This window comes from Ammospiza caudacuta, chromosome 2, assembly GCF_027887145.1.
Source record: "Ammospiza caudacuta isolate bAmmCau1 chromosome 2, bAmmCau1.pri, whole genome shotgun sequence".
Taxonomy (NCBI): Eukaryota; Metazoa; Chordata; class Aves; order Passeriformes; family Passerellidae; genus Ammospiza; species Ammospiza caudacuta.
This window is the reverse complement of record NC_080594.1, coordinates 115786366-115930544: the sequence shown is the minus strand read 5'-3', so window position 1 is coordinate 115930544 and position 144179 is coordinate 115786366. Positions and strand designations below refer to the sequence as shown.

At 42.4% G+C, this 144179-nt stretch overlaps 3 protein-coding genes across 3 annotated transcripts; 2 read left to right on the top strand and 1 right to left on the bottom strand.

Moving 5' to 3' along the window:
* Positions 1 to 24570: 24570 nt before the first annotated feature.
* Positions 24571 to 57287, bottom strand: HSF2BP (heat shock transcription factor 2 binding protein). Its single transcript, XM_058800378.1, has 8 exons — positions 57252 to 57287; positions 55026 to 55176; positions 50426 to 50529; positions 46549 to 46698; positions 42539 to 42677; positions 41090 to 41207; positions 36588 to 36691; positions 24571 to 25529 (listed from the first exon to the last, which is right to left on the bottom strand). Exons 1-8 carry the CDS (start codon positions 57285 to 57287, stop codon positions 25321 to 25323), a joined length of 1011 nt encoding a protein of 336 aa, XP_058656361.1. The 3' UTR covers positions 24571 to 25320.
* A 1238-nt stretch (positions 57288 to 58525) lies between these two features.
* RRP1B (ribosomal RNA processing 1B) lies at positions 58526 to 81978 on the top strand. The gene is made up of 16 exons (XM_058822315.1): positions 58526 to 58726; positions 62923 to 63005; positions 63887 to 63944; positions 64662 to 64747; positions 65758 to 65819; positions 67178 to 67307; positions 68691 to 68755; positions 69254 to 69417; positions 69649 to 69743; positions 70570 to 70667; positions 71092 to 71111; positions 71533 to 71661; positions 72321 to 73060; positions 75857 to 76003; positions 76716 to 76782; positions 78668 to 81978. Exons 1-16 carry the CDS (start codon positions 58594 to 58596, stop codon positions 78856 to 78858), a joined length of 2268 nt encoding a protein of 755 aa, XP_058678298.1. The 5' UTR covers positions 58526 to 58593; the 3' UTR covers positions 78859 to 81978.
* A 13195-nt stretch (positions 81979 to 95173) lies between these two features.
* Positions 95174 to 142288, top strand: PDXK (pyridoxal kinase). The gene is made up of 11 exons (XM_058800102.1): positions 95174 to 95295; positions 114081 to 114135; positions 120848 to 120952; positions 124378 to 124461; positions 126205 to 126251; positions 127108 to 127193; positions 128015 to 128060; positions 130735 to 130846; positions 131805 to 131941; positions 132508 to 132574; positions 133316 to 142288. The coding sequence occupies exons 1-11, from the start codon at positions 95209 to 95211 to the stop codon at positions 133426 to 133428; spliced, it is 939 nt and encodes a 312-aa protein (XP_058656085.1). The 5' UTR covers positions 95174 to 95208; the 3' UTR covers positions 133429 to 142288.
* The last annotated feature ends 1891 nt before the right edge of the window (positions 142289 to 144179 follow it).

Sequence of the window (144179 nt, the reverse complement as noted above, 5' to 3'; positions counted from 1 at the left end):
AACTGTGATCAGAGCAGCCTGATTTCTGGGGAGGGAACCATCCCCAGAAAACTCTGCCTTCCAGAGGCACCTGGCTGGGATGTGCTATTGCATTGCCTCTGTAAGTAAATGCAACAGCACATCCCAGCCAGGCAGCATCACTCATGTCAGAACGGGCTGAAACAGCAATGTCTGGATGCCTTGGAATTGGCTGCAGAGGGAAATTCGTGCTCTACAATCTGCCATGGACATTTCCCACCTCACAGCCCAGAGCCTGCACTCCATGAGCTCAGCTGCTGAGGCTGTGTCCAACACAGGCATTACACCTTGCCAAGGGACTGCCTGTCTTTCATTTCCCACTCCCACAGCATGCAGTCAACACAGCTTGCTCTGTATTTCATAGGGAACTCCGTGAACACTGGTTACACTGGGGTAAAAGATTTGTTGTGGGTTGTAAGGTGAAATAAAAATCAAACCGAAGGAATTCAAGGAAAACTTGTTATGGAGAAGTGTTTTCTCAGATGACAAAGCAGTCAGACAAAAGGCCTTTCAGAGAACAGAGAAAAACCTCTTTTGACTAACACAGTCTGCCAGAAAGAATGAAATCCTGGAAGGATTTTGCAAATGAGAGGGAAATGTGGATATTTCCACTACAGACCCAGAGATTTCTTTTGTGACTTCAGTATAACCAAAGTGGTTTAACTCTGCCTTTCAACTCTAACTTCTCCCTCCCTCCAAAGGCGGAGAGATCACAGGAACACCTGCAGCTCCTCCCGTTCCTAAGGGGCAGCAGCAAGTCAAACACACAGGACAAGTAGGGATTTTAAGCACATGAATTATTTGCTAGAAACATTCATTTCCACTTGGCTAATTATCCTCAGACCTACTTGGAGGACTATAAATTCGTTCCTGATTATGAAACAAGAGAGGGATGCAGCTGTAGTTCATCCTGTATGCAAACCCTTAGCACAGCCAGGATGGAGTCAGCCCTTGTCCCACTGTGCAGCTGCACAGCCACAGCCAGCTGCTGCTAGGGCAGGGAAAAGGGTCAGGATCTCTTAGCCAGCCTGAAAAAGGAGTTAAACAGGACTGCAAGACTCTCATTTTATTGCTGCCATGAAGTTATTCAGTTGCACTTCCCAGTCCCATGGCACCTGATGGTCAAAGCTACAAAAAAATGTTGAACTAATAATAGAAACTCTCCCAAATATTGATATATTTGAATTTTACCTACTTAAGGATGGCCTGAAAAAACCCATGCAAACTCCTCAAGTAAGTGGAGTCGTCAGTAGCTGGTAACTCACATGGTTTCCAATGAAATTAAGGTTTCTGGGTCCTTCTGGCACAAATTTAAACCATTCTGCTCTTAGTGATGCAGCTTATCTAGAGGGAAAGATAAAGCATATAAAAACAGATGAGCCAACTGCAAATCCCACTGCACCCCAGCTCTCTGTTATTTCAGAAAAACTGGGTGAGTGTTAACTACAGTTTGCATTTTCCACTAGAGGACATTTGAAGGGCAATTATATCAATGACTGACAAGAGCTCATAAAGGACACAGGTGAGATCTATAACCATTTGTAGGTGAGGCAGATGTCAACATAACATTCATATTTAACACAGTCACGTTTCCCTTCATATAACAGGTCATAGCTGAACCCTGAAGAACAGATTCTTGCATGAAGAATTTTGTTAAGTACATCCCATTTTCAATGGCTGAGATTCTCCTTCGGAGAATAATTAAGTATGCAATATATCGTCTAAAACAGCCAGGAAAGAGATTGAAAATATAGAAAATTGAAAGGAAATTATTTCAAACTGGAGTGCTCTGGAAACTAACTTATAAATGCTTTTGAGAACCTGCATTTATTACTTGCAATAAATAACTTTTCTCCCAAACACGCCTTTGTGTGAGAGATTAGCAGTGCAAGTGGAGCATATTTCTGCCGTGTAGAAGTTACTTATTTTAGAATAATGGACGTCACAAATTGGCCCTGCATAGCAACACTCATTGGAAAAAGATCACAGCTCCACTTAACACAAAAGTGCAATCTTGAAGCCCATTGAAATTGAAGTCTCTTCACAGGACAGACACTGAAGTAGCTCCTCATTTGCGTAAAGCCGGACAATTGTTCCACTTCCATACACAAAAAATTGCTTAGATATCTGCTATGCATGGGGAAAGGCTCATTAATCACATTACAGCAAGTGAACATCCCAAGGTTAAATCCTACTGCTGTGGAGCACTCCAGTGGTTTATAAAAGTCATCTAAATGGGATTTATATCTGCAAATCTTCACGGTGTGGTGAAGATTTGGAGCTTACCTTTAAACTCGAGGCACTTTTATTTTTTCCCCTGTAAGAAAAGCACATCTCTGAAAAACAAATCTAGATACATAAGGTTTAATTCTCCACTACATTAAGCCTGTTTCACAGCTGTGTCACTGCAGTGAAAATCAGTGGAGTAGCACTGGTGAGAAAAAAACCCAACATAATGAGGATGAGAACTAGCCCAGACTCTTTCAAAGGCTGCTCATGCAGCCATCCCCTCTGGTTTTCTTCAAGTCCATTTGGATAGCTGCTGTGGCAGGAGGATGTAGGGAAAAAAAGACTGTGCAAGATGGCAAACCCTTTTCCACCCTTATTTGCTTGTTTTATGGCATTCCTGTCTCACTGCCTCTGCATACCAACTCTGCTTTCCTTCAAGGAAAAGAAAAGAGTGAGACTTAGATTTATCCTCGCTAAGCCAGCTCCCTTTCCTTACAGTTTTTTGGGGTTTTATTTATGCAGGAAGCAATTACACCTGAATTTGTTCCAGTGCTGCTGACCACCCAGGATGGCTGGGAGCATGGGCTGGGAGCCAGGTCTGATGGCACCAAGGGGATGGTGCTGATTTACACCCACAGGGAATCTGTCTCAGGAGCTTTGCTGTCAGGCATGGCATTTCATTTCTGGACTCTCCACTGGCAGACACTTTAAGTTTCTTCTCAAAAATCAGACAAAGCTGCTCAAAATCCCACAGACTACTTCAAAGTCACCTTAAAATCACTTGTGAACACAAAGGGGCGGCTCCTCTGCCTGTCACCAGTCACTTGTGTCCCTGCCAGTGCCCAGTGCCTCCTGCCCAGCCCACAGCAGCTCCCACCCACACTGCCCCAGGACATCCTGTGTGGGGCTGGATACACTCTCTCCCAGACAGACAGCTGATAAAGCACGTGTGCTGGGCTTTCTCCCCGTTCATCACACCAAAAGCTGCTCTTTTGTGGTTGGGATCCAGACATGGGAAGTCTGAGTTGCTGTTTCAATTTGCCACGGGCTCCCTGCGTGAGATTAGAGAAGACAGTTGAGCCCTCTGGCTCTCAATTGCCCATTCCCAGTGCTGACAGCACAGCTCGTCCTTTCATCCACCCTCTCTCCGGCACATCCACTTTTGGGAACACAGGGGTTTTTATATGGCCTTCCTGGAGGGACCTACCCCATCCCACTGGGTGAAGCTTCATTTGGAGCTTTGAAAGCAGAGGTGGTTGCACCCCTGCGCCTACATTTGGGTAGAGACACCAGAATGTGTCCCAGAATTTGGGTATAATGCAGACCAAGTGGCAGGAGAGCCAAGTTTGGGGCTGCAGAGGAGGCTGGCACAAAACACTTGGAAGGAAGGGATTACTTGAGTCAGAGGAGCACCTGAGTGGAAGGAGATGTGCATGAGCACAAACCTGCCTAAAGAGTGTGATAGATGAGTAATGCAATGGTTGACTCTCACAATTAAAAGGCAAATATCATGTATATATGTTCAGAGAAGTTTTATAGATTTACAGTTATGTTTTACCCCCCTTGTGTTGTTATTATGGGGTGGCCTGGGTTTGGGACATTTGGGAGGGTCAGTTTGTTACTATAGCAACATCTGATCACCAATTGAGATTTAAGGAAGCAAACTTAAATCTCGATTTAAACTTAAATCTTTCCTCTGGACAGCAAAGAAAGAGTTTATGGAGAGAACTTTGAGAGGGGCTAAAGAGTTAAAAGGCAAAACCTCCATTGTGTGGTTGGGCACATGGTGAGAAAAATCCTCTGCTCCTAGCGCTGTAATATTTTATCTATTCAATCTTCTGTTGTATTTTTGATACGGTTTTAATAAACCTTTAAAAATTTTTGGCAGTGAGTATTATTTATCATCACAAAAGTGTGGGCCACTCCTGCAGCCATGGCTCTGGAGAGCTGAGAAGGGAAAGGAGAAGGGATGACTGGGCAAAATCCTGGGGAAGAGTCAGGAGCCCTGAAGGGACAGAGCAGAGCAAACACCAGCTTGAATTTTTCACACCTCTCTGGCTGAGCCAAGAAATGTTATTTCTGTGGAGCACTCTGTGTCACACGGCTGCAGTGCTCTTTCACCCAGGACAGAGTGCTCTCAACCCAATTTGCCACCTCCCCAACACAGCTGAGGCCGTGCCCGCGTTGGACACAGCCCTGGGAAGGGGTTCCAGCCCTGGGGAGGGTCTCTGATCACACCCCACATGTGTGTGTGGCTGGCACAGCTCAATCACCCTTCCTTAGATTAACAACCTCTGCAAAGGCCACTCTGCAGCTGTCATGTCACCCGTCCCAGTCCTGGATCAGCCTCTTAATTTTAGCAGCCCCACATACCTTTGGGGCTACTTACAAGGTTAGAAACAGGGGATTTCCAAGTGAAAACTGTGGCTAGCCAGACCCACCCTGAGTCTCTTCATTCCAGAGGTGACACAGCTATAACTGGGCCCTGGCAATGGGAAGACAGAGGGAACTCCATAAGGCTTGTGCTCAGGGTTTCTGCTTTGGTCTCCCTTTGTCTGGAGGTAAAAGTGAAGTGCCAGGACTGCCAGGAAAATCACAAAGCAGGAAGATGAACTGCAGGGATTCAGCCAGTGACAGGGTAATGAATGAGGTAGGCAGGATGCTCTCCCTGGAGGACTGTTCTGTTCATTATGCCTCCCAATAACCCACTGGCAACAGGGTGGGCTCGAGGTTTTCTGCAGTGTCCAACCAAGTACAATATTCAGCACTCCTCTCTGGGGTTGTGGGGCCAGGCAGAAAGGAATGAAGTGAATAAATTACACATCAGGAATAAAACAAGCTAAAAAGTTACCTTTGTCAGTGATCAGAAGGCCAGAAGGAAACACAGGTAGCACAGTTTAGCTATTTCCAATGCAGATATTTCCTTCCCTGGTGTATGAGGGAGCAGCCAGACAAGTGAGTTTACCCAGCTCCTTGCATAGCAGCTCCCTGAACACCCAGCTCCAGCACTGACCTTCAAAGCACCATAAAATCTTTTCCAACCACAAAAGAGCCTTCTATCCTAAGGACAGGCAGCTGGAGACACCCAGGCCATGTCCAGACCAGCATCTCAGACATGCCCAGGTCTGTCCTCTGGCACCAAGGCCAGCCAGCATGAGACGCTTCCAGTCTACTGAACTTCCTTATCACCCAAAAGAACACAATTTCATCTCAAATGTCTACCAAGAATGGTCTCCAGGCTCTGCTGACTTCTAAGCCATGCCTGGGAAACATCTGAAGGAACCACAGATGTGCTTTGGACAGTGTAGACGACTCAGCCTTAATGTCTGGGAATGTGCCCTGGCATCATTTAATTAAGTAGCAGAGAAGTAGCTTGAGGTGCTGGAGTGCTGCAGCTCCAGCCAGAGCCAGGGGACAGTTTTAGGCAGGCCCTTCAGTGGCTGGAGCATCTCAGAGAACAAAGCAGCTTTCTGAAGATGTGTCAACATCACTGCCCCAGAGCATGTCTTGGAGGTCTCTTATCTCCTGCTAGAGAGTGATGTGGGAGTGAAACATCCTTTCTCACATCCCCACTGCACCCTGGTTCCCACACAGAGGAAATCTGAGTGCACAGGCTGAGCTAGACCCATGTCACAGCCTGTGGAAAGTGCAGCTGCAGCTGCAGTGATCCAGAACAACCGGGAAATATCCTCCTAAGAACCCCACCTCTCCTCACACTCTCACAAGAGCTCTATCTCACCTTGCCTTTTGCCCCAGCTTTCTGGCCAGTCACCTTCTGTGGCTGGGTCATGGAATCAACCCTGATCTTGATTGCACAGATGACAGCATGTCACTAATGAGTGACAGCCATGCCAGCCTCCCAGCAGGGAGCTGCACACATGCCGTGCATTTTTAACATCCCTCAGTAAACAGTGGTGATGAAACATGATAAAAAATGCCAAATGTTTAGCACTGATATGATGTTCAGACAGGTTTGAGTGCCTTTGGCAGACAAGGGAGAGGGTGAGCTCCTTTTCTTTGCCATCACAATAAGCCAGCAGCCTCACTAGAATAGTATCTGCAAGATCTCAGAGCTAAGCAGGATGTCCTGTTCATAAATCAAATCCCAGCAGACCTCTCCCTCAACAGGCTTTTCCCTTCCTGGACTGGACTTTCTGGAAACTTAACATTTAAGATTCTAATCCTGCAAACATTTGTACATGGGTTTTCCTACCTAGAGGCCCCATCACTGGAGTCAGATCAATGCACAAATGTTGACCAGGAACAGATTTTGTAACGTTTCTTTTCAGTGCATTACCTATTTCTAAACAAGTATCTGTATTTTTCCACATGACCTCATAGCTCTGAGACAAAAAGAGAACCGTGCATGCCCACTGAGTGACTTTACAATCAGTTGTCTCAGCTGCCTTGCCCTGCACCAGATTTGGGATGTGCCCTGTGGAGTACCTCAGATATAGCTCAAGCTGGCTGCACTTCCCTCCCTATTATTTAAGCAATAATAGCTGATGGGGAGGGCATTTCCTGAGAGTCATCTGGAGAAAATGAGGGCTCTGCCTCAGGCCCATAATTCAGTGAGGAATGTATTGCCAGGATGTCAGTCCCACCCTGTCCCCCCACACTGGGCCCTGCACTGTCACAGCACGGGGCTGCTTGCTTCGGGGTTTTCAGGTGCAACAAACACCTCAGACCTACATTTGGGTTGTCCTCAGCGAGGACAAACTTCTCAGCTTTCCAGAGGGATTTTGGAGGCACTGAATGCTGCTCCTCTTCCAGAGGGAAATTTTGCCCCAAGGGGTCAATGAATCACAGGATGTCAGGCTGCAGAAGGGGAGATGCACACTCTGTACAGCAGACAAGATGCACAAGCCATTGTGAGAAATAGCTACTCACTTTTCACAGTTTAGGAAGATTTATTAAACAGTATCAAAAATTCATAGTTTAGGAAGATTTATTAAGCATTATCAATAATAAAACTATCAACAGAAGACTGAATAAAGAAAAAATGTTACGGCGCTGGACGCCAAAGATTTTCCCCACCATGTGCTCAGCCCCCTCATAATGGAGGTTTTTTCCTTTTTAACCCTTTAACCCCCCCCAAGGTTCTGTCCATCCACCCCTTCTTCACTGTCCAGTGGTGATCTCCTCCTCAAATCCTGACTGGAGGTCAGATGTGTCCATAGTGACAAGCCAGCCCTCCCAGGTGTCCCAACCCCAGCTGTCCTTGATATCCACGTGAGGGGGTACAACATAACTGTAAATCTATAAAACTTTTCTTAACCTCTATACAGGATATTTGTCCATTAATTGTGAGACTCAATCATTGCATTACTCATCTATCACACCATGCAGGATTGCTCCCATGTGTTGATGGCTGTGGTCTCCACACAGGAAGATCTGTGAGCAGCAGGGGCTGGAGCCAGCACTTGAAAAATCTCTGTATTTTATGGGAACTAATTTACCAATCCAGCTACACATTCAGAGTGAGTGTTCTGAGCCATAAACTGCCATCCATAAGCTGAGTTTCTGGGTATATTGAATTCCCAGAAAGCTGCACAGCAATCAGACCTCACAGAGGAATCTGTGCAATTGTTTTATACCAGCATTTCTTTCACTGATGTGTTGTTCTTTGCTTTTCACAGAACCATTTCTTGCTCAAAATTGAATAGCAGGACTTATTCTTCTCAGCAGTTATACATAAACATATTTTCACATGCTTATACATATGTAGGAATATATTTTCTACTTTTGTTTTTTCTTAACAGAGAAATTAAATTTTAAAAACCTTGGATTCCAATCTGAAAAAATGGCACTTTTTCAGCTTTATTCATGTGAACAATGAGAGAGAGAATGAGAAGGAGAAAATATTTTTTTCAGATCTGTACCTGTAGGACTACAAATGATGCAGCACAGCTCTGGCAGCCTGCAGAACTCATTGCCACAGGACAGCAACCTGTTCTCAGGCTGGGTAGTATTGATGGGGAGTATTTGGAGAGATGGGATATTGTCTAAAATCACTGCTTGCTGCTGCAAATTAGAGCTCTTCTAACTTTACCAGGCAGCTGTTACCATCAGCAGAGGTTTCACCTGCAAAGGTTCCTGTGGACACAAGGGTGCCAGGCTGTGGTTCCACAACTCAAGGCCATCAGCAGCAATTCTGGCTCAGACAACTGACCCTGCCCTCCCTCCTTGTCCCCTGTGCCACCCCCTCACACCACTGAGCTCTGCTGGCTGTGGGGCCACCTTTGGGATGGCTTAGGGGATGGATCCAGCAGAAAAGCAAGTAGGAAAATTGCGCAGAATACCCACAGCAAGGAATCCTTGGGGTTTGACCCAGCTCAGGTGTCTTGGCAGTGCTGGACAAAAGCAGATGGGCTGCACAGGAGGCAGCTGAGCTCCAGTGTGAGGCAGAGGTGAGAAGCTGAGGGTGTCCACCCCTGGCTGGGCTGCTAAAGATGGCACATGTTGGGGAAGATGAAACAGGAAAGCCTTATAAATATGATTGCCTGGCAAAAGATTTTGAGAATATGGAAACTATAAGCAAGACTGAAATGAAAGCAAGCCTTGAGATACCTCAGTTACTGAACAACTGGAAAACAATGGTATAGCTGGCTGAAGGTAATCCCCTTTTGATTAGACAATACCCTCTGCTTGCAGACAGACCCAAGGGTCAGAGCAGACCCTACAGCTTGGCAGAAGGGTCCAAAGAGGAGTTTTTAGGGTTTAAAATGTAACACATATGGTAATGTAATGATTCTTTTAGGCTGTATGTAAATGCTATAGGATTTGTATCTTGTACTAGATTGGCTAGTGAAAATTAGAATATTCAGCACAGAAGAAGATTTATGGTAATGGGAACTTTTTTTGTAATGGGAACTTCATTGTCGCTATAGGACATGAAAGAACACAAGAGCACACCACTGTTCTCAAGGTGAAGAAAAAAGGGAAGTTTATTTTCTGACTCCAAAATTTATAGTTTTCCAAAAGTGGCAGTGGATTGGAGGGTGACAGTGCCACCTCTCCAATGACACCTGGCAAACCAACAGTCCATCAAATTTCTCCTCCTCCATAAAGGAATGCAAAACAATGAGTTATTTACAGAAAGTGTGTGAGAAAGTTCACTACAAGAATGTCATCATCTGAAGGCTTAGAAAATCTTAAAAAATCATGGTGACCCTTCATCCTCTTGTACTCTTTCATCCTCTCCATTTTCCTCTTGCTCTCTCTCTCTCTTTCAGGCTCCTCTTTGGGGCTCCTCTCTGGGGTCTGCTCTGAGCTGTGGCTGGCAGCTCCCAGCAGGGCCCTGCACCCAGACCCTTTGCAATAAACCACAAGTTCCAAGGCTTGGCTGCAGAGATCTCGCATCTCCATCCATCCTGACTGTCCTGACCATCCTACCCTCGTCATTCCTACATGCACAGTGCAAAAGCACAGCCTAGCTGAGCTCCCCTGGCCCACCATGAGCAGGGCAGCTGTACTTGGTGTCTCTCCTGAATACCATTTTGGCCTAAAAGCACACCTGTGTCCCAGCTTCCCTGAGCCAGCTGCAATGCCCACAACCCTCCTGGTCGTCCTCAGTGGATTTCCCTCCACAAAGTTATTTAAACTCCTCCTGGATCCACACAAATTTCCTCAGCATCTACAACACCCCGAGGGAGAGAGCTGCCGCATGGCCGAGCCGTGGGATGGCAGAGCTGGGCCCAGGCAGGGGACAGGGACTGCACAAGGCCCTGCTGAGGGCTCTGTGGCACAGAGCAGGGCCAGGCTGGCCCCTCAGGTTGCCTTAGCATCTTGGCTTTTGTATTTTTCATATATTTGTTATTCTGCAATTCTTCTTTAGAGTGTAACTCTAAACTCCATACAGAGTGTTAGCTGCTGCTTTCCCATTTTGGTCAGACAACACAATTCCTCTCCAGGCCTGGGGATCAAGGACATATCACTGTCTCAGGGCCTGAGAAATGTAAACAAAACTGAGTTGGAGGGGAGCAAATTTGGGGTCAATTACTTCATCACCTGAAGCTGTAATTGCAATATTAACCCCCAATGTGCAAATGGACCAAACTTATAAAAGTGTGAAAATCCATGACCCATTGTCTATTTTGGGTGTAGCTCCTGGGGGGAGCTTTGTCTGCCCTAAATGTACCTGAAGGCTCTTCAATAGATATTTTTATTCATTAATTTTGTCTGGTCTCTGTTTTTAGGCAGCCTGAAAAGGCATCACTCACACTGGCCATGATGGTGGGGTTGTTTTGGGGCAGGACAGACATTTCAGGGCTTTCTCCTGGCAGAGTGTGGGGCAGTGGCCAAGGAATGTTTGTTGAAAGCCAAGGGGCCAGCTCATGTTCCAGAGCAAACAACAGGACTCAGACACAAGTATCCTACCCCCTTTTTCTTCCTAAGAAAAGTCCCTGTTTCAACTTTCAGCATTCTCCCTGAGCGCTGGTGGTGTTCCCTGCTGGAGACAGGAATCTGGATTATGGCTTGTGATTCCACCTGACACAGCTGTGCCTGCACAGTCCCAGCACGTGGAAACAACCTGCCTGTGCAAGAGCTGCTCTTGCTGTTGTCTCACATTTTGGGTGGGAATGTCTGGGTTGCTGCTGAGGTGAGTTATGGCAGAGTGTCAGCATCCAAAAGGTTTTGACTTCTTGCACCTGCCACTTGAACAGCCAGTCCTGGCATTTCACACTTCCACTTGTGAAAAATGCGTATTTTATGATTGGCTTTTCGTAAATATTAAAATTAATTTTATATGTTTATGTTAGAAAGTTGTGCTGTATTAATTTTCTTAAGTAGTGTGTTAAATATAGTTTTAGGCTATAACATAATGTTAAAATAGAAATTATGCAATGTAAGGTACTTTTTTTAAAGAAAGGACTCACACCAAGAGAGCAGCCCCAGGACACCTGAATCTTTCAGAGAGAAAGAATTTATTGCTCTTTTATCAGGAGAAATTAACTTCTTCCTGCCTTGCTCAGCCCTGAAGACACCGTCAGGATTCAGAGGAAGAAGCTGACACTGACCAGACAGAATCCTGTGTTTGAATGGAATTTATGCCTCATGTATGAGGTGTATGAATATGCAACAGGCTGTTGCTTTTAAGGGTTAATCCTCTGTTAACGTGAGTCCTTTCTCAAGCTTATGTTGCCCATAAAAAGGTACCCAGACTGTCTGCAACTCTTTGTCTCTATTGTCTCATATTGTCCTAATCCAAATTGTCCAAAATTTTTATTACTCTAATTATATTTTATTTTATAACCATTTTATTACTTTTAAACTTTTAAAATTTTAAAAACAAGTGATTGGCTTTTTTCACACGCTGAACAAACCTTCAAGCCTTTTGCAGAAGCTGAATTTTCAAAGAGGCCAAATTTCCTACCATGATGAAACCAACAGCATTTCTAAATTCACTTCAGTTTGTGCCTCCTGATTTGAAACTGCATCTACACCCTAGAGTGGCTGAAAACTCTGGATGTACAAATCAATTGAAACTGAGTCACTGGGCTTGATAAAAGCAAACAGACGTCATCATAACGGGAGTGAAGCCCTGCTTCAAGCCTCAACCACCCTGCTGAGTTATAAGATTAATTAGAGGAATGTATGAAACTGAAATGAATAAAGCAACCATTAAACATGTTGCTAATATTTAAAGAAACTTGGCCAGAAAGAGAAAAACTAGCTAGTGGACTAATGTTTACATTGTAAAATGTAAATTTACAGTGTTAACTTACTCCAGAATGAACAAACAAATATTTTAAGCAGGCAAGAAAAATGCACATACTTTCGGCAAACATTGACATCTTCTTACACTGGGGAAATTCTTGTCATGCTTAACCCAAGTGTGACACAATGCCTTGTAATAATTATCCATTAGTGAAGCTTATCTGGGTTTGCTGATAACCTGGTGTTCCTGTAGCACATAAAGCAGTGCATATTTCACCCCATTTATCTTGGACACCACTGTATTTAATCCCTAGGAGGCCCAAGTCTATCAACCAACACTTGGGTGCTTCAAATGACTCACTTGGGGCTACAGCCAGTCTTTGTGGAGCTGAAAAATGCATCAAGTCAGATGGCTAAAGCAGACAGGGTGAATATTTACTAAATATTCATGTCAGGGGCTGAGAGTTTGGTTGCTCTCTTCCAGTCTCACCAATGGGAAAGTCACTGTGACTTTCCACAGATACTCTAAAAATTACCCAGAAAAAAAGTCACGATTTCTTTTAAATCAGTAAATCTGTGATGTCTCACAGGCAGATGCTCCAGTACTGCTGGGAAGTGGATCCTGTGCTGAGAATGGCAGAGGGGAAGGGGAGATGGTGACAGAGAGAACAAAGCCTCTTATCCATGGAATCATAACACAATAGAGAAAGTAGAGTTATTGATGGCACAGGCTTGTTTCACCTGTTTCTGCCTTTTTTTTTTTTTTTCTGAGAGCATTTACAGCAGGCTACATCAGTGGACCTGTCTTTTGTACTGATGCAGAGAAGGGATAAAACTTCCCACTCACCACAATTCTTTTTATTGGGAATAGCAGTAAGAAAGTACTAGATATCCTTCAAGCAGAAAAACACCCAAAGAACCTGTTATAAAATCTCAGCAGCAGAACCTAAAGGTCTTTATTTATTCCTTGAGCCCCGGTCTGTAGTCCAAAAATTTAAGAATATTGTTGAACAAGTCAAACAACAGATGCATGGGGAACAATGAGGAATAGGGAAGAGAGCAGTGAAGACAAACAGCCATGTTATATATACTCCTCTCTCTTTCAACAGATCCACATTTTCAAGCCACAGGATGCAATTTTCATGCTGTCTCTAGACATAAGGATAACTGCTCTTCAGGAGCTACTTTGTGTGTTAAACAAATATGACATTTACAGATTGTTTTCTCTCAGTACTTATTTGCTATGTCCTGAGCTAATGACCTTAAAAATTGCTCTCTCTGATGGTGTTAGTGTGAGACGATTTCCAAAAAGCATGAAATTGCAATAAACTGTCAAGTTTGCACAGGTGCACTGGAGATTAAGAGATCAGCCACAGAGCCATTAAGATCTATGGCAAAATGCCCATTGGGACCAAGATCAAACCTTTAGAGTGTTTTTAAAAATGTCATCATTAGGAGAGAGATGCCTTCCCAGGAGCTCCACATAATGCTGGATTTTAACCATACCCTTCTGCAGTGCTCCTCTGAGATGGCAGCTGCTGGAATTTCCAATTCATCTCCAAATAGATGAAGCAAATATTAATTCTGCTGGAGCAAGGATCAGTGGCGCATCCTCACTGAGATACACAACAGAAGCCTTCAAATTCTTCCTCACCTGCAGGGAGAGGCACCTTAGAGGTGCAAGAAGCCCATTTGCACTCATTGCACAGGGATATATTTTTACCTACTATGAAAAACTCTAAGAAGTCAGATTTTGGGGAAAAATTGCCCATCAAAAGGTGGATTTCTCCCCAATAATTGTTTCATACAAGTTTCATTCTTACCCCACTGCCTCTCCACCTAGAAGGACTCTGGCTCAGAGAAATTCCACTGAAATTCCAGCTGGTGTGATCAAGGGGAACAGTGATGCCCTGAGCTGCTGCTCTGCACAGAGAAGGTGTGGAAAGAATTCAGTTTTCATAACCTCCCACTGCTTTCTCTGAGACTTTCCTGGAAGGAAGGCAAGTTTTAACTGCCTGGGAGTGAACTCCAGAGCATCCCAGCCCCAGGAGCCAAGAGATACACTTCAGGGTGCACAGGCAAATGCAGAACCCTTGGCACAACAGGAACACTGGCAGAGATTTGCTTTGCAGAGCTCACACACAGGGTTGGGTCTGCCTAAGTGATAGGTGAGGAGCAGTGTCTTGGGAATGCCTTTCATCTGGTGCTTCTCATCTGGAAAATGACATCACCAGTGCTGAGGTTACATTTTGCTTCAGTTCTCTGCTGGCCAAGTCCCATTCATGTCCCTTTGTGCTGTTGGCTTTGATCTGCATCATGTCTTACACCACAAATGAGAAAAAAGAGAAAGAGTAAAACCCAATCCAACTTTTTCCCCCAAACATTCCACACTGGTTTTCTCAAGAGAAAACCTGGGTTGTTCACAGAAACCCATACCCTGTGTCATGCTGTTGAGCACACACTTTCAGTTTGTTCTTCAAATATTTTTGTAAGATAGAGAAGTCAGGCAGGAGGCAGGAAATTACCAGATCTGAGGGCACACGTGCTCAGCAAGCTGAGTCACCCCCAAACCCAGCCAGTGCCTGCACACAGCTCCCCTGCTGCCCAGCTGCAGGCTAGTTCTGGCTTTGGGCAGAAATTCTGTTAAACAGGATTTTTAGGTGCTACTTCTGTAGCATTTCATGGTTGATGTTGTCCTGGCCCCCTGTGGCACAGGCTCCTGCAGCCCTGCACTTGATATCTGGCAGGGCATGATGCTGAAGGTGCTTTCTGCAAGCCCATCACACAACTCCAAATCAGACCAGCATCAGGTGCTGCTGACCAGAGCCAACACAGCACTTCTCAGCCTCTTCCAATACAAAGGCTCATCCACATCTTGTAGTGCTTGTGGCCATGGGAGGAAAAAGAGCAGAACAGAGGAAGATGCTTGAGGGCAAGAAATACAAAAATATTCCCATCATTAGACAACAATCAGGAAGACCTCCTTCTCTGCCCCTGTTGTTGTATCCTTGGCCTTGGTTACTATTCTGAATTCAAGGACAGCAAGATTTTTAAGGTGAAAAAACCAAAGCATCCCCTGCAGGGCAGAGAAAGGAAGGGAACCACAGAGAGCCCTTGGGAGAGGGTCTGGACAAAGAGAAGCTCACGGCACTCACCTGTCTGCAGGCTGTGGCCATGGGGCAGGCAGAAGGCACCCTGGCACAGCTGGGCAGCTCCTGGTGCCCCAGCCCTTATGCCCAAGACAGGCCAGGTAACTTTAGGCAGCACTCAGGGCACTGTTGCTGCTGTTCTCCCTTCTTCTTTCCCTGCTGCAATCCGGGCTCACGGCTGATGCAGAGAAGCTGAAATGCCAGCCTGGTTGGTGAAGAGGCTTTGCAGCCCCTCAGGGGTGGCACCACTGCAGCTTCCCTGCTGCCAGCTGGTCAGACACACAGGCCAAAGGCACCAGCGGCTCAGCAGGATGGGGAGGTTGCTCCTTGTGATAGGAAAGAAGGAAGGATGGAGTGTTTTGAGACCTGGCTGGGGGATGAGGTGTAGGAGCAGCACTGCCACTGGAGGCCTGGGAGGTGCTGATGCACAGGCAGAACAATGCTGCAGACCCAAGCAGCTTCTCCAGGCTCCCATAGCATCAGAAACAAAACACAAAGGACATTTTCCAGTTCCTAAGACACACTCCAAATCTTAGGTTGCCTGCTCCTTGACTATACTTTTTATTTTCCAGGGAAGTTGAGTTCATCAAGAACGAAGAGACTCAGTATTCCAAAAACATCCAGCCAGGATCCCCAGGGCAGGGCAGGGCAGGGAGCCAGCGGTGCTGTGCTGTGATGCAGCAGGAAGGAGAGCAAAGCCCATGGAGGTTGTAAGAGCCATAATGAGGGATGCAGGACTCCAGGCACTCTCCAAAATGCAGTTTATTGTATCCAAGAGGTTACAGCAGCCCAGGGTGGTGGGTGACAGAGCTGTGCCCACAGCTGTCAGCTCCAGCTGCAGGCAGCCCTGGAGACCCTTTGGGTTTGGTTACAATGCATTATTTACTTTTCTTTGCTGAGCATCTTAATACAGCAAAACCAATCTATACCTTAACTTTTATCTATAGCCTACCATAACTGCTATAATTACCATATTCATGTTACTGTTCTCCAATCACTAAAAGTTAGTACATTGCAGTTTAAGCTAGAAGTTGTTTTTCAATTTTCTTGCAGTGGAAAGTCCTAAGATGCTTTTTCTATTTGCAACTTTGCTGACTTGTTTGCCTGTGCTCTCTTTCTGCTTGGTAGAAACATCTTCTTGTTTGGGATGGGTTTATCCTTTGCTCTAAGCCATAAAAACCCCTTCTAACTAACACATCCTTTGCCTCCTCGGTTATCCAGTAAGACTGGCTCAGCAATTCTTTTCTTCTATATCAAAACTTGCTTCCATCTCTATTCCTTCAGATTCTACATTCAAAAATCTTTCTGCCAAGCACACATATCTGTGAGACTTTCTTGTCAAACTTTCATCCTTCCCAGCAGGAGGTCTCCTCAAAGCCTGGCCCACAGGCACTGCAGCCACCCACAGAGGTTTCTGCTCCAGGGAGAGCTCCCCAGGGAACAGGCCCACCTCTCTGCCCTGTCCTGAAGGACAAGCCTTCCCTGGCTAGCTGCTTATCCCTCCCCCACCCTCATTTCCTTCCTCACTTCCTCTGTAAACAGAATCTCCTTCTTCCTACGTCACTGTGCTTGAGGGCTGAGTCCTTGGAAGCAAGCTTCTTTTTGCTTTTCCTCTTACTTCCAGAATGCCCTTTGTCTTTTTGTCTTCCCTCATGATCTCCAGGAGGGATTGTTTCGTTCTCATTTAGGATTTTAGCATTTAATTTAGGATCTTTGGATCCTTATTTAGGATCTTAGCAGTCTCCCTTCTGGGAGGCAGAGGAGCACAGGCCTGGAGAAATTCTCCCTCCCATAATTTATGATGTTGAGAGCAGGAGCACTCTGGGCCATAGAGGAGCTGCTCCTTTTGGCTTCTTCCACATTTGGCTTTCATAGCATGAGCTGAAGAGAGTTTCACTCACACAAATTGAGAGTGCTGTGAGCAAGCTGGGCTGCAGATAGGCAGGAGCTGAAAGCCCAGGGCCTGTTTTTCCACAGGGTTCTTGATAACCTGGCAGGAGCAACATCTCCTGGGCTGGAAAGCACTTGTAGGACTTAAGATGGGTTCTTTTAGCAGCTTGCAGGGGTCTCACTGATTGCCACAGGAGGACTATCAGGACAGCAGAGGCCATGTCACAGCCACACAACTGGCTGGGAGCAGGACTGGGTATCCTCAACACCTCAGGCTCCCTCTTCTCCTTCCCTCAGCCACTCTTTACTTGGACTGGAGCATCATCCTCCTTATGCCTGCCAGAATTTTACTTACTTACCACAAAGACTTCTGCAATCCAAGTAAAAGTGATCAGGCCAAGGCAGAAAGGAAGGGAAATTAAAAGAAAATCAAAGCAGAAAACTGATTTGGAGGACTGAACACTTCAGCATACTCCCTCTGAAATCAGGAATGCTCAAACAGAAGCTCAGCCCCTCAGCAAATCTTCTCCATGTGGTTTACCTGTCTACACAGGAGGTCTGTGACTGCACAGGGAGCTGAATCCACATCCCTCATATCTAAGATAAGCCCAGCAGTTTATCTCAGGCCCCAGGGCTGCATCTCCTGCCCCAGCAGGAGCCATGGAGACAATATCTCCTGCCCACCAGTGGAGCACAAGCTGTACAATCTTCTTGTGCCCACAGAAACTGGAATGCAGGTTTAAAAATCTGAACTTTAATAGCAGCAGGGCACTTCAGAGGAAATGCTTAGTTTGTGTAGTAATGCTTCCCCTTTTATTTTTTTTTGGTGGCATTATAGCAGTGCCTTAGTAGCACTTTCCTGTCCTTCCCTCTGTTCTCCTCTTGTGACAGCTTTATCACTGAGAGGGTTGCCAGCAGGTCAACTCCTGACGCAGACAGCCTGTACAGTAGAAGCTCCCTATCACTACAGAACACTCCATTATAATTAAAAATTAATAGCAAATGCACTCTGTCCCTCTCTCAATCCTGAGAAATGTGTACCATTCCGGGGACAAATGCTTGTGGGATACGAGCGCTTTCCGTCAGAGGCTCCGTGGCAGCTCCCTCGGTGTCGCTGTGCTCTCATGCTTGTAATCTGCCCTTGAAACCTCCCCTCTCCCTCAGCACTGACAGCACCACTATTGTTTTTAGCAGCTCAGCTTTTCAGCTGACTTCAGGATCCCCAGAGGCCATCCCTTTTTTTTCTGACTGTGCTCCAGATTGCCATCAGTGCTTATGAAATGACTCCAGCACCGTTTGGTCCCTTGCCATTTCCAGCCAAGAGGGCACCTCCTTTCCCTTGGCGTCCCTACCCAGGATGTGTCTGCTGCTGGCTGAGCTGCCTGGGCACTGGAGGCTCAGGCTGTGCCTGACAAGCAATGCTGGCAGGTTTCCAGGGCAGTGTTACATTCTGTCAGCATTGTCAGAGCTGAGCAGGGCTGCACAGGATCGTTGCTAGAGAGGCTTCCTGGAGGGGCTTCCTTGCTGCAGTGTGGGTGACTCACTACACTCAGCCGCTCTTGTCTCCAAGAGATCACGCTCCTGCTGCACCAGGGCAGTGGTGATGTCTGTGAAAATCCCCAGGAAAGAACAGCTGCTGCAATGTGAAGAGGAGAGAGGATGTTTGGGAAGAGCAGTCGCTCTCTGTTCTTGCTGCTGAGCAATTTCCGAGTGCGTGCACAGCTCTGGGTCCCTGTGCGTCAGCCACAGGGTGAGGGATGCATCCACTGCTTTTCCAAAATGCAGCTGCACCCAGCCAGGCTGGGGAGTGCAGAATACCAGAGTACAGTGATGAGAGCATGTGTGCTTCTGTGTGTGCCTGCTGGGAGCCTGCAAACCCCATGGAGGGTCTGCACATGCAAAGCAGAGAGAAACATCTGCCCATCCTCGCTGTGGGTCCATGATGTGTCACAGATCCCACAGAAGTTCTGTTTTCCCTGTGACCCACACACCTCCAGGGTCAGCAAGGGCTGCCAGAGGCCAGCAGGACAGCCTGTGCTTGGGTTTGCAGTGGCTGGCTGCCCTCCAGGTTGACCACCCTGTCCTTTGCCCCGGTTTATTCCTTGGAAAAGGCATCCCACAAAATGCCAGCACCATTTCCTGGCACAAGCAAGGCCCTGGTGCTTTCAGTCCCCTCTCCAAAGTCAGGCAGCTCAGGATGCTCACTCAGGACTGTGTACCCCAGCCTGAGCACAAACATGCTGCCCCAGTGCTGGGAGAAGAGCCTGCAGCACTGCTGAAACCCTCTCTTAGTGCTGAAGCACTCTCCCTTAGTGATGTCTCCCAGCCCACTCTCAGGCAGCAGGGCCCAGTCTGACAAGGTAGAAGCTGGAGAGGGACTCTTTGTCAGAAACTGTAGTGATAGGACAAGAGGAAATGGGTACAAATTGAAAGAGAGGAAATTAAGGTTAGATATTAGGAAGAAATTCTTTACTATGAGGCTGGGGAAGCCCCATCCCTGGCAGTGTTCAAGATCAGGTTGAATAAGACCTTGAGCAACCTGGTCTGCACTTGGTGTCCCTGCCCATGCAGGGGTTGGAATGAGATGATCTTTAAGGTCCCTTCCAACCCAAGCCATTTAGGATTCTATGAAACTTATTCTGGACATCACAGATCCTGCTCAGGAGGAAGGTGTGCAGATCCAAAATCTGGGCTATTTTACCCTACATTCTCCATTTTCTGTCTTGCAGCAGAGTGACTGCTGCACTTTATTTGACCCTGGTGATGATACAGAAGCAAGGAGGGATTTATCTCTGCAGAGAGCTTCAAGCAGTTCACCTGCTCTCCTAACACCCAACCCAATCCCCTGCCTCAAAGCAAGACTCAAAGTTCAAGCTTTTCATACAACTTCAAAGCAGGGCTCAGGTGGCACGAAAGCCACGTAGGCAGCTCAGTCAGAGCTGACCTTCTCCATCCAGCCCAGGTCACACAATCCCTTCCCATCCCCATCCCCAGCCCATGCCAGCCTTGCCCTGGGTGGCTGCTGCCTGTCCCATGTGCAGCCCAACAGCACAAACACATGCATTTGGAAGGACCTGGCATTTGAAGTGCTTTCACTGCAGTCACGCCCACAGTAAAAATTATAGTTCCCATAAATGACATCTGCAACTACAATTTGGTCAAAGTCTTTTCAAGGCTTCCGACTGAGCAAGTTATAGGTTGTAAAGGTCATTGTAAAGCAGCAGAGAAGTTTAAATCTCTGTGACCTCCAGAGCTCTCTAATGACTTTTTATCAGCTGTAACTTGGAACTCACATATTCAAGCAGCAACCAGCAGTTGCAAAAGTTCCTGCATAGAAAACAGAAAATTACAAACAACACAGACATGGCCAGATGCAGCTGCAAATGAAATACCGTGAAGAGAAATGAAGGGGCAGCCATGCTTTGCATAGCTCATAACTTTTAGTATGAGCACTGGGCAGGGGTAACAGAGCAAAGAAGAGGTTCCTTATTTCCCAGGAAAACTCCTCTCTCCTCACCTCCAGTGTCCTCACAGGACTGGAGGCGGTGGAGGAGATGAATCATACAATATTTGCAAGACTTGTAAAATCTTATCAATTCTGAAAGCCAATTTGTGCTAATCAGCACATATTGCAAGTGCAAATGATAACTCAAAGGAGCAGTGAAATGACTGGTGCAACCAGCTGAAATTGAATCATCTGGAAGTTCACTTGTGGCCACGAGACCAAACTGTCACATATCCCATTCTTCCTCCACTTCTTCCTTAAAAGGGACTTACTTCCCTCTCTTAGAGCAACCACAACAGGATGATGTGCCCTGAACTCCAGTTCACTGCCTTTCTCATGAGTGCTGAGACTGGGCCAGTGTCCTCATGGAAGCAAACACCACCTCCCCTCAGGACAGCTGCTTGCTGTTCCCACCCAAGCTCTCACAGGCCCCTCTTGCTGCCATGCCTGTCCCTCAGCACAGGGTACAGAGCCACCAGCTTGCTTTCTTCTACTGAGGTTTGCCAGATCATGGTCCAGCCTCAACACCAGACTGAGATATCACACAAAGAACTGGTGGGACAGGCAGTACATTACACAGCTAAACTTCTGCAGCTGCAGGAATTAAGTCTGAGTTATCCTCATTTATTTTTCCTTTGCATCTAATTTACCACCAGCTTCAACTATGAAGAGTATCTTCCTGTATGTCCCAGTGTCTCCCTGGAGCATCAGCAAACAGGCATCATTCCAGGGCTCTGCACAGTGTATACAGACTGAAAGGAGCCAAGTTCACTTTTAATTGTGCAGCTGATACTATGAAGTTTCTTCTACAAGTTGTTAAAACAGATTTTTCATCTTTTGAGACAGCTTAGCCTGAGTCAAATTTTACCTTCAGTTATATGGGTTTAAGTGTGGAGTAACTGATAATCTCAAAGTAGCAACAAAGTCACGTTTTCTCCTCCACTGAAACTCTGAGATTGTGCAACAGAGGAAATGGCAAAGCTGGAGTGACTCTGGACTTTGACCACACCTACTGAAACACGTGCTTTGACTGTGGGAACCCCCTTTACTCCTGTAAACTAGCAATCCAGTTAATCAAGTAATGCAGTTAATCAATTAAGTACTTCAGTTAATCAATTACTACACAGAAGAATCCCAACTTTTCAAAAGTATCCCAAAGCCAGTGTTTTTTACAGTCCAGGCAGAACTCTTGATTTTAAACCAATAAAGCTTCATAATAGTCATGAGTTTCAGAATTGAGCAAATCTGAAACAAAATAAAAGCTGAGATTTACAACGCATTTTTTCACCAGTCTTTAACTGCAGCAGCCCCTTGTGCCACACCGAGTCCTGTGTGCCACCCATTGTTCAACTTCATCCATAAAGCTCTGGCACACTCTGAGTTTTTAGAGTCTCTGTTATTCAGAGACTTTCTCTTATTCATAACCTGTCAAAAAATGATGTCTATTAGGAGAAAGAGAAACTCAAAGGAGATCCAGTCACTTAGTAGCCTAATTTCTAGCACTAACCACATGAAGATAAATTAGGCTTTCAGAAATTCTTCTCTTCCAACAGGGATCTCTGGAGTTTATCAACACACAAGATTATAAAATGCTGTATGCAAACAATAGGGCAATCTGAAAACTTGCTTATCTGTTATTGCAAAATAGACACCAAAGGGTAGGATTCACCTCACCTAATTTTAGCCATCTAAAAAGTTGGCATCTCACCTCAACAACTCACTGCAGCTTCCTCCATGGCCAAGGGCATGAGATTTCTTCCTATTTTAGGATGGAAAAAGGAACAGCAAAGAAGGCACTGATGCTGCTGGTGGGGGAGAACAGATCAGTAGTTTATGACAGATGCCAAGGTCTGGGAGAATCCCACCATGACATGCCCAAGAGGATGCATGGGGTGTAACAGACCCTGTGGGGAGAGTGCAGGGCCTCACTCCACAGAGATTAGGTTCAACTAATTGTACACAGCCCTAGACCTGTGGGGGAGCAGGAGGGGCTGGTCCCTGGCTCCATCAAATGGGGGATTAGGGAAGGAAGAAACCTGAAAAACAGCAGAATGATCTAACAGCTCATCATGCAATCTGCAACTACTAAGGTCCATTTCATTTCACTAAAACATTTAAATATGAGACACCTTGAACATTTCAAATACTCTGGAATGTTTAAGGATCCAGCTTATCCCTGGCTTTTATCCACTCACCTTGTTTCAGCATCATTTGACTCCAGTCACAGTTCTTTTTCCAACCAAAAAAGTATTATGAATTTGCTTCCCTGTGATAAGTTTCCCTTAAATGCTGTCTTTTTCTTTTCCATAAACTCAATTAATTGTGAACACCTAGAAAAAGTAGGCTTAGGAAAAACACAGAGACTTTCCTAGAAAACTGCTTGATACAGGTTCTTCTCTGATGTTTCTGATACTTTTCCCCTCTAGTATTTTTAAATGTACACTGTATTTCACAGATGAGGTGACTTTTTCTTATTTTTCAATCTTGCATAATGAAACACTTTATATAGAAAAAAATTTCTTGAGGTTGGTGGGTCATTGATGATTTGCCTCTGAATAAACAGTCCTGGCAAGCTACACCTGAAAATAAAGTCATCTGGGAGACACTGAAAGAAAATCATCATCAGATCTGAGCAGCTTTCTGGGGAAAACTGTATCTCAAATCACCACTTTGAGCATGGTTGACCATGCCAGCGGACACACAACTGAGATGAACAGTCCTGACTGCTTGGTTCCCTGATTTCACATGGAAATGAGGTGCAGATGCACTCACTGCAGCCCCTCTCATAAGGCTGAATTTTGCCCATCACCACAGTTTGCTGACCTGGTCATGAGCACCTGTGCCACCCCCAGCTTGTGCACACCACACTGACCCTTGGAAAGTCTTGGTTCCAGGTTGGGAAGGGCAGGGAAATTTTCAAGAAATATCTCAAATCCACAGGACTGAGGCTCCATCAGCTTTTCTGTGGGCAGAACTACTTTTTTCTTTTTCTGTTATTTACTGGCTTCCAAAGTTTGATGAAAGAACTTTGTGAGCAGATAATTCAATGCAAAGTGGATGATGTCCTTCAGTGTTTCTTAAAATCAAACACTTTCATGAGCTGATATTCCAGGAAACTACCAGTTATAATTTTGATCCCTTTAGGATTAAACTCTAGGAGGATTAACTAGGATAGCAAGATAAGAAAACAAATCCAAAGAAAGCACACTTTACAGAAGATTTAAAGCCTTCCACAAATCTGCACTTGGTAAGTTCAATGTAGTTCTGAATCAGACATGGCAGAACTCTGTGCAACCCACCCGTATATGTGAGATCTTAATCTTCATTTTACAGCCCCAAACCAGAGTGTTGCCATCTGCAGCATCTGAGCCAAGTAATTTCAAGCTGATTTATTACATTTCTATCTCTGAACATCCATCATTCTGCAAACAGCCTAAAGGGAGATGCCCTATACCTTAACTTACACTTTTTACAGTGGTCTCCCTCTAAAGCTGTCTGCCAATCATAATATTGAAATCCTATGAAGTTTACTTCATGTTTTCTGTAATTGGAAGTCCACACTGCATTTTGTTAACACACTGGGTTCCCAGATGAGCTGCAATGACTTTGGTATGCAAAAAGGTGCTACCACAGCACTGCACGTCTCATTTGCTGTTCCCTTAAATAGCCTCACTTAACTGGCTCTGTTTCTGACATCATAGAAATGAATGCTATTATTTTCTAAATACATTATAAATTCTCCCAATATCCAGCACCAAGTGTTTGTATTTACCCCTGAGAAAAGCAAGCTGTACTCAGAAGCTCCCAACAAACCCCAGGGTTGTGAGGGGAGGTGATGCTGCTCACGACACAGCAGCAGCTCATTTTAGCCTCTTCAGCACACAACTGGGTACCACAGACAAAAGCAATTTATTTCCCTTCTCAGGGCTTTTCTAAAAACAATAGCCCAGTTTCTAGCACGCCTGGCAGCAACAGATCAGCTTGACTTGCAGTTAGGAGTGAAGCTGAATACAAATTTTGAAAGCAGAATCCGTTACATGCTACAGAATTTCAGTTTTCTTTTATTACAATAGGAAGAGAGAGGTGAGAAATAACAATAAAACTGGAACTTGGGGTGCATTCAGACACAGAAGAGTTATGAAAGGCAATAGAGTTTTTCTCACAGTACAGTAATTCTTAAGGATGGACCAAAATGATTATTTACCTCTGCAGTGAACTGTTATCAAGGAATGAGAATATTTTACCCCATCTAGACAGCAAATACACAACATAACCACAGATTTTCATTATCAATAAAATTCTGCTCCAAGAAATTAAGCCAGTCCCATCTCTACCAGACAACCCAAAGTTTTATTTGGGTGTCTAAAACCCAACAGGCTTTCCCAAGTTGGATTTTAGTTGGATCAATTTGAATTCCCGAGAAGGATTTTGTCAGAGGAACTTGGGGTGTGTTCTGACACAGAAGAGCTACGAAAGGCAACAGAGTTTTTCTCACAGTACAATAATTCTTAAGGATGCACTAAAAGGATTATTTACCTCTGCAGTGAACTGTTATCAAGGAATGAGAATATCCCATGTAGACAGTAAATATACAACATAACCACAGACCATTTTGGAAAACCATTATCAATAAAATTCTGCTCCAAGAAATTAAGCCAGTCCCATCACTACCAGACCACCCAAGGTTTTATTTGGGTATCTAAAAGGTTTTCCCAAGTTGGATTTTAGTTGGGTTAATTCAAATTCCCAAAAAGGATTTTGTCAGAGGAACTCAGGCAGAGGTTTGTTTTTTTTTTCAGTCAAGCCCATCTCCAACAACTCCTGCAGCATAAAAATCTCGGGAAGACGATTTGTTGTCGCAGAGCTCTTCTACGCTTCGTACTCAATGACCTTCAGGTCCTCGAGGAGCTCCTTGGCGAGCGCCTGCAGCTCGGCGTGGCGGCTCTGGGCCAGGGCCGCGATGCGCTGGAAGGGCAGCGTCTCGCGCACCTCGGCGCCCGCCCGCGCCAGCACCTCCGGCTCCAGCAGCACCGACTGCAGCAGCCGCAGCGCGTGCAGGCACACCTCGCTGTCCGGGTCTGAGAGCAGGGCACAAAAACATCCAGGCCTTGTTAGTGCTGGGAACCAGGGCATTCCTCTCTCAGAATCTCTGCTGGGCAGAGTCACTCTGAGATGCGTACGAGCTTCTTTTGTTCAGCCCGGCCTTCGAAGAAGGAGTCGGGATTCTTTCGTTCTCATTCTCAAGGCTGTTTATTATTTTTCATCTATAACATTTTTTATCCATAACATCTACAGATTATTTTTTATCTATAACATTTTTAATCTATTATATAAAATATAATATCTATATTTTATCTATATTCTTTTTTTGACCTGCCGCTGGTTGGGTTGAGGCATACTGCCTGCCTCAGAGGCGGTGTTTCTTTTTATACTAAAAACTACGTGTTCATTATTTACCATAACTTTCCAATACCTACCACCTATGTTAGACAGTGAGCTTCTACTCTAAACCAATCTAAAACTGCCAACATCACAGCAGAAGATGGAGGCCAAGAAGAAGAAGAAGAAGAAGAAGAAGAAGAAGAAGAAGAAGAAGAAGAAGAAGAAAGACTGGGCATGTCTGGATTCTTCCATCTTGCCTCCTGAACTTCTATTCTAAAAACCATTATTTACCATAAGTTATTGGCCATAACTTATATAAGTTATTTACCATAACTTCCCAATACCTATCACCTATATTAGACAGTCAGCTTCTACTCTAAACTAATCGAAAAGTGCCAACATCACAGCAGAAGATGGAGGCCAAGAAGAAGAAGAAGAAGAAGAAGAAGAAGAAGAAGAAGAAGGAGAAAAACTGGACACATCTAAATTCTTCCATCTTGCCTCCTGAACTTCTATTCTAAAAACCATTATTTACCATAAGTTATTGACCATAACTTATATAATTTATTTATCATAACTTCCCAATACCTATCACCTATTATTAAACTATTATTTAAATAATAAATATAATTAATTCAAATAATATTTAATAATTTAATAGTATTTATTATTTAAATTAATTTAAATAATAAATATAAACTATTATTTAAACTAATATAAACTATTATTTACCGTGAGTTATTTACTATAACTTATGTAAGTTATTTACCATTACTTCCCAATACCTATCACCTATGTTAGACAGTGAGCTTCTACTCTAAACTAATCTGCAAGTAACAGCATTACAGCAGAAGATGGAGGCCAAGAAGAAGAAGGAGAAAGGCTGGACACATCTAGATTCTTCCATCTCGCCTCCTGAACTTCTATTCTAAAAACTCCAAAAATCTATTTTTCACCCTGTGACTAACTATTATTCTACCTAAACTCTCTTGGCTTGTAATTCTTCATATATGGTTGGCAATTGTTTCTTCTAGGGGCTAAATCAAAGGCACAGGGGTCTTGGGCTCTGTGCCAAGGTCTCTGAGCCCCCTGGGCAGGGGCTGGAGCCCTCCAGGGCAGCCACAGGAATTTCCTGGGTTCCGACATTCCTCTGGCTGCCCTGGAGGACTCAAGACCCTGGCAGGGGCTCAGAGACCTTGGCACATAGCCAAAACCACCTGTGCCTTTGATTTTAGCCCATGAAAAAATTACCAACTTTGTGTGAAGATTTACAAGCCACAAGAGTTTGAGGAGAATGATGGTGAATTTATCACAGAGTGAAAAAGTAGAATTTTGGGGTATTAGAATTGGGGTTCAAGAGACAAGATGGAGGAATCTGGGCATGTCCTGTCCTTCTCCTTCTTCTTGTCCTCCATGTTCTGCTGGGATGGTGACACTTTTTGATTAGTTTAAAGACAAACTATCTAACATAAGTGATAAGCATTAGAAAATTATTGTAAATAAAGTACATTTTATTTGTAGTATAAAAAGTTAACACCACCCCAAGAACAGTCGCTGTACCACAACCTGACCTGCTGGACAAACCTCAGCAGGTCAAAAGAAAAATGTAATAAATAAAAAAAAAAAAAAAAAAAAAAAAAAAAAAAAAAAAAAAAAAAAAAACCTAAAAAGCAAAACGGGCAAATCTCAACTTCTTCTTCAGTCGTGGGGCTAAGAAAAAAAAGACTTACTAATACCTCAAAAGTTATCTCAACCACAAAAACCCAAGAGTTAGAAGTGGGTCTGAAAGGATACCAGGCACACAGGGAATAATGGAAGTATTGTAATTTCCAGGTGCTGTTTGCTGCTGGCTGGCTGGCTCTAGGAGGTACCTGCAAACCACATTTTTGTCCTCCCTCAGCAGCTTCTGCCCAGCAGTGTTTGTGAGGGAGAGATAATCAGGAAGCTTTCTCTTGTTTTTCAGATGTTGAAACTGTTGTAAAGCAAGGAATTTATCAACCTGAATTTACCCAGTCAGTACCCAGGATGTACTGTTGGATGCAATCCAATTTAAGAGCAGAACAAACTGTATCTCATGATTATTCAGACTTAAAAAAACAAACAGACTAACAATCTGCAGTAAATCATCAGGCTTTTCTTTAATTTCTTTTTATATGAGCCTTTGGATTTCCTCAAAGCTCAATAAAATATTAATCTTAATAAAAATTTCTAGCAACCACATATCAACATTTCAAGTGTTTAATTCAGTCTGCACAAAATTGAAATGGGTATTGAAGCATTCTGCTCAGGAATGTGCCAGGGAAATGCAGCAAAGACCTTTGACTGACTTAAGCCAGGAAGACATGTAATAACTCCTCTGCTAAGAACACAGGATGCATTTTTAATTACTGAAACATTAGGAGCATTACATTTTAATCATTTGCAACGGCCCATTTGCATTTAATGGTTTATCGCTTTATCAAAAGCATGTGGTAGAAAGACTTCCCTATTCTGCATATTCCAAATGAAAACATCTAATATATTTTTACAGCTGAAGCAGTTATTTGTCCCACGTGCCATGCATTTTTTATGTGTTTTTCATTAGCATACCTAGTCCTCAGCAAGTTTTTGATAAAGGATTGTGCAGAAAGGTTGACAAAATTAATTCAGATCACTTTGAGCACAAAATCACCAGAGAGACCAAAATCTCACTGAAGGAGCATAAAACCAGTGCAGTGATGAACCAGAGTGCACTGAGTTTGAAGGAGGTATTTGGTGGGGCTGAGACAAGTTCTTTCCTTCCCTGGCTTATTTCACATGTAACACTGGTGACCTGAAAAAGGACTGAGAATTATTCATTAAAGCATAAGGGCTGAAAGCACCCAGGGGGGCAGAGAACAGGATGTGATGGACACTGAAGAAGACTCTGGATTTCAGCATGAAACTCACTGCTGAGACAGGGATTTTTAAGTCATTCCCAACAGCACAAGGCTGCAGAATAATATTAAAGATTGTGACACCTGATCTACACCCAAAAGCCAGGCACTCTCTCTCTCTCTTCCCCCATTTTCCATCATAAATAGAAATTAACAAGTGTTAACCTCTTAAGAAAGAAGTTCTGCTTTCTCCTGAAAACCGGCAGAGTGGGGTATAATCTGAGGACACAGGTATTGTCCAACCTCAAAATATAACATGCATTTTCTCCTTTTCTGTGCAATGAGAATCCTAGCTGTTGGGCATGCTGGACAATTTTAAACATGTCAGATCAATAAAGGGCCTGTGATTAGTGCTGCAGACCCATGGCACAGCCACTCTTATTGCTGACACCCAGGCTGAGGGCTCTAAGGAGTCTCTTTCCATCATCACCTCCAGCAGTACCTGCAGGTGCAACTTTGTGAGTGATGAGCACTCAGAACTCTTGGGGAAATGCTGCAGCTCAGCCTCACAGGCAGCAAGATTTTATGTCCAATTTCCTGGCCAGAAACACTTCAGTGAATCCTTTTGAAAAAACCTAGGTACAAGTTTTGGTTTTCAGACTTATTCTGACCTAATCAAATATGACTAAACCTTGAATCTGTCTTCCCTTGCCTTCCATTTTTGCCTCCATGACTTCCACACTGTGTATTTTTTAATGCCTGTTTTTTTTCCTGATATAATGCTCAAACTCTGCACAGATTACCTCCCCCTTTTTCTGTTCTTAGTATTATTCTACATTTATTCATTGGAAACAGCAGCCACAAACTACAGCTCAAATAGGTAAGAAAGAAGCTTTGGGGGGTGAAATCTATGTAGTTCATTTACAATCTCCCTCTGTGTGACATTATTCCCCCTTGAAATAAAGCCACTAATACTTTTAATGGCTTGCAGTACTGCTGGGAAGCTTCATATATGTAAGATGAAAAGAGCTTTGTTATTAATACTGTTACAGGAATCAATATTAATATTATCTGCAAGTGTTTAAAGGCTGTAGAAATTAAAGAATCGATCAGGGGAGATGCCTTAGCAGGGGAGCCAAGAAAATGAGGATCTGTAGGAGATCAGGAAATGATTTCCAGCTTGACAAACAAGAATGTTTTCCAGTAAGAGCAGAGAGGTTCTAGGAAGAATCCCCAGCAGCAGCCAGGGAAGCTCAACAGCTTGAGTCACTCAAATGAAGAACAGATTAGGCACGCGGGCATCCAGCAAAGGAAGGAAATGATCCTGCACCAAAAGATGACTTAATACACATTTAACCTCAGATTGCCATTGTTTTGAATGTATTCTGAGATGTTCTGAGTTAAATAAATACATATGCCTTAAAATACACTCCCTGAGGATTACATGTGGTTTTGAGAATACTACTTATTGAGGATAATCATGCTTCCTAAGAGGATTTTAAAAAAATACCAGAGAAATCATTCTCTTGTCTCCAATATCATTAGAGACATTTTCTAAAAGCCCTGTCTACAAAGCACTCAGAGAAATGCAAGGAATCTTCATTATTCAGCATTATATTTATGTCAACAGCTTCCAGATTTAGTCATTTCTACACTAGCTGCGTAACATTTTGTTTGTACAAGATCAAAAAAAATCCTTTAGCTGTAATCAAATCAGTGCATCACATCCTCCTAACCACCAGCACACACATCTCCAACGACAATTTCAAAACTATCACCATTATTTCTGGAGAAGAGGGGGGAGAAATCAGGCTGCTTGCCTCAGCCAGGATCACAAACCGTAAGGTGCTGATGTAATTTTACCAAGGTGTTGAAACTGCTGGAGCTGGCTGACGTCCTGCAAGCTGCCAGCTCAGTTTGATGTCAGTCACTGACAAAAGGCAGCTGATAACGTGCATGGATTTTAGTCACATCTGTCATTAGCACCAGGCCTCTCAGATGAACTGTCCCCTACAGCAGTGTTTAAGTAATTGCATTACATCAATGCTGAACAGCTTATCCACAATTGGCTCAGAGTTGTGAACTCAGTTTACACGTGGCCACACCATCCCCTGGCCACTGAATGCAAGATTTATTGCCAGCACCCTGTTTACAGCTGGGTACAAGAGCACAGAAGTTCTCAAGGCCGAGTGCAAGGTCCTGCACATGGGCTGGGGCAATTCCAAGCACAAGCACAGGCTGGGGGATTGAGAGCAGCCCTGAGGAGAAGGGCTCAGGGGTGTTGCTGGATGAGAGGCTGGATTTGAGCTGGCCATGTGCACTGACAGCCCAGAAAGCCAAAACTGTCCTGGGCTGCATCCAAAGCACCGTGGGCAGCAGGGGAGGGGGGATTCTGCCCCTCTGCCCCACTCAGGTGAGACACACCTGCAGAGCTGCCTCCAGCCCCAGAGCTCACAATATAAGACATGCATCTGTTGGAGTGAGTCCAGAGGAGAGACACAAGGATGGTCAGAGGGCTGGGCCACCTCTGCTATGGAGACAGGCAGAGAAAGTTGAGGCTGTTCAGCCTAGAGGAGGCTTTGGAGACACCTTAGAGCCTCTTCCAGTGCCTAAAGGAGCTACAAGAGAGCTGGAGAGGGACTTTGTACAAGGAAATGTAGTGACAGGACAAGGGGCAATGGCTTTAAACTGCAAGAGGGGAGGGTTAGATTAAATATTATGAAGAAATTCCTCACTATGTGTGTGATAAGGCACAGGCTGGCCAGAGAAGCTGTGGATACCTCATCCCTGCTGGAAGTGTTCAAATTCAGGTTTGAAGGACGTCTGAGCAACTTGGTCTAGTGGAAAGATGTCCCTGCCCATAGCAAGGAGGTTGAAAGGAGATGCTCTTTAAGATCCCTTCCAATTTAAATCATTCTATGACTTTACAATTTCAAAAGCTTCCCACCACTACAGTAGATAGGATTCAATTCAATTCCTGTCTGATTCCAGCAGGAAGGAGCAATCTGCTCTCAGCCCTTCCTTGTAATGAGCCTGTCAGACTCTCTGTGTTCACAGCACATCCAACAGAGGCAGCCACAGCCATGGCTTCCCCTGAGTAAGACCTCTTTGCATTTCAGGCTTCCCCTGAGTAAAATCTCTTTGCATTTCAGTGCTGGCAGGGCTGAGGCAGCATCTGCAGCAGCAGTTTTCCAGACATTTCTATACTATTGATAGGTCTGAGGAGACAAGAAATGTTGTGATGCTCTGAGGGGAAGGAGCAGGGAGAACAGCAAAGTAGTAAAAAAGGCCAACCTTCGCTGCTGCAATTCTTACAGATACAAATGCACTTTCTCTCTGCAAAATGTTTGCCCCAGCTCCTGTGTTGCAGCTGGGTTTCTGTCAGTCTCCTCCCTGGCTGGGTGGCTGCTTCCACATGCAGTTCAGCTAAGGAGAATTCCCCACTCTCCTACAGAGACATGTTTGTCATGCTTTCATCAGGGAAATCCTTGAGACTCCCAGGATCCAAACTGAAGCAGCAATTCAGTCCCAATTTGCCTGGCCTCTGCTCAGGGGATGAGAGGGAACAGGAGTTTGGTGGGTAACTGCTCCTCACAGAACATCAATTTGCACGAGCTGTTAGGCAAGGCAAGGACCTTGTCAAGAAGGTGCTGTCAGATGGCAAGGACAGCCCAGAGCTCCATCTGGGCCAGCAGCTGAGTATGGAAAAGGGCAAGCATTCCATGACACTTGCCCTGGCCACTCTTCCAGCCCCCCAGATAACTGAGGCTCAGGGAATGAGCTGACATCCCTGCATTTACCCAAACGGATGTGCTCTTAAAGGGCAAGCCTCTCCTCAATATTAATTTCATCATCTGAAGAATGACATGAAGATGAATCAGGGGCATTTAGGCTGGATATCAGAAGGTTTTTCAGCCAGAGGGTGGGTGGGCACTAGAATAAGCTCCACAGGGAAATTGTCACAGCCCCAGGCCTGCCAGAGTTCAAGGAGCATTTGGATAACATTCTCAGGCACATGGTGGGATTCTTGAGATGTTTTGTGGGGTCAGGAGTTGGACTCAATGATCCTGATGTGTCCTTTCCAACTCAGCATATTCTATGCTTCTATGACAAGAGGATGAAATTGTTGAGCACTTGAAAGACTTGAAAGGTTTTGATTTATGAACCAAAATTTGTTTTAATACAGACATCAGTTTATAAATATGATGGTTCTGTTTGTCCAGATGTTTTTTAAATAACAGGCTGACATGCAAATAACCTGAAATTTCAAAAGCCCTCACAGCCATAACAAATTCTGACAGAAAACCTTCGAGTTAGTACTGAAAAGCAAATATTGAGGGTGCAGGCAGCAGAGTGAGAATGTGCTTCATACAAGCATTTCTAATAGAGACCATCATTTGCAAAGAATTTGGATAAACAAGGTTGGATTTCCACATGGAACTGTGGTGAAGGAAACTGAAGGGCAAGATCTAAAATTAGTCCTATTTCTCTCTTTGTGTTTTGTTTAATGAAGTACCTGGAGCAATTTCCCAGCTATGGACAAGAAATGTCACTGACAAAGTGTCTCTGAATTCCATGCTTTCTCAAGTATCCAAAGAGACAAATTTTTTAAACTGCCTGAATTCAAAGAAAATGAAAGTGGGAAAAAAACAAAATAAAGACAACCAACCAAAAAACCTCAACCAAACAGAAAGCAGAGAAGAACCTAGACTCCTTTCCTCCAGCACTCATTTGTTGGTAGATGTTCTGCATGATCAAAACTGAAAATCATTAAATTTAGTCTTTATTATTAATACCTCAGCTGATTGTTATTTCTTATTCTTCAAGAGATCCTTGGCAGAGTAATGTTCCAATCCACTTCTTTGGGAGTTACAGAATGGAGGTCTTATTGCATCTTTAGATGGAAAACACCAGGAAAAAAAAACCTGACAAATCTCAGGTGGATTTCTACTCAATGTGATAGAAGCTTCTTTTCCTGTGGCTGAGGACAGGACTTCTTTAAATCTGAGAGTTATGTGAAACCCTCAGCCAGGACACCAACACAAGGACAGCAGCTGATGGAGGAAACTAAAGCTGCCTGTTTTGTCCAAGATGGGAACAGCTGCTCTGCAAACAAATGGTGCTCCACAAGAGGAGAACTCTGAGAACTCTACTCATCCCACAAGCTGCTCCATGGACAGAAATCTGAGTCATCATTCATGTGCTTTATGCTGGTGCCAGGCTGGGAAGGTGTAGGCAGGCACAGCTGATACCTACACAGAGGATTTAGTGATCACTGTTGGTTATTAAAGGGTGTCCATCTTTTAGAAAGTTTTAAAAAGGCAGGAAAAAAAGGGAAGAAAAAGCCCCACTTATGAAGTGATGAAACTACAGAGACCTGCATTATCTTCAAAAATAGTGTCAAACATTTGGTTTTCTCCTATGATCAGAACAGCCTCCAGCAGAAAGAGCTATCAAGAATTCTTGTTAGTCAACATGAAGTCACAGCAGCTCATCCAAGTTTCCCAAAGACAGCAGGACAGTTTGCTGTTAACATTCTTAGGAACCTTTATTAGATTTTTTTCCCTTCTTTCTCTTCCAAGTGGTGCATTCAACATCGAGGCACATTTCTGTCTCTTCAAAAATGCTGTGAGACAACTTGAATCAAATCCCTCTTTGCCTCAGATACAACAAAGGGAAATAAAGAAAACTGAGTCAATTCTTTTCCTCTCTTCATTTAATGGGAAGGACATTCTTCTTCAGGGGACAAGGAAAGGCAGAGACTAAGAGCTCAGAGAAGGAATTTGAGGGAGTTATCAGCTGTATACAAGGCAGTGGGAGAAGAATGGGCCTGATGTACAGCTGAGGTCATGGACATTTGGAGATTGACAATGGAAAAGCAAACAGGATGATTCTCTGAAAATAAAGCAAAAAAATCAGAAGATGATTTCTGGGGCCTCTCTTAGTGGGAATGGTGATAAAAGCACACAAATCTGGAAAGCTGTCATGTTATAAGCCTTAATCAAAACAGGCTTTGAAGGAGCTTCCTGCAGGCAGGCAGCACATCCAGGATACTCTGCCAGCACAGGGCAGTGCTCTACTCCCCTGCAGGGAAAACCAGGACCTTATCCTGTGGCAGCTCCAGGTGTTTGTGAGCTGAATCTTGGCCAGCAGAACCTGAAGGTGCTGGTCAGAGAAACAGGAGAGCAAGACTGGGAGGAAGCTGCTGAATTTTCCAAGTAGAGACATTTGGAAATAGATTAAATGTTGGAAAACTACAGAGATCTCACAGAAAATGATGGGAACAAGATCAGGTCTTGGATCTGACCCCTCATCTGATACCCAAACCTGGCAGCTCTCTCTTGACAGAAAGCAGATTTCCTCCAAAGTCAGGAATCTGAACCTGCAGAACTGCTTCATCTGAGATCCTCCTCCCTTGCTGTAACTGGAGAAGTTTATTAGCAAAAAGTCAAGGAATTAGCCATGATCATCCTTCTTTCTACAATCCAGCCATAAGCAATTAGCACTTCCAAATTGCAGAGTAATCTATTTATTATTTCCATTAGTAGCTGCAAATTAATGATAAATGTTTCCCATTTCATCCTCTTACTTGACCTAGGAGCCTTTTTCAGACAACAAACTGCATCAAATTATTACCTTTTTTGTTTTATCACAACAATTGGAAGGGCACATTTGGGAACTCATAGTTAGACAGGATTCTTTGAGGGTATTTTGGGTTGGTATTTTTTGCTAGAACAGCTTATGTATATATTAGCCAACATAAATTAAAAGGAAAACCTGGACTAAGACATGTAAAATTTCAAAGCACAGCTGAACAAAGGACCATGTATTTGATGTTCTCTGAGGATCCCATTTTTACCAAAATATATTAAAAACATAGAAATGGTGCTTTCCCTTACAAGGATTACTTAATTTCCTGAGACCTTGGAAGAGAGAGCCTGTGGCATTTCACAGCAGGAAATTATTTGATGAAAAGCTTGAGCAGCTACATTTTCTGTAAAACAGTTAAGGGAACCATAAGCTATACAAACAGCTTTCAGTTTACCAACCCTAACCAAAGCTTTTTCAAAAACTCAGCATCAAAATAATGTCTGGAAAAAGCAGATGCAATCTCCCTCATTTCAGCTGCTCTAAGTATTTACCAGTCGTACTCCAGCAAGGTTTTAACAGCACAGAGGGATAATTAAACTCCCCAGTCCTGTCTGCACACCAAAATCTCCTCATAAATCTCGAGAAAGCACAGGCAGGGCAGTGTCACAGCTCTGTCCCCCTGCTGTCCCTCACGAGCTGTGCACAGCTGCCAGCCCAGGCCCACGTCAATCCCTGCTGGCTCCTGCTCAGGGATTTGAAACCTCCCAAAGAGCAGAGCCTTGATGTCACTCATGCACCTGACAGTGACAACACGAGTCCTTGACGTCCTTGGAGTCCTGCACTGGCCAAAGGCACAGCTGGGAATGGCTCTCCAGCCCTGGAGCCCCAAATCCTATTAGAGCACAAAGCCTCTCCTCAGAAAGGGACACTTTTGCAATGGGTCAGTGAAGTTACAGACTTGGCTTCTTCCCCCCATATGTGTACATTTTCCTGTGCTAATGCTAAGGTTTATTTTAAAGTTGGTATCAAGAAACAAGTTTTTTAAACTACTCAATCAAATTTCTCCATTCTGTATTCTTAAATCTACCACCCTTAAACTTCACATTAATGGAATATTACATACAGTCAAAAATTTTGTGGGAAATGCACATCTCCTCCCTCCAGAAATCTGCCCTTTATGTTTACTTTTATTCCGTCAAAAGCTAATCAGGGTACAGATATAAATTTCTGGTTTGTTATTTGCAACATCTACAGCAATTCTACAAAGTTCTGAAAGTCAGAGTTTACAAGGTTCTTAGAGCAACTTACCATTCAACAGCCACCAAAGCAGGGGAATAAAACCTGGACTTTCACTGATGTACTTCAAGCCTTTCAAGTTGATACTCACATTGTAAAGTGACATTAGCATTAGCCTAGAATTGAAAAAAAGGACATCTGAGGGCCTGTGATTTCTTTGCATGCTTCAGCACCTTTTGCCATTTGTGTCAAGCATGTACCAATGCAGAAACCTGTGCTAATAGTTTATATTTTGGTAACAGAGATAAATCTCAAATTATTTATAAGCAATGTTGTGTAAACCTTGGTTTCTACTGTTAAACCACATATTCCAAACACATGGAAAAGAGTAAGAAGGTCTCAGGGAGGGGCTGGAATATTCTCTGTTCTGGAGCCAGCTTGGCTACTGCTCTCTCTCATGCCTGAGATAAACCTGTCCAAACAAATGGGAAATGATAATTCCAAATGGACTTCACACCTCACATCCAATTCTCAAACAAGATCTCATGGCTTAAGCTCCTATGCCACCAGCAGACTTTTGGACATTCTGTGGGCACCTTCAGAAAAGGCAGTGACCCATTGCAGGCTAAACTGAGTTTTAAGAGGTGTCATTTATGGGCTCTGAGTTTTATTATTAAGGAGGAGAAGGAAGGAAGAGCAGATTTATTAAATCTGCAGTACCAGTGGCCACTGCCAAGCAGGGAGGGGTGCTCTGGATCTGAAATTGCAGCTGGTAAAGGCCACACATTGCCTTTCATCCAGCCCCTGCAGCTCTGGCCTTCCAGAACAAGCCCTGACAAAAGAGCACAGCACTACCTATAATCACCCAGAATGGAAATGATCAATAAACCATCATCTTATAATGGCAATGTTAACATTTCTTGAGAATGTCTTTTCCCCTTAATCTGTTTGACATTTGCAGTTAGAAATAAAGTGACGTAAAAAGGCGCTGCTGTGTTTGTATTTTTATTTCACTTGTTTGCTTTGTGCAGACAAAAGGGACTGGTGGTGCTGGTGATGCAGGGAAGTGCTGAGGTTTTTTGGAGTGCTGGAACACCCCACCAGCCAATGCAGTGGCATATTAATATATAACAGCATATTTAATTAAACACACTCACCTAGGCACAACAGAGAAGCATTTCCAGGCCCTTTATAACCACCTTCACCTCCAGTATCAGCACATTTTAGTGAATATTTTTTGCAATAATAATTGCAGAAGTGCTTATTGAAGCAAACCTGACACAAATGATTACTGGATAAACAATATTTTCTGGTGTTTTTTTCTAAAATGTGAAGTGAGTCTTGATTATGCATTTCATACTCTTCCTACTGAGACAAGCCAAATTTAATTAACATCTTGTACTACTGTATCTGTACTACTGTCAATGCTTTCTTTAAAATCTAGAATTAAATGCACAGCTAAAGCCCCTTCTTGTCTTGTTAATACATGGGATTAGTATATAAAATGTACTATGACGTTTAAATATGTCTTTTTACTGGCTACTTTCAACTGCCACAAAAGCAAAGTTAAATGTTCTTAACCATTTAATTACAGCTACAAACAATTATGTAAATGTTTATTGACTGTGTAACAATTACAAACATTGAACAAACCCTACACCAAAGCGAAGAAAACCTGAAGTGTTTCACATCTGCTATTTCAGAAAGGCAAGGACACCCCTGAGATTTCAGTCTCAGCACTCAGGTTGATGCCTGGAATATATTTATTCCATACTCACAGCCTACAATGGATATCACAGCAGTTTTGGAGTGAGTGACAGGTTCTCCCTGTAATATTTTTGTTTATATATTCATCCAAACAGAAGACAGGATTGGTATAAGAAGAAAAGAGAACCCCTCTCTTTATCAGCTTACTTTGATACAGCTGTCTGTAGAACTGGACTCATGGTTTCCCCTGATTTGTCACACAGCAATGAAAAATATTTTTGAAAATAAAAGCTAGAAAATAATTGCAAAACCTCAGAACTAAGCAAAAGACAACCACAGCATTTAAAATTAAAAGCCACATTTCTTCTGCAACTGATTGGATTATAAGTTGATGTCCTCCCATGCAATACCATGGTGATAACTTTAGGAAAAATACATTGCATTTCCATCTGTGAGGTGTAGTTTTTTTAAAAATGTATCTCTCTGTATGAATATATATAAAAATGTATGTGCAGACATTATTTATGATGACTGCAGAGTCCATCTTCACCTAACTTTGAAATTGCACTAGAATTTATATCCTTGTCTCACAGTTGTCTTTCATTCTGCCCTGGCTTATGCTCCCTATGGGAGGAGAAAAGGGAGTTCATCTGACATATCTGCTTATGAAAATGCTGATTGAGGTTAACCAGCAGCTAAAAAACCTTACATGCAAAGAACAATTTAAAAACAAATCAACCAACCCTCCAAAACCCTTCTTTTCTGGGCTGGGAAACTGCAAAACTCCCCAAAGAATAAGAAAAAAATATAGTCTTAGTTAGTAACAGGTTTTCCAAACTGAACAGGGACAAGACACACACAGAGCTCATAAAAAAAAAAAAAAGGCTTTTTTTTTGATTATGGACATGAAAGAAAGACACAGGGAAACATTTTGCACTAAAACATTTGAGCAAATCAGGCTCCCTCATTCTCTGACAAGGCCATGAAGAAATGTCCTTTCTGGCATTTGCTCTAATGTCAGAATACAGCAATTTTTTTAATCCAATAGCAAGTTCAGAGTAAGGAAAAAAAAAGTTGGTTCTGTGGGAATCAGAAAATATCATCGCTGCACTGCATTCAAGCTATTATAACACAAGCTTAGTATTTCTCACTTCTCAACCACCTTGAGCAAGCTCTTTTCCAAGCTTCCCTCCGTTTGTTAGCCTACCAAACTGCCCCTGTTGAATTCCTGCCACCTCATGGGATTGTTCTATGCATATTTTACCAGCAGTGCTGTGCTGGCAGCCAAGTTTACAGCACCATGGGTAATTCTTCTGCAAAGCAGGCAGATTTTGAAGTATAATAACAAGAAACCCAAGATATAAACTCAAAAGAAAGGCCCTCAAATCCAATTACATTAATACAATATGAAATTATCAAAGAGTTTATCTGGACCCACAGATACATATCCACCTGAAATTCAGTGTTGTGTGCACAGGAACATCTTCTCTCCTCCTCTTAAAGTCCTCTTTTATTTTTACCCCATTTACAGATCTGAAACAGCATGGATCCTCTTTTCAGGTTTGTTTTTTGGTTTTGGTCATTTGGTTTGATTTTTTTATACACATGAAGGCACAAATTACCTTTTTTTCATAAACAGAGATTCTCATACAATTCTTTCAGTTGGGATGTTCTCAAAAAACCCCTACCACTGACTTTTAGGCCCAGTGCTTGGGAAACAGAGTAAATAAAAAATCTTCAAGCCACTATCTACAGCACAGGCTGCTCAGCTTTCCCCTCACCAGCCAACAGGGAAAGGCAAACCCCTTCAGAGGGCAACCTGCTCCCCCTCACATGAGCCATCACCTGGCAGCCCCATCTCCTCCCAGTGAGTGTGGGAAGGAGCCCAGGCAGGCAGCAAATGCTTGACATCCCCTCGCTGACACTGAGGTTAGGCAAGATAAAACCTCTCCAAAGTGAGACCAGGCCTGATTTCATGGCTATCACATCCAGCCTGCCTAAATGTGTGCCTGGATGTGGTCAAGTTACTGTAGCTGACAGGGCTGCTGTTTGTCAGCTGAGCTGTGACAGCTGCCTGGGGCATGAATTGGTTGTGTAGTTATGAAAAAACCACCACAGAGGCTCAAACCACCCTCATGAACAAATGAACCAGGTGTACAGGACCAGTGCCCACAGTTCAGCAGATGAGGAACTTGTTAAGGCACAGTAATTTGCTCAGCCAAAGCCATATATCCTCAGCTTGTAAGGTCTTGGAGAAAAAGGCAAAGACAATTGTTTATTTAATCTCTCCATCAGCTGAAAAGCACTTTTGCAGTAGCTGAACTGTGCAACAGGGCCTTGCCTTTAGAGCTGTATTGCAAGGTCACTTTACAGGCATTGCCTCTTACAAACTGAAGTGTGTGGTGAATCTGGCTGCTAAAGAGACTAAAATGATTTAATTTTTGCTCTTAGCAGCTCCATAACTCACTTTCTTCACTAAGGACATGTGACATTTTACACTTCATATTGGGAGGGAATTAAAATGAGTTCACATTTCCCACATCTTCTCTGTTGTAAAACCTGACCTCACATCTTCCTTATTTCACACCATACTCATGACCCCCTCCCAAGCTAGAAGAGGGCACCCCTGCTCACCTTTACAATATTATGGTGCTAAAGAGACTTCCCAAGAGACACAAAACCTGGATAGAGCTTTGTGATCAACCCCAGTATATCTGCAAGGAATGCTACTGGGAAAAGAGCTTCCAAAAATTATGTTTCCTCTGCAGGAAAGGAATAATGGGAGAGTGGGAAAACTACTGTCATCACTTGAGCTGCACTGCAAGATAATGCATTTCATTTGAAAGGGGCAAGAAAAGTCAACATACACTTTAAATTTGTTACAGAGGCCTGGCTTCATGTCTCCCAGGAGATGCATCATCGTGTCCAGCAGCTCCCGACTGGAACTGACCAGGAACTCGCGGCCACACGCCAGCGCAGCCACATCTGGGGGAAAGCCAAAACATCACCAACAATTATGTTCAAACTGGAGTTTCTGCTAATTATCAGGACCTCTAAAAAGATTGGTCAGCTGAGAAGAATGATCTATGGCAGTGATATAAATTTCAAACTACATTCACCTATATAGCAAATACTGAACAACAAATACTGGTCAAGCTCCTTCAAAATTCTGCATTGGTAAACAAAGCATTTATTCAGAATGCCCAGTGTCCCAATAGCAACACAGTAAATTGTGAAACAAAAGGCTCTATTCATCCACAGGTAATGTGTGACTGCAGCAAAGCTGATCATTACAGGTTCCACTTTAAAGGAACAGGATTGCAGAATTTTACAATCACTCAATTCAATACACCTGGCACATCACACAACCAAAACTCTTATGAACATCTACTCAACAAAAGTATTCTTCCTACCTCTCTGCAAGTGTGGCATTATTCAAGTACAAACCAAAAGACAAAATTATCTGCAAAGGCTACTGCTCCAAAGCAGACTTTCCCTTATTATTTTCCTTTATACTTGCCCCCTACTAAGTACAGTGGCATAATGCATCACATACTAAGTTTATTATTTACCTTTATTGACAGCCCAACATCTAAAAATCCCACATTCAGAAAAGCTGTTAATTCAAAAATCACTTATTTATACCAATACCCACTGTTTTGTCAATCTTGCATCATGTCTTTAGTGCAATTTTGATAGTTTCACAGAAATTCAGATGATGTATCAGCCTTACAGCCTCCCAAACCAAGTACAGTCATTCTACAACAGATTTGTGGCTTTTCACTTATTTTCTTGACCTAAAAAAATATATTTAGCATGGAAGTCAGGTGTATAACCTTCTCTTATACAGTGAAAATGCAGTGTATCTGACAGTAAAAAAAATTTTAAGCACTTTGGAAATCCTTAGTCTGTGCCTTAAGCTGGGGCTGATCTACCTGCACCATCTGCAATTTGCAATCTTGTAGATGTTGGCACCACTGGTGATTCACAAAGCAAATTGCTCAATGTGTACACACTAATGTAAGCATACAGGACTGGTACAATGGTCTTTGTTTCATTCCAGACTGAGGGATGCAAGAGGGAATTTCAGAACTGAAAAGCTCTTACCCATCTAGTGCTTAACAGGCAGCACAGAAGTGCCTGTAACAAAAGTGTCAGCAACAAAATTTGCCAGAACTTTAGAAAACCAGAGAGTCACCCAAGATATCAACAGTGACAACTTAACTTTGAAAAGCTGCATTAACTGCAGCTCCTGTGAGGCAATACACAGTCCCAGTAGGTGTGGAATGCTATTCTGAGACACAACATTAACTTACTTGTTACAATCCCTGCCAAAGCTAATACAAACTGATTTTCCTCAGAATCCAAATCCTGCTGTTTCATGTCTTCACTTAATGACTTCACAAAGCTCTCCATGGTCTGGGCAGTGATTGTGAAAAACTTTACTGCTTTACTCTGCAAGTAGGGAGGAGAAGAAAGATTATACACACTACAGCAACTATAATTATTAGATGCTACAGTAAAACTGGTCAATCTTACAAATTATTAAAACATCCAGTTACTTCAAATAAACAACAGAAAATACCATGTATTCACTGAGTGACATGTTTGATCCCCTAATATTTGAAACCATTACCTCATAAGAAAACAGGAAACTACTCAAGGCCACATTTATTAATAAAACTGAACTACTGCATATCTACTTCCTAAGCACACAATAACATATAATCAACCAGCAGAATTAAAGCTTATTATCAGAAGTAAGAATGTTATCTCTTTGTTTTGCAGTAATTGCACAAGGTGTTTCACATTCACCTGGCCTCCTGCAGTAGCTTTTATCAAAATTAGCTGAAGATTGGAGACTTAACACGAAATTCCTAAGAAAACAATCAAGTCCCCAGAAAAAAAGCAGAATTCAAATGGATCCTAATAGGACTCATTAATTATTGCTCAACAGCAGTAACAGGCTATGCAGAAGTTCCTTGGAAAAGGAAATTGAGGTCTGTCCTGGGTCAAAGTATGAACTTAAGTCAACCATGTCATGTGAGAAAAAGCAATCACCACAGCAGAGCACATGAGCAGGAGCACAGCTGTAATTTGGGACATCTTTTCCCCTCAGCTGCAATCCTGCTCCACTTGGAGGTATCCCAACTGAGGGAGCTCCACCTGGTACAAAGCTCAGGGCAGGTCAAAGAGCCTGGCCTGGGATGCAGAGTCCACAAAGAAGGATGGAGAGACCTGTTTCTGTTTATTGGTAATTCTGACTAGTAAAACACTGCTGGAACTCTATTTCACTCAGAAGATGAAGGCTTTCATAAACAAATTTTGTGGCAGAGAGCCCATAATGCTGGGTTTCCCAGTGTCTTTAATAATTTTTCCAATTGTTTCATGAAGCAGATGAAATGTTTAGTCATTCCCAGCAGTGACCCAATGGGACAGTTCAACAAATGTCTGAACTTTTAGTCATTTTATAAAGTGACTGAAAATCTTCATACTTTTACAAAATGACTGCTTCGACAGTATGTGCAAAGCTAGTGGTAATATCCATTTATTCCTCCACTGCTGCACATTCACCACAATAAAGATGTACTGTTCCTGGGGATGACTTCAGTAGGAGGGGATGAAAAGCAGGCTCAGTCAACACAGTATCTTCACAAATGATGCTGTGGCCCCAGAACAACAGGAAGGAAGGGATCATGGAGGAAGAGGAGGAAGGTAAGTACAATTCTGCATGTGCTGGATGTAGTTTTCATATGGACACCACTCCTCAAAGACAGCAATTTTAACAGAAGCACTGACTATAGCTGAAGAAGAGGTATGAGAAAAAATGAAGAGCCCAACAAGTCATTATGAAAATACACATTCACATGGGAACATGAGGGTAACTAAGCACCCTGAGTAGTTGCTATGTTGCACAGAAAACAAGAGAAATCTTCTATCTGCCAGCATCTTGAGGTTTCACTGGTGTCCCCTCTGCTGATCCTCCTTTCCACACAGCCACTACTTAACTAGTGCTGAGCTCCTGACCCTTCAGGTTTATAAATAGCAAACACTGCACACTCTGCACAATCCCTTATTAACTTGATGGCATTTTCATGGGACTGAAGAATGTCTCACCCACACATGTTGAGATAAGGACAGTTCTGAAAGCAGGCATTAAGGTGCTTGAGCTCACATGGTGCAATGAACCCTCTGCTGTCTGTGAAACTCCTGTGTGAAAGCTCCAGGTAACATGGAAAATAGCTGCCACTAAATATAAAGTCATTTGTCACCATATGAGACAACTGAAGTAGCAAAACACCTTGTAGGATCCAAAATTTCTCAAGTGGAAGCAAGCCTTGATGCTGTTCTGAAATCCAAACTCCAGGTTATATTTCCATGCGAGAAGCCTGTCATATCTGGCTGAAGCTTTTTGAAGAACATCCAAAACAATCTCATGGAAATTAATTTACTTCTTTTTTGGTACATGCAGGTAGGAAACCTTGAAAACTCTCTCACGGTGCTTCTCTGGACATCTCTTCAAATTCTCTCTAGGAACATGGGCAAAGCCAGCAGGCATCTCTCTGCCATTGCCTTGAGAACTACCTGTGTCACATTTCAAATCTGCTGCTTAAATTCTGATTTTCCCAACCCTTATGGACACAAAATGTATTTGGTCACTAACATTTCATCCATTTGCATTACAGGACTGGAAGAAAGCTCTACTTCTGTATTGCTTCAAAGGCTGAAAAAAGCTTGGGCATTGTTCTGTAAGGCATGACATGATTCTGAATTGATGCCACCTTCCCCATGTGCTTAAATATCAGCAACAGTTTCAAAGCACCCTTGATGTTCTCATGCATTTGCGTCGTTCACAGCACCTTCTCAGGGGAGGAGGGAAGAAGCTACAAGCTGTACAACTTGTCCCAAAATAACCCAAACCAAATATGTTGTATGACAAATCTCCATCATCTTTTAATGACCTGACTCACTGCCAGTTGCAATCTGTGGTTGACACAATGCCACACAACCCATTTATGTTTTTCCTAGGAGTCTTGGTTCAAGCCCAGGCACATTTCTCACAGTGTTAAATGCACCATCCCAAGAAAATTATGCCCCCAAATGTTGCTCTGATCTTCACCAGAAGTACAGCAGTTCAACAGGCTTTAATGACTGCTGGAAATTACTACTTTGCATTTCAAACCAACCTAACCCTCAGAGTATTGCATCTTCACACTTGGGTTTTTTACCTTCAAACAAATCTTCAGGTAACAGTTTTGTTTTTAAATAATTCAGCTGAATATGAATACTTAAGATTGCTTTCAACAACTAGCCTTGTTCTTTAAATTTTACTTGCTTTATACAGTGTTTTATAGATGTTTTTCCTAGTAGCTGCTGCTGCTTGGATTTGGAATCATCAGAAGTTATCATTAATAAGGCATCACTGTACAGCTTTCTAATATCCAATATAAAGTTGTAATTGTATTTTGGAACACCCAGCTAGAACAACTCTCACAAACACATTGGTTTACCACTTACTATAATGAACTAATCCTATTCACTCAGCTGTTCATCATGCTGCTGAAAAATCAAGCCAAAAGAAACTGTGGCATCAGTTCACTCAGATTAAATACAGCAATTCCTTCTCATGTTGGCTGTGTCAAGAATGAAAATTGTATTTTTATCAGGCTTGTTTCCTTAGTCCCCCCTAATTCCATCAGCTGCACTTGGCAGTGAAATCATGATAGCTGCAATATTACCATTGTCATTAACTGTTGTTGTTCTGGTTTTGTGGTTTATTATTGGGGTTTTTTTAAATAGTCTACTTGCCCATGTTTAATATTGATGATTTAATAAGATCCATGAGCACTTAGGGTCTCAATTTCCAAGAGTCATTCACATATTTAGGCAGCAGAAAGGTTCAAAGAAGTTGAGAATCAATGGATCTGTCTTTTCTCCATGGAAATACCTCCTCCAAGCTCTCCACAGGCATGGAAACTCCTGCACATGCCTAGGAACTATTCTCTCCTTCTGTTAGCTTGTGAAGATATTGTGCTAACTGTAGCCTTGCTGTTTAGCTGTGTGGGGTGGCAAACAGATAATCCTCATTTGGTAACAAAAGAAATAATTACTGCATTTATTCATAACACTTCTGAGCTCCAACCCTTCTTAAACAAGAGTGGATGGTTCCCAAAGAACATGCAAACCAGAAAACACTTTTGCTGTCCAGACAGTTTCTGAAATACATCCTCAAAGTGTGCTCCACAGCAAGGCCTTTATTTTAAAGGTCCTTGCTTTAAAGGCCTGAGGGCATTGCCAGGAGTCAGTATTCACCTGCCATACTTACTCCTCCTAGAATGGACTTCACAGCCTCCTCATTGCTGGAGACCCCCCAGAGCAAGGTGCACACTGCTGCTCCCATCTCTGTGCAATACTCTGCCTGCTGCAGGAGCTGCTGCTTGGCCTCGTTCAGCTGCTGCCGCAGCTCCAGCTTCTCCTGGAACAGCAGAAGGAAAGTTTGGTTGCACTTCACGTCTCCCACACCAAGTTTCTAGGCTAAGGGACAGAACAAGAAACACAATCATGGCCATCTCTGAAAAGGGAGGGTAACCCAGAGCTGTTGCAGACACATTCCTTCTCTCCTGAGCTGTCTCTAAGTAGTGCAGGCTGACAGGAACCAGAAACTGTCCACAAGGTCAAACCAAGTGACGCCCTGAGACTGAGTGGCACCTAGAGAAGCCTGCCAGGAGACATCTCCCCCTGAGCAAACAGCTCCATGTCTCTTCAGGAGAGAGGGATTTCAGCATCAGGGGCCAGCCTTCCCTGACACCTTCCAAAAGATACAGGAGACATCTTACAGGAGGGGAGGGTTGTTTTGTTTTTCAAAACAGGCTTCTGTTCTAGCCAACATGGAACAGTTGCTGGATACCTAGGATAAATATTGTTGTCTATTCCAGCTCTTTTCTGTTGGCATAGTCCTGAGCAGCAGTGGTAAACCAAGAGAAAGTCCCAACAAACACACCTAAGGTTTGAAGTTTGGAGGACCTTCCATTGCAAGAAAGCTGAGGCACCACTCACTCATGTGCATCCATGAGATTCTGAACAACCTGATCTAGTGAAAGTTGTGGGGCTGGAATGAGGTAACACAACTCCAAAATCCCTTCCAACCCAAACTATTCCATGGCACAATGATTCTATGACCACTTAAGTGAGCTGCTCAGTGGTTCCTGCCACAAAGCATAAACAGAGAACAATCAACCCTATAGAACCAGAGCACAAACTCCATTTGGCAGGATTTTCTCCAATCACATGGGAAGCTGGCTGGAAGGATATCATGGAATTGGGCAGGATTGTAGGTCTCACTGGCTTCCTACCAGCTGCCACAGGAGTGGCAAAGCTGCTGCACTTCTTGGTTTAGAGCCAGCACAGACAGGGAGATCAAGGCAGGAATTCTGCAGTCTGTGTCTCAGCGTGGGTGGGGGCTCCCAGCTAACTCCAGGTGGGGTGGTATTAAAGAAAAGGGAAAGACCAAAGCCAGTCCAGAAAAATGATGCTAATTCAAGTATTAAAAGAAAGAATCACAAATTACACAATGTTCAAAACCAGAAGGATTTTACTCCGCCCATTTTACAGACATGATATTTTCAAATTCTCTGCAGAAAACACCTTCCTAAGCTCAGCCTTCCCAGGGTGTTTGGCTGTCAGGATGAAGTATGGGGAAATAAGAAGAAATATTTTCTATGTCAATTGTGAAAGCAGCTAAACAGAACAAGATGTTCAAGCATGTATTGTCATCAAGACTTTAAGCATCTTGTTGGTTTTGGGGTTCACCTCAATGCTTCATCTTGAGGGTTTGTAAAGAATAGAAATGTAAACTCATCTGAAAATTTACATAATATGTTGTCAAACAGTACAGGGCTGTGTTCTGTCACCAACTACCTCCTGGTCACACAAGCAGCCTGATTTGCACTGCCGCTGATGGAACACACAGATGAGGATTTGTAAAGTTCAAGTTTAATTTCTCAAGCAGATTTTTGTGTGCATTTACTCTCTGGAATCTCTCTCATCTACACAGGCAAAAGACTGACACTTGCTCCTGATTTCCACAGGCAGAAACTCCCAGGAAAAGTCTCTTATTTCTTAATACTTTGATCGTTTTTAAGCAAATTAGCCAAATTCCAGCTTTTACATGACTCACTGCCAGGCCTATCAGCTTTTCTGCCACCATGTGCATCCACAAAATGTCCTCAGGCATCTTCCTGCCTAATCCCTATATTCTCCCTGTCTTTTCCACACTGTCCTAGTCTTAGGGAAATGTATCTTTAATACATTTTATTTGCATTTGGATGCTAATACTGAGTAAGACATAAAACCCAGTAATACCAAATCTAGATCCCCCAACAAGCATGCAAAGCCAGCAGAAAAAATGCCAGAATTTTTAATAGATCAAAAGCAACACCAGAACAAAGAAATGAGGCAAGGAAAACAAAATAGTACATGCAAGAGCCAGGAAAATAAACAGAGCCTGCAAAAGCAAATAACCTGGCTGGAAGCAACACTCCTAAGGGCTCACACCACCCAGTAATCCCTGTGCTATGCAACACCACCACCTTCAGGAAAAGGTCAAGGCACAAGAACACAGCAGTGCCCAAGTATGGAACTGCAAAAAGTCAGACAAAGGAGACATCAGCCAAGAATAACATCTGCACTTCAAGTTCTGCTCAGGTTCAGAAAGCACAGCAATTCCCTAACCAGTGATCCAGCTCTGCACAGAGAATTTGGAATGCAAAATGTTGATTTATGACGGCCTCAGAAAGGGACACTGCTCAACCAGAAATGCATTTATTCCATGTTTGTTTCAGTGAATAATTTTCTTCTCCTTCAGAAGATAAATAGGTAGAAAATAATTCAGAAACTCTACACAAGGATGCCTAGAGCAGAACAGCAACCAAATGAAAAACACCAGAAAAGTGATTAAGAGGAACAAAAGTCACTCATATACACACACCACCTTGTTGTATCCTGAAAGCTAAAGGACTTCACAACATCATGAGCACAATTCACTGAAATAAATCCACTGGCATTTAACAGAACCCAGTCACACAACTGCCACACACTGCACAACAACAAAGACATGAAGAGCTTTGAGCAGAAACACCAAAACAACTGCTCCTAGTAAACTATCCATGCTTTAAATAAAACTCATCCAAAAGAAATCATAAACTCAAACCACCTGCCCTTTATTTTGTAGTATTAACAGGAATCATGGGTGGGACTTGCTTCATTAATATCTAAAGCAACAACATTCAATTACATAGCAAATTTATCCTGCAACTGATGACCTCAGTGCACAGCAAATGAACTCTGTACCTACTGCTGAACTGCAACATCTATCCCAGAAGATATTCATTTTGAAATAAGCAATATCCAGATTGACAACAATTCCATCATATCAAACTTCATTCCAGAGTGTTTAGTCTACACAGATATGCACTGAAAGTGCATTTCTGAACTCTTCACTATTCCTTTTCAAAACTGAAGTAAGTTTTGTGGTTCATCTGTCCTTGTGCAATCCCAAGGCTGGCAAATGCCAGCTGTACAACCCCAACTGCTGACTACTGCAGGTGGCTCCAAGGAAATGAACTTTTGCAGCAAATAATCACCTCTGATTCTCCCAGAGAATCATTTGAACCCAAACGGCTTCACAGACTGAGAAGTCAGTGTCTTTGCTATTCCTTAATTGTTAAGAATCTCTCCTCTCATAATCACTAAATACAATATTGACAGAGCAAGAGAAGCCCTGAAATTGCTCCTTGATTCTCAGCTGTACATGGCAATTGGATCAATAGGTGCTTTGAGAAAGATTATTAACACTACACAAAGGTACACAGCTCACAGCAAACCAAGAGAGGCTGCTTTCATTCTGTACATTGCACTGCGGGAACTATCTCCTATTGTCCTCTCTGAAAATATATTATAGCAATGTTAAATTCACAAGAACTGATTCTGTGAAGGACCTTTTGATTCCAGCTATGCCATGATCTTCCCGAATACTCAGTGTTTTACTTCAACATGTTAACATGGATATGGATGACTATTTGGATAGAAATCCCAAATTGTTTTTGAGACTGAGGATTCATTTTATGACATGAAAATTGTATAATTTCTGCTTTTGTTATTAGAACTCAAACACACAGATATCAATACCCTGGCAGCACATCTACCTTCTTCTCTCTCATGCAATCTGCCTGGGCTGTTTCCAGACGGGCTCTGAAGTGTTCACAATCCATCCTCAGCTGCTCTATCTCCTCCTCCTTCTTCTCCAGGCCTGTGACAGGATAAATCAGATAAAAGAAAGAAGGAACACATTGTGGTCACTGGGCCTGCATTGAAGCAAAGAAATCCACCAAGGGCGGCTTCACTGAGGTGCCTCAGCCGTTTGCTTGTGCGAGATCACCTCCCTGTGGCCAAACGGGAATCTCACACCCTACAGCTCTGAGAAAGGAAACCAACACGTCTGATTGAAAACAATCACATCTGGCTGTTAAATACTGAGGGTTGGGAAGATTTTTAAAAATTTACTCCGTTTTCTACTTTGTTTTCATGTTGGTTTCTATGAAAACTCTGTGAGTGAAATTTCACCTAAGTCAGTGACTGTATTAAAAACATAAGAAAAATACAAACAGTAGTCAAAAGTGAGGGTTTTAATCTACAATTTACAACTCACACGGATAAGAAGAATGAAAAGCAACTATTCCAAATATTTTAAACAGTATTTATAAAGTAGGATAAGCAACCTGGGCAAGTGAAAGTTGTCCCTGCCCATGGCAATGAGGTTAGAACTGGTGATCTTTAAGATCCCTTCCAACCCAACACATTCTGTGATTCTATGATTATAAACTATTTAAACATTATGTCAGTTACAAGCAAATTTTTGATTCCCTTATAAAATTAATTTCTGATGTTATCAAATTTCTGATGTTATCAGAAATTCATTCTAATTTAAGCACTTTATTTTAGTGAACAGAAATCAAGTTTAAAGCATTCCATTTCACCAGCATGATGCCTATTTAAAAAATTCTCTTTGAAGGACAGTTTTAACAATAGCTGTGTATTATATTTTACTTTAAAAAATCACAGTCTTGAATGCTTAGTATTTATACTGAAAAAAAGGAAACATGTTTAAGTAGTTCCAAAAAGTAAAATCCAAACAGCATCTACTGTAACCTTGGTTAGTTTAAAAAAAATAAATTACACCCCACTTCGAACACCATACCCTTGAACATGACAGTTTGGTGTACAGCTTAACATACTTGAAATACTTTCCCCAACATGTGACAGCATTTTTAAATGTAATTACTAAAAATCATATCAAATTCTATCATAAAAAGACACCATTATAAATTATCCCAGTATGTTCTTATTAAATAAAGAACTTGGATTCTGGCATTCTGTTTAGTAATTCTACATGATTTGAAAATAAATATCTTCCTGTTTTGGTCCTAATTGACAAGTTTATCATCTTCAGTATACACACATTGCTTTGAGTAGCCTGTATAAAAGGAGAAAAGCTGTTTGTGGCTGATTTATCTGAAGAGCAGAACATATTTCCACTCAGCCCTTGTGTGATTCCAAGCCAGCAACACTTTTTAGCAGAAAGGAAAGAGGCAAGGCAAGGGTTCAGTGCTGACAAACATCTCTGTGCCAGGACATGCTCTCTGAGCAACTCACTTCTTTTCAATCTGCAGTCTAAAGGGAAAGAATGAAGGGAGGAATGGATTAATTGGGTTTTTAGGATAACTCTGGTCAGTGGCAAGAAACTTCCCATCTGCCAAGTGAAGAAAATTCAGTCTCATGCGCTTCTGACTGTGTGGGTGTGAGTCCTAAGAAGCTGACAGCAAAATGTCTTGAGCAGGAGCAGAACATTCTCTGCTTACCTACAGCAGGCCAAGAGCCTGTTTAGCCTTGCCAGGTAAGTTCATCCAGTGAAAATCTCTGTTCCTGCAAGGAAACAAGCTCTCCAGAAGGAAAAGAATCACTTCCAGCCTTTGAGAGGATGGATCCAACCTGAATCCAGCAGACACACAAAGATGCCACATTCTTCACCAGCAAACTTCAAAGGTCCTAGAACCAAACCTGAGCCAGAAGGGGAATTATAATGACTACTGAGTGTTATCACAATGCAACCTGGACTTTTTAAAGGGCTTCAGATCAAAGAAGGACGTGTCAACACCCTCTAAGGTGTCACAATGTTTTATGTAGAAGGGGCAAAACAGGACAATAGTGGAAGCTGCTGAAAAGAGACTTACTTCTAGCTGTTCCTCATTTGTGGAAGCTCTCCTGCTATGCCCAGTCAGCTCTCCCAGCTGTGCCTTTGCTCTCAAGAGAAAGAAGCAGCTTTCACTACTACCAACCTGGGTGAGCAACAAAAAAACTGAAGTGGCACCTTCACACAAAGCAGAAATATGTAACTGCACCACTGCAGTGCTAAATCAGACTCTGGGAAGAAGTGGCACTTGCTCCCAAGGTAGAGGCTCCAAAGCAGAAGCAGACACTGGGCACAGGAAAGAAGAGAAGGCCCCCATTTCAGATGTGAGGTACACTTGGTCTCATCCACAGAAAGTTACAGGTCATACCAGGGACTTTCTGGACCAGAGATCTGATCTCAAAGCTCTGGGAGGTGGAGAACTGAGTACAATAGGAATGAATCCCAACAAGTGATGGAACTCCAACTCTACTGATCCAAATGCCAGATCAATGTTAAATGCTATTTTTAACACTTCCCAAGGGGAGTGAGTTCCATTAAACATATTCATAATAATACATAAAAATGCTGGAGCTGTATTTCTAAGATTTCTGGGGCCAAGCACTCTTCCTGAGAAGGATAGTAAGAACAAAACAGAACCCTCTTTTAGAAATGAACAATTACCCTGACAAAAATCTTAATGAAGACCCTGACAGCAGCCTGAAAAGCAGGTGTTGGCTGCACTGAGCATTGCCAGCTCAGATCTCAGAGATCACCCCCAGGAAATGGGTGTCCTATTGACCTGCACACACCAGGGAAACGTGCAAAGATCTCAAGGTTTCTCAAAGCTGTTCAAGGCTCCATCAGTCTCACAATGGGTCAGACATGTTGAAAGTCTCTGACTGAAATCTGCACTTCCTGAGGGAAAGGAGACTCTGCTGCTCAAGTACCCAGGAAACTGCAACAGCTGATGGAAGTCTGGAGATGTACAAATCACACATTAGGCTTCTGTAAGAACAATATGAAAAAATATCTCTAGGAGCAGCCAGGACTCCTGTGAGCCTCATGTGCCACACCAAGTGGCTGTATGTAACAAACAGCACCATTCTGAGAGTGAGGGCTGCTTGTGTCCCCATGATGTCCAATCCTTAATGATTTGTATGCTCCCAGTCTGCTTTATTTCATGCTGCAGAGGTAGGGGAAGACTGGAGCAGCAAAAATCCCCACTTGACCTGTCCACTTGTAGGGGAACACAGTGGCCAGAGCCTGCATAAATATACAAATGACCTCATCACCACATCTCACTCATGCAAGAGAAATCTCCATCCACTGTGGAGAAAGACCCCAGAGAATTCAAAAGCTGTCTCAGCTTCAGATCCTGCCCTAGAAGACCCAGAGAATTCTGGGCAGCCAGCAGAACATTTCAAGGAGTCTTAAAATCCCCATATTGATGCCATGAGCCTGCTCTGGATGGACAGTGTCTCCTTGGTGCCTGGCACAAGGAATGTAAGAAGGATCAGGGAGAGGAATCTCAAGACAAGAAGGTAAAAACTAATTGAGGATCTTGAACACAAGTAGGTAAAAACTAATTAAGGATCTTGAACACAAGTAGGTAAAAACTGAGGATCTTGAACACTTAACACAACTGGAAACAGTCCCTGATGCCTTGCAAGAGAGAACACCTCCAGATCCTATCCACTGCTTGAGACATGGAAGGATCTCCCCAAAAAGGGGATCACTGAGGCAGCTGGAAGCTCTGCCCCAATATATGACATGGTCAGACACAGGCCTTGAGGCTCTACCTTGCTTTTCCTTAGCTGCATGTTGCAAATTAATTTTCCATTTATCACTTGGTATTCTAGAAGAGACACACTGTCTGTAATGTGTCTCATTGTTCCATGTTCCATCTCATTTTTCTCATTGTTCCATGTCTTTTCAGGAAAACCCAAATCCTGGTAAATTGTGGAGCTGCAGGTAAACTACGGAGCAGGGATGGAGCTGACTCCTATTATGGCATGCTGGGAGTGGAGTTATTTTTGGAAAAAATAATGCACAGAGAAACCCAACACTGAAAAAATGGACTTTGGGGACAGCAATAAAAAGACTTTTATTACAGAATATTTTTTTTATTAGTAAAGCATACAAGCTAAAAAACAAGACAGGCCAAATACAAGATTAACTCACTCTTCCTTCAAATTTTTACCCACTGTAATTTACCATTATTTTGTTGGGTTTTTTTTTTTCTGTGAAAGTCACCTTTTGAAAAACAAAATGTTTTTGCCTTTCCTCAAAAGGAAAACACTTTTTGTTCCTCATACAGCTTCCCTTACTGCCTGAACTACATATGTTTTTATCCACAGTAAAATATTTCTAAAGATTAATTTGACATGTCTGATTATTCCTAAGGCAGCTTGTAATTTTCTTCACTACAAACACATTAATTTACTGAAGCAGTCACTGAACAACAGAGTTGAATCTGGAATAGCTCCATAAACTCTGCAGCTATTTCTGGAGCACAACAGTTAGTTCTGAGCAGTTCTGGCAGAAACTGCAAGAGCTTGTAAGATGGTGCTACTCACTTGATTCAATAGCATCCAGCTTCTGGAATGTCCCCAGGATATCTCCATTTACTATTTTGGGTAAGAAATCCCTCAGTTGCATAACTTCAGTTGTCAGCCTTTCCAAATCTCTCCTCCTAACTTTTACGAATTCCTCTTTGGTCTCAGCCTTCTGAAATAAAACAGCAAAACAAAAACAAACCAACAACCAACCAAAGACACTGTTACAGTCCTGTAGTGCTTTTCTGCTTCAATTTCTTTTCTTGCACAGAAATATTCCTCCCTATGACATCATTTCAGCAATTTGTAACTTTTCAACGAGATCTATCCGGCAGTCAAACCCAAAAGTCTCTGAGGTTGACCCTTTGACTGTAATGTTAATTTTTGCCACTGTGACCTTAAGTAAATAGCATTACATCTCTTCATGTGTTTCTTCACCCAAAACGTGTGCAATGCATCTGGGAATGCTGCAAAAATTAACACTCCCATTTTAAAATGTGAGCAGCACACACCAAGCTGTTGTTTCATGACTGTCGTAAAGGATATGAGCACTCAGCTTCTTAATTAATTCAAACATTTGCAAGAGCCTCAGTCCTAAATTACAACAACTCTTTCGGAGGAAAGTGTAGAGTTTTCAAACCAATTTATCTTTTGTGAAGAGCAAAAATTATTTGCAGCCATCTGCAACCCAGTCTCAGGATTTAAACCCAATTTAATCCCAAGGTAAGACAGAAATGTTTATTAGCTTCCTCTCCTGCCAAACTATTATATATATATATATATATATATATATATATATATATAATTATTTTCATTCAACATTCCAACAGAATGTGGGTTAATTTTAAAATTACAGAGCAATTTCTGCACAAAAACCCCCATAAAGTCCAATTTCTGATGTACATACATGTGCACTCATAAAAAGGCTGATGGACACACACCAACCAAAAGGAAGTTTTAAGATGTTTTGACTAAAACATCAATCACTTAAAATGCTTTCAGAAAGCAAAGTTATATCTTAGTACTGCTTTGCACTGCACTGAGAACAGTGCTGACAAAATGAGATGTTTTATGAGTCACATCTTATTCCAGAGGGAAAAGGTTAACAAACCAAAATCTCATCTCCTACAGGTTGGAAATGTGCCATCCCCACAGTCCTCTCAAGAGCAGACTCACAAGACAAATGGAAGTCATCGTCTCCAACCATTCCCTGCAATTCTTTCTGCTTCCCTACTTCCTCAGATTGAACATTTCCTTTCAGTTTTGCTTCCTACTCTATTTCTTTCCCAGCTGTCTTTCAAATTCAGAGATTTTTGGGACAGGTGAGTCCCACCTCTCCAGGTTCAGAGATGTAATGATGACATGGAAGAAAGATCTTGCTTTTGAACTGTAAGCTCTAAGTTGCATCTAGGATATGTTTATGGCAAGGTTCATAAGGCCAAGTAGCACTACATGACATGACTCTAGAAAAGTTCCACTCATCTAGGTCTCAAGAAAGTGTGGAACAAACAAATGGGAAGAGGAATCTTTAGAGGAATGCCATCTGTGTGTCAGCAACCATGAATGACGGAGAGAATTCAGCACGACTCAGAATCAGAGCAAAATTTGGTACATAGAAATAGCTCTGTTCACTAGCAGAAGCTGAACCAGAGCTGGTGCTGAGATATGAAATATGCAGCAAGGAGAAGATTCTCCTTTGCAGTTCCCACAGTAAGCACATGTCTTTGCAGCACTGCTATTACAGTAGACAAGTTTTATTCTCTCTGTTTAAGCAGCTTCTCCACATCTCTCTGCACTACAAGAGTATATTAAAGGCAAATACAGACAGGGGAGAACAGGAATTTTCTGTGCAGTCCGTACAATAACAGCAGGTGCCTGGAAATAGGAAATTTGACTTCACGGAGATCTTTCACAGGGGTGAAGTCGCCCAGCAATGCACCTGAGCTCATTTCCTGCCTGGTGTGAGCAGGACCCCCTTTCCCTGCCGAACAGGGCAGAGCCCCCAGCGAGGAACCACTGCCAGCCCTTTCCCCTTTCACCCCCCACCAGCCCAGGGTGCCTCCACAGCCCCCACCACGCTCCGCTCTCCTGCGGCCCCGCCATCGCCCCCTCAGGGCCCCGCAAGGCCCAGGAGCACCGCACAACCCCCGCTCCTCCTGCTCCTCGGGGCACCCACGCCCGCACGGACCCCCGGGCCGGGTCCAGGCTCAGAGCCAGCCCCGAGCGCCCCCGGGCCGCTCGCGATACCTGCGCGTCGCCAGCGAGGCCGGCGCTGCGCCACATCGCGACAGCGGCGACAGCGGCGCCGTGCGGGGCTGGGGGGTGGGCAGGACGGCGTGAGGGCGGGAAGGGACCCGCTACGGCCACGCCTCCGATGTGACAGCGCCCACTCCGATTGGGTATGTGCGTTATGGGGCGTGGTCTGGGCGTGGCCTGGTTGTTAGGCTCCGCCCCCAGCCCCGCCCAGAGCGACCCCGGGATAACACTGGGATAACATCGGGAGAACCCCGCGACAGTACCGGGATAACACTGGGGTAGCAGTGGGACAATACCGGGAAAAAACACCGGGATAACACTGGGGTAGCAGTGAGACGATACCGGGACAACACCGGGATAACACTGGAATAGCACCGGGACAATACCGAGACAGCACCGGGATAACACTGGGGCAATACCGGGACAACACCGGCACAATACCGGGAAAACACCGGGGTAACACTGGGCCAACACCGCGACAACACCAGGAGAACACCGTGCCAATGCCGGGACAATACCGGGTTGCGGGGAGCTGCAGCCCGGCCCTGCCGTGGTGCCGCCGCTGGGGCTGGAGGCTCCAGGGCTGACACCAAGATGGGAGGGAGGGAGGGAGGATCTGCTGGAGGGCAAGGAGGCTCTGTAGGGGGATCTGGACAGGCTGGATGGGAGGACCGAGTGCTGGCAGGTTCCACAAGGCCAGCTGCTGGCTCCTGCACTTGGGGCACAACAAAACCCTGAAGCTCCAGCCTGGGGAAAGAGAGTTTGGAAAGCTGCCCGGAGGAGGACTTGGGGTGTTGGGCAGGGGAGGCTGAACGTGAGCCAGGTGTGCCCAGGTGGCCAAGAAGGCCAATGGCACCTGGTTGGTGTCAGCAATACCAGCAGGAGCAGGACAGTGATTGTGCCTCTATACGGGGCACAGGTGAGGCCGCATCTCAGGTGCTGTGTTCCGCTCTGGCCCCTCCATCCAGGACGGACGCGGCACCCAGTGCCAAGGGCCGGTCCGCAGCGTGGAGACCGGACACCGGCTGGCCCCGGTAATCTCAGAGATTCTTTTCCAGCCTTCTTGACTCTGTGATCTGTGGGGTGCCCGGGCCGGTGGAGACCCCGGGGGGATGCCACTATTGTGCGAGCCGGCCCCGGTGGTGCCGATGAGCCCCGAACCCGGCGATGCCCCCGCGCCCATCCCCGCGCTCCGCCTCCCCGCGCTGACGGCAGAGGCCGGCGTCGCTGACGGCATCAGGCACAGCCCGGCGCGGTGCGGGCAGGCCAGGCCGGGCCGGGAGCGGGGAAGGAGCGGGACAGGGACGGGGCAGGGACGCGGCCAGGCCGGGCCATGGCTCCCGCGGCCGTGCAGCCGCCCGAGGTGCAGTTCGCTCAGCGCTTGGCCGCCAACGAGAAGCGCATCCGAGACCGCGCCCTGAAGAAGCTGCGGGGCTACATAGGCGTGCGGACCCAGCGGCCCGGCGGTACGGACCGGGGCCGGCCGGGGGCCGGCGGGGCGGACAGGGACCGGGCTAAGGACAGGGACAGGGACGGAGACAAGGACAGGTGCCGGTGTTTGGCGGAGGCAGCGGCGGCCCCGGCCCCTGTCCGGACGGCATGGGGACGGAAGGAAGCACCACGTGTGCGCCCTGAGCCCGGCACGCCTCCTCGGGGCTTCCTCTCGGGTTTTTAAATTTTGTTTTTTAATTTTTTTTCTTTTACTTTACTTTTTGCTTTTAGTTTTAACTTTTTTTTTTTTATTTTGTTTGTATTTCCGTGTATTTCCCCATGTACACTCACGTGTTGCCCCGGTGCTGCCTCAGGCGCAGCCCCAGCGCCCGGAGCCGAGGCGCTCGGGGATCCTCGCTCGGGAAGGGTCTGCGGGCACCGGGGGGGCTCGGCAAGGATCAGCTTGGATCAAGGGAGGGTCTCGAGGCCTCGAACGAGAGGCCATTAACAAATTATGGCCTATAATTAGTTATTAACGAATCCGGGATGGGAGCGGGCTGGCTCCTGGGCTCTCGTTCTCAAGGAAATGCACTGAAGTGACCCAGGCTGGAAACACCCCGGGGTATGCAGTATAAAGTTTCACCTTCTGTTGTTTCTGTGAGGTGAAAGTTTCACCTTCTGTGTTTTCATGACTGATGTTCAGGAGCATCGGAGGGAATCGAGGAAAGTTAAGTTATTTTTCAGCACGTATGTAATTGCAGCTGGTTCTGTGTAACCCATTTGGGTTGCCTGTTACTTTCAGTTCATAGTATCAAATGCTTTTTTTCCTACGTTTTTCCAAAAATTCTACTTGGAGCTGTATATCGGCACCTTAGAAATAAGAATTCAGTGATGTCCCTGAAGTTAGTTTAAAGCTGGCAAGGCCCGTCTGAAGCTCCCTGTGCCTGAAAGTGCCTCATGTGCACAGTTTCCACATGGATGTGTGTTATTCCTGTACCTCATATTACATATAATGTAATGTATAATCTATATTTTATGTTTCTTTTATATAAAACATATCTTTTATAAGCTGCTTTCTACATTATTGTATTACCATACATTTAAATTATTGCATATTACATCTATATTTTATATACTATATATATATATATGTATATATATATGTGTGTGTGTATATATATATATATATATATATATATATATATGGCTTTGGAGAACCAGCCTAGAGCTGACCCCAAGAGCTGAACTGCAGGTGCAGTGCTAGAGTACTGGTTGAGCCTGTGTGAATTCGCCTTTCCAAGTAGTATTTGACCCATTAGCCACGTGTGACAGAGGGAAGGACACCTAGAACAGCCTTACAGGGTCAGGCCAGGGAGCCAAACAGGCATTATCCCAATCCTGGCAGTTAACACAGATCTAGGGATTGCCTGGGGACTAGGATGGTGTACACCATGTACCTCTCAGGTACTTTCTATTTTTTAGCTCTGGAGACTTTCCAAGGGGGGCTGTGTGTTCAGTGGTGCTCTGTGATCTCACTGGAAAGTGCAGATTCCTTGCAGTTTGTGGAAGCAGCCACAGGAAGCACAGGGTGCCCATAACTGAGGGAAAAGGCTGCAGGTTCAGGCACTGTTTTAAAACATGAAACCATCACAAGGAAATTGCTCAGTTGGGCTGTGAACCTTTTGCATGTTAAAAACAGCCCACCACGGAATACAAATGAGGAGGAAACACGGGTGACTCATTTCCAGAGCTCTCAGATGTACTTGCTGTTAGGTACTATTCAAACTGGTAGTATTGAAACAAAGATTAACTTCTTTGGGCTTGGAGAAAAAGCATGTTCAGAAGAGAGGGGTTTATTAAAATTATTAATTAATTAGCACTTAAAGTTGTATATATAAAGTTATTTCTTATTAGCAGTTATTTATTAATTAGCAATTATAATATATATTATTATACCCATCCAATGTTCTGAGAAGGATTCACACATCAGGCAAGCCAGGTAAGGTGCCCTGACCTGAGGAGTTGGGAATGTGCTGAGTTTTGGCAGAAGTGCTGGAGTTCACCTGATGTTCAGGGCTGTCAGGTGTTTATTATATAGACAGGACTGCTCTGTGTGGTCTGTGCTAAGACTGAGGGAGCTTCTTAATTTTCAGCAAGAAGTTAAACTCTGTAGAAGCCATTGAACTACCAAATGAATGGATGAAAGAATAGTAAACAGAAATAACTCTTAGTAAAAGAGGGCAGATTGCTGAGGGAGTTCCCTGTCTGACAGAGCTGTGCTTACTTGGGCCTGGATCTGTAAAGCATTTCCATAATTTCCACTGAAATGTGCCTGTGTGGATCTGGTCCATTGCAATTATCTAGAATAGGAAAAATTGTAACAAATGCAATGATAGCAGTGTCAAAGCAGCCCAACTCCCAGACAGAAAGGCTGGCAAGTAAAGTAGTTCTTAGTGGTTGTAACATTGATGCCAGCTCCCTCAATACACAGAACAGAGTTACTGTGCACAGGGACAGTTACAATTCAAGCCCTGAAGCCAAAATCTTTCTCAGGATAGGTTCAAAGTATAGAAAGCCTTCAGTTCTGGGCATTGTGGTTGCTAATATAATGCATCCAGGTTTTAAAATAACCTTACTTTAGTGGTTTTTATTTGCCAGCTGTGGCTGGAGGCAGCACATAAAGTTGAACAGAAAACACAGTCTTGAAACTACGCTTTTGAGGCACTAGGATAAGAAAATTGCTCTAATTTTTGGTCTGAGTCTTATGTCAAGTGGACACAGGACTGCCTAGGACACTTTAAAAAGCCCTGTGTGTATGAAAAGCAAAAAAAGCTCATGGAAGTCTGTGTTTTCCTTCCTCAGAATACAGGAACAGGCTTTCCTGGGCAATGGTGGAGTTAATGTCCCTGGAGGGATTTAAAAGATGTGTAGATGTGGCACTTGGGGACATGGTTTAGTGCTGGCCTTGCAGTGATTATCTGAGAGGTCTTTTCCAACCTGAATAATTCTTTGATTCAATTCTGTGAACTCCTGAGCACATTTACAGGTAGCAGGTGATGCCTCTGTAGGGTTAATGCTGCCTGCGAGGTTAGAACTGCTTCTTACCATTCAGTATGTCACATACAATTCCCTTAAGAAATGTTATTTTAATATTTCAATGAATAGTAAATCAGTCAATGAATTTGTTTCATGTTTTATCATAACAGTACTGTCAAATCTAAGTGAAATTTATAATTAATGCTTAATATTACTGGACACATTGCTTCTTACATAGGATTTTGCATATTTCCTTCCTTTTCAAGCAAGCAGGGCTAATGTGTTTGCAGGTTTTTGTCTGAGTGAATTTTGCTTTGAAATGACTTGGTCCAAGGGGAAGGTGCACAATTTAGATCTTGCACTGTGTCTCAAGCTTTTTGACTGGCAGACCACTGAGACTGATCTTTTTGGATCAAATTTGAGCTTACTGAAGATGATCAAAGTGATTTTTCATGAGATTGCTTGGGAGTATTTAATAGGCCATAGTTTGAAAATAGCTGTAGTAGGTCATTGTAGCTGCCTTGTAACAGTGTACTGTTATAATTTTACTTCACATAAATTTACCTGATGTAATGAAAAATCCAGTTCTTGAGCAAGTATTAGTGGCTTTCCATGTAGTACTTTACTTCTGGAATGTGAAAATATTTTTTTGCTGTTAAAATTCAGGTGTTAGCACATCCCAAGACTGCCTGTATCAAAAAACTGTCATTATAGTTGCTCAGGCTCTTTGACTATAAAGTTTAACGTAGAAATAAATGTGTTGATTGCTATAAGATTATTTTATCAAAAGAAACCCCTAGTAAGGAGTAAAACTACTGGTAGAGTGTGAGACTTTTGTTTAAAACAGCAACCAAAAAAACCATGTTTCTTGTAAAACTATTTGTTATTCTCATTAAAAATTTCTTTCAGACTTAGTGTTAAAAATATGCTAGAGGCATTTATCAGAATTATCTTGATATTCATCTTACCTGTGATTGCTTTGAAATCTTTGTTGTTTCAGTACAAGATAGAAGCTTACAGTTTCCATCACTGTTCTATGCCAGATTGCCTTCCAGTTAATGTGCTTACAGTAGCAGCCCAGAGAAAAGAACAAAAACAGAGAAGAAAGCAGGGAGCAGAGAGAACTGCATGAAAATATTTTGGTGGAAAATGTGTGGGTTTTTTTCCTTTAATTCAGACTTGTTCTGTACTGTAGGTGGCTTCAGTCAGGAAGAACTGCTGAAAATATGGAAAGGCCTTTTCTATTGTATGTGGATGCAGGATAAACCTCTGCTTCAGGTACAGTAACTGGGTTTGTATTTGCCTGAGGGGGCCCTCCAACATACACTCTAGTGACATTTAATAATTTAAAATGGAGAAAATTCTTTTTTTTCCCCTTCCCCTGCAGCCCATCTGTGGTACGTGCAAAAGAGGTGACTGTAACTCGGTGATCTGAACATGAACAGATCATCTTTGGAGTCACCTTCTGAAGGGCAGGTGTAGCTGTTTACCTTTCAAAATGAGAGCTAAAACAGATGCCTCGTGGAATGTTGACTCTGTGTAACTAAAACAGTAACAGCAGGTTGCCCTTCACTGCAGCTACAACATTTGTGCAGATTTTAGTGTGAGTTCCACACTTCCTTTTCCTTTGTTAGTTCAGCAGCACTTCCTCTACTACCAAATTTGTCCCTACTGCATATTTTTGTCAACTTCTACTAGTTTTGTCTCGCTGCTTTCCAAAGATGCTGGTTTTGGAGTAGCAGCTCTCAGTAACCTCAATTTTCAGATCACTTGTCTGCATGAACAAGGTTTATCTCACACATAGCTCACACCCCTTCACAGAGACCTGTATGAGAGCAGTGCCCTGTAAGTTTTGCATCATTTATTAATTCAAATACATGGAGTTCTTCTCCTCCTAATTTAATTTTGTCTGCTGTTAGAAAGATGGTTTAATCTGGTGAAATGAACAGGTTTTGATACCCTTGAAACTCCTCTTCCAGCTGAGCTAGTCCCAGTGCAAGGATAACTGCAGTACTAAAGCAGCTGTTGAGAGAATGGTTTTCATTTTGGGAGCTGTTTCATGAAATTCACACTTCTTGCTGTTTGCTGGTCATATGTTTAGTGAGGAGACCAAACTCTAAAACATGCTACACTAACTATATTTATTTATTTACTTTTAGGAGGAACTTGCAGCCAATATCTCCCAGCTTATCCACGTGTTTCAGAATACAGAGACTCGTAAGTACTATTGAATTACCTAATGCTTTGTAGGGTGCTTCCCTCTTTGGTGATTCCACTATCACAGTGCCAGAATAAAGACAGGCAGACAGAGGGGCTATTTTGGTGGCTGTTTCTTTCCTTTTTGTCCAACTGGTCAGCGTGATTCCATTAAGGGAGGCAGGAGCTGAAGGATTTTTCTGTCTGATGCAGAAGAGTTGTGTCTTCAGTGGGATATAGGTGAGATTTTTGAGGACAGGTAGCAAAACAAACTTGTCCCCTTACTTCTCCATTCTGCATGGACTGTTCTGTGTGTTTCCTGCTCAAAACCAGCCTTGTTTCATGAGCTGTTAAGCCACTGGTATTCAGAATGCTTATGAAATGAAACACTCAGTCAGTGCCAAAAACGCTTGGGTAGAAATGGGTGCAGAACAGATACTTTGGGTAGAAATGGGTGCAGAACAGATATTTTGCTCAAAATTGTGTGTTTATAACACAAAATAGGTACAAATCTGTTCCTGTAATTAAACTTGCTTTTAAAAGTAGCTGTGTGCCTTTTCTTGTGTTTTTCTCAAGTTTAATTGATTATTGTAGCAGTGTCAAGCCTGACTTCCCACAGCTCTGTCCCTGTCACTAGGGGAATCCTAGGGAAGTGCATCCCTTTCTTGAGACCCTTTCAGATCAGCAGAGCAGCCCACTGTGGCAGACATGCAGGTGTTTCTCCTTGCTCCCTTGCAGGACACCTGTTCATCCAGACATTCTGGCAGACGATGAACCGGGAGTGGAACGGGATTGACAATCTGCGGCTGGACAAGTACTATATGGTAATTACACCTCTCTGGTGGGTAACTAATAAGAGGTAATTATACCTCTCTGGGTGGTGTTTTCTCCTAGAAAACGTGTGGTGCTGGTGTGCTGGAAGGCAGCTCTGTCTGCACATGCATTGGTGTGTATTGTAAGAGAAGACAAGGCATCATCTTCTTGACACTTTGCAAGAGATGTTTATTTTAAGGGTTTGCACTCACCACTGCATGAACCTCAAAGCCAGCACAGTTTATGTTGTGCTCAAGTGCTTTCCCTTCTAACACAGTGATTTTTCTCCTTGATTTCTATACTGGAATATAAATACTGTCTCAAAGGACACTATCAACATCAGTTTAGATCAGATTGTTTAAAGACTCTTTTATGACTCTGCGCTAGAACCCCAACTTTCCACCAGTAAGGTATCCATGTAGCACATTCAGTAGTCAAAATTCTTTCTATAGGAAACAGAATATTTAAACAGGAACTAGAATCTTAAAAAGCATACTTTTGTAAAGAACAAAATCCCATTATCTTCTTTGAAAGAAATTAATTGCAGGCACATTCACTGGTGGTTTTTCTTTCCCAATATTAGCAGATAGAAGTTATTTCAGTAAGTGAAGGGTTTTGAGCCAGTTGAATGTGGCTGTTTTACATGTGACTGTCTCTTAGTGCATTTTCAAGTAAATTAAATTGTTATTGTTATCATCTGTCCCATATTGTGTCCAGTTTAAGCTGTGGCTTTTCTTAGATGAAGGCAGTACTTAATGAAGAAATCAGGGTTGTGAATCAAGAGGAAGCTGTATAGAAATGATAATGAAGTTTGTGCCTAGCATATGAAAATAGCTTGTCCTTTTTCCTTCACAACACCCTTCTGTTGCATTACATGATAGACAATCTGTCAAAACATTCATGTGAAGCAGCTTCCACTTTGTGCTAGAGGTTGACCAAGAAATCTGTTCATATCACAGCCACAGTGGCTCCTTTACCTGTTTTCACAAACAACATGCTTAACAGATTTTGTGCTTTGCAGCTAATGCGTCTGATTTTGAGGCAATCCTTTGAAGTTCTGAAAAGAAATGAATGGGATGAGGGGTAAGCAGATTTCTGAATGTTGTTGCATCACAAACAAGTCACCCAATATACCTGTATTCAAATATATTTTCATTTAATAGATTCTTCTTTTCCATAGATGCCATTGTCATGAAGTCTTAACATTAAGGCTTATTTGTTCTTCATGTCACTTTGTTTAGTAACATAGTAATGAGTTATATGTCATTAAATTAAATACAGTATTTAATGTATTTCATTTTCTGATGTAGCCAGAAGAGCTATCAATGAAATACCAGCTACAGAGACACTAGACAGGGAACCTGCATCCCAGAAATTACAGAAAAGGAATTTTTTTGTGTGTTTATGGCTTTCTGATTGGCTCTGATTTTTTTTAAGTAATTATTTTATTGTGGTTAATCATGGTGATTTCTCTTCTGATAAGACAGAACCCCTTAATTGTAAACTAGCCTCCTGTTTGTTTCAGTGGTTTTGGATGTATTTCTTCCATATTCTATTTAAAAGGCAAATAATTGCAGTCATTTGCTCTGTCTAGAGCTCTTGTGCCACTTATAAGCTTGTTGTCTTTAAACTGATGAGGAGATTTAAATATTTTAATTGAAAGTGCTTGATAACTCAGTGTTAAGGTTATCCTTTTTCTCTCTTTCACTATCTGAAATGTGGGATGCACACAGGCATGTTTTTGTGGAAACAGAAAGGAATGCACAGCTAAAGGACACCCCATCCCTGCTGCTCCACCTTAATTTTGCACTGGGTAAATGCCCTCAGGTTGAAGAGATGAAAATGTTCCTTGTCAGGAGCAGAAGGTGTGGGAGGAGGTTTGATAGAGCTGAAGCCCTTCTTCCCACACACATGGTGACCCAGACTGACTTCTGACAAGGTTTCTAATGGCTTTGGCCTCCATCTCTCACTGGGAGGAGGCAGTGTGGGAAGAGAGGATCATGATTCCTTTCTTTGCAGAGTGAGGGAGCTCAAGAACTGCCTTTCCCTCCTGAGTGGAGCCAAGAAACTGCCTAGCATGACTTTCTTCCCTCTTGTCTTTTAAAATGCTTTTGAAGAAATGTGTATTAAAGTAAAACTGAAAGAATGTTTATGGGTTTGCAGTGTTTTGAATTCTCTTTGAGACTGGAAATGTTTGTTCTGGGCAAAATAGCAGCAGGTCCTAAAGAATGCTAGGGGACAAAGTTTGGAATACACAAAGCTTCATTTTCCTGAAAGATATCAATGATAGGCCTCAGGGTAAAAAAAGAAAGGAAAACATTTAAATTGGGTAGCTGTCCATAACTGTGAAGAAGTGGAGTTTGTTTTCAAGGCAAATAAGACATGAGCAATTGAATATTAATACCTTATAATTTTTTTTCCTCTTTATTTCTTTTTTTCAGTCTAGTTGAACCATTGCTGCAGCTATTAATGAAAGAAGTTATGGAGCCAGACAGCAATTCTCCCACTGGGATAAAGTTCCATTTCATTGATATCTATCTGGATGAATTGGCTAAAGTTGGTGCAAAGGAGGTTAGAAAATACTTTGTCATTTTATTTCTGATTTATGTGAACTGTGGCATGAAGCATTTTAGAGGAAATGTAATTTTTGAAATGTAGTTTTTAGGTTATTTAATTTTTAATGGTTTTAAATATAACAACACTGAGTAAGCATGAAGAAAGTGACTTACTACAAGTTATGCTTTTGTTCATGTCTTTGACAGTGGGAATATGGTAGTTTCTCCCAAGTTCCTGAGTACTGCTATGCTGCTCCAAATTGAGGTTGGAAAATAGTCATAAAATAGTTAGACTATTCTCATTTATTTGTTTCAGAGGGGACTCAGTGCAATTTCCCTTGTGTGAGCATGTTTTCCAGTCTTTGCTTTTGCAAAGGCTGACATAAAGCCTGCTCTTGGCTCGTTGTGTAGCACCTAAATAGAGGAGGAAAGTGAGCTTTCACAGTTGTCTTATATTTGCTTATTGTTGTCTGTGCATTGTGCAGTTCACTCCCCACATCCAGATGTTTGTTTTGCTGGTGACATCTGTCTTGCTCTGCTGTGTGTTGCTATGACAGTTAACTGATGGCCCCTAATTTTGGCTGCTCTTCCAGTGGGGCAGAGTTTTGCAGCCACAAAGCCAAGGAGCATCTCTCCTGTCCTTGCACCCTTCCTGCTGCCCATGTTCATCCCAGGTTCCTCCTCAGTTCCCTCCCCTTGTCTCTGATACTTCTCCTTGCAATGGACAAAGCTGTCAGCACTTTTCCATCCCTATTCCTTGCAGTCAGTATTCAAACCAATCCTGCCTGCAGGTTTTGAGGTTCTGGATTGTGGATCAAGAGAGAGATGAAGTCTGCACCAGAGAATTGGAGCCCAAATCATTTCTGCAGCTCCACAGTCACACAGCTGTAGCTAAGCCACTCACTGGGAGCCTGGAGAGGGGAGTGAGTCCCCCCAGACTATATGAAATCACAGATGATGCTCATAAAATGGGATTTTGAAGGAAAGAGTCTTTATCTTTAACTCTACTGTAGCTGAGAGGGTTTTGGTGCAAGCAGCCCAGTTAAGAGAAACCCAAATCCTATTCTTGTCTGCTACAGACCTTTGGGAAAGTACACAAAATTATTTAAGCTTTCTCTGCCTCATGGTTCCTTATCTAAAGTAAGAAGCTTTGTTGTATTTCTGTACTCAGCAGAATAAAGTCTGCAAGGCAGTCAGTGTTTTGGTAATACTTCTGGAAGTTTGTGGTAACAAAAAGATCCTGGATACCTCTGCCAGTTGGAATTGGATAATATGCTGAAAGACTGTTCAAGAAGATCCCCCAACACCAATTCCTGTACAAACACCAATATTCAAGGAATTTCAGTGTACACATAAAGTATTTTCTGTACTCACATTTATTTTCTTTCCAATCAAACAGCTCACAGCAGACCAGAATCTCAAGTTCATCGAACCTTTCTGCAAAATTGCTGCCAAATCAAAGGAGTAAGTTTGATGAAAGGATAAATATTTTTTAAGAATTAAGAAACTCTGAGTATGGTAATAAATAGATCAAAGAATCATAATTTCAGAATGTAGAGAAAGAAGAGTATTTTACCATCAATGTGCACAGTCATATGAAGATAACTTGTGTTTATCAAAGCTATAGTCTCCATGGATTTATAAGAACTATGTCAACCTTTGTTGGTTAATTTATCCAGTTATTTTAATTTTTTTTTTAATGCATAGAGCAGCTGAGCTGCTTCTTTGCAGTGTAATATAGGTCAGCATATAAAGAGTGAAATTTAACAGGGGCACATTAGCAGGACACTGCTTGGATTAAAGGATTTCTGCTTAGGGAGTAACAGGTTGACTTTCATCACCTGAAGAGCATGGTGTTCTTCCACATTCTTTCTCATCCATTTTCCCTCAAATCCCCACTGTTTTAACCTGGGAGGGAGGGTGTTTATGGCCTGCCTTTGGGCTCACCCTGCTCTCTGACAGTCGGCGTGTGCTCCACGCTGTGGCCACCGGTGTCTTTGAGATGATCGTGGACCAGTCCCCCTTCGCCATCGAGGACTTGATGAAAGAGCTGGGTACCAACAGTGATGAGGAGAATGTTTCTGAAGAAGGCAAACAGGAAAATGAAGAGATGCTTAGAACCAAAGGTAAGGAGGAAACTCTAAATTGCCCTGGTAAGAGTTGCTAGGAAACAGATTTCAGGAAACCTGTTTCCTGAAAATACATTTCTGCTCTGAACCAATCAAACACATGTTCAGGGTGTTGTAAGGGTAATTGTGTTTTCCTGTCTTCCCTTCAGATGTGCTTAGTAAAGCTTGTTCCTTTGGAGTTGCTTATCTCAGACAAAATATTAATGTTCAATCTTTTTTCTATAATAGCAGACAGATCTCTGTCAAGAAAATCAGCGCAGGATGCTAAAAACACAGAGGATATTAGTGAAAATGCTGATGATGGGATCGGGGCTGTTCTTCAGGTTTGTGGCTCTTTTGCTCTGTTACTGATATTTCTGCTCTCTTTCTTCCCCATCCTTTTCAAGAGGTGAAGAAGTAAAGGGTGTTAATGGATAAACATGTTAGAAAATTTTAATCTCTTGATTTATTATAAGGTGGTATTTATGTAATGTGTATTCTGTCAGTGGTAGTAAATTAAATCCATGTCTAAATTCCTCTTTCCTCTCTCCCATACCTTCTGTTTTCTGCTCCTTCCTTCCCATTTCAAGAGTTAAAAAATGTGTATGCTAAAAGCCAAGTCAGTGAGGGTGGGGAAGCAATGAGCCTAATTTTCATTGAACATGGATTATGGGATACCTACCTAGGAGAGAGGGTAATATGTTACAATTTGGGTTTTCTAAACCCAGGGCCAGTGCAGTGTAGTGATTCTGACACATCCTCCCATCAAACACACATGCAGGTGGATACACTTGATGTATTTGTGGCTTTTAAACAAGAATTAGGACACGGCACACTTTAAATCTGATATTTAGCTAAATATTTATGGGAGTTTTGAAGTGGGTTGGCTTCTCTCTTGAGTAAGAAATCAGGTTAGGAATGTTTGAGAACGTGGTAGCAAGTTCAGCTGTTCTGTTAATGAAGCAGCCATCTGTACAAGTCAGTGTGTGAAGGGGGCGTAAATTTCAACAGAGGAAAACATTTGGGTTTAAAGGAGGTGTTTGTTTCAAGATGTGTATCTTTACAAGTTACCTATTGAACTTAATGCTTGATATATTTGTAACACGAGTTGCACTGGGTGATCTTGCATGGATAAACTAAGAACAGCTGTGTTGTACTTCCCTCCAACAGTTTGATTACAAGGCTGTTGCTGACAAAATCTTCGAATTTGCCAGCAAGAAAAATATACCTTCCCTGAACAGAAAGAGGCTGTACAAGCTGGTCAAAAAGTAAGTTCTGCTGAAATACACCTTGTCCTGAGCTACTTTGGTTTTCTTTCTGCCCAACCTGTCTTGTCCTGACACCATTGTTATGCTGATCCTCATTGGTACCAGCCAGCTGCAGCCAGCTGGGGTTTATCTGCACAGGGTGGGCTTGAACTGCAGGATGTGGCATCAGCTTGGGTGTGATGCAAGGAACAGATGCAGGAAAAGTGTTAAATTGTTGTTTTCTCACTATTTTCAGTAATTTGGTTTGAGTAGGGGGGCTACTGAGGCAGATCTGTTCTGGAGTTTATAACTTCCTATGCAAAAATATGTTGTTCCTGTTCTGACAAAACCATAGTAAGTGCAGTGATGCTGTTCTGCTGGTGTTATAATTGGTACTGAATGAGTAACTATGTTTTGGTTTTTCTTTTCTCCCTCTCACTTGCAGGTTCCAGGACTTAGCAGAAGGTAAGGACTGAGCAGCAGACAGAGACAGTAGTCACTGTCTTTATTTTCCATTAAATTACATATAATATTCCCATACAATGCATATTGGAATTATTTTTCTCCTCTTTTTTTAATGTGCATTTCAAGAATATTATATTGGGGGTTTTGTGGATTTTAAAAATCTCATTAAGACACATTACACATATTTGGAGATGGCCAAATTAATTTCACAATTTGAGCAACCCTGTACTTTGTCCCTAAATGAAAGATGATTATTTTTGCTTAAGCAAATAGGAATGGGTTATGTGCTTTGCTTTAAGGTTGGGTGGAGAAAGAGGAGTTGTTTTTTTTCTTTCTGTGAGAGTTATGCTGTATAGGTACAGCATAACTGTTCATAGAAGTAGGACTCTCAGTTTTCTGATACCTTATCCTTCCTCAACAGGAATCTTCCCCCAGGATATTCCTGAAGAAGTTTCTACAGATGAAGATGATGATGATGAACCCGGTAGGCGAAAGCGAAAGAAAAAAGCTGTCAAGCCTTGGCAACAAAATGAGCTGGAAAAAGTAAAAGGTAAGGCAAGATCAATATTTGGGAGAGAGACAATCTGCAGTGACTTGTGCAGTTTGGCAAAGTGTCAGATAAAAGCTGTTCTGAGGAAGGCAACACTGTTGTTCAGGATGTGCTGATTTGTATCCTGTTGTGATGAAGGTTAAATGTGAAATTCAGTTCCCGTTGAAAGTGGGAGGATTTCTCTTCCTAATTCTGAGGCAAGCATCACCTCAAAAATTTCAGTCAAAAGTAGAACTGAAAGCAGCTGTTTGCATTGCTCCTGTGGGAAAGCAGAAACATGTCTTAAAACAGGATGAGTGTTAGAATATAAGAATTTGGGGATGTTGAAATACTTAACCCCTGAGTTGCCCTTCTGATGGGCTTAACAGGTGGGTAAAAATAACTCTTTTTAGGGATGTTGCTATGAAAAATAGGCTTGCCACAGGGAATGGTTTAGATCTTACCTGTGATAAGGCAAAATTAGCAAAATATTAATTAGGCCAGACGTCATCAGACTGCAGTGTCCTCAGCAGCTGTAACAATAAAACTGCAGGCTGATAACAGGAAAATGGTGCACCTATTTTAAAATAGAAGAACAAAAATAGAATAGAATTCAGTTGTTGTGAGTACCTTTTGTGTTTCACATGTGTGTTATGGCATTCTTTTTGGGATGGATTTAGAGGATAAAGAAGACCTGTCAAGTGGGAAGGTGCCATCAGTTCCCCAAAGGAAGAGGAAAAAAAGGAAGAAGAGGGACAGCATAAGTGCTGATTCTGGAACAGCTGATGGAAATTGTGAGGAGGGAAAAGCTGAAACATCTGGATCCAATCCTTCTAGCCAGGAAAAGGCGCCAGAAAATAAAAAGGAGAGGAAGAGAAAGAAATTGCTAGTAAATGAGGCCAGTGAGACCACAGATGTAGCAACTGACACCAGAGAAAATCACAATATCTGTGTGCAGAACAGCCTGACTGACACAGAACAGAATAAAAAGAGTCAGCTGAAGAAATTGAATCCAAAAGTGCAGAATGTTCCTGCGAAATCAGCGTGTCAGAATGGGGCAGCCACTGCCAGTGCAGCAGAGGATGTCAGCCCTTCTGTCACTCTGTTACCTCCCAAGGCTGTGAAAAAGAAGCAGAAAGCAGGGGCTGTCCTGGTGAATGGGGATCCCCCTGTGCAGCAAACTGACCTGAAACCCAGCAAGGATTTGCTGGGGACCCTGCCAGGAAAGGCAGAGGCTGAATCTGCACCCTCCGGAAAGGTCACACTGAAGAGAAAGACAAAGTTAGTTGGTTTGGAAGGGATGAAAGCCTCCAGTCAAAATGCAGCAACTCTGAAAAAGAAGAGAAAAGTGAAAGAGGTGCTAAACTCTGTGGAAGCCAATGGAGTTCTGGAGAGTGTATGCAAGAAAAACAGGAAGGTGGTATGTACATCTCATTTTTTTCTCTGCCTGCTTCAGGAACTGCCAGGCTGATTTTCTGATCTGGCTTTGGCTTTCTGACCATGGGGCTGCATGGGCTGCTGGCTGATGTCATCATTCATTGTCACCAAAAAAGAACTTGAGTCCCCAGAAATCCACACACTGCTACAGTGTCACACCCCCCTGTACAATGACACTCAATCCTGTGCCAGGCAGTCAGCTGGAAGAACCCATCTAGCTGAAAAATGGGATGTTAGGGGCAAGATGGGGTTGTCTTTTTTTGTGGTTTTTTGCCTTTGGTCTCTGGGTTAATGATTCTTTTGCATTGGGTCTCTCTTTGAGCTTTACAGCATACTCACCAAGGGCATCATAGTTTGGCAAAACAGTGAGAAATGGGAAGATGGAACATCCCATCCAGCACACAAGATAAGGATCAGCTCCTTGTGAAACTGCCCACAGCAGTTCCAGGAGTGGCTTCTTCTGCTTGCTCACTGCTCCATCTTAGAAAAAATGATAGGACTGTCTGGGGAAGGTATTTGGGAAAGAGAATAGACACTGGAACATTGGAATAGAGAATATGATACTGTGACCTTTAATGGCTGTGTGATCATATGTTTGAATGGTCCAGTTTTTTATAAATACAACACTGTGCTTGTTCACTAGGAAGGTCTGATGTCTTCTTCTTCAAAAATGTATGCCTTGCAGTTTGAGAATAACCAATTTTTTTGACCTCTCTACCTTCACCCCCATTTTCTTCTTTGTAATAGGTAGAATAGTGTTGATTTTTCTCAATGATTTGAGAGTCAGAAAGCATTTTGCACTGTATGGTTTTGATAGAGTGGCTAAAGAAAGAGAGTGCAGGTGTTCTTCCCTCTCCTGCTACTGAAATTCTTTTTAACTGCTCATTTCCTGTGTGCATATTCACCCTAACACATTCAGGAGTTTAGTTTCATTCTTGGAAGTGTTGCTGACAGTCTTACTTTGGTGGAAAAAAATTCATAAAGCACAGATGAGATTATGAGTACAAAAAAGAGTTAAACCTGCATGTTTTGAGCCCATGAGCTCACTTCTGTTTGACTTATGTTTAAACCTGTAGGATTAGTTAAATAGTGCAGCCTTGTATATGGAGATAGAGCTACTCAGTCCTTCACAGGAGAAAAAATTAATATTGAAACTTTGCTTAAATAGGAATAAAATAGTTGACATTTTCTGTTTTTTTGATGATGAAGTGCTGAGAGGTAAGAGCCAAAAGGTTTCTCTCTCCCCACTATTCAAACTGCATTTCTCTCACTGTGGGGCTCCCAAAGTAGGAACCATTGGCTTTGTTTCCTACCTCAATATTCCATGTTTCACACCTGGTTTTACTTTGCCTATAAAAGTTTTAATTTCTAAGAAAATATGATTATGACACCCCCATCTCTTTCTGTGAGAGTTTGCTGCAGGTGACCAATAGATTCCAAAACCTGTGATAGATTCAAGATAAGAAGTTCCTGCAGACTTCATGGGAGTGAGTTTTTGGCACAAATTAGCACTGAGGAAAAGGCAGCAGCACAACCTAGCACTGGCCTGTTGGCTGGCAGGGCTTGGGCTACTGGGTCACTCTTCATGTGGAATTCCAAAGAAATTATGGAATTTGCTTTTTCTTGCTCAGTCCACATAGTTGTGTGAGTGTGTGTGTTAAAAGAGATGGAGACAAGGAAAGGTACTTGGAAGTTGAGTCAGGAGGAGAGGGAGAGTACTGATGGAAGAAAGAAGAGGTCAGGGGAAAGTTTAAAATGTACAAATGCAGAGGAAATTGAGCTTTGCTAATTTTGTTTTCATTGCTTGAGAAATAACATGTTGTTTTCTTTCCTTGTTTTAGTTATGCAACCTTGGCCTTGTGCCCAGAAATGAGGGGCATGTTTTGATTCTTGATTTCAAGGACAACACACACCTCCAGAGAGTTAGCTTCAAATATTCACAGGAAAGAGGAGGAGGAGAAGGGGAAAAAAACCAGACGAGATCAGCATTGTTTCAGAGTTGTCTCCACAATTAAGAAAACAAGAAGTCTTGTGGGTTTTCCTTTTATTTGAAGCAGAAGTGATTTTCAGATCAAAAGAGGCCATATCTGCTGTACATTTTCCACAGTTTGTCAGTGAATACCTTTGGAATTCCATGTCTGTAGGTTGATGAGAAGCATAACTGAGCTTCCCCTGACCACAGTCCACAGGCAGCAGGTTAGAAAGCTCTGCCAGTGCAAGCCCTAAGCATTGCCTTCCACTGGAGACAAGAATTGCTTTAAATACCATAAGAGTATGAATTTTAGTCAGCAAACCAGTAGCACTACACAATAGCTGAAAGTATAGTCAGATTTCATACTCCATTTTTTTCTTCAAAGTTTTCATCTTAGCCCAAAGCTGTGTTTGTTCATTACTTACTTATCTTGTTCATTCAGGGGTACCACAGAAGAGTTTTTACTTATGGTGAAGGAAAAAAAAAAGATCACTTGTGTGCAGGAGAGAAGGATCAATTGCAAAGTATCCTCATGCACATGGAGAAAACATGTTTGTTTGCACTCTGCTGAGCTTGGCAGATCTATTACAAATTCTTCCTTTTGTGCTTTGCAATGACTTTCTTATTTCTGTACAGAGCTTGCCTTCAATTTCTGCTTTCAGTCATGCCAATTGCAAAATTACCTTCTGGGAGCTAAACATGGTGATTTAACTAATGTGAGTGTGTGGTCAGCACTGGTCACAGCACTAGGTATTGGTTAATACAGAACTTTGTACAAAGTTCATTTTCCCTTTCCCTCCTTGACAGGAAAGCACTGCTGCTCTGTCACCATTAAAGAAAAAGAAATCAAAAGCGGGAAGTGATTTTGTAAAATTTGAAAAATCAACTGTACCAAAGGCAGTGTTCTTCAGGAAAGCCAGAAGCACCATCTCTTCCCCCAGGACACCCATGCAGGTGAGGTGATCTCACAAAGGGTACCTGACTCTGGGAACAAATGTCTTCCCAAGCAAGCTCCTCATCACTTGTGATGTTTTTTCCACTCCCTGTTAGTCTCCTAACGTGAGCTGATATAACTGGAAATGCTGCTGCTGTAAACAGTCACACATGGCTCCAGAGTTTCAGAAAATGAGTGAGAGATGTCTCTGAAGTCTCTTCTTCCCTCCCCTCTGCTTTCAGCCTTCTTGTTGAACACACGCCATTTTGAATCTGCTCATTTCACAAGAAAGCAAAAACAAACTGATTTCAGTCTTGCAAAGGGGCTTTGAGCCTCCATTTCTTCTCATTTGTGGAGACTGGCAACAGTGCAGGGCTTCAATAGTCTGCCCTCTTCTCTAGACCTTTTTAACATTTAAAGCTTTTCAAGTCCTCCTAGCAGTTTGAGGCCTGAGTGCAGTGGGGCCAATCTGTTTAGCACACAAATATCTTCTTGTTTGTTGTTGACTTACGTAATGACATTAAGGAGAGTATGTGATTTCTGCACAAATGGAATATGTTTGCTTTTGGCTAGGAAAACAGTGCTGCCTTAGCAGCAGTCAGAGGATTGGGGCAATTCTAAGCAAAATGAAGGAAGAAGTAGGCTGTTTTACATCTGTGGGTGCAAATGAAAGAACTCTAAGCATTGCCTCAAAAATCTTATTTTATTTAATGTCTTTATTTTGCTTTACAGCTGAACAAACTGCAGACACCCAGCTCCAAAAGAGTCACATTTGGCTTGAATAAAAACATGACTGCAGGTGAGTCTGATGTGTGTGTCCACAGTCTCTCTGGTAACTGAGGAATGGGGAAGCTGTACACACTCACACACCTGTGGGATACCTCTAAAACAGGATGGTTCTGTTCCTGTCTCAATATTTGTATTTAGTTTACAAATCCTCTTCAAGTTCCTTTCCAGACAAGATGGTAAAGTTTAGTGTCACAGACATCTTTTCATGAAAATTCTTTCCTTAGGATTTTTTTCTCCTGAGAAGCTGAGAGGCCTCAGGAACAAAATATAAACAATGATTATCTGCTGCTGTGGAATGCAACAGGTGCATCTGTGATTGGACCATGTTGGATGTTTGTAATTAATGACCAGTCACAGCCCAGCTGGCTCAGACAGAGAGTCCAGGACCATGGATAACAAAGCTGCCTTTGTTATCATTCTTTCCTTTCTATTCTTAGCTAAGCTAGCCTTCTGAGATGAAACCTTTTCTTCTATTCTTTTAGTATAGTTTTAATGTAATATATATCATAAAATAATAAATCAGCCTTCTGAAACATGGAGTCAGATCTCCGTCTCTTCCTGCAACATAAGACCCCTGTGAACACCGTCACAGTTTAGGACACTGAGCCTTGCAGCTAGACCTGAGCAATTCCAGGGTGCTGCATTAGTGACCTGCAGAAGGAGCCTCATGGGTGGCAAACTGCAGCAGGGTGCTGAACTTCCCTTCCTGAGCTGCCTGTGTGCAGAGCTCCTCTGGAAACACCTGCACTTCACAGTTTTCATTGCTCACTTCTGTTTCCCAAGGCAAAGATGCTGACATGCTGATAAAATCAGACTTTGTAGTAGCAAAGTTTGCTTTTTATTTTGGCTGCTTGTGGCTTATGAATGATCATGAGTAGGTAAAGGTCACTTCCCTTCTGTAAGCAGGTGGTGTTTTCCCTGTTAAATAAATGTCTTGCTCCATAGCTAACAATTATATTCCATGAATTCATTTAGCTACTTTTTAACTCCCTGAAGTGTGCAAAAGGTCAAGTTCAAATTGAGAACAGTGTATTTAGGTAAATGTCTTCATGTTAATATAACACAGCTGAACAAAATGAAAAATAAGTGCTGGCTGAAGGGATGGCCAAGAGTCTCTGGAGCTGTTCAGCAGTCAGAGTAGAGACACTGCTTACCCACTGGCATCTTTTAAAGTCCAGTGGGGTGTTTTCCAGGATAGCTGGAACTCTTGTGTGGGAGGAGAAGGCCCAGGGTCTCTGGTGCTCTGTGGAACTACATGGAGGGTTCACAGTGGATTGCAGCAGACCCTGTTCCCCAAGGGGTGTCACTGTCATATTTTCTGAAAAATCCCTTTGCTCAGGATTTTTCTCCTGGGAAGCTGAGAAGTGTCAGAGAAAAATGAAAACAACAATTTCCTGATTCGCTTCTCCTGTGGTTTGCTGCTTTGGAATGTGGTTTGGACATTGTTTACCAACTGGTCATTGTTTGATTGGTTTCATGTGAATTGTTTTGACTTAATGACCAATCACCTCCAGCTGTTTCAGGACTCTGGAAGCAGTCACGAGTTTTCATTATCATTCTTTGTAGCCTTCTGTCTGTATCTTTTCTCTATTCTTTAGTATAGCATTCTTTAATATAATAAAATACCATAAAATAATAAATTAGCCTTCTAAGAACATAAGAGTCATATTCATCAATTCCTGCTTTGTCCTGGGGACCCCAAAAATACCACAGAGGGGCTCTGCTGAGAGATGTGCTTCACCGCTATCTCTTTTCTCTGCCAAGGCTTCTGAGCCCTGCTGGGCTTGAGGATCTAACTCAGTTTTCTAGGGCTGGGAAATTCCACAGTTGATTGAGAGGCCCAGTTATTCCAGGGGTTGCATTTCATTTTAATTTGTTGGCTTGTTTTTCAACAGAATTCAAAAAGACTGACAAAAGTATATTGGTGAGCCCAGAAGGACCCTCCCGTGTGGCTTTCAATCCTGAACAGAAACCTCGTCATGGGGTGCTGAAGTCACCCACAGTGACCCCAGCAAAAGAGCCCCAAATGAAGAGACCATTTACTATGTCAGCTAAGAAGAGACCAACTGCTGTGGACTTCTTTTAAACCAACAAATGTGGCCTACTTTTGTACAGGACATTTTGCTAACCTAGAATGTTCTCTGGAGGTATTTTGAACTTCTTTATTTTTTTAAGTTAATACAAATTGTATATACAAAATTCTGATTATGACCTGGATCATTGCTATTTTGAAACCACTTCAGCTCTGCCTTGAAATACTTGTTTTGTCTTTTTACAGAAAAGAAACAAAACCCAATCTCTGCTCAGGTTTGGTCTACAAAAAGTATGGTCTCTGCCCATGTCATTCCCAAGAGACTTGTCCATTTAATTAAGGAATGTACAGGATTTGATTGTTTCAGTGATTTTTTTTTTTTTTGAGCCAGTGTAAGACAACTTGCACTTCATGCTGTTAAACTGTCTTTCATTAGACAGAGTTTAAATTGGAAAAAGGCAATGCAAATTTTAAGCCTACTTGGTCATGTATTTCTATATTTTAAAATTCTACTCTGTCATTTATCATGTGTCACCCCTGGCATCCTGTTAATTCTTCTGGAAATAATGATTACCTTGTGTGTCTGTTTAATAACAGCTGGACTTGGGTAGCTTTGCAGCTAGCAAGAGAGCTTTCCCTGGGATAAGAAACCCTTAGCTGTTGTTCAAGTGGTCACTGGTGCAAATAAACCTTCACAGCTGGCTGGCTGCCTGCTGAGCTGGGGACAAGTCACCCCATTGTTTTCAGTCATGCAAGTGCCAAAGCTGGCTTGAGCCTGTCACACTGTGAGCTGGCTCCTTCTCTTCACTGAACTGAAATTTGTGCAGGAGAAATCTTTGATATTTCCAGGTCTTCCCCCAGCCCCCTCTGCTGCCTTTCCTGAAGGTCTGACAGGACTCCTGGGTTTCTGCTTTAGCAGCTGGTGCCACCACACTGAGCCAGAACTCAGCCCTCATTCAGGGCATGAACTCTGCTGGACTGAAGTGAGCTAGGTGGGTGCAGTGCATCTTTGGGTAGGACACATCTCTCCAAAAGCTTTGTGCCTCTCAGTGCAGGGTGAAACTTTACAGCCCATGCATCTTGGTTTTGGTTTTGATGTAGAATCAGATGTCCACTTGGCATTTCTCAGAGTTCAGTTTTTATTTGGATGTTTTATTACTATTCTGCGTGTTTTGTTTTTAATTTGCTTCTTTGGTAAAGATTGAGATGCATTGCTGCAAGAGATCATTTATGTAATCTGAATGGGAACAGTGAGGAGGGGAAGAGTAAATTAAAATAAAACCTTTTTTGATACAATTGGAAGATTTGAAACCTTTCTTTGGGAATTTTCCTTATGTGAATGACACAAAGGCTTTGCAGCAGATCTCTACATTAGAGCTCAGCTTGGAAGCACAGCCTGGTGCCAGAGCAAAGCTCTGAAGTTTGTGAAGCTTCACACCAGTTATTGCTGTGATCCTGTAAGAGAGAGGGTGAACCTGCTTCATTACTTTGTCTTAGGATAACTGGATTATCAGTTAAATAAACTGATAAATGTTTATTTAGCTACTTCAGCCAGAAGTACATTTTGTGACATATTTGCATACTTCAGTGCTGGCTTTTACCAGTCCTGTGCCAGATTACTCCTCATAAGCAACGGTATTGAAACTGTTCTTTTGTACCTCAGCTACACTTGCTTCCAAATACTGGGGTACTCCCAGATGGCTGCTTGGTCTCAGCTGCTCAATTCTGATCCGTCCCAGTTCTCTCACTAAGTTTGTGACAGTCCATGGTTTGTGGTACTGCCAGAAATTAATTTTGCTCTTTTCTTTTCCCATTTACAGTGAAGGACTGAATTTCATTTGGTTTTGATATTGTTCTAGGCTGTAGCTCTTTCTGTGATCAATAAAGAACTCTGGAGAATACGTTGATAAATGAATGATATTCATTTATGCAAGTATTGTTCATTTATGTTTTAAAAAACTCATTGTAAATTAGCATAATGGATTTTATTGACAAGATGATGGTAAGTAGGGTGTAACAGCCTGTTCAATATGTTGTACTGTTACTTTGTCCTGTGAGTGAAAAGTCTCTTGTGGAATATGCATAAAACCATTTGTATGTGCATGGTTGTGAATGCCTCAGGTTAGAGATGCCACATTTCTCCAAGGATAGAGATGCAATCACTTGGTGGATCTGGTGTGCACAGAAAAATCCAGGATCCAGACACATTGGGGGTTTGGTTTGGTTTTAATACATATAACTTATTATGGAAATGTATTGATTGTCTGGCTATATCTCTGTTGATTCTAGATCCACTGAACCTGTTGTTTGTCCAACGATTTTGTTGCCTACAGTGTTAAATGGAGAGGGCAGAAATGGCAGTCAGGATTTTATCTAAAATTTTAGTGATGTGGTTGCTTGTTGCAATGCATCCATAATCCATCTGTACCATGAAACTGGTGCAGTGTTCTGTAAATATGCCTGTGAGATGGGTATTGTCTTCAGAGGTATCTGGAATTTCATTCAGGACAACTTTACAAACAAAACCCTACCACTGTCAATGCAGTTTATTCAGCATTGTTGAGGTACATTTGAATACATTACCCAAATTATTTGGATAGTGACAATGCCAATAAGCATTGAAGACAAAAAAAAAAAAAAAGAAATATAATTTGCAATATCCACTGCATAGACACAATGGTACTCTGAGGAGAGATGTAGTGGTAAGAAAAGAAAAAGGAAAACTTATCTGACCTGTTTGATGTCACTTCATGGATTTTTTTCCAGTGTTCTTCCAGCTGCCAGCCATGCTCTGAGTCAAAAATAATGTGGCCTAACTTTCAAAGGACAGTGGTTTTGTATTTTTGTTACAAATCTGATCAACTTTGTCAAGCTCTAATAGTTTATAATTCTTCATTGCTTCAAGAGAACTTAAAAGCACAGAATTAATTCAGGAAGGCAAAAAGTGGAAATTCTGTTTCAATTATTGGATATGCAAGATCTCATAGTCAGTCTTGTCAAAGCTGTGTGGGGAGTATCCAGTGCCCTTTGTCATGAATTACCTGTTCTGAGATTTCATTAGAGACAGGAAAAAAGTATCATTTTATGTTCCTCTGCAAGAGCATTGTTAATACAAATACAATGTCTAAGCATTACATCATTTAATCTAGTCCAATAAAGCATATTTTTGGTGGATGTTGTATTTTGGGTAAATCTGTGAATTTGGGAGGTTGAAGAGTGTAATATCTGGGGGGCCACTAGAAAGCACAAAGTTGTTCTTGCTGGTGTGCACCTGCTATCTGTCTTTTCCTTTTATTTGATAGTATAAAGAGCCCAAACTGAAAAAGACTCAGATACTTTTGGAGTAGGCTGGAGACAGGACACAGCTGTTCATACACCTTAAACTTCATAACTTTGAATTCCAAAGGTATGAAGTTCAAGGTGTATGAACTTTGAGTAAGAGATAGCAGCACCTAAAAGATTGCTCAAGGGAAATTAGTAGATCACACCCTGTCACTGCTTGATGAAAATTGAAAACTGGAGTGGTAATGTGGCCATATGTGCACTGCAGAGTGCCAGGATAGGTGGGAGATGGACACTTGGAAAGCTCTTGGCCTGCCTGTTACCAGCAACACATCTAAAGGAATTCATGTATAGTCAAATCCTGCACAGGGTGCTGCAGCCCCACCTCAGGTGCTGGCAGGCCCTGCACCTGCTTGGGATCAATTAAAATCAATCACAGTTTTTTGACAGGCACATAATTTTCAGGAATGCAGAAGTAATTATTCAGACAAAGAAAACTGATCTATCCCTACAAGTGTCACTAGTAAAGTTAAACCATGAGTCCTCAGGTAAAACAGGAACAGAGTTCCTTCTTGTGTAAAAGAGGCTGGCCCAGAGCCTGTGCATCATCCCGGGGGAGTGACACAGGGTGGCTTCAATATGGACACATGATCCAAAGATGCTGCTTTTCCAACCATGCTTGCCTGTGCCTGGTCCATTGTGGGAGCCAGAGTGGCCAGGGAAAGCAGCAGAGCTCTGAAATTCTGAAACTGAAACAGCTGCAGTCTGTGGCCAACTCTCTGTCATTGGGGAAGCCATGCAAGGGCCCTGGGGCCAAGGCAGAGCTCTGAGGGACACCCCTCATCCCAGCCTGCAGCTGGACATGGAGCCACTGCCCACAGCTCCCTGGCTGGGTCCATCTGGAGCTCCTCCATCCCTGAGGAGCCTCCAGAGCCAGGGTTCTGCGGGGTGGGGATGGGGCTGTCGTGTGGGACCTGTCCAAAGCCTCACAGGGGCCTGGGCACGTCAGGGGCTGCTCCATGCCAGTTCCAGTGGGGTCAGCAGTTGAAGGGATGTGGGGTGTGGCCCTTTGTGACACAGGTGTGTGGTGCCAGGGCCTGTGGTGATGCAGGACATGGTGGCACCCAGAAGCCCTTGTGACATGGCAGAGCCCTGTCCTGCCAGAGGGGTGTCTGAGGGGTGCCTTAGAGTGTCTGAGGGGCGCAGAGCCCTGGGGTGCCCAGTCCCAGCAGAGCCGCTCTGCCAGGAGGCAGCAGCTCCCCTGAGCGCTTCTGTGGCAGAGCACGACAGAGCCGCTCACAGAGGAGGTGAACCCCAACTCCTCCCCTGCCACGGAGCAACGGGGCCGGCGCATGAAACCCCAGGTGATGGCCAGCCATGGAGGGAGAGGGGATGGAGGGAGCTGGCATGAGGCTGGAGAGCAGCTGCCTGGAGGACAGGGCCCTGTAGCCCCTGATGTGCCAAGGCAGTCGCCTCCTTCCCCCACAGCCACGGCACAGAGCCAAAGCCCTGCTCCACACAGCCCCAGGTTCTCCCCCAGCCCTGTGTGCCCCCTCAGCCCCTGCCCTGGGTGGCTGGAAGCCCTCAGGGAGCAGGGGCAGGGGGCAGTAGGGGGTTCAGAGCTGCCAGGGCCACAGACTGTAGAGTGGGACTTGGACAGGAAGGAGAGAGAGAGGGAACCCTATGTGGGCTGGGAACTGGCCCACTGGGGAAAGAAGAGTGTCCCAGAGCTGTCCCAAAGGGAAGATAAATATCAAGATCTGTCTCAACTGGAATTTGAGAGAGACCAAGAGTTGTCCAATGGGGAAGTTGTGACACGCCAGGAGCCCTCCCAAAAGCAAGATGTGAATGTCCAAGAGCTGTACAAGCAGGATGACAAAAGAGACCAGGAGCTGTCAGAGGGTGAGATACACCCAGACCTGTGTCACCAGGAATTTGAGAGACACCAAGAGCTATCCAAATGGCTGGACATGAGAATCCAAGAGCTGCTGCAAGAAGAAAACAACAGCAACAAAATGTTTCCCCAATGGGAACACTCCATTGACCAAGAGCTGTCCGAAGGAGAAGTCAGACGATACCCAAAGTTGTCCCAAGAGAGAGATGACAGTGACAAAAAGGAGTCACAGAAGGACTTGGAATGCATCACCATCCACACTATTTGGATCAACCCCAAGTACCCACAGCTCCTACAGGACCTTGACACTGCTCCCCAGGACTGGGCAGAGGAAGCAGCTTCTCCTGCCTTGGCAGAGCAGGTGAAAGCGGCAGAGGCACAGAGCCAGGGCCCTGCCCCGCACAGCTCCACCAGCCCCCCAGACCCCTCAGCTCCCTTGGCAGAGCAGGTGAAGGCAGCAGGGGCACAGAGCCGGGGCCCTGCCCTGCACAGCCCCAGCAGCCCCCCAGGCCCCTCAGCTGCCCAGGGACCCCAGGCCCTCAGGGAGCAGCCGGCTCCCCCCAAGAAACGCCCGTCCCGCCTCAGGCGGGCGCTGCGGGCACTGCTCTGCTGGCCCTGCCTGAGGGCACAGCCGGACAATCAGTGCCCGCTGCCAGCGCCAGGCCCGGTCCCGCAGGCCCAGAGCCTACCCAGTGCCACACGGGCTGCCTGTGATGTTCCAGGGCTCAGGGACATCGCTCCTCATCGGGAAAATGGCCTGGCTGAGGCTTAGGGCTTGAGAGGCACCAGCCATGTCAGAGCCAAGGGCAGGGGCACAAAGCCTGGAGAGAAGGAGCTCCCGCTCAGCGGGGACACCAAGGATGCAGAGTGACAGCCACAAGGACATTTGGCACAACTTCCCAGATAAGGACAAAACTCATAAAGCCAACCCAGCAACTGTGCTGAAATCAGCTCCAGCTGGGTAAAAGGTACTTCTGGCACAGGGAGACAGCAACCATCAACTCCTGGCCCAGTGACACCAGAAACCCAGTGAGAAAAAAGTACTGTAGAAACAGGCGATCCCCCAGCCAGGGAATTATGTGCTCTGACTCCATGATTCAGAAGGCTGAACAATTGCTTTATTAAGCTATACTGTATTACACTAATACTATACTAAATTACATACTAAAAAGATACTATACTATACTACAGAATATTACTCTAAAGAGATACTAAAGAAAAACCCGTGACTGTCTCAGACAGTCGACATGGCTTTGACCCAATAGGCCAAGGAATCAAAACAACCTTCACTGGTATCCAGTTAACAAATCACTTTGCGTAAACAATCTCCATAACACATTCCATATGTGCAAAACAACAGGAGCAATGAATAGAGATAAGAATTGTTTTATTCTCTGAGGTTCTCACTGCCTTCCCCAGGAAAAATCCTGGGGGAGAGAATTATGTCTCTGTTCACAGAATGTGAATACCACATAAAGGAACCTCTTCAGAAGAAAAAAAAGACTGAGCATAGAGAAAGATTGGTTAGAATTAAGAAGCAAAGAAATCTAATATCCAGTAGAAGAAAATATCATGATATTCATATTAGCTAATGATAAATTACAATTAATAATAATAGCTAACAGAATAACAGAAACTATTATATTAATATGTAAGAAATAGCAAAAACATTATTATAACATACAAATTAAATATTCCATATTATTTAATATTTATAATACCTCTACATCTACTTTTCATAATGATTATATTTTGAATATCATAATATTTATCATGTATATATGATATAGAACATTATATAGTGCATATATATGAATATAATATATAAGTATTTTGTAATTATACTATAACAATGTTAAAATAATTTTAAAAGGAAATAATATGTGAAATCAGTGAGAGAACCATATAACTGGTAGCCAATGAGCACGAATGCCTTTGTTCACTAAAATGTATAAATAGTTAAAAGTTTTGATAGTTGCTGTGCTGCCTTTGTGGATTTGCCACCCAGCAGCTCCTCCTGTGCAGAACTGTAAATAAAGGAAATAGCTGAACTCTGTGTGGGGATTGGCTTCTTGCACACGGGGTGAAAGGATCCCTTTGGCACAGCAGCTTTGCCATGGCCACATGGATAAAAGCTGCTGCTTTTCCAGGCAGGCTCAGCTGTGCCCGGCCCATCTCGGAGCCAGCCGGGCGCGGGCAGAGCAGCAGAGATCTGAAACTCGGCGGCTGCGCGGTCGCTGTGGCCCAGACAATCCCCCAGCAGCCACGAGAGCCCCTCTGGGAATGAGCACCAGATCCCAGAGGGCGCCTCTGCCAGCTGCCCCCGAGCCCCTGCAGCGAGGAGTTGTGGTCCAGGTGTTTGGGGAACCTCCTGGGGCTGCTGGGCCCAGCTGTGTGGTGTTCCAGTGAGCACCTGGCAAGCTGAGTTCCCCCACAGGGGCAAGGGCAGCTGGTTTGGAGGTGTCCCTTGGTTCCTTAAACAATCATTTGCTGGTGTTGACCTGCTGGCTGGGTGGCCAAGAGCAGCCTCCCACAGTAACACCCTCTCCCTTGGTTTGTCCCTCAGTCCTTCTCCAGAGGCTTTCAGGTGGCCTTGCCAACTGCAGCTCTGGATATTCCAGTACCTCCAAAGCTCAGGGCAGTGCCCTGCACGTTCCCAGTGGTGCCCTGTACACTCCCACTGCAGTGCTGCTTCAGCTGTCTGCAATGGGGCTTTGCCTGTTTGTACCCACCACGGTGCCCTGCTTGCACACCCCACTTGTGCTCACACTCCTGCTCTGCACACACCCTCTGCACTCTCACACTTGTGCCCACCACACCTATTCCACGCTCACATCGCCATGGCACCGACCCCTGTGCCCAGCCATCTGGATGGATGTGGTATTTCGGGATGTGCTTTAGGGGTGGTGATGGTGCTGTTGGGATGATGATGGAATTGGATGGTCTTGCTGGTCTTTTCCAATCTTGATAATTCTGTGACTCAGGGACTGCCCCAGGTGCAGCACCTTGCCATTGGCCTTGTTGAACCTCGTGAGATTCTTGTGCTTTCACTTCCCAAGCTTGCTCAGGTGCCTCTGCATGGTCCCATGCTTCCATAGTGCAACCTCCCCTTCTCAGCTTAACATCCCCTGCGAATGTGCTGAGGGTGAGCTGGATCCACTGTCTGTGCCACTGGGGAAGCCATGCAAGAGCCCTGAGGCACACCCCTCATCCCAGCCTGCAGCTGGACATGGAGCCACTGCCCACGACTCCTGCGTCCATCCAGCCAATTCCTCATCCGCAGAACAGCTCACCCTCCAAACTCACAGCTCTCCTGTGGGCAGAGCAGCACAAAAACATGCATACTAGGTCAGTGAAATAAAGAATTAAACTGAACAGGAAAAGGTTGAAATAATTGTTCAAGATCTTCTTAATGACAAAAAAGCCAGACTTCTCTTAGTCCAGTAAGATTTGTGAGTGTGTCATTCATTAGAGTTCCCTTCTGCTTTTGAATGCTTTCAGTCAGTGAAGGTTTGGTGAGGTTCCAGCCTGGACCCTCTCAGTGATCATACTCAAAGGAGGATACAATACTAACATAGCTCTCTACAAGGAGATTTTGCTCTTTAGCAAGGAATGGGGATGGGGAGAGAGTTCCTGACTAAATCCTACCTCGCTGAGACAAGTCTGTGAAAAAACTTGGAAGTGCCAAGAGCTAGGCCCTTCAGGAAAATGAATTCCAGTCTCAGTTTAGGGAGCAGATCTCCATCAAGTGCTGCCCCATGTTTTTATAGGCTTTGCCACTATGATAAACATCTGGGAGACATTTACTATAAAATTAAGGCTTGAACTGTAAACACTTGTCTAATCCAATAATGTGTACTTGCCTTTGCAGAATATTGTCATGGAATAATTTTATTTCTGAAAATAAAGCCTTCAACTCTTTAATTAGCCCCTTTGATAGGAATCACTCACAAGGTCTGTACTGCCTTCCAGCCAACTCTTTCTCCCCTAGAAATCTGCTTGGGAACCTGTTCTGGCAAGAGGGTAAGACTTGCTTTGCTGTTCCCAAGCTGCAAAATTGGCCACTGAGGGCCTGAGCTGTACAGAGTTGCTTGCCAAGAGTAGAAAGTATTGTATTGCATTGTAATGCCAGGCACAGGAATTTGCAGTTGGCCACTGGCATGTTCAGGGCTTGCGCACACATTTTTGCTGATTATCTCTAACTGTCTGTGGACAATGATGTAATCTGCCCAAGGAACCTGCCACTGCTGCTGATAATGTTAGACAGCTCAAATATCTGCGAGAACCAGATGACAACTCTTCATTTTTGCCCATTTATCTCCTGCAATTTTTGTATCTTTTTTATCGGTTTAGCTTATTTAATTGTAGAGGTTGATAGTTGTCCTGGAGAAAAATCATTGAGAATGCAAGTTTCAAAGTTTGGTATTAAATCCTAATAATGTCTGCTGATTTAATTCTACCATTTTATTTTTGTTCTAAGGAGAAAAACCCAGGAAACTTTCAGAACTACATAGGTTAGACTTTGCTACTAATTACAATGGTCAAAGTGACAAGAGTAGGGAGGGTTGTCCCCTAATAACACAGACAAAAACAAGAGCAAATTAGAAGGAATTTCCAGCCTGGGACAGAACCAGCCTCTCTCAGACTCCTGAAATCTGTCCTCTATTACTACTATTTTGCTAATTAGTGAAAAATTACAACAGCTGTAAAAATTATGTAGCTCGTGTCTCAACTTACTGTATTTCATTCAGATTTTTAAAGGTTAATTTAAAGTAGAAAATCTCTTTGTAACCACTGAAGGAAAAGAACAAAATGAAATCACCATTACCCAGGTAACAGGACTAGAAATAGATGTGGTATTAGTCAACTTAGCATGTACACCCTGCAGCTTGAAAACTCAAATGCAAATCTGTTCTGTTTCCAGCACTGCAGTGGCCTGGCTCCCCACTGCTTTGTGTGCACATTTCCCCAGGGAATAATCTGTGCAGCTTTGCCAAGCTGATATCCTGAGCAGTGGGAGCTGAGCAAGTGACTCATGACTGCAAGACGACAGCATGTGATGCAAGACACACACAGGACAAACTGCTGAGAGATGCAGTTCATGACTGAGAGGTTTATTCCCATTGCCAGGGAAGGCCTTGGTCTTTTCCAGCTGTTATCAGGTTTCATAAAACAAATATGCAGTGTGTGCAGAATTTCTGACCCTAAGTCAAACAATTTTCAAGGTTAAATAGGAAAAAACAGGTATAGAAGTGTCTGTGAAATCAAAGAATTAAAGGCAATGAAATATCATCAATTTCTTCATGTTTTCCCCGAAACTGCCTTAAAAATGAAGCAGAACAAAAACATTTGTATGCATTTCTCTAAAGCTGGTATCCTGACACATGTTGTACTGTGTCACCCCATAACTGCTTGCATCTCCTACATCTTTGCTTCCCAGATTCTGCTCTGCTGCTGGAAATACACTTGTTGACAAAGGGGTATTTCCACTTACCTGGCTACCCCTTAAATGATATGAATTATAGTTATTATAATTCAAGGACAGAAAGAGACAACTGGAATTAAACTCCTGACAATGAGTTCCTTTCCCCAGTGTTAGGTAGTGGATACTGAGTGCAATAGAACTGGCTCCTGAGGGTGCAAGCGTGAGCACTCAGGACAAAACTGCAAGCTAATACAAAGAACCTTAGCTCCCTTAGCCAAGCAAAGGAGGCTTCCTGGTTTTCATTAACTTTGACTATTTTATTTCATGGACACTGGAACCAATATATGCAGACATCAGCACCAGCCAAAATATTTTGTGTATAGCTATGGGGAGTTGTACCAGACTAAGGAGTGCTTTAGCTTAGAATTGCCCAGCACAGTGGTGTTGCATGTTTCAATAAAAAAGCTGTATTTTCAGTTTCTGAAGGAGATAAGGATCAAGAATGCCATGCTAGATAGTGCTGTTCAGCTGTGGCAACTTGTCACAGCAATGGAGTATTTTAAACAGAACTTTTTTATCACTGACCTGTCTCTCACCTGGATGTTGTGTTTGCTGGGGTTTCCACGACGAGGTGAGAGATGAGAATCTGACTCCATGTTCTCAGAAGGCTGATTTATTATTTTATGTACTTATATTATATTAAAGAATGCTGTACTAAAACTATACTAAAGAAAGGACACAGGCAGAAGGCTTAACAAGAATGAATAATAAAAACTCGTGACTGACTCTTCAGTGTCCAACACAGCTGAAGAGTGATGGTCATTAAGTAAAAATAATTCACATGAAACCACTCAAACATGCACCTGTTGGTAGACAATGTCCAGACCACATTCCAAAGCAGCAAACACAGGAGAAGCAAATCAGATAATTATTATTTACATTCTTTTCTGAGGCTTCTCAGCTTCCCAGGAGAAGAAATCCTAGGGAAGGGATTTTCCAGAAAATATGACAGTGACACCTGGACACCCAGCCCCTTGGGTGCTATCCCACCAGCAGTTCCATTTACCTCAGTAAAACAATGGATGTGAGGATTGCAAGACTGGGCCTGACATTTGGAGGCAAGAATGCTCAGAACACATGGAGCTTTGGCAAGTCAGTGACAGAGAACAGGTTTGAGTCAAAATGTAAGTGAATACACAGCCCACTTGATCTTCTGATCGTGTTTTCCTTTAATACTGACAATTCCTGACAAAGTTAACCACTTTAATGAGGCCAAGGGAAAATTTGGCATGAAACAAGCATAACAGTGGCCTCCTACATCAAATGTTGCTAATACTTTATGGCAATTATCACAATCATAAATTGGTACTTTACAATCTGTCTTAGCAAATATTCAACTGAAAAACAAACATTAGTATCTTAAATCCAGCTGACTCCGGAATGCACAATTAGATGTTGTCTAGACGTGAGCAAAGCCTTTGACACCACTTCCCACAGAATTCTTCTGGAAAAAACCTGGCTTGGACTGGTACACTGTTCACTGGAGCTGGGAAAGGGTCTGGAACATGAGCCCTGTGAGGAGCAGCTGGGGAAACTGAGGGCGGTCAGCCTGAAGAAAAGGAAGCTCAGGGGTGACCTTATCATTCTCTACAACTGCCTGAAAGGAAATTGTAGGGGAGGTTGGTCTCTTCTCCCAAATAACAAGAAACGGGACAACAGGAAAAGGCATCAAGCTGAAACAGGGGAGGTTTAGACAGGTATTAGGGAAAATTTCTTCACTGGAAGGGTTGTTAAGCACTGAAACTGGCTGCTTGTGGCTGAGTTACCATTCCTGGAGGTATTTAAGAGCTATGATGTGGTGCTTAGGGACATGATTTAGTGGTGGCCTATATGATCTTAAGGGTCTTTTCCAATCTAAAAGATTATATGATTCTAATTATTAATCTCTGATGGTTCAATTCTTCCACCTTCAAGAGTTATTGAGGAAAGAAGTGGGTATTGATACTGTTTTCACATAACCATGATTATTTTATTTTCTGTCACATTTATGATGATTTATAGAATCCATACACAATCCACAAAATCTGATTTAAGGCCCTCTCTCTATGCATCTTCTATCAAGCTCAGTGGATCATAATCTTGGCACGCCCATATCTTTCCCATTGTGCTTATATCAAAAATCTGGGCTTCAGGAGACCTTGTCAGATAAAGTCAACTGTTCCAAAACAAACTTACACATAGTTATCAATATTTATAAAATATTTCTTCCAGTAGATATGAAAAACAAACAAACTGAAAATGAAACCTCTTCAATCTTTTAAAGCAATCTCTTCCTGTGTTTTTCATAATCCCTTTCATAATGGCAGCAAGGCCTCCATTATGGAAATTTGTTTATTCCCTTCTGCTCCCTCCCAGCTCTGTGTTGTATGTATTTGAAGGCTGTGATTAGAGCTGAGCTTTCATTAAACTAAAGAAACCATTTCCTCCTTGGCTGTGTGTCCTGAGCCTTGGACCCTTCTCACAGCCCCTTGCACTGTGCCATTGTTCCATTTTGAATAAAACACCACCCAAAAACTTGGCAGCACTTCCCCAGAGACCCAACCAGTGCTGAGCATGACTGGAGGAGTCCAGGATGGTTTCTCATATCTGGCAGACTCTGCTGTTGTTTATGCAATCCAAAAGGTGATGACCTTTATTGCAATATTGTGACATTGTAGACCCATGCTAAGCTTGTTAATCACTGCAATCTCACAATTTCTTCATGCATAGTGAGCTGGAATTCCAAAGGGTAACAAGACAGATGTAGGAAGGCAGCAGCCTGTGCAAACTGGCCCAGAAGGATGTTTGTCCTGTCTGCCCAGGAGCAAGGAGCGCAGGGAAAGATGTCCATCTTCCAGAACTGCTCTGGGCAACTCTCATGTGTATTCTTGCCTCAGGTCTGCCACAGGGTGTGTTTGTGGTGCACTGCCAGGCTGAGCAGAGAGTGAGGGAGATGTGAGAAACATTTAGGTGAGTTGCAGGAGGAGAGCATAGGAGGAATATTTGTGGAAGATTGCCAGTTGTTGATAAACAGTAGTCTTTTGGACTATACTCTTCCTTGATCAAATTCTGATAAACTCCTCAAATTTCATTATTTCCAGCAAACGTTCTGCTCTGACCAAGGGGATCCGGTTTGAGAGGTCAGGTTACCTTAAAGAAAATAAACTGTATAACTCTATGCCCAGTCCATGGAGAGGCCAGGAGCTTGAGGAAGCATCATCCAGGCAGTTTTACAGCAGCAGCTGTTGTGGGAAGCTGAGAACAGCTGCTCATTGCTGACATTTTAATCTAACCTGCCCTGCCTTTTTCTTTTTCTCTTAATGAATCTTTCTGTCATCCATTGAACAGTTATTTACTCCTTGAACAGTCTGAGTAATCCCCAAATTTGGAGGAGTACCTGGGAGCTATTTTTTTGAGAAGGATAGCGCAGTAGGAAGCACAATCACTATGAAATTGGAGCTTATCTTCACTTTTTTTCTGAGACACACAGTCCTTTTTATGAGGGAGAGGCCTGACTTCTTAAAGAATAAATATAGCAAAGTCTGTAAAAAAAAAAAACACTGCTCAGAAATTGTGTATTCACCTTTAGATTAGCAGCTTTCTGGAAGGGAAGGAGAATTGTTTTCTGGCCTTTGTTTTGCTTGTGGCAACTTTTTTAGGGTATGGAGATATAGAATCCCCCATACTCTGAAAAATGTTAGGGCTGGATACTGAGTCACACACATCCTGTGCATGCAGGTTCTACTCCTTAATCCTTAATTTGTTGGACATTTCAGAATATTAGGAAGAAAGTAGCAATCCTGCATAGAGCTGGTATCTTTGCTTACAAGGTCAAAGTGGTGCAATGAGCACTAATGCTGAGCAAAGGATGAAAACCAGAGAAAAGGGGGAAAAAATCTGTATTCCAACAATTGTCCTCTAAGCTAGAGGAGCGGGAATGTACCTGATGCAGATAATTCATTCCTCTGGCCCTCTATGGAGATGCAGTGATCTCTGCAATTAAAAAAAATTATGTATTGAAGTGCTGAAGCAGCAGTTGTAAGGCCAGCCTAGAATAAGCCCTAAGTTTTTTAATGCAAGTGACAACTGAAGAGAGAACAGTATGTTCTGTCATTTTCCAACAGATTACTTATGATGAAGAAAATACTCTTTCACATTTTTAAGAAATAATCACACTATTTCAAGAGTCAATTCAAAGCTATCCATGAAGAAGAACAAGAGGCATCAGGTGCCATTTCTTGTTGTGAGCTGTGATTGGAGCTGTGATGGTCAATAATGACAAATGGCCAGAGGAAGATGAAATTCCCAAACACATTACCAAGACTCTCAGCAGAGTCTTGATGTATTGTAGCACTTTTCAGCCAACGCATACATCTTCTTTTACTCTTTGGCAGCTCTCTGAAGGGTTTTTTTGCTTTTGGGTCAATAACACACAATTGCAGTCACTTCAGAACCCAGCTGCAAGGGTGGTGCTCCGTCAGGGCACCCACAGCTTGGGCCATTGTGCCACCTCCAGGCACTGCTGCCTGTGGGGCTGTCACAGGTGGCATCTGTGGCTCCACAAGGCTTTCTGAACACTCAGGGAAGGGAAGCTGTCACACAGGTGGGAGTTTGTGCCAGTCCTGGCTTCCCAGTGGGATGTGGGCAACTGTGGGTGGGTCATGGCATGGCACAGGGGAGCATGGTTTGTCCACCCCACTCTACCACCGTAACTCCTAAACCACATCACCCAATGTCAGATCCAGATGTCTCTAAAACACCTGCAGGAATGGTAACTCCACCACTTCCCTGAGCAACCTATTCCAATATTTGAGCACCCTAAAACTGTGAAAAAATCTGTCTCATCTCTGCCTCAGCTTAAGGCCACTTCTTCTAGTCCTCTCACTGTAGGCCTGGGGAGGAGACTGGCCCCCACCTGACTACAGTCTCTTTTCAGGTAGAAAATGGTCCTTTAATGTGTCCAGTTCTGGGCTCCTCAGGACAGGAGCTCCTGGAGCACTTCCAGTAGAGGGCAATGAGGACGAGTGGGGGACTGGAGCATCTCTCTTATGAGGAAAGGCTGAGGCCTGCTCAGGTTTGAGAAGAAACCACTGAGAGGGACTTCATTAATGGATATAAATATCTAAATGGGGGCTGTCAAAGCATGGACCAGGCTCTGCTTGGTGGTGCCCAGCAAGGGGACAGGAGGCGACGGGCAGAAACTAATGGTGAGAAGTTCCACCTGAGCATGAGGAAGAACTTCACTGGGCAGTGACTGGGCAGACAAAGTATGGAAGGCTATCATGTTCACTGGACATATTCCAGAGCCATACGGTAGCAACCCTGTGCCAGTGCTCCGGGCTGGCCCTGCCTCAGCAGGAGGCCGGACCTGGTGACCCAGCGCGGTCCCTTCCAGCCTGCCCCATCCCGCGCCGCCCGCAGTGCCGGGGCGCGGCGCTCGCCGCTCCCGCCGTGTCCGAGCCCGGGGCGGATCGGGCCGGGCCCGGCGCTCGGTGCCGTTGGCTCGGCCGGGCGGGGCGGCCGCGGGGAGCGTGACCGCGTGACGCCGGTGGGTGTGCAGGGAGCCGTGTCCCCTCCACAGCCCCGGGCAGCGGGCGCGCCGGCAGGCGGCCATTGGGAGCCGGCCGGCGCCCGCCTCCGTGCGGCAGGGGGTGTGTGACAGGCGGGCAGGGCGAGCGCGTCACGCCGTCCGCGCTCCGCCCCCCGCTCCTGCTCCCGGCGCCGCCAGCTCGGCCCGGCGCGGGCAGGCGCGCGCGGCGCAGCCATGGAGCCGGAGTGCCGGGTGCTTTCCATCCAGAGCCACGTCGTCCGCGGCTACGTGGGCAACAAGGCGGCCACCTTCCCCCTGCAGGTGAGCGGGCGCGGACCTGCTCCTCCTCCTCTCCCTCCGCCGCTGTTCCCTGCGGGCGGGCGGCGTGACGGCAGCGCTGCCCGGCGAGCTCCGGTGCCCAAGCGGCTCCTGCCAAGCCGGGGTAAGGGAAGGGCACGGCGGGGAGATGCCCGCACGGGCGCCCTCCCCGCCCGCTCCGCTGCCGGCGGCAGTGCCCGTCCCGGGGCTCCGCGCACCCCGCGGCCGCTGCGGCTGCGCCTCCCGCCGGCTCCGCGCCGCTCCCGTTAACGCAGCTCCTCCGGGGGCTGTGGCACGGCGGGCTGTGCCCGGGGAGGCGAGCCGGGGGTGCTGCCCATGGGTTTGCTCGCTGCCTGCGGGCTGAGGGCGGCTGCGCTGCCGCCAGCAGGGGCAGCCAGCCGGGGCTGCTGCTCTTAAGGCAGGGTGATCGCCGTGTCCCGTGTCGGGGACCCGGGGCAGCGGTGTCCTTGTGCTGGCACCCAGCTAAACCCCGCCGGCCCTCAGGGGCAGAGACTGGAAGATCCCCCAGCCCGGATGGTCTGGGGAGGGTGTAGTGGGGTGTAGGGGCCACTTAATGCGTGTGGCAGGCAGGGCCAGAGGAGCTGCCTGACATGGCCCGGGGCTGGAGGTGTAATTGGATCTTGGCCTTCGTACCTGTCATGTGCTGCCTTCGGAGTTGTTTGCTTGGATCTCGCCGGTGCTGGGAAAACATCGGGCGGACCTTTGCACATCGCACTGTTGGCTCCTGTGGAGGGTCTGTGTCCTAAAGGGCGGATTTGGGCCTGCCCATCGGGAGATCTTTGTGCCTTTAAACAGGAATGTCGGTGTGGAGCTCTCTAAGAGCCTCATTACCAGTGCACACTGTGTGTGACATCGGTTATCTTGGCGTGTGCTTACAAATGGTGTAGCTCATTTGACTAGACAGGAGAGATGATGTACTCTGATAAATGATGCAAGTGAGATCAGGTCTGCAACAAGCCACTGGCACACCCCCAAAGCACCATCCAGTTATAATGTAACCAAGTCTCTTAAAAATTAATGTGTGGTGAAGGGTGATGTACGTGTGTAATCCGAATATTGTGGAAAAATACGAGTATGTAGAGCTCCAGGCCAAAAATGTGATCATGAGCTGCAGGTCACCTGTCCTTCCTTTCCTAGCAAAATGATCTCGAAATTGTGCTTCTCCCTTCAATTTCTGTGTAGCAGAAGAGAATGCAGCAGTACTTATTCCAGAAACCTCCAGTCTCTTAAGCTGTTCTCTCTCTCCATTCTAATTCTCTGTCAAAGGTTTTCTTTACTTTTCTGTAGCTTAACCTTTCTGTGGCAAGTGAGCTGTGTAACTTGGCAAATGGGTTCCTGGAGAGTGTTTTTAGTTCCTTGGCTATGATGGCATAAAATACTGCTGGAGTTAAAAAACCCCTGTTGTTGGTGTAGCTGGGTTTTGTTCAGGAGGCTGTTGCACTCGCACTCTGTAGTATTTCTCAGTGAATAGTGTAACAAGAAGTTTCTGGAGTGGGAGGAAAAGAAATTTACTTGGGGAGCAGCCAAACTCCTGCCACTGCTGGCTGCACTTGCAAATCCTATGTAGGCAGCCCTTAGTGAAGTTGTGCTCATTGGAAAGTTACCTAAAGCCTGGTTTTGCTAGAACATCAGATGGGGCAAGGTGCCCCAAAGTGTCACTTTGCTTTTCTTTATGAAGAGAATCACAAACCTGAGTCTTTCTCTTATATTGTTTTTATATAGCCATGAAAATAACCTGTATCTGTTCTTGAGGATGGGTGCAAGTCTGGCATGCTTTTATTTCCTATTCTCTTTTTTTTTACTTTAGTTTTTTGAACCAGTTAAGTGAGGCTCCCTTTGGAGCTCATCTGTATTGAGTTAGCAAGGCAGGGTGTATGTAGATATGTGTGCCTGTGTGCTTGTGAGGTTGAAATCCTGACACAACAGTTCAGGAATCCACATTTGGACAGCAGCATCCAAATAGAAAACCTGGCATGGTTTCACCTGCTCTTTGCAGACTTATCCAAAAAACATCACTCATGTTTGCATGACCTGATCTTTGGTGGAAATCTGTGACATTACTATCAATAGCAATCTGCACAGAAGAGAATTTTTAAGGTCTTTTTTCAATCAGTTGGTTGCATTGTGTCAGGCTGCCACTAGAGTAAAAGCTTAAGTATTTAAAATGTAGGTAGGACTTGCTCTGTGGAGTGTGTTGTAAATGCTTTCTATAAGGCAAACACAGCAAAACAGAGTTAGACCATATATTAGAGCAGTTATAATAATGGGAATAATAGAGCTAAGTGAGAAATATTAGAACTTTTTACATCATTTCAGGTTAAAATAAATTTAAGTAATTAGACAGTCTAGATTAACTAATAGATCATAGAGGAAATGTGCACCTGGATTTGCCAGAGAGTGAACTGCCCTCAGCTTTGAATTCTGCCTTGTCAAGAGTTTAAATAGTTTCTACTTGCATGATCTTACTATCTCTTTCAAATGTTCTGAAAGTAGTTCTGAATTATTGTTAGAATAGTCTTAAGTTGTTCCATAGCTGTGTATTCTGAGCTTTCAGTATCAGGAAGTGATACTAAAAGCTCAGAATTGGTTCAAGATGGTTCAGGACTGTCCAGCATTTAAGACAGTAAGAGCAGTAGAGTGTACATTAACTTGGGGAGTTGCCACTGGGAGTCAGATAAGTTATTTCAAAACACAAAAAAAGTTTCTAAATGTTTCCATTGTTTACCAAGATTTGTCATAGTTTTTCTTATTATCACCATGGCATTCAGCTTCACTTTTATCGTATGTGGTTTTGTTTTCCTTAGAGACAACCTCTTAGCTGTTAATTTTGAATATAATTTTATCTTGCCCTTCCTGCCCCACCTTTTAGGTAGGCAGAATGTGGCAATAAGTAAGGGGAGCAGAACTACAAGTAGAGAGTTACAGTCCTCCTCAAACCACAGAGGATCCAGAAGGACAAGGTGATTTCTCATCCTGACCAACAGGAAAACTTTGGTTGGCAGAGGAATTTAGGGTTCATATACTGCACCCATCATTAAACCAGCTTTTGGGAATCAGTGTGTCAGTCTGTGTGCTCAGTTCTTGGGGCCTCCGTGAGCTTCCAAGAAAGAATTTTGAAAGTATAAGGAAAGGGCATGAGAAAATCCCAGCCAGTTTTACCTGGGCATTTGGTTGCCACTGGAATAGTTCATACCCCTGTCTGCAAACCAGAAAATGTTGATGTCTGCTTATGTCTCAGTAGTAGTGATGGTTTGAGGTGGTTTTGTTTGTTTGTTTTGTCTGCCTAACACTCATAGAATTTGAGAAAATCATGCCTCTGTTTTGAGTATTTAATTCCTGGCTTCCTTTTCTATCTGCTTACCTTGAAGAGAGAGCTAAAAGTTGAAACAAGCCCCATTAATTGTTTGTATCTGGAGAATGAAATTGTCTGTCCTAAACTGTAGGAACATAAACAGTTTCTACAATACAGGATTAAATAGCCTTTTGAAATATATTCAATTATTTTGTTTTCGTTTTAACTTTTTTCCTCCTGCTAAATGGAGATAGTTGTCCAGGTATTAAAAAGGACTGATGGTTCTCTGACCAGTTCTCAGTAATTCTCCTCTGTAAGTAAGTCTACATTTTTAGCTCCTTCTTAATTGTAGAAAAGATGGGAAAACAACTTTGGTCAGCACAGGTGGTAATTTCTTTGATATTTATGGATAGTCTTGAACTATCTTGTCCAGTATGTGCTGAGACCAAAACCAGTATCAGTAATCTTTGCTGACTATCTACATGGCAAAAAAATTAAAGACTTTTTTTCTTTATTTTGTTAAAAAGTATAGTCAAATGACTTAAGGATTGTGTAGAAAGATAAGTGCCTGTCTTATTTAAGATGACTTTCTTTTTCAAGCCCTGCTATTGTGTTAATAGTATGAGTCAGAAGAAGGATGAATCAATCAAGTGTCTTTACAGAGTAACAATAAGAAATGTTCTTGCTGGGTAGCCCTTATCTTTGTTACAGATCAAAGGCTGAAAAACCCAAACCTTAAACAAAAAATAAATACAAAGATGAAAGAATGAATCTGGTCTTTGTAATACCCAAAGATTGTCCTAAATTGCATATCTAAAACAACAATTATTGCTCTAGAACCATACTTCAGATGAAGCTTGTGGAAGCATGCTTCTTTTCTGCCTTTGTTCTTTTAATAAAGGTAGATAAGGGGTGAATGAATTAAAAATAAAACAACCCAAGACATAAAAAAATTGTCAACCTCTCTGGGACGGCTTGTTCAAAGCTGTGTAAAGAGCATTTGCTTCTTATGTGGATGCCAGCACAAGTAGCTGCAAAATCCAGGTGAATACCTTGCACAAGGCGAGGCCCTGAAAAAGACTTGTAATCCAAAAAGTCCAGAGGAAGTGGCTCCCCCAGCCTGGCAGTGTGGATTTCTGGGGAAAGGCTTTGCCAGACCTTTCCAGAAGTGCTTTTCCAGATGAAAGATGAACCCAGCTCAGATGCACTTGAGAGAACTTTGAACCTGTCAGAAGATTGTAGGAGATGGACTTTCCACCTGCATGGTAAACTGGGAGGGAAGGTGAGTGGGACAGGACTGGGAGGGGATAAAGTGTCACATTCGTATTTTCTGAAAAATCCCTTCACCCAGGATTTTTCTCCTGGGAAGCTGAGAAGCCTCAGAGAAAAAGCAAAACAATAATTATCTGATTTGCTTCTCCTGTGTTTTGCTGCTTTGGAATGTGGTTGGACATTTTTTACCCACAGGTGATTGTTTCATTGGGTTTCTGTGAATTATTTTGACTTATTGGCCAATCAGTGCCAAGCTGTGTCAGAGCTCTGGAAAGAGTCATGAGTTTTCATTATTATCTTTTCAGCCTTCTGTAAGTATCCTTTTTGTATTGTTTAGTATAGTTTAGTATAGTATTCTTTAATATAGTATAATAAAATAATAAATTAGCCTTCTGGGAACATGGAGTCAGATTCATCATTCCTTCCTGCCACGGGGCACCCTGCAAATACAATAGATAAGAAAGTAGATTATTACTCAAAAGATAACAACAAAAGCCAACAAGAAGGGGTGTCTGTGTCACTTTCAGCTCCTAACATTGCTTTGAGATAGACAAAACTGAGGCTGCTGGGGTCTCACTTTTACCTAGCAATAGGAGTTTATGTTTGTGCACAGCTCTAAACAAAGAGACCTCAATTTTCTCTTTGAACTCCTAATGGAATCTTTTCAGCTACTAATGCAAAATAATCAGCTTGAAAAATCAGAGTAATTTCAACCTGCCCAAAAGAAGTGCAGCTGTGGCTGCAGATGTGCTGTGGACTCTGAAGGGCTGGGTAGAGCCTCTGATGAGCAGAGAGTGGGACTGGCTGAACCATCCTCATCCAGGGTCAGCTCTGTGTGGCTTCTGACTCTTCCTGCAAGCCACTGAGTGGTGGCAGCTTGTTAAATACGCCTTTGTCATGAAAATACAGCCATGAAAATACAGACATGCTGAGGGATGTCCTCACAGGCTGATTGTATAACCCAGCTGTAAAGCTGCAAACAGCATTTTAAGATATGCTTCAAGTTAATATGCAGTGTGTGTATGGGGGCAGTTGACCAGTTACATTTTAAATTTTTCAAAAAGATGGTGGTAAATATCTACAGTGATTGATGATTCTGATAATTTGCTGACTTTTTTCATAGTAAATTGTGGAAGTTTGAGCCATGCAGATGCATATGCTGGTGTTTGACACAATAGTTACACTGGAGTGTGTGTTGTGATGTGTAGTTAACAAACAGTTTCTGACAGAAATGTTATCTTTTCATCTGTCTCAACACAGCAAAGGGAAAAGATGAAGGAGGATCCCATTTGGTGCCTACAAGTACATACAAATATTTGACTTGAGATGAAGCAAAAATTCTTTACCCTGATTCACCCACTGTCTTTGGGAAAAAAATTGAGCTGTCAAGAAATTGCAAATCTTATTAAAAGACTGGAAAACCTTGCCTAGAGGTGGATTTGCACTGTTTGTGCGGGGAGTATAATGTACTCAGAGACTCAGTAGCAAGTGTTTACTTGCTGAAGGCATTTTTATTTTAGGAACGGCCTTATTTTCTGTCTTTAAATCTTAGAGGTTTGGTTTTTTAAATTTTTTGAGTATTTGATGTCTTATTTCTGCTCCAAATTAAATCGCCAGATGAGAGAATATTTTTTTGTGCATAAACAAACAGGGACAGATAACAGAGGGAGAGTGATCAGGTTTCTGGGGAAAGAAAAAAAGTTTCAAGTTAAAGTTAATTTCATGTTAAAATGTATGGAAATGTATTAAAAACAAAAGTATAGCTTGAAATAATAAGATGAATAATAATATATATATGCAAAAGGTACACTTGATAAAAACAGGATATATATACAAAAGGTACACTTGATAAAAACAGGAGACATACAAAGTTACTGACAGCTCTCTAAAATACTCTTTTAAGTAAATAGTTGTCTTTTACTGTTCACTTTTTCTATTTATATCCAAAAAATGATGGTCACTTTTCCTTGAAAAGCAAATTTAGTCATTTTAGATAAGGGATACAGCATTATCCATGGCTGACTGAGCACATACCAGGCAGGTATTTTTAGCTTTTTTAGGCTGAATGGATGCAATGGAAGTTCCACTTCAGTTGCTCGTGTTGGATGGAAAACAGGCTGGAGCTGGTGAGGCAAGCTTAATGTGAGGAGCTGGACATTAGTCTTGGGACATAAAATGTCCATTCTTCTGAAATTACTGTATGCACTAGAGTGTTCAGCTGCACAGTAATATGTACAGAGGGGAAAAAACATATATATATGATAAGCCTAATGTTTGAAAGATGCCAGGAAGGTCTGTGCTGATGGATAATATGAGCCCCAGAAGAAGCCAGACTGGTTCATCATCTTGTGGCTTGGCAGCAGTGGGGTGACTTATCATAGCTAAAAAAATATTGCTGTGCTGAACTACCTGAAATTTTTCAAGTCTTTGTTCAGGACTCGTATTTGTTCATGTTAATTCATCCGTGACACCTCCCAGCTCCATTCGCTTAGCATCTGGAGCAATTATCCATAGAGCAGGAGAGAGAACTGAGGTACCCAAACCTCTTCTGTGCTTCATTTAAAAACAAAACAAACTTCTCTTCACCCTCTGTCGTCCTTTGTAAATTCTAAGCATATGGAGTACTTTGGGCTGAGTAGAAATCCTTGCATGGTGATTTAATTTTGCTGTCTTGGGAATGCAAATCACCTCTTCCCAGCTGCATGTGTGGGATTGAGGAGGTGCTGGAGCACACACTGGAAAATGGAAAGTCTCTCCCCTGTGGCAAAACAAACTGGAGGGTTGTTTTCTGATCTGTGGGTGCAGTCGCTCCCAAAACCAGCAGTAAATGCTTTTTCTGACCTGCAGAACTCTCCCAGTCTGGCCACAGCTCTTCCCCTTCTCTCTGCTGTGGGGTCCACTCACGTTTTAGCTCTTAGAGGAGGATCTGTGTGGAAATCTCCAGCAGGGATGGCACAGCTATCAATGACATTAATAAACAGAAGGGAGGAGTCCATGGCAGTCTGCAAGAACAGTGTTCATTGGAAACATCCAAAGTTGGTCTGTCCCACAATATCAGAATACAGCAACATTTTTTCTCTTACTTCATTTAGCAGATTGCTAGCCAATAAAGCCAAGAGTGTTATCTTTCATACTTCTCTTATTTTTAACACTAAGTAGCTTAGGTGGTTCTTTTTCCTAAATTTTACCACGTTTCTTCATACATGGCAGTTTTGTCTCCATCTTCTCTGAGGGAAAAGAAAAAGAAAATTAGTTACAGCAGAAAAATGTCAAAATTTAATACTATTTTGCAGAATTGTACACTGGAGGTTATGGTCATGTATTTAGTAAAGTCTCGCCTAAATCTAGAAAAAAAATATTTTACCAATCTGTGTACCTTACAAACCTGTGTATTTTATTACTTATTTTGGATGGTGAGTACTACTGCTCAAGGTTACAATGAAGGAAAACTCTTTTTCCATTCATCTTCACTGTGGTTACTCTCATTTTTCTGGCAGGATACAGCCCCTGGGTGTATCTCACTTGGGTGAGTATCACACTACCTGTGAGAAACCATCAACACAACTCTGAGCATTTAACAGAAAGGAAAACATAAGTTTTTTTTTAAAACCCAGCTGTTTTGTACTTACTGTAGTTAATGGAGGTAACATTGTGCCTCTGCCTATTCATACAACAACCAAACAAACCCATGGCAAGCAGTGTTTAAATTTGAGAAGTTTTATATTGTCACCTGCCCTCTGGGGTACTGAAATCTGCTGGTTTCAGTAGAGGAGCCAGACTGAGAAATGCTGCCAGCTGCTCCTTCCACCTGCACTATTTTGTGTCAACTTCAGTGCTCCAAGGAAAGTCATTTTGTCAGGCCATGTGGTAAACTGCTCTGAGAAGGCACCCAGGTTATAAATGACTTGGCCAAAGTGGAAAAGGAGAAAGTGAGGTTTTATTTTGTGAGCCAGTTCCTAAACACAGCCCCACAGAAAAGCTCTTTTGGCACAGCTGAGGTGCCAGGGCAGGAGCAAGCCCCGGGCCCTGCACCTGCTGTCTGCTGAAGGAAACATTTTCTAGAATGCTCTTCTCTAAGACTTCTGCTTGTTTTGAAGGAAGTGGTGCGACACCCACCCTCTACCAGCTTCATTCTTCCTGTTTATGGCCTTGATCTGATCTTCACATAATGTGGCACCTCCTTCAGCGAGCTGTTTCCTGTTCTGTTTCTTCAAGTATCTCTTACCATGCAATTTAATGTCTAAACCTTTGGTAGGAGAGTGGGATCCATTCATAGTCTACCTAAGGAGTCCACATAAGGAATGTGCTGGATAAAACAAATCTCCCTTGTAGGACCTGGCTAGCCAAAATACGAAAAACAGGACTAAAAATAAAGTGAAAAATCAGAGGAAAAGAATGTGCTGTGGGATCCTCCTCCACCATTTCATTCACAGAACTAAAAGAGATAATTCCCATGCCTGTTGAACCTATTGCTGCTGTCTGTGTCTGCCTCTCCTTATCAGTGTTTGCAAACCTCCTCGTGTAGCACTGCAGGATTCCAGCTGGCAGGAGTTTGCAGTGACAGTATGGTGTTTTTGTCAAATTACATCCAAGTGTAGTAGGAAGCAGCATGAAGATGATGAATCTGAAATCTGCAGTGAACCTACTTCTCCATCTGAAATCAGCATCTGAAGTCATTGCTTGACAGTAAAGAATGGGTTTCTTGGGTGGAAGGCAGGCAGAGACCCCCCCAGCACCACCTTGTTCTGCTATTTTTATGTTTGTCCTTTAGTAGGAAGAATGAAGGGGAAAACAGCAGCAGAAACAAGTTGGTTTTTTGTCTTTCATTGGCTTTAACCTTTATAAATAGATGTCTTGCAGGTCCATCACTTAATACCACTCCAGATGGCAGCAATGGCCTCCTGCCCATGGAAAGGTCAACAGAGCAGCTCTACCACAAATCTTTTGACCCTGCAGTCATCTCAATCCCAAACTAGAGCTGTTGTGATGCAGGGATAGTGCTGAGGAGGGTGTGTGTCTTGCAGGCACAAGAGGCTGTTTGTCTGAGTAGCCTATGGAAATGGTCATGATGTAGAACAAGGAATTTCTTAGTGCTGAATAAAATGGCTGAGGGGAATTTTGATAAAGGGATTTATTTTATGTCATCTGAGTATCTTGCATTGAACAGTTAGTAATGCATGCTAATCAATCTGTCCAGGTGCAAAGAAAAATTAATGACATTGTGGTATTTGCTCTGAAGTGTTCCTGTGGCTCCAAGACTTCTTTGGAAAAGCATCTTCAAGGCATTACTGGATAATCTTGAATTTGGCCTAATTGTCATTCAGATTGCACTTGCATTACAAGCCTTTTCAGAAAAATCAAGAAATTATTTGAGAACAGATTCACTGCAGTCTCAGGCTGTTCTAGTCTTTTCTGTTCAGTTGGTCATGATATTACAGCTAGATCAGCCCATCAGCAAATTCTCAGTGAGTTCCAATTTTGCCAGAGTACTGTGACAAAAATTGTAGTCTGCTCTGGCAGAAGAGAGGATTTGTTTTCTGCTCCAGTCTTTACAATGTCCTCAGTGCTGAAGTCAGCTTATAAATCCTGAAAATGGGTATGCAGTTGATCAAAGGTAAAAAAGGGGTGTCACTGCAGAAACAAGCCCTGTTCCAGTGCCCAACCACTCTCTGGGAGAAGAACCTTTTCCTATATCCAACCTAAACCACAATTTCAGGCCATTCCCTTGGGTTCTGTCACTGTCCCCACAGAGCAGAGATCAGTGCCTGCCCCTCACTGAGGTTTCCCTTCAGTCTCCCCCAGGCTGAACAACCTCATTCCCTTCAGATGCCCCTCACAAGGCTTCCCCTCCAGACCCTTCACCATCCTCATAGCCCTCCTTTGGATGCTCTCTAATAGCTTAATATCCTTCTTCCATTATGGTGCGTTTTTCTCAAGGTCATCTGGTGTATATTTTTACTGTCTGTTTTGTAATTGTCTATTTCTAACCTCAGAATTTGGTCTGTTCATAAATCAACAATAATATGTCCAGCATCCCTGTCCCCAGTTTATTTGCTCTAGTATTTTATACACTATATCCCAAATATCCTAATGATTTTTCTTTGCAGTGCCTTGTCAAATACTGCACAAAAATATCACCATATTATAAGTACAGAATTCTCTTCAGATACTTGGCGTGCCTTATTAAAAGCTCAGAGAAAAAAGAGATTGGGTTAGTCAATAGCAGTTTCAGTTCAGTTTATCAGCCCACGCCAGCAATTATTCCTGTTCACTAATTGTCAGGACATGCCTTTTCTTTTTCCCAAGTTCCTATTTCTCAAACTGAATTAGTGTTTTTACTTTTCTGCAGCCAGTACAATGTATTTTTTTTGGTTCAGCAGCAAATGGAAGGAGATGCAATTAAGGGAAAGAGCTGGCACATAGCGAGAGGCACAAGCTGCAACTGGGAAATTTTTCTTTTTCTCCCACTCCAAATCAGTTTGATTACAGAAATTCAGCCTTTAAAAACACATTTCTATGCCATCTCCAGAGGAATACCGTGCACCAATGATGTTCACTGGAGCTGCAGTGATGGCTGTGTGAGATGAGGTTCCAAACTGTAGGATATTAATGCAAACAGCTTGTGATACAATGGATACATAGAGCAATCCATGGCCTGACACAGAGGCTTTCCTATTGCAAAGTATTGCCATTATTTGGCAAAAAACACCCCAAACCTCAATTACCTTGTTTGACAGGGCAATTTTAACAGTGGTAATAAAGTTCATTCTGTTAATGTCTTCCAATTAATATTGGGTTTAATATATATAAAGAAGTTGGAAGGAATAGAATGGATTTGGTTTATGTGATACAGTATTTTTTTTTTACACAAATTACTGGCTAATTCAGTTTGTGAACTGTACACATTCTCTGCTAAAAATCAGCAATTTGGAGCCATACCACAAGATTTCTTGAAAATTCCTAATAAATTGTGTCTAGTTAAGTCTTGGTAACCCCCATGGTTTATGTACATCTTTGTGCTATAAAAATTTGTACTTTGACTGATGCCACAGTTGGGATAAACCTCACAGGCTGTTAATAAAATAATTGGGGTGGGGGCAAATATTTGTGTTTTGTGTATTTGTATATATTTGAGATGTGGGATTTGCCCTTAAATAATCCCTTGTTTTTTTAAATGCTGCTGTGTGCTTTAAATGATGAAAAATCAAACTACTTCCCAATGCTTGGAAGGTTTGGCTTTGAAGCTGAGGACATTTTTTTTTCTTTCTGTAGAGCTCCATGGCTTGTCATATGCAGCCATTAATTTTTGAAAATTAGAGGCAACTTCACAGTGTGGTGATTAGAGGGCTGGATCATCTCTCTTACAAGGACAGGCTGAGGGAGCTGGGTGGTTTTGGTTCATTTGATAATGTGTGTTATCTTTTTTATACTTTTTTTAGTATTTTTCCTACTGTGGTCTAACTCATCAGTCTGTTACCGTTTGTTGGCACAAAGGGTGGGACATGCCTGGCTTGGATGTTTCATCATTTGAATATTAATTAGAAGAAGAATCCATAAAAGTTTTACTTGCAAAGTAAAAAGTTTGCAAAGTTTTGCAAAGTTTACTTTGCAAAAATTTTGCAAAGTTTGTTTTTTTTTCCCATAAAAGTTTTACTTGCAAAAAAAGTATCCTGCTGCAAAGCAGAGGAGTTGAGATGCAAAGAATTTAAGTGTTATAATTTAAGGAATTTTAGTGTTATAATTTAAGGAATTTTAGTGTTATAATTTAAGGAATTTAGGTATTATAATACAAGGCTGCATATATTTTGGGGGCAACTGGGTGCATGAAAGTCAAATCCTCCTTTCAGCAGTGGAGTCTCAAAAGTTTTCTTCTCCTGATTAGCAGAACTTTGTTCCTTCTTATCTTTTAACCATTTTTCTGTGCCCTTTTCCTGTCAAACTGTGTTTCCCTTAGAGATAAACTCATCTTTTAGAGTTGTGAGATTTTAACCTGTGGCACATTTGTAGCTCAGGTAATAAAAAACCCAAGATGCCTTGTGTTCACAATAGAAGAATTTGCATGAATGACTGGCTGAGCTTGATTTACAACTTCAGCTACTGACACTTTCCTAGATTTGTGGTTTTCAGACTGTTTTGTTTGGGGACTCGTATGAGAAAATTGGTTTGGGTGTGTTGTGGTATGGTAGAGCTAATGTTTTCTAAAATTAAGAACTTTGAAGGACCTGAAGATTTTGGGTGAAGGTCTTGCCTTCATTCCATGAAAGGTAGATAGCAGCCTGTGACCATGTATCAGGAACATAAAAGCTATGGAAGAAACATGTGTGCAGGTCTACACAGGGTGGTTTTTAACAAACTTCGGCTTTTTTCTTTTCTTACACTGTTTTGTTTTTTTTTTTTCCCTCTGCCTTTTCCTCATTCCAGATGTTTCCTCTAACTTGAGCTGCATTACTGCTTCATGGTTTTAATTTCAAACCTGAAAATGAAACACCACTGGAGGCACAAAGCAAGCGCCCTAAGAGGGCAATATATACCAGTCATGTTGCAGAGCAGAGAGGTGGTTTTAATTGAATTTCATTCTTGCAGAACTAGGTCATTGTTCTCTAAGGTTGTTTAAATTAAGTACAAACTAAAGCATTCTAGTTAAATTGGTCCACTGGTCATTTAACAGCAAAGGATGTATTATTTTTACTGTCAAAGCTGGCATAGTTAATAGTGTAAACTTAGAGTACCCCTGGGCTTTATCCTTAGAGCCAGAGCTTTATTTTGGGGAGCTGGTGGGGGAATTTTGTGTGATTTTACACATGGAGCTCTACAATGGATAAAACTGAGGTTTTTGTAGGTAATTGTGTCACTGAGGAGAAGTGGTCCCTGGAAGGGACCTCAGGGGTCTCTGGCTCAAAGCTTGGGCAGGCCTAAGTTCAGCCCAGGCTGCTCAGGGGTTTATCCCCCTTGGGTCTTGGAAACCTCCAATGACAGCAACTCCCAGAGCATCTCAGCCCCCTCTAAGCTCCCTTTCTCTGAATATGTACATATAATCCATTGGAAATTGGGAATTTTTTTGTTGTTGTTGTTTTTTCTAATGTTTAGTACCCTGAAAACCACTAAAACTTATTTCAGTTCAAATGTTCCTGTAATTCAAGTGACAGTTTTTCTCACACACTTAGGAGATACAAGATATTTCTCTCTTAAAAAAAAATAATACTTTTTTTCCTCCCCAAACTGCATATAAACAATGAAAAAAATGAGAATTTCCTGATTATTAAAAAGTGTGACATTGGAAATATGCCTTTTTCCCCTGCAGGAGCATAGTAAAGCTGCAAAACAAATTTAAACAGAAGCAGTTCAGTAACAGCTTTTCACATTTCTCAGAGTAAATAAAATTATTAAATGAGAAGTTATATTAATATTTACTCTGAGGCAGAGCTAATCTTTGAAGTTAACAGTTTTCTGACTCAAGTGGTGTTAATAATCAGATCCCAAATAGGATTAGGAGGTAGAAGTGAGTACCTTTATTTGTCTCTAGGCCATTGGTACATAATGTAGATTACACAGATATAAACATAAAGGTTGGCAATCATTAAAACTGAATTTCAGATGTTGCATTTGCTTCAAAATCTTCCTGCTCATTTCTCTGTTGCTACACTCACAATTTTCCATACTGTGAAATGGTTTTCTTCCTCTTTTTCAGCCTCCCTTTTGCATAACATCTGAGGCTCTCCTCTGGACTGTATGTTTGTAATACTTGATTTCTAACAGTCTTAGGCAATGGTTTGTCATGGTGATGAAGTAACACATTTTAGTGTTTATGTGGTTGGAATGTTTTCTGGAAGGAATGGGAAGAGAAACTGTAAATTTTAAACAAAGCTAAGATTAGGGCAGTGGCAAAGTCCAGAGGGTTGCATGATTAGAGTGAACCAAAGCTGAGATCCAGCTGTTTATGGAATTTACCCAATTCAAGACATTTTCTGTCTGTCTGGGCCTTTAGGTTGCTCCACTACTGAAACAACTGGTATCTCTTCGAAAATTTTAAACCTGAAGGAAACCCATTTCTTGGCTTTTTATTTTGAGCATAATGGCTGGATATAAGTTCAGACTACTTCTGTGCTTTTAGGAAAACTAGGCTGTCTATCCTCTTTTCCAAAAGAGCCAACACCTTTAGAGGTTGTCCATGTATTTTGAAGTCTCTTCCTTTCTTGTGTGTTGATTTTCCCCTTGAATATTTGCTATTTTTATTTGGGTAGTTCTCTAGACCACAGCCCTGCCCTGGTCCCAGTTTCTCTTTGCAAGGCAGAGAAAGCACCTGGGGGAAGAACTGGATGAGGTTTTTCTCCTTCCCTTCAGTTACCTGTGATGAAGAACTCAGCTGAATTTGATGTCATGCATAATGTGCTTTGTGCTGATTGTTTCTTCTCATGGGTTCTGCTCTGCTGTGTGTACTTAGATTTAGTCTTGCAAATATTTTTCTGAAATGGGTCACTCAGATCTGCCAGCCAGACCTTCCAAGCACAGAACTCCTCCAGTTTTAATGTTTTGTGATTTAATTTTAGAAGTATAACAGTTCTGCCTCTTTTGTTTGAAGATACTTGAAAAATACATTGAATTTGCCCATTTTCCTTTAAGATTTCAATTGCAAATATCGCTGTATGATGTGATCCAAGCAAATACGGTTTGGGTCTTAGGAAGCACAACATTTGACAAATGCTTAAACTGCAGGCTGAGAGATTTAGGATGGACTCATCCATCTTTTTTCCTTGGAAAAACACTTACCATCCTTACTCACACTGGCTCTGGGTTTGGATTTGCCCAAGGTTTCCTGTTCTGTGAACAAATGATACTTACACAGGGTGACAGCAGAGCATGGAAATTCAGAATTGTCCTCTCCTGGAGAGCTTTGGGAGAGCAGATCATGCAGGTCAGGGGATGTGTGTGATCAAATAGGACTTGTTCTGCCACAGGCAAACTCCAAGTGGGGTGAGTCCTTCAGTTTATTTACACACAGGTACCAGGAACACGTGTGTGTACACAAGCAAGAAATTTTATATATTGAGTTTAGTTCTGTTTTGAATTTTTACTTTCTGGTGGTTATCTGAAGAAAAGGTTGCTTCTTACTGGTTTATTACAGTATGAAAATTATTATATCCTACTAAGTATATATTTTCAGGTCATAGTTGCTACTTCTGTGTGCAAATATGATAGATTGACTCTTTTAAGTATGATTTGTCTCATTCAATTAATTTGCTCTGATCTCAGTTTTCAAGGGTCTGTACATACAAAAATAATGTATTTCTAATTAGTTAACTTTCACTTAATATTTATTTAACCTCTGGTTTGAGCAGAAATTTTTAATAATTGAAAAAACTCTCAAAACCAGTGCTTTTAGTTAGGTTTGCACAAGGAATTAAAAGTGTGAGTATGTATTAAAAAGGATTAACAAGATATTTTTGGAACAAAATTCCCTTTGTAAGCAAGGAAAGTGTTCATCATTCAGAGCATCAGAAACTGTCTCTGATGTCCTTCAGGTGTGAAGGATGACAGTCACTAACACTGGTTTTTAATTATTCGTTGGAAACAACAAATAAAAGCAATTAAATAACAATTAAAAGGGAGAAAACAGCACTTCCTTGTCCACTAAAAACTATCAAGTTGTTAAAATGAATTATGCAAACCAAAATAAAGATACAGTTTTTTCTCTATTCCTAGAAGAGGTGATTGCTGTGAAAAGCTGCTTTTATCACCTCAGTCCTGTTTTCAGGTTGTCCTCTCGTGACTAAATTCTGCAGGACTTTTAAATGCAGTTTGCCTTGAAAACAAACAACTTGGCTTAAAATGGCTTCAGCATTCTTTTTGATTATTCTACTACTAATGCTAAGCCTAGGCCTTAGCAAGCACCTTTATAAAAGGAAATGATTTGGAGTAACTGTGAGTTATTTTAAGAGTTGAATCAGGATTCAGAATTAGATGTGTTAGATTTCAATCATACATGTCTATTAAAAACAAAACTTTGGAGGAAACTGGAAACTGTGACAGAGTGGACTAATACCAGTAAGTGACTTTCATTGGAAACTTTGAAAGGTTTTTTTAGCCTGTTTTGGACTGATGAGAAAAGGGAGAATATCAAGGTCCCTTGCAGAATTTGAGCTGTCTGTGGCTTTTTATCCTCTCTCCAAAGCATTTTATTTAATGTTTTACCAAGTGTACAGCCAAGCTAACCTGGCACCTGGCTATCTCCAAGAGACGTGGCCTCCTTGTACTTTTCCATCTTTTGGTTGAAGCAGATTAACTGGCCAAAACAAACCAAAAATCCCTAATCCTGTGGAAAACCTGGCTGGGAAATCAGATGATAACTGGTGCTGGGGAGGACACAAAAGAAGGGCTGCTCATTTTGATGGCCATCATCTGGGACATCTGAGTGTTGTCGAACTGCCCTGCCTGCAGCAGCTGTGCCTGCTCTCCATCCCTAAAGCACTGAGTGAAAACCTGATTAGTCAGTAAATCACTGCAAGGGTGTTCTGTAGTCTTAGGGTTTAAGTAGTTGGAGAGATGTGATCTGAATACTGCAGAGAAAATGAATTAATTCACAGTTATTGCCAAGATACTTTAGGAAGTAACATCCTAGGTCTGTTCATTACAGGGAGGGGAGTTGATTATGGGGTGATAATCTGGCTAGAGGCCATGTTTCCTTTTATTTGTTTGAAGAGCATGTCCAGACATCAAGGTTAAGGTCATAACAGTGTTGTCATGTTCCTGGGACTTTAAAATAAAATCCACCAAGGTTAAATAAGAACCTGGGGGAGCATAGATGCTCAGCTTAATTTGAACCTGGTCACATTGAGGTAATCCACCATTCTGTGTACCACTAATCCAAAATTACTTTGCTTTCTGGTGAGGAAGGAACAGAAACCTTTATTAACTATTGAATTAAGAGATTTTTTTCTAAGAAGACCTGTGTGGATGTGAGCTGTGAGACAACAGAAGAGTAGAAAGGAACAACTTGTCACAGCACGTAGCTTCATCTTGTAGCCAGGTATTGGAATGAAGGTTTATCCCAGGGAAGGTACAGGCACAGGGAAAACCTGATGTCTGGCACCAGGCACCCAAAAGGGTTTTAATCTGTGAGAAGGAGTTGCCTTCACGACAGAAAAGGGAGAGGAGTGAGTCTGCCTGGAAAACGTGACTGGAAAAGCTTTGTTTGCTCACTCCCCCCTGGCAGCAAATTGCCTGAAAGAGGATCATGCACAGTGGTGCATCATTGCTGTTATCTCCAGTGTGACTCACTGAGCCATACATAGCAGCACTTCTTTTGAGGAGATTTCTTACTCAGAGCAAGCTGGATGAGGAAACAAAGACTCGGCTGTCAGACTGTTAATGTCACTTTTGCATTAGAATTCCTTGCGTGACACATAAAAATGGCTAAAAATGGCTTGACTAGCAGTGCCTGTCTGTGTTAAACAGGTATTGTCAGGTTAAAAATCCTCATTAGTTTTCTACTGATTGGATGCTCTTATTTACATGTTATTTATATATTTTTGGGTGACAAGAATATTTGTTGATTGCACTAGGAAATTATTGGTTATTTCAGTATTTGGATTGCTGGTAATGCAATGTAGCAGGTGGCTTTCAGAGCATGCTTTAGGCTTTTTTAAATTCTGTGTTTGTTTCTCCCTTGTGTTGCCTAATCATACCACAAATTAATTCTCTGTGACTTCTTTCTATTCTCTTTTAGCTTTAAAGGAACTGGTTGTGACATCCAAGTATGGCTTGTAGTATTGATCCCTTTTAAGATCCCTCTCTCCTCCTTTTAGAAAAATTGGTTTTCTGGAATGCCAACAGCATCATCCCTCCATATTGTGCATTAATTTAGTACCTTGTACTTCTTTTCTTGCCAAGAAATATCAGCCAAGGCTTTCTTCAAGGTTTCAGTGCTTGCTGCTGGAGCAGCCTCTCTGGCCTTATCCCCAGATGAACTCCAGCCTGAGCATCCTGAGCTGTGTTTTTCTGGTGCTGCTGCCAGTGGCATTTTTGATCCCTGTTTGTTGCTGTTAGTAGAGCAGTGTGCTCTTTGTTTATGTTGCATGTTTGTTGACTCAGCTCCCAAGATTTTTAAGTATGCATGGGACAGCAAGGAGTTCTCTTTTTTTGTGATGTGGGTAATGTATTAACAAAGTTGTGTTGGTAAAAGAAATATTCCTGTGTTCTGTTACAGGTTTTGGGATTTGAAGTTGACACGGTGAACTCTGTCCAGTTTTCAAACCACACAGGTAAAATTTTACAGATTTACTCCAGTGTCCCTAAACTCACTCAGCATGGGGCTCCCCTCATCCCATGGCAGTGGAGAGGACATTGGTTTTATGTAAAGATATAAACTCTTTGGGAGCCACAAACCAGTTAAAGAGGATATTGGTTTTGTGTTTTCACTCATATTTTCATGATAGAGGATGGAAATGTAATTTTCATGTTTTTATTCAAGTCTCTCAGAAGCCTGAATATGGGAGTAGGATGGATGTGGTAATGTCCATTTCTGCCCTTCAGAGTGTGAATTTCTTTTGTTAGGCAGTGATCTAATTAAGTCAGATAGTGAAATAATACAAATACAGGCATCTACACAGCCAGGCATGTGAACAAAGGAGTCTTCAAAATGGTTTTCTATGAATTATGGCTCTATGAAAGTCACAGTCACATTATCAAATCAAACATCAGAAAAACACAGAGGTAGATGCAATGTTTCCTCACTGTGTGCCCATTCAGGTACTATCAAGTATCCCAAAATCTCATTTTGGTGGGAAGAAAGGCCTTAATACCTTTTGGTGTATTTTTAATTAAGCTCTAAGCCTGAATGCAATGCACTCACCTAATATGTTCAGACTTCCTAATACTCACAGTTGTAGAGGACTTGATTTTTTAAAAGAAACCTGAAATGTATGTTTATTTTAGCAATACCTTTCACCCATAAAGGAGCTCCAAGTGACTTGCTATTTTTGGATTGCTGGAGACTCATGTTTTGGTGGTGGCAAGTTTGAGAGGAGAGCTACTCTAGATAGAGAAAATCTATAGGTGTCTTCAGAAAATAATCTGGGAGCAAATTCTGGCTTTAACATCTTGGAAAAGAGCAGAAGTTTTTTCTGACAAAGAAAAAAGAGGGCAAAAGTTGAGGTACTTTTTTAGTATCTCTACAGGTGCAGCTCTGTTAATAAACTGCTGATTTTGAAACAGAGATCAGACTGTCCATGCAGCTTTCAAAAGGTTCTAAGATGACTATCATGGAGGGAATTTAGTGTCACCTTGGGTAGAAAAAATTAATGTTTCAAAGCTGGCTTTAAAGCTACCTCTGCTTGTTGAGGAAGGGTAATAACAAAAAAAACCAAAAAAGGTAATAATTAAACAAGGGAATGGGGCCTTTCCTGGCTTAGACAAAAATCTGCTTATTTTGCTTGTACCCTTTGGCACAGTACAAAGGTTCCCTTGTGTTTTTCAAATATACTTAGGTGTGACTTCTGTTTATTTAAAAAAATTATTTAGTTTTGGAGTTTGGGATTTTCTGTTGTTTAATTTCAATAGCTGGATAAAACTGTTGTAATCTTAAACAAAATTAAGCAATTTTTTCATGTCAGATTATTCAGTGCTTGAAATGCATGAGTACATGTTGTTTGTTGGCTTTCTGTTTCAAGATTAAATCAGCTTTATAGGGCACTGCAAGAGCTTAATAGAAGTTTTATAGACCATAAAGTGAATGTGTCTCAAGATGGGAAAATTACATTATCAGTAGGGTGACCAGGTTCTTAAAACAAAAAAGAAGATTTTAAATTTGTTTTTAATGATATCACAGCCAAGGAGAGGTTTCCAGTGTTTCATTCAAGGTTTGGCAGACAGTGGAAGGAACATTAAATTTGTGGTTCCTCCTCCCACATGAAGACTGAAATGAGCATCCAAAACCCAAAAATTATCTCAAATATCACAAGTCTTTAAAATACTGGAACTACTCCTGATGTTTAGGAGTCATTGTTTTGTTTTGGTTTTGTTTTGTGGGGTTTTTTTGTTTTCTTTTTGTTTGGTTGTTGGGGTTTTTTTTTGGAGGGGTGGTTCTGGTTTTTTGTTTGTTTGTTTTTTACTGAATCTGTTAAAAAGTCCCAAAGTTTGCCACACAACCTCATGGTTTTGGGAAGCAGAGCTTGTGTCTGGCACTGTCCTGCAATACACAGGCATTGTGTGCTGGATGAATGGGTGAAGGTAACTTGGTTTTCCTATAAAAACGAAATTGTACAAGAACCATTTCTGTCATCATCATCAAAGCTGGAGGACAAATTCCTCCTTCAAAATCTAGCTATAAGCTTTAGTTTCTGGAAGAATGCCAGAGGAGCACAGGTGGAAGCATGTGTGGGGTTTGGACATAGTATCCTTTCTTTCCTTCTTCCCCTGCTTTAAAATTTGGAATTAGCAGCAAATAAAATGCAGAGAGAATTTATGACTAACAGCCTTTGGTGAATCATTATTGCTCTTTTTTTGCCCTGTCTACAAATTAGTAAGATACCACAGGCCTCTTTCTGCTGACTCCTGCTCAGAAATTGCAGCTTTCTTTAGTCTCTGATAATCCTGAAATTTGGAAAATGGGCTTTGAATCAGTGGCCCTGAGAGAAGAGTTTGTCATGTTGCTTCGTGAGGAACTTCAGTGATTAGGGTGACTCACACTTGAGTGGCATCATGCTGCACATTCAAATAAAAGAAGCTGTCATGCAGCCTATTAAGATTGTTCTCTTTATGCTATATTAATAAACCCTTTGCAGAAGCATCACCTCATATGATGTGCAAAAATAAAAACCTGGATTTATTTTTAATTGTATAATTGATATTTTTTGGGGTGTCTTTTTAATTCTTCAGTGATTTCCAGTTCTGTTTCTCATTGGTAGGTAAATTTTAAGCAATAATGTGCTTACTCTGCCATCCAAATCCTACCTTTGAAACATCTCTGGGACTAACAGCCTGGGGGTTTTTTTGTTACTTTTCCTTTTATTCTTGAGCACGTTTGACTTCCATTTAGTGGGTGTGCAGTAGGTGGCTGGGTTGGCTGGTAGGTCTAAGACATGAGAAATTACAATTATATCTTGATGTGATTGTGCACAGTCTGCCCACCCAGGTGATTCATTCACCCCTGTGTGTGCAGGGCAGAGAGAAAAGATCTCCACTTGTGCCTGACACTGATAACATTTTACTCCCACTCTGTGACCAGCTATAAAAAATCCACTGGGGAATTTGGTACCTAATTTCTGCTTTTGTTGAAGGCCTCCTGGTGGCTGCAGATGAGTCATGTGCTCAGAGCAGGTTGTCTGCTGGAGTGTGCAATGTGAATTTTGTGACACAGCTGGGCCCAGATTCCCTGTCCATCTTAAACACTACAACTTTCTTCCTTTTTCCCATGTGAAATTCTTTGTTACTGGAGTCACTTGGAATAGTTTTGCAGGGAGCACCACAGGAAGAACTCAAACCTCAGAACAGAATGTTCTGGGTTGAAAAACAAAGGAATCTTACATGCTTTGCTATACTAAAATGGTAGCTTGTTTTTCTCTTGCTGTGTTGGTCAGTTGTTTTTTTTTTTTCCCTTCTGATATGCCTGGTAATTTAATTTTCTTTCTTCCTTGTTTTTGAAAGTAATTAAGATGATTATAAACACACTCCAAAGGGAAAAAAAACCAGAGGAAGGCAAGTATGTAAATTCATCTTGGGGGAAGTTTTAGCTGCCTCTCTTGGTTGTGGTTTTTGCTACTTTATTTATTTTTCATACCAATGTCCAATGAACCAGGACATTTCCTTGGAAACTGATGAATATGTTCATCATTTTAGTGACATGAGGTGTTGTATCTTACTTGTTTGTCATTGCCTTATCTGCTAAAAGCAAATAGATAGGATGTAATTGCAATAAAAGATAATAACCCAGGCAGAAGGGGTGTAAGGTTATTGAGGTGTTTATGTTCATCTGTGTGTTTAAAATTATTACAGACGTGGGAGACGAATGCAGTCTGAGCCAAGTGGGGTTTTGAAGAGCTGTGTCATGATTTGCAGTGTTCTCTCTGCTCTCTCAGACCAGCAATGAGGGGAATTGTTGGGTGGTTTTGTACCCAAAGCAAGGAAGACTCAGCTTTCTTCCTTTCTGCCTTTCCCCTTTCAAGACAGTCCCTCTTCCTGGAACCCCATCCTCCAGTTCATGAAAACCTTTTTGAACATGAGTAACTGGCTTTTTCTTCAGTCTTTCTGCTTTTTGGTGTTACATTCTGCCAGGAAAGTAGGATAAATGCAGGGTCATGAGATTTGCCCCTTCTGTTTGTCACATTACATGAAATTACCCTGGGGAAAGGACGTAGGGGTGTTCTCATCTTGCTGCCAGTTTTGATTTAGTTTGGTGAACATAATTCAGTTCCTAGTGACATCACAGTTCTCTGCAGCTCCAGTGAAGTCATTCCCTTTTATTTTTAATGTCTCAATAGCTGGGGCTTCCCTGAGAGCTTCCCTAGGGCTTTGTTTTTAACTCTGGCTGTGGTGTAGTTAGACTTCAGGTCGTATTACACATTGCCAGATAATTAAAAAGATCCTCAAGTTACCTGTGGAAGTCATTGCTGCAGAGCTCAGACAATGTCCCTGCCCCATGTGGGTAACACCAGCTCCAGAGATGAGCTGGGCTGCTGCCTGAATTTGAGTTTTTGTGTTTATTTCTCTCCCTCAGTGGAGGATCAGTGTAACATGAGCCTTGTGCACTGACCATTTAAGACAGCTTGACATGGGAAGGTGAACTTTTGGTTAAGTAGGGAATTTACAGGGTCTTTGTAGAAATGGCTCCTGAAAGTATCCAGGTTGCCTGGGCCATCTGTCATAGTTATTCTTATGGCCATGTGTAATATAAATATCAGCATTTTTGGCCTTGATTCTGGGTGAAAAGTGCCCCCAGTTTCCTTGGTGGCCCAAATGGAAGAATTCTGTTGTTGTAAATGGGGGCAGCCTGATGAGGGGAGAGAATGATGCATCTGACTCCATGTTCTCAGAAAACTAATTTATTACTTTATTATACTATATTATATTAATACTATACTATACTAAAGAATACAGAAAAAATACTGAATGCTAAAAAGATAATAATGAAAACTCTTTTGAGAGTCCTGACACAGCTTGGCCAAAGAGTCAAAACAACTCACACCAAAATCCAATCAGGCAATCACCTGTGGGTAAATAATCTCCAAACACATTCCACCTGAGCACAACACAGGAGAAGCAAATGAGATAAGGATTGTTTTCCTTTTTTCCTGAAGCCTCTTGCTGCCTTTCAGCTTCCCAGGAGAAAAAACCCTGGGCATGTTCAGAGAATGTGAATGCCACACTCTGTTGTGTCCCTTTACTGGATTTTCAGTGCTACAGAGGCTGGGGGAGAGGAGAGGACAGATTATTTTTGTGTGATGCTGCAGATGTGACACAACAAATACCTGCATTTGTGTTAAATAAACCAAACACTGGATTTACATGCGCTCAGGTGTTCTTCAGAACAGAAATCCCTTACTTTGTCCCTTTCTTCCTAGGGACTTTGTGAGTAGCATTTTCCTGGGTGGCTGATGTGAGTCAGGCCCCCAGCCAGCTGGCAGCAAGTTGTGTTTTAGAGGCTTGGCCTTTGTGAGCTGAGGAGAGCAAAATGATCCATCTGCTCACCATACCGTGGGTCTGTTTGCACTCACAAGAAGGAAATCTGAAAAATGTGCTTATCCCAGCCTCTAGACACCTTTTGGCAGTCACTCTAATAAGTCACTTTGGAGTGATAATCAAAGCCAACAGTTTTCATCACAGAATTTTTTAGCTGCAAGAGCAGAAGTGAAAACAAACAAAATACCATTGTCTTTACACAGGGGAGGTATGGGAGAGGATACCTCACTTAACCTTTCACTTTTCCTAATTCCAGTTAATAAAAAGGTAAACTTTTTGACAAAATATGAATTTATGGAGATTGAAAGAGTTAAAATGTGGATGTCTCATCCAATATCCTGGAGGTAGCCCCATTCTTACATACAGAGGAGTGATTGGTGCACGTAGATGGGCAGGCTTTGCTGACAAGGTGCAAGGTGCATGTACATTTTTCAACAAATGTTTAGATTCTGTTAAGGGAGATACTTTTTATTTTCCTTTGAATTGGCTGCCATGCACCTTGGTCCACTGTTTGCTGAAATCAGCTGAGTTTATCCCAAGTAACTTCCACCTTCCATCTGCTTCTCTCAGCTGAGCATATTTGCTTGCAATTCTTAGAGATCATTCAAGGATATATGGAGTATATGGATATTATTTATCTGTTTGCAGTGCCTTTCTGCTACTCATTTCCTCCTCCAGGATCCTCAGCACTGAATGTGTGCTATTTTTGGAAGAAAGTCTGTCAGGTGGCCCTGTACATTTAAAGACCACCCGTGGCAGTGTTCTGCTGTGGTCACTCTGTGGCACGCAGGTCCCAGTGGATGCTTTATCTGATGGGTGCAGGCCTCTGTCCAGACAGATCTATAAGCCTATTAAGATTGTCATCTAACTGTCAATATTTCCTTTTTTTTATATATAGTATAAGATAACAAAAATAGATTATACTGACACCCTCCTCCAGTGAAATCTAGAACATATGTTTCTCCTCCTCCACACAGGAAAGGGATAACTTGCAAAAGCTCTGTGGGAAACCTTGCAGGAGCTTGTGTGTGCTCAGCTTGATTTGCTGTTAAACAGACACTCTCAGACTGCAGTGTAGTCACTCCAGCTCCTTTGGGAGGCAGAGGTGCTGAGGAGAAGTTGAGTGCACATCCTGTTCTGCTGGCAGCAGCTTTCACTCAGCACCAGCATTTCACAGGAGGGGAGGTGAAAATCCTTCCTGTGCTGATACTGGATGTGTGGTCCCTCCATGTGTATCATCTGTGTGATCTGAAGCAGAAGATCCATCTCTTGAGAGCTGCCCTGGTGTTTTCTTTGCAGGCTATGCCCACTGGAAGGGTCAGGTGCTGAATTCAGATGAGCTGCATGAACTCTACGAGGGGCTGAAGCTGAACAAGGTCAACCGCTACGATTATGTGCTCACAGGTAAGGAGAGCTTGTTCCCTGCAGCTCCCAGCAGGTGTAAACAGGGCTAAAGAAATTGAAAACACATATCCCTCCTTGTTGCAAGCCAAGCAATTAAAATTTCAGCTGTATATTATAATCTGAACTGGCTCAGTGCTGTTCACCTGGGAGGTTGTAACTGGGCAGGTAAATTGATCCCCTAGTATCATTTACAGACTTGTACAGGCCAGGCATGTACAGGCTCACTTCATATTTTGGGAGTGCCTCTTTTGGAACAATGCATCAGGAATGTCAGAGTATTATTTTTAAATTTATTAGGAAGACATGAGTTTAACCCTTTCTCCTAAGTCTGCAGTGCTAGCACTCTGTGATACTGCAGTGTGATTTTATAAACAGTTCTCTTGATTTTATTTCTATCCTTGATTTTTTTTTTATTTGATCTTTAAGGCTTAGTGCTTTGGACAGTGAGCAAAGTATGAATAGAATTGGGTCTTTGCTTTGACTGTCATATATCTTGAATTTTTGCTCTTGTTACTGTGTGACCGTGTTCACAGGGACCTTATGTTGAGGGAAGAGACGAGGATCTGACTCCATGTTTCAGAAGGCTGATTTATTATTTTATTATATATATTACGTTAAAACTATACTAAAAGAATAGGAGAAAGGGTTTCATCAGAAGGCTAGCTAAGCTAAGAATAGAATCTGAAAGAATGATAGTGAAGATTTGTGGCTCGGGCCCTGTGTCCGAGCCAGCTGACTGTGATTGGCCATTAATTAGAAACAACCAACATGGGCCAATCACTGATGCACCTGTTGCATTCCACAGCAGCAGATAATCATTGTTTACATTTTGTTCCTGAGGCTTCTTGGCTTCTCAGGAGGAAAAATCCTAAGGAAAGGATTTTTCATGGAAAGATGTCTGTGACAGTTACTGTGTAGGTCATCTGAGTGAATACAGTTCTGCAGTGTTTTCCTGTGCTTGCACAAAGTGTTTATAAATACAGGCAAAGAGAACTTCTTGTAGAATACTTCATAGAAAGGAGAGATTCTGCAAGTTTTTAATAAAAATTTCTTCTCACCCAATTCCTGCTTCTCAAAAGTAGGTTACTGGTCAGATTTCACCTCAGTAAGAGCTGTGCATCTGGTTTGCATAGCAGTATCGATTTCTTACAGCAGTGAACAGGGACTTTTTAAAGGTAAGCAGAAATACATCACCAGATTTGATTGATTTCAGGGCTTCCACATGTAGGAAAGTTCTTTATACACAGGGAAAACTGGAAATTTTAAGTGCATGGGTTATAACTCCAAAGCAGTCATTCTGGGTGTGGCATGTCCAAAGAGTTACTGTCAGGGGTTTTTTGAGGAATATCTCCAAAATAAGGGAGACTGAATAGCAAATAGATTGAACTAAGGTTAAGAAATTAATTTTTGTATTAATGGGCTGTTTGCTATTGAGAAATAGATAAGCACCCTTTCTTTCCTGGAAGGAACTCACACAGAAAATATTTCCAGGAAAAGCACACTGTATTGTAGGAATTTTCAGGAGATGTAAGTGTGCAAAATATATAAATAATATTTGAGTATTCTGTTAGCAGAAATGTTCCTTTTTTTATTTCACTTCCAATTCTTGGAAAAGACCTCTACTCCTTTCTTATCACTGGCAAAATGGATTTAAGAGATTAAAAATGGTAGAAGGAAAATAGAAATCTTCAGCAAAAACGAATTTGGGAGAAAAAGGGATTCTTTATTAATAAAAGTCTTGTAAAATAGGATTTTTTTTGTGTGTTGTTCAAGTTTGTTTTAAAATCTCTTTTGCTGCAGCCATTTTCAGTATGAACAAAAAGAAGGCATGAGTAGAAAGAGCAGTAATTTCTGAACATCTAATAACACGTTTTGTGTTTTAGTCTTCAGCTGCACTGTGGCTGAAATTAAAACCCATTTTTTTTTCCATTCATGACCAAAAGTCAGATTTTTCTCTTCAAACAGACATTCACTATAGTGTACAACTACTTTGTATCTCAAACAAGCTGGATATGATTATTTAAACACTGAAATATGATTATTTAAACACTAAAAAGCAATTTATCAGCAGATGGGGTTTGACTGTTAATTGTCTGATGATTATAGATACCTCAGCTGAGATTAAAATTATTATCTTTAGGCCAATTATACAAAGTAACACTCCATGGGCTTTTTGTGACTGTTAGCTATTTGTAGATCTTCTTGTATTTGTTTCATTTACAGTAAGACACTCAAGGGAAGAGATAAATTTCAGTTCAGTGTAACTGTTTTAAACACCTCTGTCAGTGATGTACAGTATTGTTTTCAGTATTATTATTTACTCAGTATTATTATTATTATTATTCAACTCAGTATTATTTTCCAGCCAGTCTGCCATGACAAGTTATTTTTAAAAAAATCTTTGCTTGACTCTTTTGACTGATTGTCAGCATTTCATGGATAAAATCCAGAATTTTGGCAAAGAATCTTTTCCATTTCTCTGCAGCACCCAAGAATTGATCAATTTTTCAAGTTAAAAAAAAATCTCCAAAATCTACTTTTTTAATGTAGTTTAAAATATTTTATTAGAATGGACATTTCCAAGGACACTGAAAGATGCTGCCCTGCTAAAAATAATAGTATTAAATCAGAGAATCACAAAATATGCTGAGCTGGAAGGGACCCACAAATATTGAGTCCAGCTTATGGCCCTGCACAGCACTGTTCCCAAGAAATGAACTACAATAAATTAAAATCAAATAGATAACTCATAAATGTTGTTAGTAAAGTTAATACATAAATATATCAATTAAGGAACATCTATAACATTTAAAAACTAGTGATTAAATAAGAATATTTTGGTGCTAGCATTGTGATTGTAGCCTTGAAATACAGTAAAACTTATTTCCAGCTTATTTCACTGCTAAGCCTGAAAAATAGGAACTTTATTGGTGTTTTGGAGATCGCTCTAAAATTATCAAGGTTAAATCTCTATTGCATTAATGTGTTGGACTCTATCAGCAGGAACACTATTAATAATAAAAATTGCATCAAGACAGAATATGAGAAAAGTATATGGAATTTTGAAAAATTTCTTATTACTGCATGAAAAATAATACTGATCAAAATTAAAAGGAATGTTGTTTCCTTCTAGCTTGACCTTTGTTCATATATGTTCAAGCATTGTGAAGTTATATGAGCCTTTCCTGTACAACATTCTCAGTAAATGGATTTTTAAGGTTGTACTTGTAGTTGTGCAAGCACTGTCTGAATTTGTATTCCAACCTTTTATTCCTGAGTCAACTACTGAAATAAATGCCTTTGTTCTAAAAATGCATTTATCCAAAGAATAGAAGTATGCAGCATTCCTATCCAAAACTAAAAGCAGCAAAAGTGTTCAAGAAATTGGACTTCAAAGGTGTCTTTTTTTTTTCTTTTCCTGAAAGGGTATACAAGAGACACATCATTTCTGGCAATGGTGGTGGATATTGTCCAGGAGTTGAAGCAACAGAATTCCAACCTCGTGTATGGTAAGGATGTGCATTATAATCCTTCCTACTCCCTCACTGAGTATGCTCATCGTTTTCACATTTTAGGATGGATGGAAACACTGTTCTGATGTTACACAACACTTCTGATCTGTCTGGAGCCAGCTGGGCCTTCAGTGATGTTTCATTTCAGCTTTAGGTGGTCAGGGTGTTGGGTTTTATCTCTCTATTTGCTGCCTTTCAGTGTGGTTCTTGCATCATGCCATCCAAAGGAGAGTGTGCCTTGAGGACTGGTTGTCTGTATCCAGGAAAAAATAAAATTCCCATCCAGCTGGTGCTGATACAGAGGCTGTTCAGAGTTCAGAACAGCCACAGTTCAGCACAGAACACAGTTCAGAGGCTGTGTGGGCTGGCAGATGAAGCCTCTCCTTGATTCCCAAGTCAGCCAGGGCAGGACAGGCTCTCCCATGTCACCCTGCCATGGTTCCTTGTCACATCCCAGAAATGTCCTGCTTTGCCTCATGAGTTTCATGATTTACCTTGAACTCCAGGGCTTTTTTAGCTCTGCTCATTTTAATATTCCCTAGGACTGTCCAGGGAGCAGGAGGCTCCAGCAGCTGTTGTCACTAAAATGTCACATCAGGCTTCAACCTGGGAGAAAAGATTTCTTCTCTTCCCTTCCTTCCTTTCCTGAGTGTTTCAGGAATAACCAGCATAGGCTTGAATTTCAGCTGATAGGGCAAAATCAGTGAGGATTTAGTGGGATAAAAAGCTGGGAATGATGGTTTGAGCTGTCATCTTCAGGCTCAGTAAACAGTATGGCCAGGAATCATCTAGAATGATTGGCAGGGTTTGCAGGGTGTTGTACTGAGCTGTGATACCTGATTTAAAATTAACAAAGCATAGGTTTTAATTAGCAAAATATAGCAGAGAAATCTCGTCTGGGTTTTGTTGCTTTTTAGCCTTTATTTACACTATTGGATTGTCAAATTCTTCATAGCCTTGTGTAAAAGCTAAAAAGTGTTTTGGAATATGAACAGAAAGAGACATCTCACTGTGCAGAGCAGGAAGGAAGTGGTCAGGTGGTGAGAGCACAACGAGGCTTCTAAGATCCTGTATGTTTAATAAATAGACTCTAACATAAAGAAAATATTTTTAAAATGTAAAACAAATTGCCCTCTTTTTACTCATAGAAACTTCCTGAAATACTGACATTGATTTGATATCTTTGGATTTGTGCTTCTTTTTGATCTTGCTTAAAGATCTGTTAATACAATGAACAATGTTCCTTTTTGAAGTGCAGTGCCAGGCTGTTTCCATCCTCACTGAGGACTCTTGGAGTGTGTTGTTAGTACTGCTGGTGATCCAGAACCTGTTCCAAACATGTGTTAAATATCATTATACCAAATACTTTGGCATGAATTGTCTTCTTGTTTCATTATAATAGTTTCTTTATTTAATACACACAGAGCATTTTGGTGTGTACATTTGGAATATATTTTTTCATACTAAAGTAAAAACAGGACTCTTTTCAGAGGTGTTATCTTCTCCCATGTTTCTCCCCTTCATACTGCCATTCCAGACAACTTTTTAAGACACATGACCTACTCTTTCAAAATAGGCAGCCACCAGATACAAATTTCTGTGTGCTACAAGAGCTGTGAGAGTGTGTAAGCTTTGAGGTGCTCAATGCTGTTTTGTAGCCATCACTGTTACCTAAAATTTCTCTCTCCCACCAGGGTCTTCATAATTGTACCCTATTTCTAAACCTAAATTTTTTTCCAGTGTGTGATCCAGTGATGGGTGACAAGTGGAATGGAGAAGGCTCTATGGTGAGTAGTACTCTTCTGCTTGGATTCTCTGTGTAGTGAATGTTTGTGGTATAAAGGTGTATAAAGATTTATTATTTTTAAACAACAACAAAAAAAGGTGCTTTGGATCCCAGCATCAAGTAAGTTAGTACTTAAATTCCTTGGTTTTGAATGAGATTGGTATCTGGAAAGAATGACAGCTGCCCAGCCCTGGGATGGTTTCTGGCTCTCTCCTGAGACAACAGACCTTGTCCACAGGAAAATATCCCCCATCCCTGTCTCTCTGGAGTTCTCTCATCACCTGTCCAGAGCTGTGTTCTGGCTGGTAGCCTGGCTGCCATTGTCAGTCATCCTGGGGAATGGACACAGCCCTGGAACCTAAATGAAGATTATTTATTTCATGTGGGATCTGACAGCTGTTGGGCTCTGAGCTGGGATCGGTGACAGAAAGATCCTGTGTGCCAGTACCAGGCTGCACACTGACAAAAAAAACCATTCATTTTTAATCAAAAATTTTTTAACAAAACAGTTTGGTTTGGAGGTAAGGACATGAGTGAGCTGGGACACTCTACTTCCTCATGCTGCTGAGTCACCTTGGTGAGAAAGAACTTAAAAATTTCTCACCCAGACATCATTTCCTTTTAATGCTGCCAGTTTAGGTCCATCTGCTTAAAAACGGTGCTTCCCATCCCCTCCAGGGAAGAAAGGGCTGATGGTGACAGTGTCCCCAGCTGGAGGATGCTGTGCCACTGCAATTGCAGAGCTTGGAGCTGTCAGGTCCCTCAGTGGCAGCTGGAGTGGTGGGTGAGGGAGGGAGAGCTGCAGTCCCACATCTCAGACACTCTGAGAACTTCTGACTCTGTTTTTTTCTCCCCAGTATGTGCCCAAGGATCTCCTGCCAGTCTACAGGGACAAAGTTGTACCTGTTGCAGATATAATCACTCCTAACCAGTTTGAAGCTGAGTAAGTGCTTATTTCCTTTTCTAGCCAAATAAACTTGTGGAAAAAAGCAGGGAACATTGATACCCCTTAATTTTATTTGTCTCAATATAGTGCCTTTTGTATGTATGTGTTGGGTTTTAACTGTTAGTTTAAAGTGGTGTTTTTCAGATGACCTCAATTGCTGAATGTTGAAAACAATAAAAAACCCAGGAGTTATGTGAGGAAAAGATTATTCTTGTTTTCTTCAGTGTCTCATTTTCATGATTATTTCTTATTATCACCAGAGGCGTGTTTCTTGGACAGGTTAAAAAATACCTTCCCCATCCTTAGTCATTAGTATGAACATTTTAATTATGTGCCAGAATATCAGAACTGAAATTGTTTGGTTCCAATTCCCAAAAAATTGGATTTCCCCCCACAAAATTCCCCCCCACAAAAAAAATATATTCAGAATTACCACCATGGCAGCATCTCAGGGCAGCTAAGAATTTAAATGTCTCCTCGTGTCCTGTCTACACAGCTGTGACTCTTTGGTCAGGAGATAAACTCTGGTGGTGCAGCACAGGCTGTGCCCTAAAGGGGAGGCAGCAGCTACATGGCAGAGGGAGAGAAAACACTTGTGAGGGGATTTTTGTGATGCAGGGGTCTCTGGAGGAGGCAGGGTGGGACTGGTGTGAGTGCACTGTGCACGTACAACACTGAGGTCTGCTCCAGCAGACCGTGGAGCTACAGATGGGTTTGGCCTGTTTGGTGCAGTCCCAGCTCTCCTCCTCTGAAAGGGCAAACAAAAAATCACTGCCTGGAGAATTCCTGCTGTTTTAACATTTCTGCTTCATTTTCAGGTTACTCACAGGCAGGAAGATTTACACAGAAAAAGATGCACTGGAGGTGAGTGGGCAAAGGGTGGGTGGGGTGTGTGACATCTCTGCATTCCTGCCTGCAGTGCTGCACTTTGCCTTCAACCTTGGAGTCACTTTGGCCTCTGTCCTTGCCATGTGTTTATCATTAAAGCTTGTACACTTCAGGCACAAAATATTTCCTGCTTCAGTGTCAGAATTCCAAAGAAACTTCCCAAAGGAGCTCCAGAGAAAGGGATTACAGTGGTAGTGAGTACATCTCTCTGAACTTACTTTCTGCAGTGAAGGAGGAGTGGCAGCAGCACACATGGCAAAAAAAAAAAAAAAAAAAAAGTATAATATAATAATATATAGTGTATATAATATATAATAATATAATATAATATATATAATTATCTACAAGGATAGATAATATATATTATAATAATTATATATTATTGTATCTAATTATATATATAATATATATTATTATATAAAATATATTATATATAATGATCCACTCTGTTGGTTATATCATATATCATATCATATCATAATATATCATTATCCACAGAGTGCATTATTATGTATAATAATCCACTCTGTGGATATTACTTGGTTGAGGTGAAAACCCCAGGGGACCCCAGGCATTAGGAACCTGTTTGGGGCTCTGCTGCCCACATTCAGCAATGCTGGGTGTGATAACAGCTTTTCCTCACTCTCCCAGATAAATCCACAGCATTGACAGCTGCTGTCATTGCCATACAGAGCTGATAGATGGCCTGCAAATATATTGCATGGAGGTGTAATGATTTGCCCTTTCACACAAAGTGAAGAAAATAAAAACCTGTAGGGCTTGGTGCTGAAGGACAAAATAGAAATCCAGTTTTATTGATGTCTTGAGAAAGGCTGAGCTCTTTGTTTTGTTGACTACTCAAGTGCTTTCATAATGGGCTGATGTAATTCCCTCCAGTTTGGTTTTGAACTTCAAAAGAACACAAAATCTTTAAACAAGCAGCAGCTGCAGTGGCACCCTGGAGAGTAGCTGGGGATCTCTCAGCCCAAATGTTTGTTGTTTTTTTGCTGTAGCAACGTCAAACACCACAGGTTGGTCACCATCCCTTCACAGCAGGAAGCAGCTACAGAGATCTCATCTCTGAATTTCCTCTGCCCCCATTTCTGCATTACCCCCACTGTGCTGGGTGAGGATGATGAGCTGTGCTTCATGCCAGTAACAGCAACCTCAACTCAGTTCTTTTCTCATCTCACCAGTGGAACCAGTCTTGAGAAGAACATAATTAGCTGGGCAGCCATTAGTTTTAAATTTGCATATTTCAACTGCAAACCTGAGTTGCTTGTGCTAAACAGTTTTGCCAATTAGTCTTCTGACTGATTAATGCCATAGCTCTGATTTGTGATGGGCTTTAAAAAAAATCTCTCCCAAAGAGGTGGAATTATACTTAGAAATGGAAACATTTTTAAAGAAGTTGTTTGCAGGATATTATACTTTAATCTGTCTCTATTTCCAGCTGCATGTCATATATGGGTCTGAGTAATCATTCATGCTGGAATTTGTCCCTTTTAAAGGTGGCAGGAATTCTGGCATTGATTTCCATGATTTCATGCTTGCTTTCCTTTCCCTAACAAGACCTGTGATGGCAGTAGTGTCTTCTGACATAAAATTTAGCAAGATGTAATATTAATGTGGAAAGGACTAAGTCCTACAGCTAGAGACAGTGGAGATTAGGGTCCTGGTGAATTGTGACTGAGGAATGAAATTTAGTTTAATATTCCTGCACAGACTGATTGTGTCAGTGTGTGCTGGTGGATTTACTGCTTCTACAAAACCCCACTGATGTCTGTGCAAAGAGGTCTGACAGCTGAAGAAACTTGGAGGCTTAGACAAGAAAAAAAAGCAATAAAGTATTAAAAAATAGCAGAAATAAATCCTTATCATCCAGCTGCTCATGAGTCATAGCTAGCCTGAGAGGGTTTTTAGTTAAACTCTTCTGGGAGAATTAATATTTTATCCATGTTTTATACTGAACTCATTATTGAAGTCATTCTTTATTCTGTGAAATCAAAATCACTTCTGTCTGTAACAACCAATTGTGATGTCAGGAGTAGAGTATTAATGAGTTTAATGAGGAACAGACAGAGTGGAAATACATCTGCAAAGGTATATAATTTACAGCTGTAGTTTTGGGGTTGAAACAGAATGAGAAAAGAAGATTGAGATAGACACACTTCTGCCTCTGATTTAGGTTTTTTAATTTTTGGTAACTCTAAAACTAGTAGCTAATTAAGATTTCATTACCTGGTGTTGCGGACTTTTTAGAAAATGCTTCAAGATGCCAGATAAGTTGCAAGTGTCTGTATATTTATTCTCTTATTCTTTTGATAGTATGTTCTGAAAACATGATGCAGGCAAAAATTCTGATCCCAGCTGAAACAGAGTATTTTTCCAGAGGAGCATCCAAAGATAACACAAACAGAAATGCTTGTATATTTTAACAAGTGTGTACATTTAAATGTGGCTGTTTTGATTCCCCTAGTTCAAAGTAATGCCCCTAATTCAAGTGGATTATTTGAATAGAGACTGGTGTTTTTTCTCTTTACAAAAGATGCCAAAATAAGGTGTTTGTTAAAAATCCTCAGTACTATGAATGAAAGTTTAATCCACACATATTGCAGTCACTGATTGCTGCCTTTTTGCACACGGACAGGTAATGGATATGCTCCATGCCATGGGACCAGAGACTGTGGTGATCACAAGCTCAGATCTACAGGCACCTCTGGGAAATGACTACCTGATTGCTCTGGGAAGCCACCAAAAAAGTAAGTGAAGAGCTCCTTCCTTACCTCTGCTCTCTTCTAACCTGTCTGTGCTTGAAGAAGAAATTCTACCAGGCCCATCTGCATGGAAGGAGCACAGATTCCTAAGTGAGCCCCTTGTCCTGCAGTAATAAATACCAGGAGTGGTGAGACTAGGGCTGCTCCATGAGAAAGGACAGGAGCTGAGTGTGATCATAGTCCCTGGCAGGACTCTGTCCCCACCCATGGGACCTGAATAAGGTCAGCAGGACAGGGGGGTGGTGGCAGACAGGTCCCAGTGACAGTCCAGAGTCAGGGAGGCAAGGCAGGTCTGAGATATATCTGGAAAATTCAGTAAGTGTCTCAGGGCAGCAGGGCTGTACACAGGAATATCTGCACCAGGCCTGAGCTCCATGCAGCTCCTGGGCAGAGGAGGAGGAAGAGAATGTCCTAGGCAAGGTTTTTTGGGACTCTTACAGCCCCTGGTACTGACCCTGGTAGTAAGGATGTAAAACAGGAACTTGGCATATTTGAATGCTTTCCTGAAAAGTCACTCTCTCCTTCCTGTTAGCAGATTGTTCCTCCCTTGATAGGTTATAAAATACCCTCCTTGATAGGTTATAAAATACCTTCCTGCTTCTTCTCTGTGTCCCCTTTTGTGCTGTCACCAGGATTCAGTGTGTTCACACAATGTTTCCACCTGATGCTTACAGTTATGAAGGATGAAAAATGAAGGTGGTAACTCCCTCCTCCCTCTCAAATAAAGTATATACAGTATAGAAGTTGTAAATGCTGTCCCAAGCTGGCCAAATTTTGGAAGGCTTTTCCTTTTAAAAGATCTGGTACAAAGTTTACAATACTCCTTTATGTTCCAAACATTCAAATCTGATGACGATTTTTAAAAAAAATTCTTTTTAAATTCTAGTGATTGCTGTTGTATTAGTGGCTGGGTCTGTCACTTAACTGTGGATCTGTGTTGTAGCTAAAGCAGATGGTACCAGGATAACACAGAGAATTCGAGTGGAGTCTCCCAAAGTGGATGCTGTCTTTGTGGGAACAGGAGACTTGTTTGCTGCTATGCTTCTGGCATGGACACACAAGCACCCAAACAATTTGAAGGTGGGGAAGAAGTTATCTCATCTCTCTGCAGCTTTGGACCTTGTTTCTCTTGAGTTTTTTTTTTTTTTAATTCTGATCTGTGACATTATTTAAATATTGTCTTCTGTTTTGTCTTTTTTTTTCCTCACCTCAGAGGAAAAGCCACGGAATTTCCCTTTGGCCAAAAGGGACATTAAATTGTCATATTTCAGTTAGATTGATTTTTTAATTTTTCCAAATAAAATGTTGTTCTTTTTAGAGAGACAGACTGCATCCATGTTTACAATTACATTTTTTATCCTCACTTCATAATAAGCAGTGAAAATAATTTCTCAAATCCATCTTTCTTTCCCTTAAGGACACAGAGTCCTTGATACAAGTATGATTTCTAATACCTGTTTAGGGAGAATTAAGTAAAAAAAAAAAAAAATTATCCCAAACTCTGCATTGCATAGTTGTCACTATGTTTGCTTTGTCAGTCATGTTTTCCTTCTAATAGCAGTATTTTTGAACTAGCATTAGTTATTATTTAGTAATATTGATGTAGGTAGCTGAAGTTTTACTAAACACTGAATATGTTGTTGCAGGTGGCATGTGAAAAGACTGTGTCAGCCATGCAGCACGTTCTGCAAAGGACCATTAAGAGTGCAAAAGGTAAATTAAGTTCATCCAGACTTCGTTCCTGTGTTGTCTGGATTGGAATCAGAAGAAATATTCAAGGAGCTTTCTGGGTTTCCTGACTAAAGGCATCCCCTCACTGCAGAAGCAGGCAGAGATTTACAGAATGAGAGCTTGGTAGTTTTGTGTGCATGTTCCTGCTGTGTCCTCCAGGGCCATTTTTGACCAGAGCTGACTGCAGATGTCACTGTTTAGCTTGTGCTGGGTGGCAGTCGTGCTGACTGTGCCTGACTCAGCTCTGCAAACCTGGCACAACTCGAGATGTTTGCTGAGTTTGGTGTGCCAAAGAGCTCCTGCTTCAGTGTAGCTCACCCACTGTCCCTATGAGTGTGTGTTTAGCACTGAAAGGGGTTTATCAACTAATAATAGTTTCTTTGCTGTGTTGGCCCATGTGAGGAGTGATTTTTTTTCAGCTTCTCTCCCCTTGGAGTTCCCATCTTTCAATTCTTAAGGAAGTCTGTGGGTTCTCTGAGCATGTCTGTGTGACTTCCTAATTAACAGCAGAGCTGTGTTTCTTTCCTGGAGAGAGGTGTGGAACAGTGGTGATAAGAAATCACAGTGCTGACTTGGATTTTCCACATTGGAAGCTTTTAGCATGGAGCAGTAAGGGAAAATGGGGAAGGGAGGCAGGTAGAGAAAATCGTGGGGTAACAAAACAATGTAACTTTGTAATGTAATACTGCTGTTTTTAATGACATTCTGATGTCATCTTTTTAGTGCAAGCTGGAGAAGGAAACAAACCAAACTCAGCCCAGCTGGAACTGAGAATGGTCCAAAGCAAAAAGGACATAGAAAACCCAGAGATCATAGTGAAAGCCACCGTGTTATAAAGGCTCCACGTCTCCAATAACGCACAATGTATCGATGTCCTCATTTCTTTCCTGTAAATTGTAATATTTGCCTTAGATCTGTGACAGAAACCTGACTTTCATGAAATAGTGCCCAGCATAGGCAGATGTCCACTCTCAAACATATGTGCTGGCCTTGCTCAGTTTTAAATCCAGAACAGTTAGTGTGCATTGAAGCATATTCCCAGGTATCCCAATGTCTGTCAGATTCACTTAGTCTGTCTGATTACCCAGGGCAAAAGAGCAATGTTCCTGCCTTGCCAAAGACTGTAGATGTGAATTTGCTAATGGAATGCTTGACTGACTGGAAAATGTATTTCAAGATGGCATCTAGTGCCAATGGAGCTGGCTCCATGCTCCCTTTTCCTGGAGGTACCTGGTTACCTACCCTGGTATTCAGTACCTCAGTATCTCAGCTGCTATGAAACTAAGCAGGGTTAAAGCTACACACACAGTTCTGCTCGTGTGTAGGAGGACTTTGAAGATGTTTGGCATGTTCAGTACTCTGAAGTGACCTTGAGGTGTCATTCATGTTGCTGATCTCTGCTCCTGTTTCTTGTCCATGAACAGCTGCACAGTTTCAGTTGTCACAGGTCCTGGCTGCTTATTTCTCATGTCCATGGGTGCCCACATGATTTTCCTCCAAAAGCTGCTCCAGAAGCATCTTCATCAACAAGATCATGCCTTGATTCAGTACCACTGGTTAGAAAGGTGGCCTCTGAGGCCAGGTTTGATTTTAACTAAGGGCAAAAGAGAAAGCAGCTCTTACCATGGAGTTGGCTGCCTTGGTTTATTCATTGTGGGTGGATGTACTTAAAAACTACATGAGCACTTCCCTTAACATTAGTGAGTACTGCTGGCAGCCTCAGCAATGAAGCAATGTGGCAAAAGTAGTATTTTTGGTTTAGTAAATCTGGTCAGTTACAAGTGTTTACCAAATGCCGTGAAACAGAAAAATTAACTTGTTCATAAAGTCTCTGCAAGCAACACCAATTAGAGATTACAGAAATACATTATTATTTTTATTAATAATGCACAATTCTGCTTGATAAGGCATCAGAATGGGATTTTAAATCATTTCAGTGTCCTGTGGATCATAGCCACATCCCAAAGCAGCAGGGCAGCTCTGCTGACAGGTATTGGACACTCGCACTTGTGTAGGATTTCTGTATGGGATCCATGTTCTTGCTTGTCCCAAGATAAAGTCTAGTGTGGTGTTAAATCCAGATCAAGCTGAGGAGCTTTTCTTGTCTCAGACTACATAAGGGGATGGAAATTGAATTTCTGATTGATTTCCTCTCCTGCATTTGGCATCGAAAGTGAAAAAAAAAATTATGTTACTTGAGAATTTAAGGAAAAAAAATCAGCAGGAATTTATCTACAAAATGAGACTCTACTGCCAGTTTCTAGTAACCACTGTAATGAAATAACTTTCTAGCAATAACTTTGGTGTTGTGCACAGTTGCTAAAATCAGCAGTCAATAGCAGAGATATGAGCTCATGGCTGCTACCCAACCTGTAAAAAGCTGTGACCTCCCTTGACAGTGTGTGCAAGTGTCTGATGGGAAGCAGTGGAGAGGGAACCAGGCTCTTCCCAGTGGTGCCCAAGGAAGTGATAAATAGACAGGAGCACAAACTAAAATACAGGAAAATCCATTTAAACATTAGGAAAATGTAATTCACTGTGAAGGTGGTCAAACACTGGCACAGGCTGCCCAGAGAGGTTGTGGAGTCTCTGTTCTTGGAGATGCTCAGATGCTGACTGAACTTGGCCCTGCTTGCTCAGAGGTTGGAGCAGATCTCCACAGGTCCCTTCCCACCTCAGCCATTCCATGATTCTCTGAGCACACTGAACAACCTTTCTTTGCAGCTCTACAGTTCTAAATTTTGTCCTCCCTGCAACACAAACTTCCAGATGGGCTGGAAAATACTCATAATAATATTTCCCCCCTTTTAAGGTAAGCTGCTGTTTGCTTGGGCAGCTGTGCCAGGAGTACAATTACCTTTTTTGAGATACTTGCTTTCAGCAAAGATTTTAAATACTGTAGCTGGTGATATGTTTCAGCAGTTGAACATGAAAAGGATTTTAACTGTTTCTAACATTGATTAACCAAGTACTGCATGCCATATTCCAAACATAACTGTGAGTTTATTAATCTTTTAAAATTTAATTTAAAATTTCATGTGGAAGTGTATAATCCCTGCTATCCTCTTAGGAAGGAGAGATCCACATCCTGAACTTCCCTGCCTGTACAGACAATGGTCAATGCCCTTTTAGTAAGGCAGCACAATTTTATTTTGCCATTAGAATAAACAGACTTCACAAAGGACTGAGAGCAAGGCAAGGGCTGTTTTCTCTGAAATAAAGAAGCTTGGAATTTGGGAAGCTTGGAGCTACCTTGCAAAGAAGATTTTAATTATAAACCACGATGAGCTGTGATCTTAACATGAGATACAAAGTGATATGTTTGTTGGAGCAGTTTACACCTGTCAGGTGTAATCTTTTCTCATTTCATAGAGAATGGATCTGTTCAGTAATTCACACCTTCCTCAGAATCTGTGACATACCCATGTTAAAAAAAAAAAAAGAATATTCATACTAATGTGCTCAATTTGCAGAAGTTCTGTTTCACAGTAGCTGGATCCTGTAGCAATGGGCTGCTGCTTCCTCTGCTTGAATCCCTGAGGGTTGCTCATGTGATACCTGTTCTAAACTCCCACTGACCTGGTCTAAATTAGGTCAGGTTTATATCTTCAGTGAAGAATTGGGCTTAACATCTCTTGCCAGGAACAAACATCAGAAATGATCTGTAAATATATTCTGTAGCTAATGTTTTGTAGCCGTAGCCACAGCAGGCTAACAGGTATTTTTGAATGTCAAGGTACACATTTTTATTTGTTTAGAGTTACACAAAGCTCATGTGCAGAACAAAATTCAAAGACTCAGCACAGTCCTGTGTAATATTCCATTCCCTCCTCTCCTGCATATTATACCTGTATCTTTCCCTGAGTTCCTGCTGTCTGTCTCATGGAGCTGTCTCAGTGCTAGACAGTGCCCACTGCTCATTTAGGGGCTTGAAGGAGACTGACCAGCATTGTCTGATTCACTTGCAAACCTCTAGTTAAAGATAAAAGGTTAATCTCAACTAGCCTAGGTCCTGATTGATGGCAGGAGAACAAGCACTTTAGCCCAGAGAGGGAGTCTGTAATGATGGATAATCTTCCGTGGCCATCCTGGGAGCATGGAAGGTGTGACCCTGCTGGGCACTGGTGGCTTCAGTGCCACCTGTGTGACCTCAGAGGCACAGGAGGCTTTTCCTGGCAGCACATGGAGCTCTGGGAGAGGAGAATGCTTTGTGTTTGTGTCCACTCAACTGCCCTCACATTCTTTCTCCCTTCTGGAGTGAATTTGTGTCAGGTCCCCTCTTCCTGGAGCGATTTGCAGTGCCTGTGGCCACTGCTCAAGTCCACCCACTCGTTTTTGGAGCCACCTGTGCAGGAGAGACCAAAAGTTGTTTACAAACCATGGACTCTGGGCCTGGATTAGTCTCTACATGCTGAGAATTGAGATGTGCATAATGACATTGTGCTAAAATCAGTGCTACTCACACTCAATAGAAACACTTCAGAAACCTGCAGTATGAATTGTTGATGTTTGTGTGCCGATTTTTATCTCAGATGGGGAGAAATCCATAATCCATGTGTTACACAAAAGAATTGGAGGACCAAGGTTTCCAGCTACTCATACTGCCTTTTGAGTATCTTAACTGTGTCTTGATTGGATGGTGTTAATTTGTTGTCTGAGACTGTTATGGTGATTGTATTGATTAATTTTATTTTAAAATATGTGGCAAGGAAGATTGTAATAAAAGCATCTACCTTTATTATACTGTGCACACACAAATTGTTTAGATCCTATTTTTAAATATGTTAATCATTTCAGAATTAAACAGCACAAGAATGGTTTGATAGTCTTGCTGAATAAAGTGGATGTAATTAAATGTTTCCTTAGTTATGTCCTAGGGTAGAGAAAGGGTAGTTAATGGAAGAGAGCACATTTGTGCCCTTTAATCATCTTACTGTAAGATGTGGATGTGGAAGTAACATCATCATTGTCTTAATTTATTTTCCTAAGAGGTTTCATGGGAAGATAATCTATGGCATTCTGCAGCACTCCCTTGCATTCCTCTTACTTGTAGGTGTAGGACCTCGTTGTGTTGTGCTCTTTTTTCCTGCAGACAAGGTGAGAAGAGGGGCTTGGAGTAAGAACCATAACTCATTTTGAGATCTCATCCTTGTGCAGCATTTAACTGCACTCCACTCACTGAATTTTTACCTTCACTGTGTAGGGTAGAGCACACAGGGGCTGTAGAGTGGGAAACAAATGTTCCTCCTGTGGGAACAGGAGCTTCTGCCAGCACTCAGCAGTGTCCCTGCCAGCCTGGTGGTTTGCAGGAGGAGCAGAGCAGGGATCCAGGTTAAGGAGAGCAGGAGGTGCTGTGTCATTCCATTTGTGTCCTGCAGAGGTTTGGTTTCTATTTATACTGGAGAAAAAAAAAAAAATCTCTTCCAAGTAAAGGTTCTTGTCCAGGTGAAGAATGCTTTTAAAAGCTGAGACATGTTACAAATTTTAGTCACTCTGGTACAAATTCTGGTCATTCTGGTACTGAAATATTTCTTCATAAAGAGAGACACATCCCTTTTACATCCCCTTGCTGCTGTACTGGCTTATTGGCTGTAGTCATTGTAAATGCCAGGATTAGATACCCAGAGAGCTGTTCTTCCTGCAAGCACATGTTCTCCATGTTCCTGGTAAGTGAGAGCCTGCTGAGCAGCTCTGCAGCTTTCTGCACCACCTCCATTGGAGACATTTGTCAGCCATGGAAACTGAGCTTCGACATGTTCCATCACAGCCCAAAAATAGCTCTTTGAAAGAAATGGAAACTCTTGAAGGTCCATTATTGTCAATAAATGAGTTTATTACAAACCAGTGAGTTTGTACATGCATGCAGGAGCAGATTTCAGGTACATCCCCAAGGTTCAGTCACCCACTGCAGGAGTGTGCCCTGAGCCAGGGCTGCTGCTGTCAGGGCTCTGCTTCAGGAGAGACCCAGCCAGCCCTCAGCATTCCCCAGAAGGGAGGAATGTGGTGTGGCATCCAGCAGCCAGGGAAAACTCCCATCTGCTTCACCAGGAACCCAGTGCCACCAGTTTGGTGCTTTTGCTGCTTTTGAGGCAGGTGGGATGCTCCTAAATGTGCACCCATTCCTGATCAGTGCCTCCACAAATAATGGTAATAAATCCCAGTGAATAAGGCAGCACATTACTCAGAGAGAGAGAAAACCAGCAATATGAGAAGGCTGTGCCATATGTTACCACTGAAATCACACTTACCTATTGCCCTCGCGGTTGCATTGCTGTTTAGAAAAACAAAATCTGTGTGTAGAAGAGTGTAATTTATGTACTCTGTGTGTGTGTGTGTATGTTGAAGCTTTATTTGCAATGTGGTAGGGGTGGGAAGCAGAATTTGGGGGGCTGGCTGAGTAGGCCTTCAGGATGCGAGCAGAAGGTCTTAAAGAATTATATTTTTATAGATTGTGCTGAAGCTTTGGGTCCCAGCCACACATAGCCTTTTCTTCCAGAGAAGTAAAATGGTTTGGAAAGAGAGTCAGGTGGCTGTAATATAGTAGGGATAGTACAACCCCACCAGCCCTGGACAAACTGAATAACTTAATAAAAGATGCCTTTTTAAGTCATATTTTTTTAGTGCTGAATTGTTAAACAAAGAAATATTTATGAGCAAACTTTCTATGTACTTAAAATTTGTGTGGTGCTTTGTACTGACTAGGTGGACCTGTTATCTGTTTACACATCTTAAATGATTGTCCTTGAGGTGTGTGTAGTAATTCAACAACTTCTGTGCCAGAAAAACAATGAATTTCTGTGTATTAGCAAATGATTTAATTTCTGATGAAACTGTAGGCTTTCTAGTGTTTGTGTATTTTTCCGGTTGGCCATTACAAGTTGTATCCTTCCTGCAGTAAGGCTTCTACCTTGTAGAGAGAGGCAATAGGATGGTAGATAACCATTGTTCAAAAAGAAAACCCTAAATATTGCTACCTTATCCACTTTAAAATCAGGTAAGCTTTGTGGTATAAGCCTGGAATTTTGCACTGAAAAGAAGTTTCAAATACATCTAAGATAAAAAATTTGGGATGGGTTTGTTTATTTAATTAAATAAAACAGGGAGGTCTTAAAAGTGCTTAATAGCAACATGGACAAGCCAAGAGGTGGGAAAAATATGGGGAAAAATGGCTTGTTCCATTGTATGGAGCTGATCAAGCAAATTCACAGCTTGTGCTAAACCTGTGCACAGACTGCTGAACAAAGATTTTTTTCCCTTGTAGTTTGTCAGCTGTAATAGCATGAAGAATTTCAGTTGTTTGTGCCGAATTCAAATTCATAAATACCTTTCAGGAGAGCTGAGTTGCTGATAAAATCCCATTCAGTCAAAAGGCAAAGCTGCTCACAGGGTTCAAACCAGAGCGGGGTGTTTTCATCTTGCTAAGCATAGTGAGTCTTTGTTTGTTATGGCTGGGAGACCAGGGCTAAAGCACAACAGTCCAGGTTCATTTTTTTGGTTGAACTTCAGGGTGTTTGTAAAAACCACAAGGGTCTGCATCATAAAGGAGTTTTTGGAGCATTGTCCTGTGATAAATGTCATTACCTACCAGAGCAGTTGGTGATTTGGCAAAACTGAGGATCACTTATGTCCCTTTTAATTTAACATGGCCGCAGCCTCACCACTCTTGTGAATGAATCACCGCTGCAAAAATAGAGGAGAATTTATCCTGAGTTGTTCTCCCGAGAGTTCCCAGTTTCTGGATGTGTTAAAAAAGAAGCACTTCTGCTTTGCTAAGTTAGCAGTGGAAATGTCACTGGAATGAATAATTGATGCTGAGGAGGGAGGCAGTGGCAGGGAACAGCAGTGCTGGGGGTTTGTTGTGCCTGCCTTTCCTCCCCTGGGAATCTGTGGGTGCAGCATCCCCGTGGTGGTGGCACAGGGGCTGTTTTGCCTGCATCCTCCTGTGGGGGAATGTGGAGGAGTTGCTCTGAGCTGAGGGTGGTGTGGAGCTGCTGGGTTTGTGGGGCAGGGCTGTCCCAAGGCTGTGGTTCAGCACAGCTCTTGTGCACCCCAAAACTCCTGGTGTGCAGCCCCCAGCTCTCTGGCCGTGGCATAATTCCCTTAAATTTCTCCTGCAGGCCATGGAGAACCAAGAGACTCTGGCAGTGCATTATCCAGATGATTCAGGCTTGGCTTTTGTGCTTTTGGAAAGAAAGGTAGAGAATTATCAGCTGCTGTCATAGATCTAACTTGTCCATCTCAGCTACACCACAAAACTGTGCCCAAACCTTCCTCTCCCATCATCTCTGCTGTCCCTGATTTACCTGTCCCCATAACAAGGGACATGAAGGAGCTAAAATCAATGGGAATTCATGCAGTCAAAACTCCTGAAGTTTTAATCTTTAGTTCCCTTAATCCCTCATGCTGGGAACAGATGAGTGCCCATGCTAGAGAGGGTCTGGGACAATGCAGCTGCTCTAAAGGAGGGAGACTGGAGTTGCCTCTCCCTGGCAGTGAGGTGCTGGCTGAGCACTAATTGCAGAGCTGCATGGTTAATGGTTAAGAAAAGAAATCTTTGTGAGCAAAGCACTTAAAGGAAGAGCTAGAGATGCAGTAATCAGAGTTTGATGTTCTCAATCCATCCCATCCCCTGTGTAGCAAAAATATTATAGTACTGAAAAAATTGGTGTGGCTGTTCTTAATGATCTGTGTGGTGCTTGTGCCTATCAGAGCAGGAAATAGCACTGAATAAATCAGTGCTCTAAACAGGGAATGTAATGGGGAGATCCAGGTGGAGAAAATGTCCAGTTTGTTTTTATAGCACTTGCATGGTGTCAGAGTTGTCCAGGTCTGGCTCTTTTCCTTCCCACCCCCTTTAAGCAAGGAAAAAATGACATCAATAAATCTATAAATAAATAAGGACAGTTACCTGAGAATTTATGTGGCATTAGCATTAACTTTCATTGACAGATTGATAAGAATTTCCACCCCAGAGGTCTGTAGTTCACAGGGGCTTTCAGAGGTGTGATGGAGCCTGTCACAGCTGGCTTGGAGCACAGTCCTTGGGACACAGCTGTGACAGATGGCATTGGGATGCCACCTGCAGGCTCTCCTGCCCTGCATTTGGTACAGCACCTGTGTTCACATGCCTGACAGGTGCTGGGTGTGAATTCATGCCTTGGCAGGGAGGAAACTTGGCTTGCTGCTGGAGCTGCAGTGATGGGAGGAATCCCTGGAGAATTCAGCACCATCCAGTGATCCTGGATTTGCTGTCAGTGGTTGTTGGTGCAATGAATCTCCTTTCAGTGATGTTTTCTTGCTGGGAAGTGGGGATTGGCAGCCCATATTCTGCTTTAACATGCTTTTATCTGGCTGAATGTGGAAAACTAAACAAGATTGTTAAAAATGGAGGGGAGGGGTAGCTATGAATTTGCCTAGGACTATGTGAGTAGAGAATATGAGATTTGTCTCTAATTCAGAAATAATTCAGTATTGACCAAATGGATGCCATGTCTCCAATGGGCAGTAGCACTGGAAGAGGCCAATATTTAGGGTTTTTGCCCAAAGCACATTTAGCCCTGCTCTACTGTTTAGTGAAAACACCCAGTGCAGATGCCACCAGAGCCTCATCTCATGGAGTAATGCTGTAATAAAGAATGTGGTTTTCTTGTGCAAGTCTTGACCTCTTCTTATGAAAATAACACACAACTCAGTATTTTCATGGTGTATAAGTGAAATGTAACCTTTTTTTTCAATAAAATACATTTCCTTTCCTAAACATGGGTCTCTGGTTTTTTCCCTTGGTGATGTTTCTCTTTCAACTCTAATGGAGCTTTGGTTTTTTGTGCCTTCTAAAGCCTGACCTTGCATGATTTCTTCTTCCTCCTGAGCTCCATGAGGAGTTCCCTGTTCCTTCTGCTTGACTCAAACCACAGTGGAATAATCTGCTCCAGTGGTTCTAAAAGAGGTTCCTAAAGTCTGACCTACACTTGTGGGCTCCCTAAACCCTCAGAAGCAGATTCTGAGTGTACTCCATTAAAACAGCTCTCTGCACAGCCTAAAATTTGCTCTCCTGCAGTCCAGGGTAGTAACTCTGCTGTCTTTTTTTCTCATTACACTGAATATTTTTCTCATTACACTGAACATTTTATACTCTGTCATTTCATGATTGCTGTGGCCATGGCAGCCACAAACTACTGTATCCCCCAAAAGTCCTGTGGTAGCCACAAAGAGCAAGCCTAGAAGGGCATCTTTGCCATTTGTCTCACTGAGTGTCTGTGATAAGAAGTTATCTCCCACAAAAGTCAGGAATTTCCAAGATCCGCTTATCTTGGGAGAATGACATTCCCAGGTGGTGTCTGGGAAATTGAAATCTTCCACAGGAATGAAGGTCCAGAAGCCTCTCCTAAGTGCCTATAGAACAACTGATTGATGCTGGGCCATCAGTAATGAACACCCACTGCAAATTTCTTATCTTTTCCATCCCCTCTAATCCCCCTGCAAGGCTCTGAACCACATCATCACAAACTGCAACCTCATCACATCATCACAAATTGCAACCTCATCACAACCTGTCCCTTACACCTCTCCTGAGCCTGCACCCTCCATCCCAGCACTTCCAACATGGGACACATTCCAAGTCTCTCCAAAACCAAATATCAGATCTCTGGGAGCTGCCCAGTGCTTCCTGTTTGTTTCTCCTATTTCTCATACAAACAGCAGCTGGGGAGGGGTTTGAAAATATTTGAGTATTTTAGGGGAAAGTGCTGAAGCTGCTCCCTCCCTCAGCCCTGTGAGAATGAGCACTTAAGGCACTCAAAGAGCCACTTTTGTCAGAGGTGTTGGCAAGAAGCAAGTATTTATATATTAAATATTATTAAATATTTGATATGTTGGCAGGAAGCAAGTTTTAACATGAATTTATGAGAGTGCAACTTTAATTATTAGAGTTCAGTGGCAAAGGTGACTCCATTACTTAGGCCATGGATGAAGCACACGTAAGAAAATCAGATTAGAGGCAATTTAGGATGATTTACACAGAGACCAGAAATGCAGAAGGGTAAGGGGGTGGAGGATATGGGTACAAAAAGATAAGGGTGCAGAGGGGGTTAGCAACTCTTAATCATCAACTAATTTAACACTTAAATGTGACTCAATAGGATTAGCTACAATTATAACAGTGACTAAATTATAGATCCATGATAACAATGAAATCACAATCAATTCACATGGGTGCACACAGGCAAAGAGATGCAAACATCAGGTTTTATATAGAGATTTGTACAGAGCTCCATCCATCCGTGTGGATGCTCTGGGCTCCATCCAGTCTGGAAGTGTCCAACGCCAGGCTGGATGAGGCTCTGAGCAGCCTGGTCTGGTGAAAGATGTCCCTGTCCATGGCAGGGGGTTGGAACTGGGTGATATTTGAGATCCCTTCCAACCCAAACCATTCTGAGATTATATGGTGTCTGTCTGTCTATCTATCTATCTATCTATCTATCATCTATCTATCTATCTATCTATCTATCTATCTATCTATCTATCTATCTATCTATCTATCTACCTATCTATCTATATCTGTATTTATCTACATACCCCAGGGGCTCTG

Excerpts from the sequence above, each read along its gene's own strand:
- HSF2BP (XM_058800378.1), bottom strand. The coding sequence starts at position 57,287 with ATGTGGCGCAGCGCCGGCCTCGCTGGCGACGCGCAG. Across the intron at positions 42,678-46,548 it reads TGAAGTCCATTCTAGGAGGA|AGTAAAGCAGTAAAGTTTTT; the intron begins GTAAGTATGGCA and ends CCCTACTTGCAG. Across the intron at positions 36,692-41,089 it reads CTCTGTAACAAATTTAAAGT|GCTAATGCTAATGTCACTTT; the intron begins GTATGTTGACTT and ends TTTCAATTCTAG.
- PDXK (XM_058800102.1), top strand. The coding sequence starts at position 95,209 with ATGGAGCCGGAGTGCCGGGTGCTTTCCATCCAGAGCCACGTCGTCCGC. Across the intron at positions 124,462-126,204 it reads GAATTCCAACCTCGTGTATG|TGTGTGATCCAGTGATGGGT; the intron begins GTAAGGATGTGC and ends ATTTTTTTCCAG. Across the intron at positions 127,194-128,014 it reads CCTAACCAGTTTGAAGCTGA|GTTACTCACAGGCAGGAAGA; the intron begins GTAAGTGCTTAT and ends CTTCATTTTCAG.
- RRP1B (XM_058822315.1), top strand. The coding sequence starts at position 58,594 with ATGGCTCCCGCGGCCGTGCAGCCGCCCGAGGTGCAGTTCGCTCAGCGC. Across the intron at positions 69,744-70,569 it reads GGATCGGGGCTGTTCTTCAG|TTTGATTACAAGGCTGTTGC; the intron begins GTTTGTGGCTCT and ends TCCCTCCAACAG. Across the intron at positions 71,662-72,320 it reads TGAGCTGGAAAAAGTAAAAG|AGGATAAAGAAGACCTGTCA; the intron begins GTAAGGCAAGAT and ends GGATGGATTTAG.